Below are 144179 nucleotides of genomic sequence, written 5' to 3' on the forward strand. Positions count from 1 at the left end.
TCAGAAATAATAGAGACACTCTAATGTGTCAGGAAGATTGTAAGTCCCGTCTGTGACGAGGACTCATTAGGGAATTGGAGGCACAGGGAACCTATAATGACCATTCCCAAATGTTCTTACAGTAGCTCAGCTGGAAACAGAGATGAATTTAAACCCAAAAGGACACAAAACATGTTGTTTCTATTTTCCCCCTAGAAAATTCTGCAAAGATTGATCTTCTCCCTTGGTAAACTGAGATTTTCCTAGTGAAGCCCCTACCAGTGGAAATTTTTTCAATCAGGCACGGACCTTCCTGGAGTTGAAAAATTACAGCAGTTATTAGGAAGTTGGGCTTGGGATGCAAAGTTCAGAAGTGCCCAAGTGAATTAGAAGCGCAAAACTCATTGACTTGAAATGGGACTTGTGCTTTGAAGTCACAGAGGATTTTCTTTTTTAGTATCTTACATGTCTTGCCTTGACGTCTGCACAAATGTGTATGGTAGCAGTTTTTTCAGCATCTGAATGTTCAAAGGCACAAAAAGAGTCATTGGAAGCAGTGAGCTGGCAGTTTCCCACTGCCTGTTTATGGGCTGTTCTTTGAATCCTCCCTTATACTAATGGTCTGGTCTCTCTACGATGGATCCATATTCAGCTGTAACTCTTCTTCTCCCACTACATAACTCCCTGTTCATTTATACCATTGCCCAATACAATGGTAGCACCTCTTCTTCCTTTTCTTTGCTAGCCAATAGGATAGACAGAAAAGCAGCTCCCCGTTGTAACTCATGGCACTTCACAGCAAGTGCCATGAGTTATGATCCCCTGGACCCAATAGAAGTTCGCTGCCTGCAGCTGGTCTCCTCTAGCAATGCCCCTCCTCCCTCCAAGCCCCGGTGCTGTTTTCAGAAGGGGAGGGGGGAAAGGGAGCAAAGGGAGCTCATTCTGGGGGTTCCCCACCCACCACCACTGGCTGAAACCCCCCTGAATCGAACTCCCTTGGCTCCCTTTCTCCTCTCCTCTTTGGAAAACCGGACCAGGGCTGGGAGGTGGCGCAGACACAAGTTACTGAGGGTGATCCATTTTGGACTGTGTTTATCTGAACCCTTGTGCAATGAGGGTTCAAATTTTTGTAGGATCAGGCCCTTTTAAAGCTGTCTGCAGCCATGCACTTCTGTTTGGTCATGGCTGTAGAGTGCTTTCAGGGGCCAGATCGGGCAAAACTGGTCACTTTTGTCTGTGCCTAATGTGATTGCAGTTGCATCCTGGCTTGTGATTCTAGTCCAGGTTAGATTCTAGTATTAATCAAATGGATATACAGAACATAATTATTACAAAGATACTTTTGGAAAATAGAAGGTCCTTTGTTATAGAATCAGGCTTCACTTCCCATTTTGAGCTGGAAAAAAATGTCACGACCACCATCTTGGCTTATGAACCAGGGCCTACCAGTGCTAAAACCACAAGTTGCTTTAGCTTGAACTAAGACTGTCTAGCAAAGCTTTAAGAGCACAGAGGAGAACCCATAACACAAAATCATCAGTGGACCACACCAGGCCAAGATCCTATTTTGTACACCAGTAGTCAGTATTTTCAGCTTTTTACCAGCAATGATTTTTCTCCCCTAGGGTTTTCTTAATAGCAAATACACATCAGCCACCTTTCAGCTTATTATGTTCTTTTATCCAACTATTTTCAGGCTTTCTCCAGTTGTTAGAAGAAAGAAAATCAGGAAGTTTCAAACAAAGCACAGTGGGTTTTGCAGGGACCAGAAGCAAAGGTCAGCATTATTAATGAGACCTCTACGGGGAGGACAATAGCATTCCAGATAGAAAACACCACAGTTTCTTTGTGCCTAGTGTGGGCTGGGTACCACTAGCAAAGGGCATGGAAGCCCCTGGAAATGCCTTGGGAAGCGGAGACCAAGAAGCTCTACTCTTAAATTATAAGGCCATGATGAATTTTTTACAGTAACTTTGTTTGAGCACAAAAAAAATATATATTTGTGTGGTTTTTTCCCCTTGTTTTTTCCAACACCTCAGGCATAAATAATCAGTCAAGGGCTAAATTGCACCTTAGGAATGTCCTTGAACAAAGAGGCCCTACACTGGAAGAAGTGTTTGTCTTCTTTGCTCAAGGGTAGGGAAAAGTAATTGTTAGCTGGCCAGTTTGGGCACTCATAGGGCCAGCAGAGCTGTGCTGAACAGCAGGTAGGGTGAATGGCCTTACAAGGCTCATCATGACTCATCCCACCTCACCCATATATACACGGTCCCATGTATTCCTGTACCTGGCCTCCCATGCGGCTCTATGAAGGAGGTTGTTACCCTGCCTATCTCCATTTTGCAGGGGCATATAATCCCTATCAGATACCTGGTCCACACATAAAGGTTCATTGCTTGAGTGTGTCTCCTGCTCTCCAGCTAGAAGCTTGCTGTGTTATGAGGCAGTAGCTACTCTGATTTTTTTTGACACAGGAGCTATTAGGTGCAGTGTTATGCCAGAAGTCCACAGCAGTGGTCACGAGAGTCTCTTTAGTTGTAAAAGTCCCAATTCCTATCTTTTAAAGCCAATGGGAACAGGGGAAGAGCTGTGCTTGATGCATGGGGCAATGGCAACACAAACTGCCCCTCAGTCCAAGCACATTATATTGGTATTATGTCCTTTCTCTGCAGATTTCACATGGCAAAAACTGGGAAGTGGAAAAGAAGGCTGTTATCTTCTGCCTGGATTCAAATACCTACCCAGGGGGTTGTGTGCACCCTGGTTGCAGTGTTGCAACAAAACTCAACCTGTGTGCCAGAGGGCTCCATGAGCTTGTTAATTTAGCAAGTATTATTTGCACTTGCATGCCACAAGTTCAGTATCTGATTTGGAATCAAGTGTAATTAGAAGGATTGTAACCAAAGAACAGGACCAGAGACAGTTAATTATGTTAGTTAATGCACTGATGAAGCAGAACCTGACACTAATAGCAATGGCTTTAAGCAGTTATGTAAAGTAAGGTACAGTTTTGTGGCCAACTGAGAAGTTAGGTCATTCTCTGACTGTGCCCCACGTTAGCGTCTGCAGGTGAACTCTTTAAATTGACCTTGCTTAGCTTTCCTCATACAGTGATTAAAGCCCTAAACCAAATATTACTGTCTCTTTCATGAGGAAATTTGCTTAAAAGCACTCTGGCCATTTTATCTATCGAATCCTAAGTGTTGCTTGCTTATAGAAAGGGAAAAGGGGTAGAAAACAGTGTGCAGTAAGCTGGATATTGGGAACAATGCCTGTTAACTATGCAGTGCCTCAAAACCAAAGCACCAGCAGAGTAGGTTTTATTTTATAAGTTGAGATATGCCTGGGATGAGACACAGCCAACAGTAATTATTTTGCATTTTGTGTACATCAGGGCTGAGAGGATTGATGGATTTTGCTTTGATTTGAAAGGCATCACTGGAAAGTCCTGGACTGTCAATGAGAGGGAAAAAATCCAGGGCCACTGTATTAACTGTAGAGATTACCTGGTGACTTTAAGAGAAAAAAGCCCCCAAATTCTTGATCTGGTGACTTCTCACACAAAGGCATCCATGTCCTGGGAGGCAGCGTGGAGGGGGGCGCAGCCTCAGGCTTGCCGGGTGTGCGGCCATGCACAAGTCACTGTTGTAGGTCAGCGTCCCCATCAGCCACATTGTCGTCTTCTCGAGCTCCCAAGGAGCTTTACAGAGGAACGAACATTTCCTCAGCCCAGATGCATGTGAGTGAAACATCTCACACAAGCAGCAAGCTGCTTTCCCACAAGGAAAAGCAGAGATGTCTACAGCGAATTGTTGTTTGCACATCTTGGACACTGCTTGAATGCCTTTATATTATTAGTGCAGGTGGAGTTGTTGAATTAACTAAGTAATTCTGACTGACAAGTCCCTGTTTGGGGGTGTGCCTGGGGTGGGGAGAGATTTGACTTTGTATGCTTTCATTTTTCCACCTGGCTCCAACAGGAACCCTTAATCCCAGCTTTAGCATCCTGCCTCTGTAGCTCACTGAAGGGAAATCTCTCTCCTGCAGTCATTAGCTTCATGTGCATCATGTGCATCGTTTTTATGCTCTCATTTCCAGCAGTAAAAGCACCTGCTCTGGATCGCTCGGCTCCCCCTGCCTCTCCCCGGGAAGGGGAGCTTCTCTTCAATATTATTCACCCCTTTGCTGTTTCTCTCTGCAAAGGCAAACTCCTCTCTGCAGGTTTAGTCTTTTCTCAAACAGGAAGCACCTTCACTTCTTCGACTACTGTGATTTCTGAGTAAAGAGCGTCTTCCAAGGACTCCTCTGGGGGCGAGGTGGGGCAGAAACCTTGCCTGAGCTGAGAGTCATTGAAACCAGCCCTCAACCTCATGCACTGTATTCATTCAAGGGGCCCCACAGTACAGGTTGATCAAGACTTCTACATTGGCCAATGCTGCTATGCAGTAGTGTAATGAGGGGCGGGCAAGCAGGGCATCCATGTGCCAGTTTAGATGGGGTATCAAAAAGGTGGCCTCTTTGGAGCTTGTGAGCAACAGCCAGGGTCTTTTGAGTCTCTGGCAAGACTCTCCCCACCCAGCACCATTTCCCTCCACTCCTGGCTGGGTCTTGGATCTGCTCCCCAGACCACAGATCCCTTCCTCCCCTCCCCACCTCCACGGTGCCAAAAGTCCCAGTTTTGCATTCATGGAAAGCACCATGGGATCTTTGGCGACCGAAGGACCGTCCCCTAAAGTCTCACTTGACTGTCCTGGAAAGTAGGTGCTCTGCAATTATACAAAACTGTTGTAGTTCAGCTTCCATTTTGTTTCTTCTGCTTTGTTGTTATGTCCCCCCAGATCCATTGCCATCCAGGACCCAAACTGAGAATGCGTGAGGGGAAAACTCATTAGCTCCTATAGAAAGCAGACAAGAATCGTCGCTCCACATGGAAAGAATTTGAACAAAGCAATTTTGCACCTTCTCATTCTTTATTATTAGCTACCAGATTGGAGTGGCAGTATTTTTTTCTCTCCTAAGATCTAAACAATCCTTAGGAGAATTATAAAAGCAGAATATTACAAGCTATGGATGATGGGTGGCTGTTCAGTAGCTTGTAAATGAAAAGCAATTCACCTGATAATTGTTTTACAAGAGAACTATAAGAACTAATAAAACATCTCAGTTGCTAATAGCTTAGACGAGTCAAATGAGGAGTGAATAAAATCGTATTTTGCTTTTTCAGACCCGGGTCAGTGTAACGCCAGCTGGAGTGTTGGCAGTTCAGACAAATTAAGCATTTATAGTCATTCCTGTTCTCATCCAATTCTATGCAATTTTTCACTCGTTAGAGAAATACAACCTTTCAAAGGGGGAGAGATGCAGCAGTGGATCTCCTTTGGTGAAGGGAATTATTTAACCCTAAGTTCCCCATGAATGCATTAGAAGCAACGGAAAGAAGCAGGCGTCTTTCCAAAAACACAGATGAGCCACTTGTGTTCCAGAGATGGAAATGTCTTCAAAGATTATTAAGAAAAGGAGACAACATCCGACGTTGGATGAAGCCTAAATAAAAAAATGGAATTGCTCACAGAAACCTATTCAGCAGACCTGTGTTAGGTCTTTGTGAGTGGAAGAAGGAAAAGGAAGAACTGCCACGGTACAAATGAAAGCATAAGTGCCACGGTTTTGTCTAAGGACCAAGGAATTAGTAGCCCATTAGTGGTATTTGGCCACCTAATGCCTTAAGGTGTTTTTGAAAGTTTCACCCTTGAGAATCAAGTCTGCATGAAATGAAATCTGATTTTCTGTTGGCATGTACCAAAGTCTTTTCTAGCATAACTCCATTTAAATCATGAATCTGGGATAAATATAGCCTTAAATAGCTTTTCTTCTTGCTCTCAGGGACCAGTATATGATATTGTATGAAACTAATTCAATACCGGAAAATTCCTCTGTATTCCAATAAAGCCTAGTGGATAAAGTGTCCAGCGTACACCGCAGAAAGGATTTGTATTTAGTTCCTATTAAGACCATTCTTCTGCAGGTCTCTACTCTCTAATCTCTTGGATATGGCAAATTATCCACTATTCTTCCCCGTCTATAGGAGCCTAGGATTGTAACCAACAGCCTCTAGTTCTAATTCGAGTCGAACATGCAAATTTATAAGGGGCATAAAATGTTTATTAATTCCCTTAGGGAGTTTCTAAGAAAACAAAGCGCTCCAGTAAGTTACAGCATTAAGAGGGTGGGCGAACGACGCAGAGCTTCAACACGCGTGGAAATTAAGTCCCTGCGGAATCAGGGTTTTGAGCTTTTTGCCTGATCTGTTGCTATACCAGTCATCTCAAAAGGTACTTAACTTACTAAGGAGTAAAAAACAAACACAAAATTCACAATCCCTGCAAGCCAAACCAAGTGGGTTTGAATAGTAAGCTCAGAAATAAGAACGCGTTGCTGCTGTTTTGTCTCCTTTCTTAGCATTTACCTCTTATGTCTGCAATTCATAGTGCTTTTGCAGCCAGCCAGGCAGTTACATAAAAAGAAAAGCTGCAAATTGTGCCCATAATTCACGGGAGGCAGAACTACTTGCAACTGCAAAAACTGTACCCTAAAACTGAAGAAGGGGTTGAAGGTAAGGTTCATGGTCAAACCATTAAACACAGACAGGTCAAGGCCTATTTTGTCCCAGAATCATTCTACCAAAAAAGGTCAGCACACAAGTAATATCCAGTTTCCCTTTCCTCCAGCTGAGTAGTCCTTAGACCTACACAGCTACAACCTATACCGCATGAGTCATAAAAAGCTCACGATGAGATTTACCCAAGGACCACCCAAAAAGATACCTTCGCTACCAGGAACCCAGCCCTTTGTAGGACCTTCCTAACCATGACATTTCATAGTTTCATAGGGCTTAGGGCTGGAAGGGACCTAAACAAATCATAAGGTCCCAGGCAGAAATGGGCAAATTTTAATTAACCATCACTACATAAGGCCCCTTGATTCTTTCTCCTGCAGATACATGTTTGCTCTTTGCCTCTAGCTTCCTCTCTGACCTCAGATTAAAGCATCTGTATTTGGGGAGCAGGATCCTATCTGTGACATTACGGCCATTCCCAAGACAACAGATGCTGGTGTGTCTCAGGCCACGGTTTTATGCCCTCTTTGTTCAGATGCAAGGTGAAAGCTTTTGTTGTCTATTAAAACTGTTTTCAGTCATAAGGAAGCACTGAGCTTTGCTTTTCAAAACAGGGCAACAGTAAATGAAGTATTTCTAAATATTCTTCATCGACTCCAATGGAGGTGCTGTCTCCAGTTCTGGTGTATGCCCCATGGCACAAGTGCCATAGTGTGAAGCACAAGATGAACCACTCCTAAAATACTGCGAGAGGAACAACATCCCTGAGGCACTGGCACTTAAAATCACAGAAATCAAATATGAAGGACTGCAAATGCTGGAGAAGCACTTCAGACTGATGGCATTGGTAACCATCCCAACAAAAAAAGAGAGCAGGGGGTACAGACACGTGTGTATTTGTGTGCCCCCATGGACTTAAAGTAATGACCCATGTGAGCTCATTAGAGGAATCGTTCCAATGTCTCCTTATGACACATTTTCTTAGTCTTTGGTCGAGTCTGCATTCCTTTTGTGTTTGTCTCTGAATAGCTCAGTGATTTTCAGGCGTCTGTCATCTTCCAGCCTATACACTTACAGAAAAAGCAATGACCCTACCTCTCGCTCGACACTGCTGAACTATCCATCCTACCCAACACGTTGTGCCAGCAGACTGAAGTCTGCCCAAGGCACTAAATTATTGGCTAGGAAATCATAGTTTCATAGTTAGTAGGGTCGGAAGGGACCTGAGCAGATCATCAAGTCCGACCCCCTGCCATGGCAGGAAAGAGTATTGGGGTCAAACAAGGCAAGGTGATTGTCAAGCCTTGTCTCAAAGATCCCCAGGGCAGGAGCCAGCACCACTTCGCTTGGAAGCTGGTTCCAGACCCTAGCCGCCCTGACCGTGAAGTCGCGCCTCCTGATATCTAGTCTGAATCTACCCTCTGCCAGCTTGTGACCGTTATTTCTAGGCACTCCTGGTCATGCTCGGGGGAACAGGGACTCCCCCAATGCCTGCTGATCCCCTCGGACTAGTTTGTAACAGGCCACTAGATCCCCCTCAGCCGTCTCTTGTGGAGGCTGAACAGGTTCAGGTCCCGTCGCCTCTCCGCGTAGGGCCTGCCCTGCTGCCCCCGACCATGCGAGTGGCCTCCTCTGGACCCGCTCCATGCTGTCCACATCCCTCCTGAAGTGTGGCACCCAGAACTGGACGCAGTCCTCCAGCTGCGGCCTGACCAGTGCCGCACAGAGGGGGAGGATCACCTCCCTGGCCCTGCTCGAGATGCATCTGTGGATGCACGACAAGGTGCGGTTGGCCTTCCTGACCGCGTCCCCACACTGCCGGCCCATGTTCATCTTGGCATCAGTGATGACTCCAAGATCCTTTTCTGCCTCTGCGCCAACGAGAAGGGAGTTCCCCAGCCTGTAGGTGTGGTGCTGGTTCTTCCTCCCCAGGTGCAGCACCTTGCACTTGTCGGTGTTGAATCCCATCCGATTCTCATCCGCCCACCCCGTAACCTGTCTAGGTCTGATTGCAGCCTATTCCTCCCTTCTAGCATGCCCACATCCCCCCACATCTTAGTGTCATCAGCAAATTTGAACAGGTGCTTTTTGCCCCCTTGTCCAAGTTGCTGGTGAAGATGTTGAACAGCGTGGGCCCGAGAACCGAGCCCTCGGGGACCCCACTGCCCACGTCCCTCCAGGTCGAACATGACCTGTCACCACCGCTCTCTGGGTGCGGCCCTCCGGCCAGTCGGCGACACGTCTGACTGTGTGGGGGTCGACACCACAGCCCCCAGTTTCTTAATGAGAATGGGATGAGAGACGGTGTCAAGGCCTTCCGCAAGTCCAGGAAGACGATGTCCACTGCTCCCCCTGCGTCTAAGGATTTGGTGACCTGGTCGTAGGAGGCCGCCAGGTTGGTCTGACAGGACCTGCTGCTAATGAACCCATGTTGGTTGCCCCTAAGCATAATCTCCCCCCCCCCCGGCCCCTCATAGACATGTGCCAGAATAATTCTCTCAAAAAGCTTGCCCAGGATCAAGGTAAGACTTACTGGCCTATAGTTTCGCGCGTCCTCCTTCCTCCCCTTTTTGAAGATGGGAACCACGCTGGCCTCTCCCAGTCCTCTGGCCCCACACCAGAGCACCACAGGTGCTCGTACAGCCGTGCCGGGGTCCTGCAATGACCGCAGCTAATTCTCTCAGCACTCGGGGGTGGAGATCATCCGGACCCGCTGATTTGAATGCATCCAGTCCCTCCAGACGTTCCCTGACTAGATCCTCCCTGACTCTTGGCCTGGGTGTGCCTCCCCTGGGGTCTGAGGGGGGCCTGGTGCGGGGCTGATCTGGTCCCTGCTCAGGAAAATGGAGGCAAAGAAGTTGTTAAATAGGTTAGCGTTGTCATCTGGTGTGATGACCAAATTTCCTAGCGTGTCTTGCAGGGGCCCCATGTTACCCAGTAGCTTCTTTTTGCCCCCTATGTATTTAAAAAAGGACTTCTTGTTATCCTTGATCCAAATCAAAGATGTCCAGAGAATAAAAAAATATTTCAAAGCACTTGCTGAGTTAATTGATCTCCATTCTGTTCATTACCAGGTAATTTCTCTTTGTAACTGTTTTTGGGGTTTATCAGGCAGTGAAGGATGTCTCGCTTGCTTTCTTAGTCAAATGCTCAGTATGAAAGAGAGGGATTTATCTAGTTCTTCAGCCCTTTTAGAATCATCTATCATTACTGTAGCTTAGTTGATGTTTAGCGATTCATTATACCAGTGCATCCTTCTACCCAAATTGATTTCTACACTTTTTCCTTCAGCCTTCAAGCTTGGATGGTAAGCAGCATTGTCTATTATGGGCACTGCAGCAAAGTCTTCAAGAAGACTGAGTTTGCTTTCAACATCAGCACCAGTCCTTGGCTTTTGGAGGCAAAGTTTCAACAGTTCAGCACATGCATTAGCACACACGAGTACGAGTACGTGTATAATTGTGTGCATGCATCTATTTGTATTACATGGCCCCACGTGACATAACTGCTTTACATATGCTTACTAATGTGTGTAGCTGTGTATGCCCATCTTCAAATATCTTCCCTGTTGTATTTAGCACAGTGGTTTCCCTGTTGTTTCTTCTTTCCCCAGTTGTCTCTTGATGCAGTTTGCAGTCTCAGTAGTATATTCCAGGTACACACGTCATGGCTGTGTCTTGTTAAAGATGTGATTGCTAGCTGTGATATATGATTGCTTATGAGAAGAGTAGCCTTTAAAGGAACCCAGCATGGCTATTCAATGATAACATCAAGGTCATGCCATAACAAAGGGATTGAAAATTGTTTGGAAAGATGTTCTGTAGCTGGCCGGGTTGGAAGAAAAAGAAAAAAGCAGGAATTGTTCATACATATCCTTCAAGCAGCTGTAAATACAGTAATTAAGTCACTCCATTTGCTTAAGGCACATAGATTTTTTGCTACATAAAACAAGCAAGTGATGAGAGTTTGGGGATACCAGAAAGAGCTCGAAGTGTCGGCTCGCTGTCCGCGCCCATCTGGAATGACAAACTTGCAGTTTGTAGAGACGTATGTTCCACCCTAAAACTTCATCTCCAAGTCTTCACGCTTGATCTATGAGTAATTTCTGTTACTAAACCAGTGAGGAAAGACTCTCTAAAGGTTTGGAGTCATAGTTCAGATAAGCACCAAGAAGCAAGGGTGCCTCTCTGAAAGGCTAATGAACTACCAGAGCCTGCAAAATCAAAGCTGGAAATTTCAAGAGGAGACAACCTCCTTCTTAGGCTCTCTGATTTCCATGAATTAGTATTTGCATCTCAGCAGTACCTCAGAGCTGAAGCATGGACCAGAACTCTATCCTGCTGGGCACAATAAAATAAAGTACAAAAAGGCCATCTCAGCCTCAGAGAACTACCAATTTAGCTCTTCTATTTTGGATCACAGCTGCAAACACTACAAAGTCATCCTCTGGTACAGCATGCCAGATTTTAACAAAAACCTTAAACCATACAGAAGAGAAGTGTCTAAAGAGTCCAGATCAACAGAGTCCAGATTAGTGCTTTCAATATCAAAGGGGGAAGGTCTGGGTGAAGGTCTCTCCTCTGTTCTGAACATGAAAATCTTGACGGCATTTCCTAAAACTAAAATCTTACTTTTGCTAGGGGTGTGATCTAGTGGTTTATGTATAGGACTTGACATCGGGGGACTTGAGCTTTCACTCTGTCCACAGGATATGAATTTAGGTGAGTCACTCCCAACCTATTTCTGCTCCCACTGGAGTCCATGATAAAGCCCATTAACTTCAGTGGAAGATAGATTGGGTACTTAACCAGCTTGGGCTTCATTTTAGTTTATAAAATGGAAATGGTCACAGGGGTGCTGTGAGGCTTAATGCATTCTTGGCAATGCCAGGCATTCAAAACCCATGAGTCTGGCTCCCAGGCAAGCACAAGACTGGCCCAACACTCAAGAGAATTAAACTGGCAGAGCTCTTTGGGTCATCTGGTGGTGGAGAATTTATGGCTCACACTTTTCACGATACCAGCAGCTGGCAGCATTAGAAGAAACCCTCTAAAATCTCAAGATAAAATCACCAGAGAGCCTGGAAGAGCCAATATGAAGGGTTGTGCTCTAAATCAATTCTGCTTGACCTTTATTTTTGAGGTTCATGGGCCTGGCATTGGCCCTTTGAGCAGGGCTGACTTTTATCCAGGTTGGTGGAAAAGACCTGAAGGTGCTGCAGGCTTGCAAAACATCTTCAGTGCTCTCTCCATGCCTTGGGATTCTTATTTTCAAAGCAATTTGTGAATCCCAAGGTAAATATATGAGCAAAAATCGCCCATTTGCATTTAAGTGGTGAATTATGCCATGGTGACTTTTCTGGCTTATCTGCACACTGTTTATTAAACAGCCCGGGATGCTGTAAATTCAGGCCCCTCTCCTTTCTGCTCTCCACATCCCTGAAGGGAGTTTCGATCCTGAGATAAACGAAATACTCTGTTTAGACATGATAATGAAAAGGGAATTTGAGACTATTTCAGTATTCACAAGGAACCAGGACTGGGCAGGGATGTTGGCATAGGCTTGAATTTTTAGAGCCCTTAAAAAGTTTGACCTAGAGACAACTGTATTATTTAAATTATTTTCTTGATCAATAAAAATACCTCTATTTCGACAAAAGAGAGATTTCTTTCCTGTCAAAATCCTCCTTGAAATTCAGAGAGAAAACCAAGAATGGAGATACGATAAGAACCTGATTTTAGGGCTGAAGTGATCTTTTATTGGGTAGAAAAGCTCAAATCTGTATGCTACCACTTCTTTTGTACTACATGCTGGTGTCTGCTGCTTTCATTCCACAGAGAACGAGTATCTTTTCTTCTCACAGGAAGATCCTTGTTTGCCTTTGGGAGAAATGAAAAATGAAAATGATGAGTTCTAGAAACAGCCTCATAAAAGCAGCCATTTGCCATTGTAGATAAATTAGCCAGGATAGTTACAGTTTGTGTAAGACTGCGAGAAAAGAATTTCCAAGAAAAACAAAGGGAAAATGTATTCGAAACACAGACACCGTTCTCCACAATGCAAGAGCAGATGCAAGACACATTTTTCTTACAGCAGAACAGATGGAATTATACATCTTTCGAGTCAGAATAGCTGGTTGTGCATTGTTTACGAAAAAGTTTAAAATGAAGATAACTATTGTCCTGAGATTCCCCTCCTTAGCAAGCAAAATCATTCCACCGAATTAACCAAAGATATATTTCGTTAGGGCTTCATGTCCCACTGTTATGCACCACTTTGATGATGAACATGAGCCTCCAATGCGATGCTGCAGCTAGTAAAGCGACCAAAATGCTGGCGTGCATCCATAGATGCTTCTCGAGCAAATCCCGGGACGTCATTCTCCCCTTGTACTCGGCCTTGGTGAGGCCACAGCTGGAGTACTGCATCCAGTTTTGGGCTCCACAAATCAAAAAGGATGTGGAGAAGCTTGAGAGAGTCCAGAGGAGAGCCACGTGCATGATCAGAGGTCAGGAAAACAGATCTTACGATGACAGGCTGAGAGCCGTGGGACTCTTTAGCCTGGAAAAGCGCAGGCTCAGGGGTGATCTGATGGCCACCTATAAGTTTATCAGGGGTGACCACCAGGATCTGGGGGAACATCTGTTCACCAGAGCGCCCCAAAGGATGACGAGGTCGAACGGTCACAAACTCCTGCAAGACCGTTTCAGGCTGGACATAAGGAAGAATTTTTTTAGTGTCCAAGCCCCCAAGGTCTGGAGCAGCCTGCCAGCGGAGGTGGTTCAAGCACCTACATTGAACACCTTCAAGATTAAATTGGATGCTTATCTTGCTGGGATCCTATGACCCCAGTTGACTTCCTGCCCTTTGGGCAGGGGGCTGGACTCGATGATCTCCCGAGGTCCCTTCCAGCCCTAATGTCTATGAAATCTATGTCTATGAAACTTTACAGCTCCCCAATCAGTTGAGCAACAGATTTTCACAACAGCTCAGCATGTCAGATACATGTTGCTAATTTGGCCATCACTGTCTCAGGGGGAATTGAGTGGTGCTCAACTCCTTTGAAAAATCTGGATCTGATGCTGGACGCCAAACATTTGGGCTAGGGAAAGAAATGACATATAAACTGGTATAAGTGATAGGAAAATGGTTCAATACTGTAACACAACAGAAGCTCGATACATGCAAAATGCTTTCAAAATGACCGAAACTGGTTTAAGATAAACTTAGATGGATATAGTGTCAGACTTAACTGATTTAGATTAAATCGGTTTATTGAACTTCTGTCCCTGATCCCCTCCAGATTCAAGTTAACTCAGAATCCTCCAGCATCCCAGGATGCTTTGCACCTCCCGCTCCCTCGCAGGGTGGGTGGGCTAGCTTTGTCCCAAGCTGTCTGCTTCAGCTGAGCAGGGAGACATGCTCTAGCGCCCCCTGGCTTCTGGCCTGAGCCATTGCAGGCGTGTGACTGCATTTCCTGAATCAAAAGTGTGACTGTCTCGTCACTTGCTTATCTGTTCAGTCCACACAGCTTAGACTAACCTTCAGGGTGCAGACAGAAGTGACCATTTTTGCCCACTATGGTCACAGAAAACAGTCTATAGCCATGACCAAACACAAGTGCATGGCTACAGACCACTTAAAAAGGGCCAATCAGGTGAAAATCTGACCCTTCCTTGCATGAACTCAGATAAAGATGTTTGTAAACAGTGTCTTCTGTAACTTCTGTCTATGCTACCTAAGTTTGAATCATTTCAGCCCCAGGCATTTTGTCTGTCTGTACGTAGCCTTGGAGAGCTGTTCCTCTGCTCTCTTTGTCAAGGCTGGCTCCACCTACCCAACCTTTTGAACCAGAGGGTTTAAGTGCCCTGGTGTGAAAGGAAATTTGATGAGATCTCTGTCTGATTCAGGCTAATGTGGATGTTATCAACTATCCTTTTGCAGATATTTTTAAGAACCTGTACACCAAAGATTCTTATCACCACCTACATCAAGCTTCATATTTCTGACCTACTTCTCTGAAACAGTGGGCCAGGTTCAGAATTGCACTCAGTACCACTGGAGAAGTACGGGGAAGCGGGGAGGAAAACAGACATTCAGATGCCCCGTTGTCCCCTGAGTCCTGGGGAGGCTGGGAGGCCTCGATTTTCACCCACATGTAATTTAGAGCAGTCTCAAACTGGATCTAAATTATAATCAGCTGCACTGAAGAAGCTATTCTGGTATCATTGCGTGTGGGAGCCCTCTTGGCAGTCGGACCAAGCACCCAGTCACTCCATAAGCTTGGGGCAGGAAGAGGGAGTAGAGCGAATTATCTCCATCTCCTTAAGTTCTCTTTAAGATGGTTTAAGACTACAGAAGCACAAATCAGCTCTCTGGGGATCCAGGATAAGGCCCGGGATTTTTAAAAATTGCACAGAGAGTTGAGTTTGCACCTCAGCTGTACCCAGATAATGCCTGAATATTCTGATTAGAAGGATGGCATCATTTTTTGCATGGTTTGCTTAGGAGATAGGTCATCTCCAACACTGGACTCTGGAGAATTTGGATCCCATTAGGTAGAAAAGGCTATACCTAATGATATGAAGTAGCAGTATTGGTATTAATAGCCGGCTAACAGCCAGTCTGGTTCAACACAACTTGTCTCTAATAATCCTTATCTCCCATTACCTGCTAATAGTGTCATTAACATGAAATAATGTAAGAAAGGGATAATAAGAAAGCCCTCAAGCCTGTGTGGCTGTCCACTTGTAATATAGCTTAATCCCACTTCACTGCCTTTCACCAGACTCCTTAATCCTCCTCTTCCTTCCTGGGGCTAAGGACACATGGACTCACTGTGACAGCCCCCTAACTATGGATTACAATGTGGCTGCAATGGTTGTAGTTCTTAATTGTATAAAGTGGATCTAGTTTGGAAGGGTTTTGCCTCCTGAGCACTACAGTTCTTTACGAGTAGCCCCGCATGGCTATTAAATGCATTCCCATGTAGATCCTGCTTGCTGTGCTTTTGTAGTTTTCCACCTCTGAAGGTGTTTGCTATTCAGTGGATTAATTGCTGACACTGGCCAAATTTGACTTCTGATCACCACCTACTATCAAAATAAAGTCCAGTTCTTTCCCTCTTTGATTTCTGTTTAATTCCCTTCTTAGCTTTTTCTGCTATGAGCAAATTTGGCTTCTGGCCATGTGTGAGAAGCAATGACAATATTTTCTTCTCTCTGTCCTTCCCTGCTATGGCAACTAAAACCTGGATTATCTTTAAGTGTTTCTTTTCAAGACTATAATAGCAGACTTTACAATGGCTGTCGTAGAGGATATCTGCTAGCATTAACCCATTGTTTGTACTTGCTGCTGCAAATGTTCATTTGGAATAGAATATAACACTTTTGGGAGGCAAGACTTCTTGTGGGTGATATCTTTTATTGGATCAACTGCATGGCTGGGATTTTAACCATGCAGTCAGTCCAATAAAAGATATTCAACCCCCACCTCAAGAATTCTTGCCCCTTTCGTGGGCCATCACAGCAAAAATAATACCTCAACATTATACAAAGCATTATATGGTGCTCTCCCCTACCTTGGGGGTCTTTAAGACAAGGCTGGATAGGCATCTGGCTGGGGTCATCTGACCCCAGCACTCTTTCCTGCCTAGGCAGGGGGTCGGACTCGACGATCCATTGAGGTCCCTTCCGACCCTAACATCTATGAATCTATAACCGTCCTCATTTTTCTTAAGAGAAACTTCTTTACTCCACAGTGCTTTTGAGTGCATCTGACTATTCCAGGATCAGCCTTGTCAGCCAGCCTTGGACCCACAGATAAAGCAATCATGGAACTGGATCACCCTTAAGTGCGTGAACTGCAATGATAATGATGATGACTATTCCCCATCAGCCATACCACCAAGAGCATTACTTTCTGGCAACCTTTGCTAAAACAACTGTGATATTGGCTGGGATTTTAAAAGGAATCCTTAAAAAATGGGATTTGTGCTCCTAATCATTTTGATAGTTGTGAAAATCCCATATTGCAAGAAGGAAGAGATGTGTGCACTGGACTGAGACTCAAAGGGGGATTTTCAAAGCAAACCAGTAGTCATATTACCCATAACAGCTTTGGAGTCCCACCCTCTTTTACTTTTTAGGAGTATGAGTATAATATTGTGTGCTATAGTCCATTTAGAGCACAAAGTGTTTCCAGTAAGTCTTGTCCCGTGCTCTGCTGCTGGTTGTGCAGGTTCTCTGAGGCTTGCTGACTGCATCAGCTGTGAAACAACTTCATTGGAGCTTGAATTGCACTAGTCGCTGAACAGAGGATGCTTCAGGTCAGGTCAGGTCAGTCCCAAGGCTGCTGCGAACATTGAGGCACCTTAGATGCTGTAACAACCCTCCTCCACTCCAGTGAGTGTAGTTGAGCTGCTTTGCATCACTGGTGATTCTTCAGGCACAGTAACCTGGTGGCACCCATCTCTTCTCCACGTAAGGATGGCTGTTGGCTCGCAGGGAGCTCATCTACTCTTTGACAGGTCCTGTTTTAGTCCTACTGGGTGTCCACAAGCCCTCCGCACCCAGGCAAGCCCAGGTGGAGGCATCGTTTTAATCACCGACAACCCAACCATGGAACTGGCTGCACTGGTTTACAAGGTGCAGACCAAAAGAGGCCTATCCTGGCAGGAGGGGAAACTTAAGAGACTTATTTTTTAAGAATACTTTGTAGGAATTTTGCAAAATAGTAAAATACCCCCCCACCCCCCCGAGAAATCCCAATTTAGCTTTGGCCAAAAGGGATGGAAAAGAATCAGTGGAGGCTGCACTGTTGTATGGGTGAAATATCCCACCTATATCCCTTGCCAGGGGTGTGCTGTAAACACTGGGGCTTGATCAGTATATGGACAAGATTATGTGATGTGGTGGTTTGTGACAGCAGGAGATTGGCCTCGATGGCCCAAGAAGTCCAGTTCAGTTGTATAGTCCTATTTTGGGCCAAATTATTAAAGACGCTCAGCCCTCATTTAGGTACTGAATGGGAGACAACATTGAGTGCCAGATTCCCCAGTCTAACCACCCTTCAGTGTAAGCAACAAGTGAGTTGTTGGAGATTTCCCTCTGTGTAGGGGTACTATCCCCTGGGGTAAAACTGCTGTCTCCTCTACCAGCTGCCCTATCCCACCTGGAAGAGGCAGGGAGGAGACTCATCAGGGTAGCAGGGCTTGTAGTAAAGCCAAGCTGTGCAAAACGTGACCTCCTGCCATGGTGAGCTAAAACAGGGCCCCTGTTGCTCTAACTTCTACTGGGGTTGAGGGTTAGGGCATCATAGCTATCTCCTCATGGCTGGCATGGTCTGAACGTAACTTGGATGAAGAACTAGGGGGCTGAAGTCAACTGCATCATTAGCACTTAGGATCATTAGAAACTTAATACCAATGTGGTGGCATGCATAAAAAGAAAGCATTGCCAGCCAATGCTATTTTCAGTGATAGAATAGAAAATCCCTTTCTGGTATTTAATAACATTTTTAAAAACTGGGCAGGTTTTAGCAGTGATTTTGCAGGGTTTCAAATGCATTGGAAAGCTACATAGAGCCAAACTGTCAAGCAGATTCAGGTCCTGGCAACTCCTGTCATGACGTTTTGGCCAGCTTTTTGAAACAGCTCCACACATCGGGATGCAGTGTTTGAAAGTCTAGCCATGAGTTTGCGTCCCTAAGTTGGAGCTGAGCTTGTCAGAAAATCAGGATACAGCTTTGGAAAATTCTGATTATAGTGGATGGTAAGCAGAAAATCTCTGGATAAGGGACCCACCAGTGGTTTTGTAATATGAATGCGTTAGCAGAGGGACTGCTAACGTGCTTTGAGAAACATGCCACTAAGTGGTGCTATTGGCAATCATCAGCCTAAACAGAAGCAATAATCTGAACAAGTAATCAGTGGAGACGAAGAGCTGGCAAAGAAAATGAAATAGTTTTGAATTGAAGGCAATGTTGACATGTCTTTGCACTGGCTGGCAGCATGTAACAACCAAACCAGCAGCAGTCGCACAAAAAAAATATTAGCTTAATCTCTAGGAAAGTGCACACTGTGGCATTGTAAGCCCAAATTCCATTTGAACGTCATGACACTCTCTTTGTCCCACTGGAATACTTTGGTCCTTTTCATTATATTTGTGCGTGCAGTAAAACAGAGTTTTGCATTTGCCTGGCACAAGTGTTTGTGTTTTAATATGTGTGTCTGTCCATTTATATGGTGCGTACTCTGGAGATGCAGCAGGGGGAAGCTGTCTCTGAGTCTGTTGTTCCAGCATCAGATAGGACAGGAAAACCATAGTTTTCTGTGGAAAGGGAGGCTGGTAACATGGGTTGTGTATGTCCAGTGTTCATATTTAGATGCCCCCACTTATGAACATGTTGAAAAAAATACTGCAGCATTGAGTCAGCCAGTGTTTCTATGGACTTTTGAATAATGGTATATACTGGATAAGGACTCACTACAATTGTCCTTAGGTACCTAGTTTCTGTGGAGGCTCTTAAGGGCCTAGCGCAGGTGTCTGCATGCACTGGACAGTCCTAGCTATACTAGCCTATAGTGTGACCTTCAGGTACACAACCTCTCTGGAGGGTAGAGTTAAATGCTGTTCTCTGTATTGCACAGGCATGTAAAGACAATGAGAGACAGAAGCTGAGGTTCAGGAAGAGGTGTTTAAAAATTCTTTTGAGTAGAGGAGGAAAACACACTATTTTGGAGGATATGGAAGCTCTGATGGAGAGTTTACTTCTCTGGTCCTTTGTGTCCATGAAGCATCCTCACAAGCTCCTGTTTTCTATGAGCCTCCAGTGTATAAGGTTTTCTACTGGTCATACTACAGATTTTTGCTGAAAATGATGCAGCTATCTGCTTACCTGCATACAAAAGCAGAATAATGTCCATGCATGAAATCCAGCCTTCTCTCTGTTGAACATGGCAGATCCTTCCTTGTCCATAACACCTTATAGCTGCAGAGGTAACTCATCTGCCTACCCGAGCTCTTGGGGTTGAGGGGCAAGGCCAAAACAGGCACCTGCTGCATTTAGTATCTCCTGACAAGGCAAAGGAAAAAGAAATGTTTGAAACCTGCAGCTCCTGGAAAGGGAAGCACCAGTTCTAGTGTAACGCTAGTGTTGTGAAATACCTTGCATTACTTTCCACTTTGACTAGTCTCTTAGTTTATGTAAATCTGCACAGACACCTGTCTAGAGGCAGGTTCATATTTTCTGTCGTTCGACTGAACACTTGGAAAAATTAGTCATCCAACCAAATAACTAATATGAAACACTGGATCAAATTTGCCCTGGCTGCAGTACTACTGGTTTCAATGGTGTTACACCATTACACACTCACCTTACACACACACTCATCTGGCCCAGTGAGCATGAATTATCTACAGGCTTGCATTGTGCATTTTACTTTTCTCTCATCAAATGGCAGAATAATTTTCCAGTTCCCACATGTGCTACAAAGTTCCCAACTGTAGAAGGAAATGAGAAGACATCTTAAGTGTGTGTGTGTGTGTGTGTGTATGTATGTGTGTGTAAAGGTGCCAGGGTGCAGGAGTCAGATTGGCAGGTTACGTTGTCCTCCAAAGCACTGATTCCTGCCTCCAAAAGGTAAGCATTTGCCCTTTTGGAGTCAGGAATCCCTGTTTTCTTCTAGGAGAACAAACCCTCCTTTCCTATGCAGTCAGAAAAGTTCTGAAAAGTAAAAGCTGTTTTAGTGAAACTCTTCCTGCGGTCCGGAAGTCACCCTCCATAACTAGCACACAGGTCTGTTGTTTTGGTTTAAAATACTGTCTTTAAATCATTTTAGTCTAATCAAGTAAACACTTGCCTGAAGCACAACTGGAACCCATTGTTCCACAACCAGATTGCCGTATGTCAGTGCAGTATTTTGCAATATTTGGGGGGAGTCTGCTTACAAGCACATGAAAAGTCAAACAGCTAATACCACCATTAGCCTGGCTTATATATAGGTCCCAGTATCTCTGATGCCACCTCCTTTCACTCCCCACACTACTAGTGCAGTATTCAACATAAAGCAGCACTATTTGCTGAGTGAATTTACAACTCAAACCCAGCTCATAGGCTTCAGCCATTGCGAAAGGGGTGTTGAAATAAAGGAACCCACTGCAAGTTTATTGTACAAGGTGTAAATCAGCCTGGGCTCATATAAATCATAAATCTGCTGGGTATGTGTTTATGGCTTATGGTCTGGTACTTTTAAAGGAAAACAGGACTAACATCATCCTCTTAGGACCAGTTCACTTTCCATCTTTGGACAGGTCTTTAATAGGACTCCTGCCTAGGGAAATCATACTGTGGAAGGGTTAATAAGAAAAAATCCTGAATTTTTTCCCCCTTCGATTGCACACATTAGGTCAACAGAGAAGGGAGCGAGACAAGAATCTTTTGCCAATCCGAGGGGCTCTCCTCTAGAGCTCAGTGGGAGTCTGTTCAAAGCCTAGGTAGTTTTAATAGACAAGGTTTTGGGGGTGACATTTTCCTGAAGGATTTTAAGTAAATGCTTGGCTGTAACATTTGAGATCAGTCGCCTCTTGGTTTCGTTATCCTTTTTATTTTTAAGCCCTAGACACACACACATAAATGTATTAAAAGGGCGTAGCTTTGCTGAAAGGTCGGCTGGCTCAGGAATAGACGGTGGGGATTTAGGGTGGAAGCTTAGGTGTACAACAAGAGAAAATTGCATTTCCAACTCCTTTGAATAGGGCCATGACTCAAAGGCCACTTGGATTGGGACTAGGGGGAGGAAAGAACCATTTTTTACTTCATTTCAAAATCTGTGACCAAGAAAGAAACCCTAGACAGACCTAATCCATTTATGTGCCAGTGCATACATTGGCTTTTGAGCAATGGAAGACCCTTGCTGCTTCAAAAGGTGGAGATAAATGGACTTCTTACACCCTATGCTTGGGTGGGAAGAGGTTAACCATCTCTCTCTGGCTAAGGCAAGGCCCACAGCTAATTGTCTGAGTGTCTGGACTGGCTGCGTGTCAGCTCTGAACCAGGTCTTAGGAATTAATTAATTGTCCCAAGACTCTGTAAGAGGGATGTGAGGGAGAGGATGAAATCAGGGAGCAGGAGGCAAGGCAGAAGGCTTCTTGGGCAGGGAGGTGATGAGTCTCAGTAAGGACATCTGGCCTCATTTCACACTGAGATTTGAACGAAGTGAGTTCACACCTTTTCTCTGGGTTTCACTGGACCTTATTCCTTGGCTTTGGCCAACAGAAGCCTTGCATAGGTTTTTCTGTTTGGCATCTAAAGAGGTGTAGCAATCCTTATGGGCAGACCCCTCTTCAACAACCTACTTCATAAAGGCAGGGGACACACCCTGATCAATCCTGACCAAGGTAATGTGATTAAAAATGGCACTGTGTAGTGGAGGGTTGCACTCTTGTCTATACATGGACAGGACTCCCTCCGAGAGTCTCATAGTTAGCTTCCCACTGGCCTGCTTCCAGTGGGAGGATCTCGGCTACACACCAACTTTATGGAAATGGGGAGACCCCTCCCTAGCTTGCTCCTGAGGCCGTATGGCCAAGGGCAAGCAAAACTTGTGGACATCCGAAACTTGGGGACATCTGAAAGCCAAGCTCCCAGGCTATGGCCTACATGTAGGATGCCTGCCAACAGGTTTAGAAGCATCTCAAGCCCCAGGTGGGGTGGAGGATGTTTGCTGGTAGTAATGACACACAGATTTGGAATTGATTTGGCTGATTTGACTTGAAACACAAAAACATTTCCAAAAAAAAAAACCAACAAAAAGGTGTCCACCTTGCAACACGGTACCTTTCATGCCCTAGTTTAGGTGAAGCAATGTCTTATACGATTTCAGAGTGCCCCTTGTGTCCCTTTTTAACTTAATATTAATTGCCCTGTTGAGGGCTGATATTTCCAACATTCATTAAACCATTAACCTCAGATAATTCCCTTCTTGCATCTTTGGACCCCACAAGGTGGATCTTGCACCTGTCCTTGAGCTGAAGCTGGAGCCTGTGGTAAAAGGCTTTAAAAAAAAAAAATTTAACAGAACCTAAATCAGAGCCCTGTTGTGGTAATGTGCTGGGCAGAGACATCATATAAGACTGCTGCAGCCCTTACACACCAATTAGATGAGGGTGGGAAGGGAATTCAACACTTTTCCTATCAAATACACACAGCTTGACTTGTTAGGGTCACTTGCCAGGATATCAAACAAAGCGACCGTCTCCAAGATGCAAAGCTTACTTCAAACGATGGCAACTCCCTTTTCACCGTAAGGCACACATAGCGACGGTGAGACTTCTTTATTTCTTTTGAACTCTTAGTGAATTCCTGCATTTATGTATTTAATGTTTAGATTTCTATTTCAAACTTTGATCTTGGGAACAGACCCAGGACAAGAAGTAATGGACTGAAATCGCGTCAAGAGAGGTTTCTAGTGCATGTTAGGAAGAATTTTTTAATGGTGAAGGTGATTCAGTGCTGTAGCATCTGACCCAGAGAGAGGAGGGAATCTCCAGCATTGGAGGTTTGTCAGTGCAATTTAGACAAATGCTGGGCCGAGGTGGTTTAAACTGGGTTGTTCCTCACTCTGGAGCAAGGGGTTGAACTAGGTGATCTCCTGAGGTCCCATTCAGCAATGACTTTTGTGAGAGAAAGGAATGGATCCTGTTTTAGAGCTGGAAAATTCTGTTGATGCTAATAAGAATGCCTCCCCCACTTATGGCTGAAGCAAACTTGCCAACTATTAATAGCACATATAAAGTCAATTAACTGAGAAACATCCTACTAAGGCATTTGCTGACATTCAGAGAGAGTGATCTGAGAGCACAGGCTGTTTGTTAAAGGATCCAGATTCCTCCAGCATATCTTTATGAAACAAGAGATCTATAAACTAGTAGGAACGTTACTGGCCAGTAAAAACTATTGACTGTAAATCAACAGCTTCCATGGGTCGGGATGGAGGAGGGTTAATATTTCCATAAGCAGCTGTATTGTTTATGATTGTCCTTGTGACGCCTGCTGGTGGGAAAGCACGAGACTCATCTACTTGGCCCTGGGAGCAGTTCTTGGGAGAAAGTATGTAAGATAGTCTTTTGGCTCTGATCAAATCTATTGATGATCAACTGCGCACAGCAACTTACACCTGCAGAATCCAAAAGCTATGATGGTCACTTAAACATGGAGTTTTCAAACCATATTTAACCCAATAAATGGGTGACTGGGGGCTGGGAAAGAGCCATTCACTCACCCAACTGACATGAAATTATGGGAAAGGAGCAAGAATTCTTATTGTAACAGAGACTGCAAGGGAAGCCGCTCGCTGCCTCTGGACGTATATTGACTGAAAGAGCTTGATCCCTGAAGACCTCGCTGAAGTCAATGGAAGAAGGATCAGGCCTGAGCTTGCACTATCTTTCTTTTGAATGCTTCAGACAGATCAGAATGACTCTCTGGGAACTGTTCTTGCTAATTGTTTCATATGCTGTCTGCCTTACTTCAGGATAAATCCTCAAAACGCTGCCCAAGAGATTCCTCCTGGAAACCAGAAGGACCTGATGTGATGAGCACGCATTTGTGGGCAATGGAGGCAGCAGCTGTTGACAGGCTAACCCTGGGGGACAAGGACTTCACGGTGAAAGCCTCTACCCTTAAAATCGAAAGCTATGCTGTTTACTTCTTCCAAACCATGCTTTACGCTGGAGTCAGGTGAGGGCTGTACCTCATTTCTACTCGTGTGTGTGACTTTAAACAAACGCATCTGATTCCTCTTGTATTTGGCTTTCCTTAGTGGGAAGGAAGTTTGTGGAGAGTTTTGGAGCAGGGCTGTGGAAAGCTCATTGTAAATCTATCGGTGTGAATCCAAGTGAAGGATGCCCTTGATGCTCTCAAGTGCTGGAGCCAATACCAGGTGGCCTTATACAACCAGCACATGCATAGGCTCAAGCACAGATTTTTCTGGCCAAGTAATAATCAGTACAGTTCAAATACTGGCTATTAGACAACCACCCTGTCATACCATCACATTTTCCAATGAATCAGTTCTTGACATAAATTTAGAAAAAGATAAGCTGTTGGCAAACTTTGTGGCATCTTATTCACTGCCAGTTATTTACCTGGCTTTATTTTACAAGCACTTAAAATATGTGTTAGTCTGTTCCTGAGTCATAAATGCTAACACTTGGGAGGGATTTGTCTTTCTCAATTGTCAGTAGCCCCTCGATACGAGGGGGATGGTCATCCAGTAAATAGGGGAGTCATCGGTGAGTCCAGAGATGGCTGAAGAGGCCAATTCGGGATCTGGATGTTCAATGACATCTGCAAATCTTGTGACAAGGGAAGGGTGGGTGAGCACACTGGGTGCACGATGGCAGCTGCTAAAACACCGGTTGCTCCTTACACAATTTTTCCTTTCAGCAAATGCCCCAGTGCTACAATAAGCTTCCTAGCAGAGCCTCCCCCTCCCATTGCCCAACGCCTGTTCCCAAATCGCTGCCGGTGTGCTCCTTCTGCATCTCACTGGTAATTCCTGGGCTTCTCTAAGGGTGCCAAGTCCAGACACCTTGGGTGAAGGAACAACAGCAGAAATTAGATCCGTCTCACCGAGCCAGACATGGGGGAGGCTATGTCTGAAAGGAGTGAAGGTGCATTTATTATTAATTGGCCAGAAAAATCTGTGCTCCAGCCCATGTTTGCTTGTTCAGTAAAGCCACCTGGTATTGGCTTGGCCACTTGAACAGATCAGAAGCACCCTTCAGTTGGCTTCATGCCTTGGTTTCTTTCCCCACAGGATTAACAGCCTGCATAGAAAGACTTTGCTGGATGCAGCACGGTGGAGGTACCAGAGGCTTGGTTAAGAACAGGGATGGATGGGGACAGGGGCAGATTTGTGGGGTGCACTGGTGCACTTGCACCCCCCTTTGATCCACCCAAAGCTTCAAACCAACTGCCTGGCAGCGGCAGTGGCATTTCTAGTCAGGCAGTGCTGAGGGACTCACTTGACTTTACAGCTCATTGTAATCTACCTGGAGACAAACAGGTGATGTTTTATACTCGGTGATGCACCGCTCCATCTGCACCGCCCTTCTCAGACGTCTAGATCCACCCACGGGCGGGCGAAGGGATTGTTCGGAGTGGGAACAGCAATGTGGAGTAGGCTGGCATCTGGACCAGAGACCCTAGGGCCCCGCAGGCTTCAGGTGCCAGGGCAGTCTGTGGTGCTTCTGCGCCTCGTAGCCCTGGGATTGGGGATGAGGCCCGAGCTGCTCCTTCCCTCCCCTCCCAAGGCCCCTTCTTCCCGCCCTTCAGGCAGCAGCCTTGGAAGGGGGTGATTAAGAGTGCAGAGTGCAGAGTGCAGCCCCAGCTCCCCGCTTTCCCCGGGGACTGCGTGGGCTGCCAGCACATCTGGGCCCTTCCAGTGAACCGGACTGGCCTTATCCCTCCCCCCCACGCACACACAGTGCCCCCCAGAGCTCACACACACGCACAGGAGCCCCCAAAGCTGGGCGGGCTCACACACACTGATGCACTCAAGGCTGGGCGTGCTCTTTCACGCACATGCGAGGCTGAGCAGACTCGCACACCCCGAAGCTGGGCATGCTCTCTTTCTCTCTCTCACACACACACCCACCCCCAAGCTAGGTGTGCTGTCTCTGTCTTTCACTTACACTCACTCACACCCCCCCGAAGCTGGGTGTGCTCTCTCGCTCTCTGTCACACACATGCGGCTGGGTGTGCTCTCTCTGTTTCACTCACACATACGCAGTCACACACACACCGGAGGCCGGGCACGTTCTCTCTCCCACACACACTCATTTATACTCCCCCTCCCCCTGTGGCTAGGTGTGCTCTCTCTCCCTCACACTCACTTACACTCACCTCCCCCCAGCCCTCACCTCCCCCCACCCAGGCTGGGTGCTCTCTCTCTCTCTCTCTCACATGAGGTAGGTGTGTTCATTCTCTCTTGCTTTCTCTCTTACACACACATACACATCCCCCCGGCTGGGTGTGCACTCTCTCTCACCCCCCCCCGCCAGGCTTTGGGTGTGCACTCTCCCCCTCTCACGCTCACTCCCCACAAGCTGGGTGTGCACTCTCTCTCTCTCACACACACACACGAGGTAGGTATGTTCATTCTCTCTTGCGCTCTCTCTTACACACACACACACATCCCCCCAGCTGGGTGTGCACTCTCTCTCACCCCCTCCACCGCCAGGCTCTGGGTGTGCACTCTCTCCCTCTCACACTCACTCCCCCCCAAGCTGGGTGTGCACTCTCTCTCTCTCTCTCACACACACACAAGAGGTAGGTGTGTTCATTCTCTCTCGCGCTCTCTCTTACACACACGCTCACTCCCCCCGGCTCGATGTGCACTCTCTCTCACACTTACCCCCCCTGCTGTGGGGGTGCACTCTCTCCCTCTCACACTCACTCCCCCCGGCTGGGTGTGCACTCTCTGTCTCTCACCGCCCCCCCGGCTCTGGGGGCGCGCTCCCCCTGTCACACCCCCCGGCTGTGGGGGCGCGCTCCCCCTGTTACCCCCCCTCGGCTGTGGGGGCGCGCTCCCCTTGTCACCCCCCCTCGGCTGTGGGGGCGCGCTCCCCCTGTCACCCCCCCTCGGCTGTGGGGGCGCGCTCCCCCTGTCACCCCCCCCGGCTGTGGGGGCGCGCTCCCCCTGTCACCCCCCCCGGCTGTGGGGGCGCGCTCCCCTGTCACACCCCCCGGCTGTGGGGGCGCGCTCCCCCTGTCACCCCCCCTCGGCTGTGGGGGCGCGCTCCCCCTGTCACACCCCCCGGCTGTGGGGGCGCGCTCCCCCTGTCACCCCCCCTCGGCTGTGGGGGCGCGCTCCCCCGTCACCCCCGGCGGGGCGGGGCGGGGCGGGGCCGGCCGGCGCGTGCAGCAGGCGCCTCCCCGCGCACGAAAGGCGGCGGCGGCGGCGGGGCCCGCGCTCAGTGCGCCCCGCGCCGCTCCGCTCCGAGGATGCAGCTGAACGGCAGCGCGGCGGGGCAGCGGCATCCCCCGGAGCCGGCGGGCAACGCGTCCAACGCCTCGGCGCCCTTGGCGCAGGGCCCGGACGAGGAGGACCTGGACGTGAACACCGACACGTACTCCAAGGTGATGGTGACCGTCATCTACCTGCTGCTCTTCCTCGTGGGCACCGTGGGCAACTCCATCACCGCCTACACGCTGGCGCGCAAGAAGTCGCTGCAGAACCTGCAGAGCACGGTGCACTACCACCTGGCCAGCCTGGCCCTGTCCGACCTGCTCATCTTCCTGCTCTGCCTGCCCATCGAGCTGTACAACTTCATCTGGGTGCACCACCCCTGGGCCTTCGGCCCCGCCGTCTGCAAGGGCTACTACTTCTTGCGGGACGCCTGCACCTACGCCACGGCCCTCAACATCGCCAGCCTCAGCGTGGAGCGCTACATGGCCATCTGCCACCCCTTCAAAGCCAAGAGCATCATGTCCCGCAGCCGCACCAAGAAGTTCATCAGCTGCATCTGGCTGGCCTCCTTCCTCCTGGCCATCCCCATGATCTTCACCATGGGCGAGATCTACGGCCGTGGCCAGGAGCCGGACACGCTCATCTGCACCACCATCGTGGCCGCCTCCACGCTCAAGACCGTCATCCAGGTGAGGACAGGCAGGGCTGAACCCCCGGCACAACTTGGCTGAGACTTTCCCCGGGGGGAGGCAGGGTGCAATGCGGGGCGGGCAGAGCATCGCTCGCTTGGCTGCTCCCTTTGCTGATTGAGACCCGCATCTGTGCACAGATGCAGGTCCTGCACTGCAGGACTTCTCCCCTCTGTCCGGCTCGGGAGTAACCTGGGATATGACCAGGCCAGGGATCCCGCAGCCCCCGAGGCGCTGTGCAACCTGGGGGAGCCCGCAGGGCAGGTCCTGCCCTGTGCTGGGCACTGTCTAGCTGCAGCCAGGTGCTTAGTTGGCATCAGATGCTGTGAGCGGTACTGCAGAGAGGCTCAGCTGGGATCCTGTAGCTGCGGACGGTCCTGCTTTGAGTTAGTGGTTTCCAACCTTTTTTCCCCATTTGTAAACAGCGATGGCAAGGTCCAACCCAGTGTCCCTCACTTCCGACCTGCCCCTAGACCCCAGCTTCCCAGTACGTGGGGGATGAGGGGGCGCCAAGCCACCCCTTGCAACCTGGAGCTCTGCCAGCCTGCCAGGGAAAAGCCACCATTTCCCACACTTTTCTCCTTCCAGGAAGAATCCCTTCTAAAGTTTGTTGATCAGTTTTTTAAAGTTTGTTTGTGACCCTTTTGTGTATTCTTGGGTTACGACCCATGGGTTGAGAAATGCTGGACTAGATGACCACTGGAGGTCCCTTCCACCCCTCATTTTCTATGATTCACAGCGAGTTGCTGGCATCAATTCCCTGCTGCCCTTTCCCTGTGACTTGACCAAGGTCTGCATAGTCTTGTCTGGAAAATGTTGGGGTATGAAGGAAAGCAAATCGATTTCCCTCCTCCCCGTCTTCAAACTGCACTTGTGTGTCCCTGTCATCAGATTTGCTCTCTGTGGAGCAGCCAGACCCATAATTTCACTAAGTGCTGTGGCTCCTGCAACAGTAGAAGTATTAAGAGCAAACTCCACCTTTGAGGCAAAGAGCTGCTATTTTGGCACAAATGCCTATGGATTGGGCTACATCCAGGGTTGGCATAAATAGCTTAACCTCTTTAACTTCAGAACAGCTGTGCTGATTTACACACATGCTGCTGATCTGATCTACTATGCAGAGTGCAGAGTGGATGGAGGATAACACAGCTCAGTAAGTGCCCTGTTTCCTTTATGCACCTTTCCCTGTGAGTTTACTTTTAGGCAGTTTTCTGACTCTGTTTCAGGATATTTTATTTATTGGCACATCACGCTTCAAAATAAATACGATGAAGTGAACTGGAAGGGAGGGAGGGAGAGAGAGTGAAAAATCAACCTACTTTAGCCCTTTTATTGCTAGGCTTAGATGTGACAGCATTTCAAGGTCTTTGCTTTCAGATGTGATTTTCAGATGGATTACTCTCTACCCAGTTAGAGTGTAAAAGTTTAAAACTGTGTGTGTACCGAAAGCTTTTGACGTGCTTCCTGGGCTCGACTGTTCACAGGGAATTGTGCTCTGCTGAATGGAAGGAAATTGGAATGGTTTCCTCCAAAGACAACTTGGACCCAAATCCTGAAGCATTTTTAGGCACTTCTTTCCCAGTTTCAAAAATACTGCTCAAATCAAGACATGAATGAATAACTGTGGGGAATAAGAAATCATTGCAATGTAGGCACCTAATGCTCCATGAGTGTCTAAATGGGTACCTAAATAGCATCAAGGTGGGCTTTAATATCACAACTCCTTCCAATTAATAGTCCATTTTTTGGTTAGTTTGTGAACATCTGGTGTCCAGTTCAGCCTGGCATACTTACCCAAAGTCTCTCATGTCTGAGAGGCAAGCTTTTCTTATATGAGACTAAAGGGGTGAAGTATAGGTAAACCTTTTTTTTTTTTTTTTTTTTAATTACTATTTATTGCCAGTCTTCTTCCATTTAGGATTAAAATGCCATTTGATAGTAAAAATGTGGGGCTGAGGAGATGGATATAGTTCTTCATACACAGCCCCTGAGATTACAGATTAAACACAATTCTGAGCAACCTTGGTTATCATTGCTCAGTGTATTTCTTATGTAATATTAGTATTGTATGGTTCCCAATCTGGAGTGCAGGGAGGTTAATTTATTGCAGAACGGGTGATATATCATTGTGGGTGCTCGAACTGTCTCAGTGTAGAGAAACCTGTATGTCTCATGTCTTTGTAATTCCTTCCTGCACTGCTTGAAAAAGTAAAAGGGCTTAATCCATCAGGATGGAAACCTGCAGGGGGTTTGGGATTTGTTGACTCATTTATGGAGACTTCTGCTTCAATGTTGATTTGCCCACGTAAGGATTTAGTGTGATGCACCCAGTTCTTCACAACATGAAGCTAATTTCTCCACAGGAAAAGCCAAGGACTGAATAAGAAGAAATATTGAGAGTTGAGTTGGAAGGGCATAGATCAAGTTGACTGGCAAAAATGTGAACAGGTGGCTCTGCATCCTCCCATCATAAGCCATACGTTATCCAGAATGAAGGGAGGGAGCACACACCAGTCTTCAAAGCAAGAGGCTTGCAAATTGAAATTTGTGAGTCCTCAGATTTTGGAATTTGGATTTTGAACACTTCACCTCCGTGTTTCTCACTGTAATTGGGGATAAATGATGATGCACTTGATGAAGCTGGTAAATCATTTCTAATGAATTGTTGATTCAACCTATTTACTTCCTTTTTCCTGTTTGCAAACCATTTGCAAGCAGGCCCTGAGTGCCTTGAATTTGTTCAGTCAGATGTCTCTTGTAAATAGTTCTTGTTTTGCAACTTGCTTTCAGGCAGGGATTGTAAATATTTCATACTCCGAACCGAGCCGGTTCTCCGCTGAATAGCTTTGATTGGGCAGAGTCGCAGGGTAACGCTTCTGTTCCTCGACTGAAAAAGCATGCCTTTTCAAATCTGTTTCCCAAGGTAAATGCCTGGCTTGACTTGTTTAAAATCTCTCTTCTGTAAAGGGAGTGGGACTACATAACCCTTCAGGTCCCTTACAACCATATGAAGCTTGAAGATTATGGGAAACATTTCTGCAAGTAAACTAAATTCTCTGTGCGCTGAAGCAGACACAGCTCCTAATAGAAACTGAACCTCAGCATAGACAGAAAGTCCTAGATGTAGCTACTTTTGTATTAACAGTTCTTAATTAACAAGAATTTAGAAAGTTGTGCTGAAGTTTGTCCAGTTAGTATTTTTACTTTAAGCAGTAAGTAATAATGATCAATGCAGCAAGAGAGTGATGTTTTTTTAATCAGCAGTCAGGCAGGATTTTGAAGCCTAGTGCCTTGAAGGAATAAGTTGTATGGCATCTTTGATGTTTAATCTTAACAGAGCAGTGATGGTTCCCAGTGTTGTCTGTCACCATCTGTGTGGCTGCTAGCAAACCATCATGTATCTTCATTAACCAGACCATCACACTTTTAATTATTTTTCTGACAGTCCAGCATGTCTATTTTGAATTTTGGCCTTGACCTGGAATTTGGTTGCAGACATTAAGTCCATTAGAGCTACATTATTTAGATCTATTTAATACTTTAATTGGCAGGCATCCATTAAGTGAAACGGCAGCCAATCTTACACACAAACTAAGGCGTCTCTCTGAGCTGTTTCCACATGAGTCAATTAATGTTTTGATGCCACTTGAGTTGGAGCAAGTTTTAAAAGCTACTCATTGTGGCGGTGATAGATAAGAATTGTAGGGCAAAACGGGGTGTTTGCTCTGCCCCTTTCCAAGTCAGTACCCAGGATGTTACGACAGTGGCAATATTGTTGTCTGACTCTCAAACAATTTAGGCATAAGCATAAACCAAAGATGCGCATACGTGCCAAATGCCTTCACGGAGCCTGTGATATGTGTGTCCAGGTGTAAGGAGCTGCAACCACAGCATGAAAAAATTAGACGCACAATTGCACAAACATATTTGGACATAGAATGGTGAATCTAATTCAGGGAAAAATTGGGCCCTGTGTTAAACTGTACTGTAAAAGTTTCAAAGCCACTTGGCTTTCAGATTTTATACAAGAAGGTTTGTTATGAAAGGGAAGCTGCCTCTCAGTGCTCTGCATGTACCCAGCGAGCTGGCTAAGAGCTACACACACACAGCCCAGTAGCCCAGCATCTCTTAGCCCATCTTTACATGTATGAGTGTCTCAGAAGAGAGGGGATAGCTCCAATCCATCTCCCCTGCTGTTGCAAAAGGAACACCTCCACTTCAAACTCTCTCTGTGTTTTCCAGCAACAGGAAGATCCGGATGGCTTCCAGATACTTGTGTTTACCAACCAGGCATAAATTTGCAAGACGCTTATAAAAGATGTAACCTGCTGCTGTAGCTATCTCACAAACATGGGACCAGGAGAATCTCCCCATACTGCTCACAGGAGTTAGAGGAATTTGACCCCACTCCTAAAACCTAGGGAGTAAAAACACCCTGAAAAAACAGAAGGTCGGCAGGGCACTGATCAAGTTGACTGGCAAAAATGTAAACCGTATGTGGCCAACCTAAGTGATAAGTTATCCAGAAAGGAAGGGAGGGAGTACACCCCAGGTTTCTGAACAAGAGGCTTATAAATTGGAACTCCTGAGTCCTAGTATTTTGGAATGGGTTTACTCTTTGAACAAAGACATACAAAGGTCCCATGATCATGGCATCAGTAACGGCATTTTGTGCATGTTCAACAGTGAGGACTGGGAGCACAGATAACTCTCTACTACTATTATATTTTGACAAACCAATGAAAAGTAATCGAGAGAGCAGCATGCCAAGCTGCTTTAATGGTCGAATCCTAATTTCAGTTTCTTTTTTTATAGAACATTCCTTAAATCCTCCTGTTGCCAGCATGATATTTCTGGTGCAGTCTGAAAGAATTAGTAGGGTGTAAAGGGCAAATGCAGTATTAAGAGGTTTGAATGATGTGAACCTCTTCTCAGCCTCAGTATTGACTTCAGTTGGCTTTTATTCCTTTAGGGAGGACTATGATTTATTTTGACCAGATAAATAGTATCTGACACATGCCAATGTTTTATTTATTGGCACAGACAGTTTGCACAAGTCCATGTGTTAAAACACACAGCAACAGGCCCCTAGGCTGTTGAAATATGTCCTTTTTCCATTGACTTCAAGGGTCTGGCCTGGCTTGGTCGTATAGGAAGGGAAAGCATAACAGGCCAGGTGGTCGTATACCTGTGTACAGCCTGGTGCAATGGGCAAGGAAGAAGCTGAGGCTCTAAACACTCCTTTGCTCTGAGATGTAGCGTAAGTGATGAGACTCTACTCCTTGGAAAGCCTGTGTGCTTACTAGTTGTACCTTTTTGTTTCTACCTGCAGCTGTTTTGGGATTCCTGAAGGTTTGGGTGAACAGCTACATTAACATAAGTTCTGCTCTTGGACGATCCTTGTCTGAAAGCTGTTTAATTATCTATCTAGCTCCTTTGTTTATGATACTTTACAACATCTGCTGCTTGTTCAGGTGCCTGGTGCACTAAACAACTCCTTGTATGAGACCACTGCTTGCACATCCAAGCCCTCTGTTTTATTTCTTCCTACTCCTCTTCTGACTCTTTCTCGAGAAGCCCTCCATGGAGCTAGAGAAGGAGGAGCAGGTTGAAGGAGGGAAGCTAGGTTGAAGAAGGACCAGGATATAAAGAATATAAGCTGAAAACAGGTGGCTGCTAGAGATATATCACAGAGCCTCTGTCTGTAACCTCAGCTTCTTAGTGTGCTCATTATAATGCAGTAGTCTGCAACCATGCTTTCCAGTTATGTCCTTTATTGCTAAAAGAGTATACACCTCCTGTCGCCTGCTGCCCAGCCCAAGTGCCACCTGCCTCCATCCTCCTCTTTCTCAAGTATATTCAAGATTTAAAAATGCCTCTCTTCTGGGAGTGGTAGAGGAAATCCAGATCCTTCTGCTGTCAGTGGGAGCAGGACAGACCTTTATATCAGCAATTCTCAGCCAGGGTGCTATGGCACTGTTTGGTGCACAAACATGATTCATAAAATATACCCAGAAATTTCAAACAGGAATCCACGGTGTTAAAACCATTCTGGCCTGTTGTGGCCTTTCTGAAGAGAAAAACATGCTCTATTCTTTTTTCCATCATTAAAAAGCCAGTGAAAGCTGAGGCAGACAAAACCATTGTGCTAGAAACGATATTTTTTATTAGACCAACTAAATAGTAGCAACAAAAAATCTTTTTTGCAAGCTTTCAGGTAAAGCTTTCCAGTGAAAGCTGAGAGCTGACATTTTTTTGAGGGGTGCGTTAGGTCTAAAGGGGTGTTTTGGAGTCTTAAACAGGTTGTGAATCATTGTACTTTTTGTCTGTGGTCATGGGCTCGTGCAGGAGTGTGTGCATTCAAAGTTTGGATTTTGGCACATCACCAACTTATGCCCACTGCTTTCAGTCTAGAGGGTGCATTTCGGCAGCCAGGCATGACTGGAGGCAATTCCCAGTATCCCCTTTCTTTCCTTGACAAAGCTGACAGCCAGAAGTTGGTCTTTTAAGACCAAGTATTGTGACTGTATACTATGTGAGGCTCTGTATAGTGGAGCAGCACAAAGCTGTCCTTATAGAGCTCAGGATCCTGGCTATTCTTACCTATTTGTCTGCAAAACCCCATGCATATTTATGACACGATGGAAATAAAAACAAGTAACAGCTGGTGGAAGCTGTCCATAATAGGTAGAAAAAGCACTATTCATTTTCTGTCTTAATCTAAGTGCGGGGGTGGCCAGCCCGTGGCATGCATGCCACAAGTAGTATGGACAGGACAGGACAAGCAACACAGCCGCAGATCAGACTAGAAGTATGGGGAAGGAAGCAGAAAACAGAGCAGCAGATCAGGCAGGGGAAGGCAATTGGAGTGGCTCTCAGGGAGGGTATTGGACTAATTTGGGGTATTGGCATGTATGCTAATTTGGGAAATCCTATGCTAATTGGGGAATTTGGCATGCATGCCAGAAAAGCTTGCCCCTCCCTCCCCTGGTTGATCTAGTGTAACTCAGTAGTTACAAACCAAATTGTCACTAGTGTCCAGGAGATGAATCATACCCAGTACATGGTGAGAGCTATCTGACTTGTGCATGTAGAAAACACAAGACCTGTATTCAAACTATCTGCCTTCCTGGGTGGGCATTTAGTCTCCAGTTCAGTGCAGCACAGAGCCAGTGTCAGTAGTACTTAAGCATGCACTTAACTTAGTCACATATGAATGCTTAATTGCTTTGCTTAACAGGATGGGCTACTAAATCAATGACCTGAAAGATGAGATGTTTGCAGATAATACCAAGCTGGAGTCCTGTGTCCAGTTTTGGGTCCCCCACTACAGAAAGGATATGGACACATTGGAGAGAGTCCAGTGGAGGGCAATGAAAATGGTTTGGGGGCTGGGGCATATGACTTGAGGAGAGGATTAGGGAACTGGGCTGATTTCAGTCTACAGAAGAGAAGACTGAGGGCGGATTTGATAGCAGCCCTCACCTACCCGCAGGGGGTTGCACAGAGGATGGAGCTGGACTGTTCTCAGTGGGGGCAAATGACAACAAGGAGCAATGGGTTCAAGCTGATGCAAGGGAAGTTTAGGTTAGATATGAGGGAAGACTTTCTCACTAGGAGGATAATAAAGCACTGGAACAGTTTACCCAGAGGGGTGGTGGGATCTCCATCCTTGGAGGCTTTGAAGACCTGGCTAGACAAAGCCTTGTCTGGGATGATGTAGTTGGGGCTGCTCCTGCTTGGAGCAGGGGGTTGGACTAGACATGACCTCCTGAGCTCCCTCCCAACCCTCATTTTCTAAGACTCTATGAATGGGAGCCTTGCACCTGTGTAGAGCACTGATGAGGCAAATTGCTCCCATCAATGCAAACAAATTAAGCATTGTGATTGGTTGGCACCTGACATTGGCAGTTTCCCAAGAGATGGGGGCATGGAAGACTGAGGCCCAGTTCAATAAATAAAGCATTTTGTTAAGTAGCAAGAGGCCAGGTTCTCAGTGCTGCCACATCTGCAAAAGCAGCTGAGCCTCATGGCCCCATGCCGTGTTAGCCAAGAATGACTAATCCGAGCCCATTTGTGCGGCAGTCAGTCTTCTAGCTGGATCTAAATTAATTAAGCTTTTGCTTTCATTGCTTTATGTAACCACTTGGCTGGCTGCATTGTGACAGTTCTTACATAATTTTGGGGGTATCGATTTTTAATTAACTTGGTTTCTTCCCCCCTTTTTCCCTGAGATGTCAGCTTTAGGGAATGAAAGGAGATGTTGTGACAGATGAGTTTAGTTCTTAGGTTCTCCTCCTCATGGCAGTTTGTAGGAAGTGGAAAGGATGAAGGTAATATAGTGGTTCCCCTGCACAGTGGGCTATAATCTTCTTCCAGATAATTTAAAATGGCTATTTAATTGTCTCCCCTCCCCCTACTTAAAGGGTTTTACTAGTCTCTGTATAACATCTGCTTGAGTCAAACAGATGGCACTCTCGCTTCCTGACATTTCAAATTGCTTCTATTTTCTCTGCCCTTGGCATGATCTGCTGTGTATCTAAGGGGTTAATGATGCCCAGCACACTGAGATGAAGTTGGGCAGATACGATGCAGTGCTGGGGATGTTTTCTCAAGCTGTGGTGATTGCAGATCTTGGTATCATGGCTGGGAGGAAGAAGCTTTGGGTTTCGTTTCTGTTTAATTGTGCAGAATGCAATATTCACATTTCTGCCCCAGCAATGATGTCCTTTGCCCTGCTTCATCCTAACCGGATCAGATCTCACTTCTACCATTCGTGTGGATAGCACATTCAAAATCTTTCATGTTCTTTTTCTCTCCAAGGAGCTGGCTCTCCACACTTGGCTGGGGTGTCTCTGGTCTCCATTAGGGGTGCACCGATAGAGATTTTCTTGGCTGATACTAATAGCCAGTTATTCACCAGGTATATCAGCTGACACTGATCTAATAACCGATTTACAGGAGCACAGCCAGGCAGTATGGAGAGCAGCACCTTGCAGGTAAGTCTGTGGAGGGGAAGGGGCAGGGGACAGATCCATGTCCCCACAGTGAGGGGGGCTGGGAGGGGGGAGCTACCTAGGCAGGGTGGTAAATGGGACCCAGGGCCAGGGTGGGGAGTGGGACAGAGCTGCAGGCAGCTCATCCAGGGGGTCAGTGTCCCAGTGCTTAAAAATGGCCACGGGGCACTTTAGTTCAAGTGAGCTTGAACTATAGTGAGCTTTAGTTCAAGTGCTGCCGCCACCATTTTTAAGCATGGGGATGCTTTTAGGAACAGAGTCGCCCAACAAGGGTGGAGGCAGGCTGTCCGCTGCAGGCTTGGGGGTCTCTGCCCTGCTGCCTTTTGCCCTGGGAGCCATGTGTCCTCTGCTTGTCTGGTGGTGGGAGGCACAATTCACCGCACTTTAAAAAGGATGTGGCCAGCTTAGAGAGAGTTCAGAGGAGGGCCACTCATTTGGTGAGAGGGCAGTAGGACAGGCCCTGTGAGGAGAGACTGAGGGACCTGAACCTGTTCAGCCTCGGCAAGAGGAGGCTGAGGGGGGTCCTGGTGGCTGCCTACAAACTCATCAGGGGAGATCATCAGCAAATAGGAAGTGCCCTTTTCTCCCCAGCACCACCTGGGGTGATGAGGAACAATGGTAATAAGTTGATGGAGAATGGTTTAGTTAGAGATCAGAAGGCAATACAGGCATACCTCGTTTTATTGCGCTTCGCTTTATTGCGCTTCACAGATATTGCGTTTTTTACAAATTGAAGGTTTCTGGCAACCCTGCATCAAGCAAGTCCATCGGTGCCATTTTTCCAACAGCATTTGCTCACTTCACAATTAAGGTATGTACATTGTTTTTTTTAGACATAATGCTATTGCACACTTAATAGACTACAGTGTCGTGTAAACATAACTTTTATATGCACTGGGAAACCAAAACATTCGTGTGGCTCGATTTATTGTGATATTTGCTTTATTGCGGTGGTCTGGAACCGAACCCTCAATATCTCCGAGGTATGCCTGTATTTTACAGTTAGGGTGGCCAGAATCTGGAACCAACTTCCCAGGGAAGTGGTCCTTGCCCCTACCTTGGGCAAATTCAAAATGAGGTTGGATGATCACCTGTCTGGGGTCTTGTGAACCCAGTGTTCATTCCTGCCTGTGGCAGGGGGTCAGGCTAAATGATCTGTTCACATCCCTCCTGACCCTAGCTACTATGAAACCACCCCCACCACTGGTGGGTGGGCAGGGGGTGTACAGCTGGCGCAGGTTCCCAAGGCAAAGGCAGCAGGGCAGAGAGCCCCAAGCCCACAGTGAGCAGCCCACCTCCTCCCCGCACACAAATCTGATGGGGCATATGCTCCCCATGCCTTCCCCAGGGGGGACATGCAGCAGTGGGAACCATCCCTACCCCCAGCCTGTGCTCCCTGGATGACCCACCTGTGACTCCATCCTGCTCCCTGCCCCAGCCCTGGGGTCCCATTCACTACCCTGGTTGGGCAACACCCCCAACTCCAGCCTCTGCCCCACTCCCTCCCTCACCGTGGGGGCCTTGATCTGCCCCCTCCCTCCCCCAGGCTCCTTCACCTCCACAAACTTACCTGCAAGGCAGTGCTCTCCATGCTGCCCAGCTGTTCTCCTGCACACAGAGTCCAGGGGCTCCAGTCAGAAGGCATATTTATTGCTACATTGTTAGCTACACTGGCCAAAAAAGGTTGATAGCCATTGATGTTAATTTTCCTTTTATTGGTGCCAGTCTGATATGGCACCGATATATTGGTGCACCTCTAGTCTCCGTCCTTGTTTGGGCTTCTTTGCATCTTAGATTCTGTCCTGTCAAAGGCCATGGACAGGCTGGGGTAAGCAGTGGTAGAGAAGGGCAATGCTTTCATTTAAAGTTGTTGCAGAAGTTTCCATACAATTCACTCCCAGTACCCATAGATATGGAGTTTGTCAAGCAGCAGAAATATAGGGAGGTAACTAATTCTGTCTATATGCCTTATTTAGAGATGGGTAGCAAGGGATAAATCCCTGCATTTCTGAGGGTTTTTGGGGTTTTTTCCACTTCCTTAATGAGAGACTCGTATGCCTGATATTATGTGGCCAAAAGTTGTGCTTAAACCCCTGGTAAGTGGTGCTGCTATCTGCCTATGTATGTCATAATAATGAGCAGCTCCTCCTTTTGGGCCTGTTCCAAGCTTGGGGCCTATTTCTTGCCTGAGAAGTGCATAGTTTGCAGTTGCCTTTTCAGAAGCCAGATGGAGGTGGATTTGGTGCTGGATCATCACAATGTCAAACCAAAGTGGATGTTTTAGAAAGGTAAAATCAGTGTTTTAATATGAAAATCATGCAGGGGCGGATGTCTGGAGGCCTGACAGTCCATCACCCTCTGTCTCGCCTTCCACCATTTACACTTCTCTGGAGTGGGAGCAGAACTCTTCTTGCACTGATCTGCATCTCTTTTTTTGTCTACTTTGTGACAGACTAAATGACAACACAAGATGTGAGGCAGAGGAGAATTCACCCTTGATTATGCAGCTGCACATGCATAATTTACACGAGCAAGAGCACGTCACTTATCATTTGTGGATGCAATTTTACACATGGTTTTACGTGACTATATGAAAAAACCCAGCTCCTGCATGAGTTGCTGTGCAGCTTAACCTCATGCTCCCTCTTATTCATGCATCTGGGTTGGGCTCTGTTCTCTTTGGGTTTTGTACACCTTCCAGATGGACATTTAGGGTGGGTCTTCATTGCACAGTTTCATGCTCCTAACAACCCTACAGCAAAATCTTTGACCTGACCTTGGAGATGCTTTAAGCCTAGGACAGTGAACCCAGCAGGGGTGTAGAAGATGGAGTGGACACTCAGCATCAGTCAGGCTGGATTCCCAGCTACTTTGCAGTAAAGGCAAAAATGAGTTGAGCACTGGTCTTCTAGTGCCCTTCCCACAATTGAAGAAAGACAAGACTGGGAAGGAATCTTGGAGCATCTCCGTAGAAAGAGCTATGGGATAAGTCTCAGATGCATGGGTGAGTGCACAAACCATGAGGACCCATGATGAAATCAGGCACAGCTTTTGCTTGACACTTGAGGCAAGTTAACCATGGTGCCAATCATCTGTGCTAAGTACAGTGTGGATATAGCCCCTCGATGGCATGTCTGGCATTTGGCACATGTGCTGCTTTCTCTCTTCCTGAGGGGAGGAAAGAGGGTCTTGCAAAAACCCTGCCTTTTATAATCAAGTGTGACAGTTTGATTTTATGGAGATCTTTCATGGGGAGGAGAACCAGAGGCAAATATACAGCTTCTAACATGTTTCTGTCTGCCAAACTGTTCTGTAATACCAGCCTCTGCCTTTTGCTTCCCGTGGCTGTCGGATCGTCAGCCCGTTTCAAAGCATCAGAGGTGTGAGACTTAAAAGTAGGTAAGAAAATCAGTTGACCATAGGAGTTATTTGGTGACTTACCTGTGGATAGCAGTAGTCGCTGGACTATTTATTGATTCTGAGCACGTGTTCTTTAGACTCCCAGTAACAGAAGAGGAATAACAGAGGCGATAAGAATTAATCTGTTCATATTGTGTTCTCTTTCTTGAAGTGCGCCACAACTCATTGCCTATGAGTTTCTCCCATATCTTCCACACATCAGGTGACTTGCAACCCCTTTTCTAATCTGTACTTTAATGGCACACGTGCATCTGATTACACATGGCTATTGCTGGGAGTGATAAACCTATGTGCACATTGCAAATGTACTGTATCCTGACTTTTTCCTTCCATGGATTGACTGCGTAACGTTTAGCTTGCTTGCGAACCGCTCTTTCTGTACCCCTCTGCATGTGCAAATAGTAAGGTGAGCTATTGTGGATTGCATTGGTCATGGTGGCTGCCTGCAATTTCTTAATACAAAAATCATGCAGGGGCGGATGTCTGGAGGCCTGACTGTCCATCACCCTCTGTCTTACCTTCCACCATTTACACATCTCTCGAGTGGGAGCAGAACTCTTTTTGCACTGATCTGGATCTCTGTTTTTTTTTGTCTACTTTGTGACAGCCTAAATGACAACACAAGATGTGATGCAGAGGAGAATTCACCCTTGATGTGTACTGGGGGTCTGGCTGGGCATGGTGCAGTGCAGGGTAGGAGGTGTTTCGCAGTATGGGGCTTGGGCTGGGTGGCAGTGCAGAGCAGAGGGCGTGCGGTGGCATGAGGCTACGTGTGGATGGCAGTGCAGGTCTGGAGGCACGTGGTGGCAGTGCAGCAGTGGGGGTGACACTGGCCATGTCCATCAGGGTTCAGGGACTCCAAATTGAGGCAGGCTATACCACCCAACCTCCAGATGAAATAGTTCATGGGTCAGATGCAGCCCATGGGCTGTATGTTTGTCACCTGTCATAAAGGATAGAAGCTATATTCGTGTTGGAAGCTACATTCAGACCTCTTTTTGGGAGGAAATTGTTAACTGGCTAGTATGCCTCCACAGCTATACACTTACAAGTGTCTCTTTTAGTGATGCAGGTCTTGCCAATCAAATTGCTGATATTTGTTCAAAAGAATAAAATGCAATTTTAAATGCATGTTTACAGTGTATGGAGCCCTAGAGATGCAAACTGAGTGTGTGCACCAGTTTCTTTATACTGCGCCTGGACTACTCCATTTCCTTCTTCATGAAACTAATTGCTCCTATATGCTGGGCTCTGTGCCGTTCATATTTTGAGCTCTTCTAAACTACGACTGAAATCTGAGACTGTCAAAAACTGTTTTTTCAGCACTCTTTATTCTTTGTCTGATAGACCCCTTCAGCAAGCAGGAAGGCAAAAGCTGTCTCCGGCTGAATAAACTAAACAGTAATCCAAACTGCTTACTCGTGTAGCTTTAACGGGGTATCATGAAAGTCATCATGCTGGTGACAGCCGCTCGTATTCAATCATTAGAACAGTAGGCTCCAAGTATAAAATATACATTTCTGAAGTGAAGTGCTGCCAAAAAAAAAAAGTTTTCAAAAAAACTCATTTTCACAGAGTTTCTTGGTGATCAGTCACTTGGGATCCCAGCTACCACAACACAGCGTGAAATGGGAGGCAGTCCCCATGACCAATGCAATCCACAGTAGCTCACCTTCCATTTTTGCATGTGCATGGAGGGGTACAAAAGGGGTTTGAAAGCTCCATATATAAAAAAATATACATTTTTTAAAGTGAAGTGCTGCCAAGAAGATAGTCTCCATGGCAATACAGAAGACATCCCCCTACTTCTCTCCTACAAAAATTCACTGACCTCTATGTACTCTGTATTAAACCAGTTCCTGTCCACACTGTGCAAGGGCCATCCTAAGGAATTGGAAAATTAGAGATGGCTTCATTAGAGAGAGAGCTGTGGAGCTGCAAATGGTGGGGATTATTACTCTATTTCCTAGCCATCTAAAGTGGAGAGGTTAGGAATGAGGTGGAAGGTCCAGGGAGGCTGAATTGCTCCAAAATAGTCCTCATTAGGTTGCATTATGAGCCCTTTTTCCTTTTCCTGACACTGCTATAATTTCACTGATCTCAGTGTGGCAGACTGTATGCTGTAAGCAGAGCTGGTTGGGATTTTTTTTCCATTGTAGAGGCTGACACAAGTTTTGACATGGAAGACATTTTGAAGTATTTGTCTATTTGGATTCTTTGAAACAATTAGTTCTTGGCAACTAAAGATTTATTAGTGAAATTCAGGGGTATAGGTTGTAACAGTGTTGTTTTTCAAGACATAGACAGACATGGTTTTTTGGGGAAATCTGAGATCTTTTATTAGACCTACTTAAATAGTTGGAAAAAATTCTTCTTTGCAAACTTTCAGGCACAAACACCCTTCGGCAGGCTGAGGAAGCTTTCTCAGCCTGACGAAGGGTGTTTATGCCTGAAAGCTTGCAAAGAAGAATTTTAATCAATGACGACATTTCAGAGCTTGGATTTCATAGACATTAAGGCTGGAAGGGACCTTGTGAGATCATGGGGTCCAGCCCCCTGGCCCAAGGGCAATAAGTCAGCTGGGGTCAGAGGACCTCGGCAAGATGAGCATCCAAGTGCATCTTGAATGTGTCTAGACTAGGTGCTTGCACCACTTCTGGGGGGGCACCTATTCTAGACTCTGCATGCTCAGATGGTAAAGAAGTTCATCCTTATGTCCAGTCTAAAACGGTGTGGAGCCCAGAATTGGATGCAGTACTCCAGCTGCAGCCTCACTACAGATCTGCCCATAATGACTGGAAGAGAGAGGCAGAAAACCCAGATCCCTTGGGCCCCAGTTACAGACCTTTTTTTTTTTTTTTTTTGGTTCACTGGCAATTTTGAAATGTTGGAAAAAAGTCAGATTGAACCTGAAACATTTTGGAAATGTTTGGCAAATGGAAAATTTGGAGGAAAAAAAATGGTTTCGTATCGTGATGGACTTTGTTTCAACAAAACTAAGACGTTTTGTTCCAGTGTGAGTTTTACAGTTCTAATCCTTAAAAAAATAAATGACGAGATTCTTGGAAGGAAAGGCCATTTCCAAAACAAAAATCAAACTGCTTCATTCCAAAAAGGTCAGTGTTAATCCAGCTTCAATTTCTTGGAGTTTTTCTGAAAATGTTTCCAAAAGCAAAAAGCTCCCACGGGTCAGAACGGAGACAAGAACTGACTGCTTTCCTTAATCTTTTTTTTTTTCTAATGGTGTTTTCTGTCAAGTGTTTATAAAAAAAAAAAAATTCACCAGCAGCTCTCGGGTGCAAAGCTAAATGTGCAACCCTTGGACCACATCCGTAGGTGCTGGAAACAGCACTCGGTTGCAACTGGTAGATGTATCCTAAGATATGCCACTTCCATGGCGTTAATCCTGGTTTCCTTTGCTGTAACAACAGGAACAAGTCCTGCTGCTTGAACAATTCCCGTAAGCAAAGCCATTTTCTCTGAAAGCATCACTTCTCTCCTTCTCACCACCCTGAATTTACACCCAGCCTGTGGCTTTGCATTGCCCCAGATATTGAACCTTCAGCAGTAAATCTCCCTCATAAAACCTTCCAGTTGTCTCATTGCCAAGTGAATCTCTTAAGTATATAAGAGAGGAGCGGCCATTCTAGACAGGACTGGGAGTAATCTGATTTCTGCAACATTTTCCCTTCTCCCTGCCAATACCCTCTGGTGTGCTCCTATTCCAATTACTCCTCATGGATAATACAGAATAAATTTAGGGCCACTGCTATTAAAGCCAACATGTCGTCTAGCAGCAGATGATTTTACCTTGCTTTAGAAGATTTGTTCTTCTTCAGAAAGCTCTTTGATTAGAGATTTTGCTTTGAAATGGATGAGATTATGGAACAGCCCTTTAACCTACTGTACCCTGATCAAAAGACTCTGTCGATCTTGGAGGCAGTTTTGGGGGGCCTCTGTGACATGTCTTCTGGATGTGTCTGGGCCCAATTCCTCCTTGCTCTTGCACCTTGGCATCATTTATGCCGCCAAATGATTCTGCAAGGCAGTGCCTTCAAAAGGAATACTTTCCCTGAACTGTGTAACCGGTAAAATTCCCTACCACAAGGTGTAATTGAGGTTCAGAGGACTGGGTATTTCATGCTAACAAGCCTAAAAAAGATAAATGCTTGTATTGACATTAGGAAGGTGCTTCGCCTGTGAACAAGTCACTCCCCAGTTGTCTGCTGTTGGATATATCTGTTAGCAAGGTGCATCGGCATTGAGACCCAGCTGCCCTGCTCTGGCAGCCCAGACATTTTGAGAGATTCTTGCTCTGTTTTGCTAATATTGTGTAACGGCCAAGTATTGCTACCGCAGGCAGTATGTCTAAGCTCATGCCACTTTGCTTCTGGAGCTGCACACTGCAGGCATCATATAACATTGTATTTTTATTTTTTATTTTTCAACTGCACCCCACTTTGAGTAGTGGTGGGATAGCTGTGTTGGTTCAGGGATATGAGAAAAGCAAGATTTGTGAAGCAAAGTAATCTTTAGGCTTCAAGCCCTTCTGCTTGAAAGCTTGTCTCTCCCAAATATATGGCTTGAGCCAGTAAAAGATATCACCCCACCTCACAAATCTTTCTTCTATTTTGTTGTTATCCTTCCAGCCCACACTTATGCCACTTGTCTTTGATCCATCTGCTGCATCCTATTTGTCATGCAGCTTGTGCGCTCTGTGTGGTAGGAGACACTGGCCCAGAATTCAGGGTACACATATAGGACTTAAAAGAGCCTCGTTCAAGTGCCTGTCTTGCCACAGACTTCCTCATGCCCCGAACAAGTTACTTGGCCTCTGGAGCCTCAGTTCCACATCTGTAAAATGGGGATAATACTACCTCCCACGACTGCTGAGTTCGGTGGGGCTAACATCCTATTTATGTGACTGTTATATAAGTTAAAGTTACCACTGGCAAATATCAGGGCTTGGGAGGTGTGTTCCTTCTTTTAGAAGGAGAAATGGTCGGCAACTCAGTGTATTCCTGGGTCCAAGCTTGTTCACAAAGAACATAAAGCCCTGCTTCACTGAGCCTGAAGCGGCCTTAGGGGAGGGCAGACTGGGTGACCCCAAAGTTTTGCAACGAGTTTTTTGGGGAGTGAAGTTGTTCCAAAGAAGTGGCTCTATTTGTGTTTTAACACTTGACTATTTATCTAATTCCCCCCCCAAATATTAAAAAGATCCATGAAAGAACTGTAGGCCATCAACATTAAGCCTCTAAGGGGCCCAAATGATTCTCTTGCCCAGGGCCCCAGCAACCCTAAGGCCACCGCTGCCTGTGCACATTGGGAGTCATGTTGGAGCTCTTCACTTGGAGGTTCAAAAGTTTTCTCTCCACATACCTCTGTCTTTCTGCGCCCTTAGCAACATATTCATGGTTGGTTCTCTTGGTACCCACTCGCTTTTCTTCCTTAACATATACAGCTTGGCGAACAATTCCCTTGACCCAGACGTAGCAAACACGTGGCCCATATAGCGTTTCTCTGGCCAAATAACCCATCTCCAGATCTGGACCACAGCGTGTCTTGATGTGGCTTGGAGCTGCTGCGCCAGCATAGCCAGCACCCAGGGGGTTAATGCTGCCCCTGTCCTTACCAGCTTTCTGGTTTCTGGTGCAAATCTGCAGCAGGGCAGTGACCTTATGAGCCACCACCGCTGAAGTTTGACATTCCTGCCTTAACCCATATGGCATAGCTTTTGATCAGACCTTGAACTTGCAAAATAGCTTCAGCTGTTACCAGCTGTCTCATTCCCCAAAGGGGCTTAGTGTGTCCCTTCCACTTAGCCTGAAAGCAGGATGCGTAGGCCAACAGTATCTATAGACCAGGTTAAAGATGACAAGACCTGCTTCTTTAGCTGTACATGAGCACTTCCCTGCATAACAGCACCTTAGTGTTAACACTGTGCTTAGCAAAGTGGCACCCTGATTCTTGGTTGGGCTTTGCCTGTGATACCATAAAATATCCTTGAACAACGAGGCCTGGAATAGACTGCTTAGGGAAGTTGAGCATCACTGGAGATGTTCAAGGAGAAATTGGGCAGCTGCTAGTCATGGGTGCTCTACGCCTATTTTCTACTATGGGCATCTCCCTTGCTTCTGGGCTTTGCTGGTTGCCGCATGGGGCTGGGAGGAATTTCCTCTCCACCCCACTCCTGCTGCTACACGTGTCAGGGTTTTTAAGCCTTCCTCAAAGTCATTGGGTGTAGGTTGCAGCCAAGGCTGGGGATTTTAACCTGGGTGTGCCAGTGCTCCTGCTGGGACTTACCCCCAGAGGGTCCTGGCTAGGAGGTCTTGCCCCCGCGCTCAGGGGCAGACCAGTTGTCATATTTGGGGTCAGGTAGGGATTATACCCTGTGGTCAGATTGGTACAGACTTGGGGGTTGGGGAGGAGGTTGCTGTGTAGCAGCGGGGCTTGGCCCTCTTCTCGAGCATATATTAAAAATACTTAGAGCAGCAGGACATTGGCTGCTGTGCTTTCCCTGTGGCAGGTTAGGGGCGTTATGTCTTGTGTCAGGGTTGACTGTAATTTTGGTAAGAGGTTAGACAGTGGATTTGTATAGGATGGTTTGGATAGGGATGATCCTGCCTCAGGCACAGGGTTGGTCTAAGACAGGAGCAGGCAATTATTTTGGGCAGAGGGCCGCTTACTGAGTTTTGGCAAGCCATCAAGGGCCTCATGACTGGCAGCCAGAGGCAGATCAGTGTTAATTTTATAAATTTTTTAGGGGCCACATCCAGCCCCTGGGCCATGTTTTGCCCACTCCTGGTCTAAGATAACCTCTGGAGGGCCCTTCCAGGCCTACTTCTCTGCAATAACAGGACAGCAGTTAGTCTATAGGGCATCCTTTCCTTTTTCATCTCCTTGTGACAAAGGACTTAGCAGAATTCACAGGTATCTGACAGGCCACTTTTGCCATGGCCCTGAACTTGCAACCTCTTGGGTGATCAACCATGTGCCTTAACACCAACACCACACCAGCCCCCAGTCTATTCAACTGAATAAGTCATCTTAATCTTTATTAGGAAACTCTGTCCTGCCCCTGCTTAAAACTGTTTTGGTAGATCCCTAAGTGTATTAACATGCTTAGATGGTGCCAACTTGACGCTAACATGATTTCCTTTGCTGTTCTTGATGAGTTTTTGCAATCCCCCTTATAAAAATGCAAGTCACATGGAGTCTGCAGAAAGCGCAGTTTACTGTTGGCATCATTCTATTGATTTTCCCCTGCAAAGACTTAACATTGCACCCTCGTGAAGATGATTTATACATTTTAATTTACTTGTTTCATTCAGAAAAAGAAATTCACTGGGCGGAAAAAAAGTCTTCCCTCTCCCCTCAGTTTCTTTAACTGTTCAGTCTTGGTTCTCTGATATTGTTCTCGCACTGATTTTGTCCGGTGATTAAACAGTCTGAAACTGAATTATCCCCCAAGATGTGGCAGTGATCTTTTGTGATGTGCTTGGAATGTAACAAGGCAATCGGGAAGGAAAGCAAAGCAGAGCTTGGGGACTAGACTTGGGGGTGCAAAGAATGGGTGAAAAGTAATGAAATACTATCGAGTCCACAGGTAACAAAGAATGAAGTGCTGAGCTATTCTCTCGGGTCTTTTGCGCCCATTTAGCAGCACAGGTGTCATAAACCTGCTTTAACCAGACAGCTAACAATTTCCCTCATATACATAGCTGGCACAAAGTCAAAATAGCCTACTCCTTATACTTTGGCATACAGTGAAAGGCAGAGCAGGACGCATGCCTGACTGGGGTACAATGCACACCGACAGTCCGCTGGCAGCATAACATCCTTGAGGCTGCTCTGAGTTACTCTAGGGGGACAAACAGGGTTCTCGGGATCTGGGGATTGGAGAAGGGCTCAAGGACCCACGTCCATCCGTGCTGAGGACCCTGGCCTTTTCACTTTTCCCTCTTTTGCCAAAGCAAAGTTAGGGATATGCCTCAGACTGGCAAAACCTGCAGAAAATTGCATGCAGTGAAGACAGAGAAGGCTTTTCTGTTTGTTTGGTTTTTTTCCTTTCTTCTGGCAGGTTGGTTTTAATCTAAGATAGCAGTCTCTGGAAAAGTCCCCAGATTTTGAGCTGGATTAGCGGGAGTGCGTGCAGTGAGGCAGGCACCACGGCAGGCACAGTGTGTGAATCTCTGCCGAGCGTGCTCCTTCAGTCAGATATTTATGCTCCAGCACTAGGGGAAAAAGCTCTCGTGCCTCTGCGCTGTCCACTGAAGTAACCTACAATATTGCAAGCCTCTGAGCCACAACTTTTCAAAACACCTGACTGAGTGTTTTCCTCTCTCTCTCACATGAGAAATTACCAATCTCTTAGACCTTTTCCTGGCCAGAGATCCACAATAAGCAATGTCCTGTCTCACCCAAGTGACAGATTCAAGGGACTTTTAATGCTAGAACTGGGCGATGGAAACAGAAATCTCATTTCAAGTGAGACTCGGGCCATGCCCCTTACTAGTGGGACAGGACAATTCCCACATTTCAGCAGACGTGGTGCTCTGCATTCATGACTCTGTTGATTTACATCCCCATTAACCCCTTCAGTTTTTCTCCCTTCTGAGCCTCTCCCTGCTCCCCCTAACCCTAATGGGAGCAGTGGGTGAGGTGCTCAGAGCTGAGCCCCTGATTCTTCTACTATAGCTTGATTTATTTATTTTTTCCTCCCCCAAGGCTACTAGCATAACTTCATTTTTTTTCCAGAGGGGGTAAGTGGAAGCACAGGTGTTTTACATGGCTAAAATCTAGTCATGACCCTTTGGTTGTTTTTTGGGGTTTTTTTTCCCCACCAAAACTTCAGTGACTGGAAGAAGGTACTAGAGAGCCAGGGGCAGGCTCCACCTTGTGCCACTTTCTCCCTTCAAGGACTTCTGTTTGCCATAAAAATAGTCTTCCTGTTGCTGGAACTTGTAGCATTTGCATGTTCTTTTATTGCAATAATCAAATGCTTCAGCTTCAATTTGACATGTAATTGCCCAAAGCCATTTATTGCTTCATATACTCAGAGGCCAAGAACACTTTCCATTAGTTCCATACCTAAAACATCCAAAAAAATTCACCTGCAGTTTAATGTGGATTTTTTAAACCAAAGTAGAAAGACTGACTGTTGCTATAAAAATTACACAGTGAGCTGTGAGTGGCAAAAGTCCAGAAATGAACCAACCATTCTGGTTTTTTTTAAAAACACAGACTAAATAAAATGCACATTCCTGTGTTCCTTCCAGCAATGCAGACTGGTCCTCCAAAGAGCTATGAGCATCTCAGAAATCTGGAAACATCCTTATTGGGTCCCGTTAAAGCAGTTAGCTAATTTTGCTTCTACAATCAGTTGTAAGCAGGCACAAGTGAGAGGACCCCCAGCCAGTTGCTTCCCCTGCAAATTGGATAGGCCTTTAAAAGCTGCATAGCCCACTAGTAGTAACTCTTACTTTAGAAGTTATCATTGGGATGTGGGGGGGGAAGTGTGGTCTATAATCCTACATATCCATACTTTGTGTCACATTTAATGTGAGCAACAGTCCCTACCAAAAGGTAGTTTGCAAAGATTAACAATGCTGTTGCATTAGTCCTATGCAGTATGGTTGGCGCGTGCGGTGCTTACAGACAAGTACAGCAATGGGTTCCCTGCCCCAAAGGCCAAGGCCAGTGTTGCAGGGACTTTGGAGGCTCCCCTAGTACAAAGGGCTGCTCTTCATGTCCAGCAGGGCTCATGAGGATCCACACATCACTGCAAAGCTAGCATTACCTCCTCAACATGCCCTGTCCTTCCCTCCCATTCCTCGCCAGACACAGGGCACTTCCTTCTGCAGCTGGGGTTATGTTATGAATGCTAATGCTGCCAGCCAGTGAAGCAAGCTATAGTAGACAGTGATGATTGCTATAAATCCAAGTTAGCCCCAGCATTTCAGAAGCAGAGAAGTGACGTTTGCATCTCTCCCACACCTTGGCAAGCACTTCTCAACGTAGAAAGTGCTGTTGAAATGTTTGAGATACAGCTGTGATGCAGAAAAGCTGGCCAGAAAGCCCCAACACTAATGCTTCTATCCCTACCACCAATGATAAATTTAATGGGAAGCTTAGAAGGTAAACTCTGCTAATCACTGAATATGCCATCCATGCGGGTTATTTATTTTAATTATGCCCATTTCCCTTTTAAAGAAGCGGTCGGGAAGATTAATCTCACCAAGTTTGTAATGTGTGCAGCAGGAGGAACCAGGGGGTAGTCTGCAGAGGGGAAGAGAGAGCAGCGTGCATGTAGCACTCGGCCAGCCCTATGCAGAAGTGCACCAAGGACTTGGAGCTCTCACAGGCTCTGTCATCGAGGACTGAAGGAGCTGGTCTCAAATTTGGGGCAGCTGCAGACTGCTGTTTAAGCACTTTTGGCATTAGGAACTTAGGCACTTTAGGGGTAGGAGGGGGAGGAAATTAAGGCACTGAGCATATGTTACCAATGTTGATGTTTCTTTACCTTTTACCTGTTCCCCCCTTTGGCCCATTGACTTGTCACCCTAACCCTATGATTTTCTGTCTCAAAGTGGGAACTCTCCCTTCCTGCTTGTGCCAGTTTCTGGGCCTGCAGGGTTGGCACGTTATTTTTGTGCCCTGCAATTATTTGGACTTAATTTCACGTGCACATTTAAAGAGTAAACTAATTTGTCAGGTGTAATCCTGTGAGCCCAGCACCTCGTTATAGTTCTCCAGTGCCTGATTAAGGGTGTTTGTGCCTAAAAGCTTGCAATTAAAGACATTTTTTTGCAAAAAATCTAGTTGGTCTAATAAAAGATAATTGCCTCTACTGCACATTCTGATTCCTTCCATCATTTGAAGAAAGTTATACTCAAGGGATTGATTGTCTTGCAGTAGCCCTAGAAGCCACAGCCATAAATTAGGTCCATGTTGTGCTAGATGCGCTATGAACAGGTGCTTCATATCCCAGAGAGCTTATAGTATCTGAAAACCAGCTCTGTGTGTTTCCTAAAATATTCAGCGATGACACACAGCACTGCTGCCTGTCCAGTGATCTCAAAGCATGAAGATGCTTGAGCATCATCTCTGTTGGGAAGCAGGGGCTAAGTAAAGCTAAATAAGTTGGTCTCAGTAGGAGTACTGGCAGAGGCTTGGGCAAAATCCAGGCCTTCTGATCTACATGGATAACTGTCACTTGTTATGTGTGCTGAAGTTAACATGGTAAAATTAGGGACATCTTCAAAAGGTGCTTGATCTGTTGGATACTGCCTGATAACATCCCACTGCAAAGCAGCTTGCCTCTCCTTTGCTAGCTTAAAAGCATGCAGCTAGTTTCAGGTATCTTTTTGCAAAAGAGGCTGTAGCCCTTATGACTTATAGAAGTAGAAAGGAGAGCTGTTTTGATGCTAAGTGATATCATAGAGCATTAGGCAGCTATTATATCCATTTTCCTTTAAATTCTTTGATTTTTTTTTTTTTTTTTTTTTTTTATGGCAGACCTGAACTATTAAGCCTTTCATCTAGCAAGCTCTTGATGCAATGGAGGGCACATGACATTTTCTACCTGGTGTTCCATTACAAGCTTGTTTTCTCCAAAATTAATCAAAGATGCTCCCCTCATAACCAAGCATAAAATATTCAAACAAAGAAATGCCTCTAATAGCAGTTTCACTTAGAATCAGAGCCAGTTCATTACAAAAAAAAATGAACAAACATTAAATAAAAGCAGTAAATAAATAAAGCAGCATGATTTTAAAAGTCCCCATCAAGCCTTAGCTGGCTTTTCCTAAGCCATAATATCAGCTGATCCTTCCAACAACCAGATGAGTAACATGGTGTGAGAGCTCCTGCTCTGTTAAAGGGAGCTGCCTTTCCAGGGTCTTGGTACTTCTTGCCTGTGAATTAACTTTTATTTAAGACTTCATTTCCCAGACTGCCCTCAGGTCCAATCGGGTAGAGGTGCCCTCTTTAAGTTTTGCCTCTCCAGGTGGGCTGGTGCCCTGAATAGAAGGGAGATGGTTTTTTTTTTTTGGAGGTGTTTCTGTGATCTACCAAGTATTGCAGTAGGTTTTGAGGCTATTGTAGCAATGGCTCCTTCAAGCTCTTGTAAGCCCCTTATTTCAGGCTGAGTCTATCACTAGGTTAGCCAGAGAAGAGCTACTTTTCAACAGGCCAAATGAGCATAGTTCAGTTTCTCTATTAGGGACATTAAAGCTGTGAAATAGAAAAATGGCTTGGAAGCCCACAAGGAAAAAGAAGAAAAAGAGATGCTAGAAACCCAAGAGAGCAGGGGCTGTATCTGGATTACTGACTCCCATCTCAGGCTGGGCCTAGCAAGTGAGACTTTTCAGTCTGCGGTCTTTTCTGAGTTTCTCTCTAAAAAAATAAAAATAAAGTTAAGTCTGAAGTCTCTTTCCCTCTCCAGCAAAGATGCATTTTGCAAAGAAATAAAAATCACGAGCAATATTGGCCTAGCAAATTATGCTTTCCTTCCTTACCCATGCACATGGCAGAGGGGCTTCTTGGTTACCCCATCACACTGAAGAGACTGTAGATACAACAGAAAGAAAACTAAGTTTGTACCCAGATTATTTTAAAACAAAAAGGTTGCCCATCCTCCCAGCATACTGAGCAACTTGAGAGTCGTATTAATTGACATTCAAGATAACATCACCTACTGCTTGCCTACCTGCCATGAATTAATTACTGCCTGTGAAGCTATTCTAGTAAATGCCTTTAATATCTGACCCTTACTTAGCAGAGGTCACATCTCATCATTCATGTACTGCAGGCTAGTTTGATGTACTTATGGGTTCTGCTTCCTGGGTTTTTTCTCCCCGCCTGCAGAAATAAAAAACTTCTGTTTCATGATCACTAAAGTACTTAAGTGGGGAAAATGAAAAACACAGTAGTTTTTCAGGAGGGGAAAAAAAGCAACCCAAAAACACTGGTAATTTGTCAGAGAGAAGCAGGTAAATAAGGATTAAGCAGAAGGGCAAATTATACTTTTGTTCTAGGTAATGATGTGAGAAAATTCCATACTTGAAAAACCAAAATGGCTCCTTATTAAAGCAATTATTTACAGGGAGGCTGCAATTGTGACTTTATTCTGCCAGCCAGGTGCACACAGACTGACTTTCTGGTGCCTCCTTCAGACTTTGCTTTCCTGTAACCTGTTCTTCCTCTAAGTTTCATTCAACTTGCTGTAATGATAAGGATTTGTAAGTACGTGAACAGTGTGGACTGACGCCAAGGAGAGGGAGAAATCTTCCAGGGAGGTGACTCTAATTAGCAGCAAAGGAGCAACCCGATAGATTCACTAGAAACTAGGAATTTCAAATGAAGCCGCTTAATAGAAGGATGTATACTGCCCTCTCAAAGGAACTGGAGGAAGCCACATTGGTTGAGAGATTTAAAACTGAGCTGGACAAAGCCCTAAGGAATATTTTCTTGAGAGCAATGCTTACCAGGCGATGGTTTAAATGACCTAGCAGGCTTTTCCAGCCTCTAAATTCTATCTCTTTATTGTTACTACATGTTGCTGGACCCGTCTTGCCAACAGAGTTTTGCTCTGCTGTTTGCTCTGCCTGTGGATTTGCAGTACAAGTGACAAATAGGGTTGCCAACCCTCCCAGGTCGGCCAGGAGTCTACCAGAATCGGCACTGATCTCCCCGTGACTATTGAAAGCAATCCAGGTTGATACTGTGAATGGGTTGAACAATACAATTAATGACGTTACGTCATGTTGGGGGGGAAAAAAAGTCTCCCGGAATAGCTTCAATCAGCTGTCGTGACAAACAGCTGTATCTTTTGCAGTTTAAGTTCCCTTGGTTTTTCAGTATAGGACTGCACTGCAGGAGACCTCTTTCTAAATGCTCCATATGGGCTGTTTCTATGGTCTTGGAGAACAGCTCACTGTATTGATCTGGCTCCTGGCTGTTATGCTGGTTTCAGTATTATGTGTGAAGCTGGTGCCAGAATTGAGACACACATCCCGCTTTATGGTTTCAATAAGGACATTTCCTAGGTTAATAGTATTTTTACAATGCCTTTTCCTCTTCTGTCCCTCGGAGACTGTTCCACAGTCCAGTGCATCTCATTAACAGGTAGTTGTCCCCAAGAACAGCCTAAATTCACCCTCTTTAAATTTCTGCCGACATTGATTTCTCTCTTATTTAGCTATATAGTTGTACTCTATATGTTCCTCACCCCCAATGTAAAGGCCCTGGTCCTTCAATAGGCACAGATATCTACCCAAAAAGCTCATTACAGAATTAGGGCATCATTATCTACTATGAAGATGAATGCAAAGGCTCTCACTGACCTCAGTGGGCTTTGGATGAGAAGACCCCTTGCTCGTGCTTGCTTCAGGACTGTGCAGCCGTTCTGTCTCTTTGCCATTGCTCCTTTTTCTGACGCTGGTACTCTCTTCTGACACTGGTGTCCCATCTCTGAAGATGTAGTAACATTCAAGGCCTTGGAGGTCATCTTCCTAGTGTAGCATGAAACAAGTGATGTAGAGGCTGGGTGCGTTCTGAATGGCTTGCTTTATGGACAAACACTATTAATTTAATGTATTTACAGACATTACACACACTAAAGGTCCTGAACTGAGGCAGTCAGAACTCATGCAAGGAAAGCTCTTCTAGGAGTCTGTCAACACCTAATTCTTGGGGAACCACCCTGTCTCACAAGCTGAGCCCCAAAACAGCTCTCAGAGCAGAGGGCAAGTATTCCAGCTGCTAGCACAGCACCTTGTCTTCCCAGGGCTTGCACACTAGCTTGCTTGTGCAAAAGTTGCTTGCATACTAGCAAGGACTGGGAGACCACGTAAAAATAGGTCACATTTCCACAGAAAGGAATCCTTTTGGAGTTCACTGCTTTCTCTTCTCTGAACTCCCACCCTCTAGTCTCCCCCCCATGCCCCAGAGATGACTGTCTTGTAGTGAGGACACATACAGCGTTTGCCAAGGACACTATTAAGACTTGCATTATTATTAATTTGCATTATAATAGAGTGGATAGGCTTGAATCGTTGGCCCCGCATGCAGACACTACCAGCACAAGCAAACATATTGTGCTTGTCACAAGAAGATGTGACTTAGCCCATGGGGCTGTGTGTCGTTAGGATATTATTATAATAATTAAAATCCATCCTATTGCGGGAAATTTGCCAACAAAATAAGCTCTGCTGTCCTGTTAAGGCAGCTGTGATGCAGAAGTGCAAGTTGGTTAAACAATGTGCCAGTAATTTGTTCTGTTGCATGGTGTGCTCAATGCTTGGGGATGCAGATGGAGAGAAGATTTTGTTTGCCTTTTTGTTGAGTGAACTTCAGCAAAATTAGTATCGACAAACACCAAGCAGTAATGTTTGTTAAATGAATTTCCCTGCAGGGATATTGGTGGGTTTGACCGTGTTTTCACAGAGCACCTTTATGTTCTACAAAAGTTAGCCTAAAATAAGCGATTTCTTTGAAAACTGATTTTTTAATGTATCAAGTCACAAAGAATATATTGCCAGCAGTGCTTGGGAAAGCATAGCAATTATTTGGGGAGCAAGCGAAGAGATGGAGCTGAAAATAGATGTCACTCTGTGCATCCCATAACTGAAAAATCTGTCCACAGTGAAGGCTGTAAAGGGAAAAACGCAGTTTTCAGTTTAATAAAAATGACATTTGGTTGCCATTTAAAACAAGCACTTGCCAGGAATTATGCCGAAGGGATCCCCATTTTTTCCTGAATTTACAACACTGTATACCTGCTCTACCCTCAAGTTATACATGGACATGTTTCCTCTTTGTAAAGGCCACAGGGCCAGCCCTTCATCAAACCATAGCATAAATAAAAAGCCTAGAAGCTGTTCCTTCCAGCTTTCTGGTATCACACAACTCTTTTATTTAAAGTTTTGCATTTAGACTTGTTCAAGGTGAGCAAAACAAGGTGGTCCAGAGCCACCTTATCAATTGCACAGCCAAAGCTCTCTAATAAAATAAACCAGAGATCACATCAGGCTGCCTTTTACTAGTGCTGTTTAGACATACTTGAAATGCTTCGTATCAAAACGAATTAATGATGTGACCTCTTTTTCCCCTTTTGGCTGAAGGAAGAAAGTCACTGAACTTCTCCCCCTTTTTCAAGCAGAGGAGTTGTGGGTTTAGCAAAGATTTGAAATTTTTTTTTGTATTTTTAAACTCAACAAATGGCCTGCCAGGACTCATTTCTGTTGGTAATTGGTCTTCTCCACAAGGCTTGGATACTGATTTATGTCTGGAATGAGCTTCTCCAAAATTTGGGAGTGTTTGGTTGTGTCAGGCTGACTTACTTGCCATGCAGGGGAGTGGGAATGGCGACTGTGCCAAGGACTGTTTGGTATCCCGTTGGGCAGTCGGTCTGTCCTTGCAGCCTGGGAGGTCCAGCAAGGGAGAGCTGAGCTTTGCTGTGCTTCTCATCACTCGAGGAAGGAGCATTGGAGGACTTCATAATTTGTTCCTCTCTGCCTCGCATGCAAGTTGTATGTTTTGCTCAAGTCAACAGGCAACAGATAATAAATCGGGACCGTCAAAACCAGAAACAGGAGACCGTCTCTCTTGTAAGCTAAAGTAGCATCACCCAATACTCTGGCCCCGCGGGCTGGATGAGTGGTGGTATGAGGTCAGTCTGCAAGCTGGGCCCCGCATGGGGTCTGTCTGTGTGATTGATCATGCATGCCTTGATCCGGCCACGTGCTGACCCAATGCTGCATGCCCACATACAGACACATACTGGTCCAATATAGCATTCAGGGCCCCGTTATCCAGCCCACAGCACCCTTCACAGGGCTGGAAACTTAGCAGCAGGGAAACGGCAATGCTGTCCACTGCCAAATTTCCATGTCCTTGGGGAGAGGACATGGCACTGTAGGCTAGATCTGGTCTGTGGGCCAGGGTTGAGCACCCCTGAGCTAAAGGAATGACTGTCTTAGTTGATGATAGCTAAGAGATGGGTCGGTGTCGACCTGCAAAGATGTGGGCAGTAGAGTCCCACAAGGCTCGGTCCTTGGACTGGTGCCATTCACCGTCTTCATCAGTGACTTGGATGAGGGTGTGGAAAGCACTCCGTCCACGTTCGCAGATGATACCAAATGATGGGGTAAAGTTAACACACCAGAGGGTAAAGAACAAATGCAGGTGGATCTGGACAGGCTGGAAAAGTGGGCAGACCAGAATAGGATGCAGTTCAATAAGGACAAGTGCAAGGTGTTGCACCTGGGGAGAAGGACTCAACAGCGCGCTTACAGGCGGGGGGAGGACCTTCTCAGCAGCATGGCAGCAAAAAGGGATCTTGGAGTCGCTGTTAACTGCAAGATGAACATGTGTTGTCAATGTGACGAAGTGATCAGTAAAGCTAACCACACTTTATTATGCATTAGCAGATGCATGACAAACCGGTGCAAGGAGGTGATCCTCCCCCTCTATGCGGCACTGGTCAGGCCACGGTTGGAGTACTGCATCCAGTTTTGGGCACTGCACTTCGAAGGGTGTGGACAAACTCGAGAGGGTCCAGAGGAGGACCATTCATATGGTTAGGGGCCTGCAGATCAGGCCTTACGAGGAGAGATTGAGGGCCCGGATCTCTTCGGCCTCTGCAGGAGAAGGCCGAAAGGTGATTTTGCGGCTGCCTACAAATTCATCAGGGGAGACAGCAAGGAATAGGAGATGCTGTGTTCACCAGGGCAGCCCTTGGAGTAACTAAGAACAACGGCCACAAACTGACGGTCAAGCAGATTTAGGTTGGACATCAGGAAGAACTTCGTTATGGTAAGGGTTGCCAAAATCTGGAATGGGCTTTCAAGGGAATTGGTGTTCTCCCCTACCTTGGGGGCCTTTAAGAGGAGGCTGGACATGTACCTGGATGGGGTCATCTGACCCCAGCGCTCTTTCCTGCCCAGGGCAGGGGGTTGGACTCAGTGACCAACTGAGGTCCCTTCTGACCCAGACATCTATGACAATATGACAACAGTCAGCTTTTATCCACTGAGCAGACTAATCACAGCAGGTACAGCCTGACTATATTAGCTGAGGATTTGGTGTGGTTGAGATTTGTGTCCGATTCTGAGTTCCCCGCAGTCCAGGAACAGGCGTCTCTCCAACGCTCATTAAATCATATTCTTTGCACGTATCCAGCAGGAATTTCACAGATTCAACATTGTGCTGGGATTCAGGTTGTGCCTACGCTTATTTTAAAACGTGCCTAGAAGTCCTATGCTTTTTGACGAGGATATGTAGCCCCGAGCAGAGTCTGGGAGAGGCGAAGTGGGGAACGATTGGTCTCAGCCAAGCTATTTTTGTATTGCTGTAGTGCTGGTTGCTTCAAACATTAGTTATTCCTGCTTTATATCAATGTAAGCAAGAGGAGACACAGTCAAGTCCAAAAGGTTGGGGAGAAAGCAATGATGTTTAACTATTCTGCTAGCGCCTTATCTATTAATGTAATTACACAGGACTTGAAAAATGTTAGACTGCAGTAGAACATCATCCCTTTTCCACAGCCTTCTTATTTCCATTTAATTAAAACATTATTGTTTCATCTATTTTAGTTTGAATTTTAGAGAGAGTCTGAGAGGGAGCTTGAAGTTCTTTAATGCCTTAGTGGACTAGGAAATAGCAGCAGAATAGGAATTTACAGTATCTACTTGTGTAAAGAATAAACATTAATCAAACTGTCAACACAGAGTTGTGATTTCTTTGGCTCTGTGCATCTTCGATGTGGAACTGCAGAATAAGAGGGGGGGAGATTGCTCTAGCTTGCTGGCATTTTAGCCATTCGTTCAGCTCATTTCCACCAGAGAAAGGGTGGAATAACCTTGCTGGTTGCAGCAGTCTTCTACCTGCACTTGACCCGAGTTGAGGACTTGGGGGTGGGGGGAACCCCACGAAATCTAAACAGAAGTGGGTTTTGTGTGTTTTGGCTGTGTTTGTAAAGCACGAAATGGCATCCATTAACCTTTTCTTGCTATCATTCTTTGTGTTGTCATTACCCAATGTCTGTGGCTTCTGCCCAAAGGAAACAAGGGGAACGGAACGGCAAATGTTCATATCAAAAGCAAGAAGCCATAAATGATGCCAAGCATCTGGGAGCCCTGAATCTTGTCTAAATGCAAATTAGAGAGTGAATAAGGTAGGTTGCATGGAGAAACCCCAACTCATTAAAGGGCATGTGAGGCAGAGAGCAGGACAAATTATGCAGTCACCCAGTGCTCCCTTCCTCTGTGCTGGGAAGCAGGGCAAAGCTCAGCTCTCCCTCGCTGGACCTTTTCCCCAAAAGCAGCAGGCTGCAAGGGGACATGCAGACCGATTGCCCTAGGGATGCCAAACAGCCTTGGGCACCGTCGCTGTTCCCACTCCCCTGCATGGCATGTAAGTCTGCCTGACACGGGTTTTGGTTCCCTGATGCATCGGTGCAGAGGAGGATGAGAAATCCCTGGCTACATAAAGTGAGAGGTGCCAAAGAAAGCACAGTGCTGCCACCCTGGAAATGGGTAGCTGGAGTCGGATCATTTTAGATGTCTCCCTGCTGCTCACCCAGGTGTTTCTGTAGCCTTAGAAGCAAGTGTGCTTTTTATAAGGTATTTTTAGCAAGTTTAAGTTTCCAGAAGGTCAAAGAAAAGCAAAGCTTCAGCAGCTGGAGGAACTGTCATTCTACCTCCAGTCTAGCAGGAGTAACACATTGACTTATTTATGAGTGAAGTCGGCTTCTTTCTTTCTTGTCTGTAACATGCTCTCTTTTAACACATGCAGGAACATAACTCATACTGTCAACAAGACCATTTCTTTAATTAGTACTCAAATGTGATTTGGGGGATGGGAATCATCTCTAGACATTTTAATCCTTTGTGCTACTAGCAGAATTTAAAACAATCGCATTGTGTGACCAGATGCACCTCAATTACTTACTCTGACAACACAAGAGAGGAGGACATTTATTTTTAAGAGTATTAAAATCACCGGTGAAGCTATCAGACCCAAGCGAGGATTGACCCTCCACACTGTAGGCTTGCATTGGGGCACCAAAGCCAAGCTTTCTCCTCTTCGGTTGGAAACCAGATTTTAATCCCTGTGCATGCAGAGGATGAAGAATATCCCACCAAAACCTGGCAGTTCACAGTTAATATTCTTTGAGTTTTATCTGAGCTGTGCAAACAGACATTGCTTCAAGGAGTCTGGGTGTGCAGCAAGCATCAAGCAATTTAATAAATCTTGCAAGACAACATCCAAATATTTTGTGCCCAGTAGGAGAAGTTTAATCCATTAGCTAGACACTGTCGGTGTCAAGAATGACTAATCTCAACGCAGTTGATACCTGGAAGATGAAGATATTTGAAGCCCCCTACGGAGAGTATCCATCAAAAATGGCAATGGTTGCTCTGTCAGCTTGAAGGGGAGGTTAAAATCTCTTACTGGGCTTACTGCTTGTTTACATCACTTACAAACATCGCAGGGCTATCGGGAAGAATCAGGAAAAAAAGAAATGCTGTGAATTGATTGTGCCACTCTACAGCTTGTGAAGTGGCAGTTTCCCGTCTGTATTTTCTATTGCTGTCGGGGTTTATCTGAGTCATGCTTTTATGCACGCACCTGCATCGGAGGTGCTTTCAGTGTGTTTGGAGAGAGATGAGGCTATGAAGTTAAGGAAGTATAGTGAATTGGGTGCTGCATAAGAACCTAAAAAGACAGCTAGAAAACCAGTGGGTCAGTCTTTCCCTTAGTATGCTCTCCCTAGTTTGGTATCATTTGCAGCTCCAAGCTCAGAGCCTTCGTGAATGAAAAAGCAGTTCACACCTTGCCTTGACTTGCAGAGTCACGCTAGGAGAGGAGATGAGATCTCTCAGGCTGGCCGAAAACTGTTCGTTTGAATATTCCCCTTGTGATGAACCCTCCGTGAGCCCTCGTATGCGGTGGGGTGCAGGGTGGAGTGGGGGCGGCTATTCCCGACTGCAGGTTCTCCAGAGCGCTCTTGGAATCCAAAGGTTATTCTAGCTTTGAAGGCTTGACGGATTTGGGCTTTTGTTTTCTCTGCTTGGAAAAAAGGAGCCAGCTCTTTTCTGAATCGAGCATCTCTACTCCTCCGTTGGCCAGAGAGTGTCGCGGTTGGAGGATGCAGATCGGTGCCTCGTGGGCTTCCCTGCAACTCTTGCCTGGCATCTGCCGAAGAGGTGGGTGGATTGCTTGTAACTCCTGGTGGGAGAGTAGCCATTAGAGGTCAATGGAGCGCCAAAGAAATACCAATAAATTAATCATCGCTTATGTGCATGCGTACTGCAGCTATGCTGATAACTCTGGTCAGTGTGAGGGCCACTGAGGCTGATAGGAGAGACAGGAAATCTGTTGGAAATTTAGGCTTGCAAGTCAGGGAGGATATTTTTCCTCCACGAAAAGTTAACTGACCACTAACTGGGTCACAGGCAGATTCGAGAGGCTGACTGCATTTGGCCTGGGTCCTCTGAAGTCAGTTTACATGTCCACTGAATCGCCAGTTCACACCAGCTGGCCCCATATACTAAGACAGAGGTTCCCAACCACCAGGCCGCAGCTCGAATGGGTTGGCTGCCAGGTTGTGGCCATCGAGCTCCCTGCCCCGGCTTGGACCCCTGTCTGTCCACCCACATGAGCGGCTTCCACCGCCAGCAGTCATGTGCAGGGTTAAAGCTGGGTGGCGAGGCAGCCGGCTCCACGTGCCCCATCCACTTGCACCGCCACGGCTGCGTCCGGTGAGGTGCTGCCTGCGCAGCAGGCCCCCCCAGCCCTGCCTGCAGCTGGAAGTGGGGGGACGCAGGCGGGTAAATGCCTGGGGCAGAGGGTGGGGAAGAGGCCCCACTGCTTGCTCCTAGGGAAGGCAGCAGAGCCCCTTCTCCCCCGCCACCGCCTGCGCAGCCCCCTTCCCTGCAGGGTCCCCCAGTGCCCCAACCCGATCCACTCCTTGCAATGCCCCCCCCAACATAAAAATTAAATCGAAATATGTAAATTAAATTTAGATATGTAAATTAGGTTGTTTCTATACCCAGTCTGCCAAATTTCTTTGTGTGAGTTTGCCGGTCCGCAGTATAAAAAAGGTTAGGAGCCACTGTGCTAGGAGACCTTCCCAAGTATCACCTCTTGAATCCTCCTGGCATTTCCGAGGGGCAGCTCTATGTTGCTCCCTCCCCATTTTACAGACAAAGAAGCTAGCAAAGAGGTGAAGTGACTTATTGGGAGTCAGTGGCAGGACACAGCATCTCCTTGCTCCTAGAACTGTGCACGCTAAGTAAGACCCTGCTGCTTCAATTCATTAATTGATTAAGTGGTCACAACAGTGTTTTCTTATTCTTTGCAATAGTTTTATTTGGAACCCTTCACTGTGTAATTACTTTTGATAAAAGAGGCCATTTCATATGCTTGGAAAGCCAATGTCAGGAGTGCCACCTGCCAGAAATAATCAGTGCTCTCTCTATTCCTACCCAGATCCTGTAAAGAAAATACATCTTTCCACCTGTCTTTCCACCCTCTTTTATCTTCTTTGCTTCTCTGCAGAGTTGCAGTAACTCTGCAATAAGCCAATACTTAAATGAAGATCTTCCTTGCCGCTTATTGGCAGGAGGATGGGGCAAAGCACCTGCTGTTTGATTAACTCCCTGTATCTCTCATTGTATGGTCCAGTGCACTCATTTTAGACAGAGACTGGATTTCTCAGCTTGAATTATTTTGTGAGTGACAAAGTCTGCAGACCCCAGCAGCAATTTTCTGCCTTTAGTATTTGAACTGATTTCTTTTTAGGTGAGGCTGGACAAGGCCTAGGAGAGGACCATGAAATGGGGCTGCTCAGAGGAATAGAGTCTGTACAACTGACTGTGCAATGGTTCTGGCTCTCCCTTTCCAGATAGCTTATTTGAACAATATTTTATTTCACAGATGGGGTGTTTCATCCCAGCCCAATTCATTCTCCATCAGCATAAGTTTGTTAAAAATGCCAGCTGATTTTCCCAGTGCTAAGGACAGCTGTAGATCAGGAGAGGGTGTGGTTTGGGAGAGCGTGGTTGCTTTGAGAGTGGTAAATGAGAGTGCATGGGAAATTCAGACCCACTGAAGTTGGTGGAAGTTTGTCGTGGACTTCACCAGCACTGCAAATATTGCATGGCTGCCAGTGCCGGTGTTTCAGCAGGGATCCCAGTGATTCCTGGGATCCCAGTGATTCTGATTTTTAAAAAATTCCCAATTTTTGGATTAAAAAAAGTTTCCCACAATCTGCATTTTTCCATGATCAAACTGAAGCACCACCATATCTAGATTCCTAGATATATCTAGATAGCTATAGGTATATATCTATATAGATCTATTTAGTGTTATGGGTTGTTCTTGGTGTTTCTTTGAGCCATTCTGGGAGGGGATTCAAATCTTCCAGGACAATCACAGCTGTTCATTGAAGAAAAGAAATGTCCTCCCTTCTCTCCCTTTCAGGAGGGGCTTGAAGGAAGAGAAGGAGACCTGGGGAAGGGATTGGGGAACGAATGGAGATAAGCTTGCAAAAACGTTGAAATATAATGTGGTTATTTAGACAGCTCAGGCAGTGCATTTGGAAATAGGAGTGAAACAAAAGGAGGAAAGAGGAGGACACAGAAGCTGTCACGAAAGTCTGATGGGAAGTGAAAGCGAAGCCAAGAAGTTTAAATTGGATTGGAGAAGGTGCCGCTGTATCAGCTGCTTATTTTCATGTGCACTAAATTCAGCCAGACTTGATTACACTCCCCGAATAAGTTATAAATTATAAAGTTGGTTTTATAGTGTGTAAGTGGAAGTTTAACAAATTACCAGGAAATGCTGAAATACTGTTGTAACATAACGCTGCCTCTCAAAATATCAGGGAAATCTGCATGGAAACGTGAGTTTCCCTCGTGTTAGTGCTTAGGTCTTAATTTCATTAACTTTCATTAGCCAATGACAACTCCAAAGTTTATGACGGACCAAGCTCCTCAGAGTCCCTCCCAAGGGCAGGTTGTATTTCTTCCTCTTTTGTTTCACTTCAAATGCAATTTCTTTCTTCTAATATCATATTTTTAGTCTTCATTATGGCCAAGATTATGGCCAAGATCAGCTGTCACTATGGATGTACTTCTGGAAACTAGGACTCTGTATTGCATCTCAAGCTGAATGACCTGAAACGAAGGGTCCTAAAATCACTAATCAGACTGGTAAATCTTGGTCTAAATTTTGATTGATATTGAGGTCTATATATATCTACTGTCTTTTAATAGCCGTGAAAGAGGCCTCAGAGCAAGGTGAGGACAGAGCGCTAGCTGCTTGGTAGAGTGTCTCATGGAAGGAAAACCTTTAGACTTGAAAGGGTTGTAAGTACTCGTTCATAAAGTTTTTTGATGTTCAACTGCTACTTCAAACGAAGTACCTTTTGATGATTGAAGTACATTTTGAATTTGGATTTTGGAATATGATGTTTTTATGTGAGGCCCTGCTTCTGTTAGGAAGCAAACCGAAAAAAGTCAGATTACTTTATGTATATGCTAGATTTTAAGGTGATATCAAACCAAACTAAATGGAAGACTAATATTAAAGGCTAGTACAGAGCTGGCTCATCAGCACTATGGCTGGGATTTCAATTAAGAACAAGTTATCACTGAGATCCCTGAGGCTTATATGCAAGAGTTTCTAGTTAAGCCATGCTTTCAAAGTGGCCAGTGGTTTATCAGTACAATTCCTCTAATGAAAAATGCCACTTCTTTCTGTTAAACACTTAGTTGTCATGATTGCTTCTCAGGCTGTCATTCTGCAGGAGTCAGCTGTCATCTCCCTCAATTATACTTCTGTAGATGTTCCTGCTTAATCCTAATTCACTGGCAGAGAAGAGCTTTGTGTTGGGGCAGAGCAGCATCCTTCTCAGCCTTTAGTGCTATCTGTCACAAGAAGCTATCATGCTTTCTCCTGGACCCATGTCTGAAGAGAAGTTGATGCTTGCTGCGGTTATAATACTCCCTTGGTGGCAGTCACAAATAAGCGGGAGCAGCTGTCACTTTGTGCCTTAGAGCCAAAGCCAGTCCCTGAATCTGACCTTTTACTGTCTTAAGAGAAATCCCAAATGTAGAGAGTAGGTGCACGTCATCCAGAAGTGAAGACATCCTTAGAAGACCCCTTCCCTTCTCCTCTCTGGGTAAGGTCATCTACTCACAACTACAGCTCCCATCTCTATGCTGATGGTTCACCTCTCTCTCTGCTCAGAGCTCTCTTCTGCCCAAATTCAGTTCTGGCCTTGTGTCTCTGGCAGCTCCTCCTGGATGCCTAGCCAGCACCTGATGCTTAATATGGCTAAAACAGAGCTCTTCTCCCAAGCCCTTTTTTCAGTATCCTTCCCTAGTTGCTTTGGTCAACATCCTCATCCTGCCTGTCACTGCCGTCCGTAACTTGTTGGCTGCCCATGTGCTATGAGTATCACCTGTCAAGCTGACTTCTATTGTCTCATCCTTTCTTTGTGCTCCTTTATCTGCTGGATTTTAAACTTTTGGGGATGGGGACTACCAATGAGATCATGGACCGTGATTACAGCTCCTAGATGTTATAGTAGTAGAAGTAGTAATGATAAAATGACCAAAAATTAAAGAAGTCTGAGGGCTGAGAATTGAGATACCAACAGAGCTAAGTACCGAAATCCACGGAGCATTGTCCATGAAAATGGTTGGTAAGTCTCTGTAAGCCAATTCATGCTTAGTAAACATTGTTCTTCCCTTCCTGTTTTGGCTAGCAGCATTTCTATGAGAGCTGCGTGAATAGTGGGCATCGTGGTTTGTTGGCCAACCTGAGAAACTGGGGGGGTGGGGGGGGGAGCTTTTTTTCCTTTTTATCATTGAAGCAAAAGTCGACCCAAGACATTTCATTTACAAACCAGAGACTTCAGTTTGATCTGAAATGAAATGGTTGCTTTCTTTATAAGTTTTTTAACCCTTCGATCATGTGTCATATTTATGTCAATTTTGAAATGAAACGCTTCTTTTCAAAATGCCCGGATCATAGGTAACACATAAGGTGGAATTGGGGGGGGGGGGTACGTGCCCCCCCCAAGAGCACTGGTGCCTCCTCTGACAGCAAGCTCTCCGGCTGGTAGGGGGGCATGGAGAGCACTAGTGCCCCCCCAAAATTAGCTATGTTGATGGCACACTCAGCGACCAGTCACTGGGGGACCCCCATTGCCCGGTCACCAGCTGGTTACTGGGGGACCCCCCATCATGCCCCATTGGTGCCCTCCCAGACTCGGGAGCCACCAATCGCCCATGGCCCAGATGCAGCCACTCGAATTGCTGCTCCTTTGACGAACAAACCAGGGACTGAAGCTTGGGTTTCCAAAGCGTGACCTGGCAGCAGCCTGAACTAGAAAGCCAGGCTCTGTAGCAGTGACTTGGAACCAACTCTCAAATTTAAAAGACCTGCATATTATACCATCACCAACCGTGACGGAGATGTAAACAGAATTCAGGATCCAGGTGGCACAAGATTTCTCTTTGTAACTTATTATGTCACGTAGGACCTCTTCATTTTCTAATCTATACTTAGAGCCAGGGATTATTGTCGGCTGTTCTTCCCTTTTAATTCCTGCAGTGGAGTATGTAAACAATTCTGCTTTTACCCCTCGTGACTGTGAGGCAGAGACCAGTTTTCTCCTTTTAAGTTCACTAATTCAGGTTGGTGAAGACTAAAACGAATCTACGTGCATATATTTCATATGCTTGTTTCACCGGATCACGCTACCCAGACCAGGACAGTTTCATTACAATCAGCCTAGCAGGCAAGGGAATCAAGTTCTTCCTTTGCCAACCTGTTTTTACCTACGTGTGTACTAATAAAGTAAAAAGGGTTCAAAATATCAGTTACAAGTTAGCAGTAAATCATTTACAGTCTTTACATCAACGTATCATTTACGAGTTAGCAGTAAACCAGTCAGTGCTCTTTGCAGTTCAAAATGGCAGTCTGTGTCTGCCGTGTTTCTCCAGTGCTGAAGAGAAATTATTCTCACCTCTGCTCACTGTTCGGGTGAGACAGATCCAGGAGGGGTAGATGTTTCACTGGTTTGTCCTTGCAGAACCCCTTGTTTGCAAGGAGTGCAATTCAGATGCGCTCAGGACTCGTAGTAGAGGTGATATCTTTTACTAGACCAAGAAGATTTTTGCAAAAAAAATTCTTTAATTGCAAGCTTATGGGCACAAGCACCCTTCATCAGGCATTGGAGAAAAGATTGTAAAAGTTCTCCTGGGTAGAAATGAAAGTTCATATTTCCTAGGATTTCACAGAGGGGTCAGCAGATGGAAAACTCCTCTGGGCTGGCAGTTCATAGCTCAGTGAAATCAGATGAAATCTTTCCATTGACTTCAGTGGATTTTTTTTGGACAGCCCCCTCTTTTTGTTCTTACATGGGAAGGGAATGTAGCTACCAGCATGACTGCATCCATAGGCATTGGTCATCTCCCTCTTTTCCCTGCACCTTTCCTGATTTACAAATGAGTGGCAAGATAGAGCAGGGCTTCTGAGAACTTTCTGATGGGCTAAAAAGCTATGCCCTGCCTTTGAAAAGTTTCTATGCATTTAGGATTGAGGTTATTACTTGCTTGGTGTGTGTTTTTGCAGACCTGAAATAAAAATGCATTTCTTCACGCAAGAGGAGAAATGTTCTGAATATGAGTTTTGAAAATCATATAGGAAAACTGTTGCAGAGCCCTGGGCAGGCACTGATCGGAGGGATTTGCATGAATTGTACAAGCGTATGACAGGATGGGGGTTATTAGTAGTCACCAACTTGCATTCTTCAGTATGAGACGGAGTACAGTCCTTGCTGTAAATTGTGGACCGGGTGAGTAAAATGGGCATTGCCGCCTGCCCCATTTGATGTGTTGTCAGAGTTAGAAGTGGGAAAGAGCAAAGAAGAAGAGAGATGCTTTCACATGAGATGTAAAAGAAACAGAATTTGAGGAGACATTTGGAGCCTTTATTTGTGAGGCTGGAGCTGGGCAAGAAGAAACAGGAGTGACTGGAGAGAAAACCCATGAGGTCAGGAATAGGCAGGGAGGTTGGTGTGTGTTCTTGCCCCAATTTCTCTAGCTGTAAAATGGGAATAATAACCTTTACGCTCACTCCTCTCATTCATAAAGCTTGCTTCCTGGAAAAGCACACACCAACTGCAGATGCTTCCTCAGCCTGACAAAGGATATTTCTACCCGAAAGCTTGCTAAGAAGAATTTTTCCAACTATTTGAGTTGGTCTATTAAAAAGATCACATTTACCCAAAGAACCTTGCCTGCCCATGCCCTTTGACCAACACAGCTACAACCTACACCCTGGAGAGAGAGGACACTTTGGGAGGTGGCTTGTGATGTGGGGATGCGTGGCTCGTGGCGATCAAGGACTTGCACACTGCCTGCTAACAATGGCCCAGTCAGAAGTTGTGCATTGAATTCCTGTCTCAAGCCCGATGAAGCCATGGCTTCCGAGCCTGTAATTCAATGCAAGAGGAAGGAGTGACTCATTTCTATGCAATTTCCACCACTGTTATCTCACAGACACCCCCACACCTTCTCCACTGCGGTAGATCAGAGGAAAGGGATCATGAGACCACCAGCTGCTCACAAGTCATTGCGGTTCTTCACGCAGTGAAGGCCCTTCTTCCCTCCTCAGTGTGTCGCGTGGTAGTGACAGGCTGACCGAAATCCCATTTCTCTCTCAAACGGTTGCAGCCGCAGCCAAATAACTTATAATGCCACTATTTAAATGTCCATTGGGCTTCTGAATCAACATCATCCTGAAATTAGTAGAGCCAGCTAACATTTCTCACAGCCACTGCAGAGCTATTCAGAAACTCGTGGAAATTAATATTGGACCAGATTCTAACAACGCTTTGTAAAATTGTCCTTTTAAAGGTGCTTTTTAGGTCCTTTTCATTGGCCAATTTAGTGTCTACATTATAAGAATACGGCACTTGGACATTCAGTGATCAAAAGTCAATAAGGCATATTTCATCCTCATTGTGAGTTTTCTTTTTGCTGTTATATGAGACGGTGTTCTTTAATAATTACAGCAAGATGCTATTGGAGTCTGGGCTCCTAAAAATCAATTCAGAGCTAGTTGGAATAGTTCCTTGAGACTGAAATTATCCCCTTCCTCTCCTCAAAAAAAACAGGATATAATTCTTTTGGAAACTTTTGTAAAAAGTCTTTGATCAGTTCTAGTTTACCTGCTTCTCTTTGCCTCAATTTCTCTAGCTGTAAAATGGGAACCTTCACTCTCACTCCTCTCGCTCATAAAGCTTGTGAAACCTTTGGCAATTTTTGTCCAGAAAGTGCTGAAAATATTCCTCCTACTGTCTTCATTCCAGTGCTGCAAACTTTATGCTTCCTCCATGAAAATTGATTCCCGTGTGTAAACACCAAAAGCTAATAAGACTTCTCTACATTTGAAGGATTAAAATTAAACTGCTGCAATTACCGAAGTATTTTCCATTAGGTGGAATGATGTATGAGAACTTGTCAGTTGTGAAAGGCACTCATATGTTTTACTGAATCAAAAAATAATCAAGGAATGGAAAGGGATTGTAGTTTTAGGTGAGAAGACTACCAGCCTGCCTTTGCGGTGTGCTTTCCTCCCACATCTGTAGGAGCAGCTGATTAGCTAAATGGAGTCAAAAACCATCTGAAAGTTGGGAATGAGCACCTTTATAGCAGTTCGGCGTCCATGCAAATCAATTCTCACTATGTTTTCTAAAAGGCCATTTATCCCTCTGGCTCTTCATGTCATTGAATAATAGACGATAGGGATGGAAAGGAGCTTGAGAGGCCATCTAGTCCAGTGGGGACACACATTAGCTCCGAACCCTCTCCAAGTCCCCTTCCCCTTCCCAGTCTTCCCTGTGCTCCCTGCCCATCCTGCTGCTCTGCTTTCTGCTCCCAACCCTATCTGCTGGGGTGTGTTATGCACAGAATCTATTTGTGCCACACGTGCCACAGGTTGACTACCCCCGATCCCAGCTCTCCAATTGTCCCAAGGCAAGATAAACAGTAACTAAACTATTCTTACCGTGGGATCATAGCAGTGAGCATGAAGAGCTGAAGTTAAAGGAAATCGAATGCTGCTTTGTCAAACTATCTTGAACCCTGCGGGCACATCTTCCTGAGACACTAACTGCATAGTAGCCTAATAACACTGCACGGTAGCGTGTCTCCGCACGGACAGTGCTAATACGCCACTGGACAGAATTATTAGCAGAGATCCTGGTTTTCTCTGTTTGCAAACTGCAAAAGGGAACAGGACCATCAAACATGCCTGTTTGTACTCAAATTCACTTTAAAATTGCAATAACTAGCCATGGAGAGATTTCTCCTGCGTTCATTTGCACTGTGCCTACTGTCTCTTGCCTCGCAGGGAAGCTATTCCCTTTTAAGTCTCCAGTATGCGTTGGGGCTTTTCCTGTTTTTACTGCATTCCTTATGTGTGCATCTATCTGTACGAGGCCTAATTGCCAGCTGTTGTGAACAGGCTATGTTCCGCTAATATCCCTCATTTTTTGCTTGTGAGGGAGGTGACATTTCCTGCATTTTGCATTAGACCCAAAGCTCAAATGAATGCAAATGCTCGGTGTGAAATTCTGATCCCTGCAGTTTCCTCTCCCCAAAGGCAGCTTGGATGCTCATCTTGAAATACAGCTCTGAATTGCAAAAGTGTCCCTGATATCAGACCATGTTTGGCCCAAATCACAAGATAAAGTCTCAGCGCCACTGAAGTCGAGGGAAACTTTTCTGTTGACTTAATTGGGTCTGAGATTTCAGGTAGAAATCTGCCTGAATCCCGAGTCCTAAATCTGTGGGATCACTGACTGGGGGCCATTGGAGAGGTACTGCTGATCAGTTGTCTTCTGGGTTGTGATACAAATGACTCCTCTTCTGTCTGCTGAAGTAAATGAAATAATAATGTTTTGGGGATGCAGTGGCATCACACTATCTGTCTCTTGTGTTAGTTTAAAGCACCGCTGGTTCCCAGGAACAGCATTATCTCCTGAGGCTTACAAATCATTCCTCAGTAGTCAGGGCAGGAGCGGCCGCCACAAGTCATTTATTAGCCTCTTTTACAATTGACACATCTTTTATAAGTAAAAATTACAATAGACTTTCTCCCCCCACCACCTTCTTGGCTGGAGGGGGGTTGAAAGGGGGAGAGAGAGAAAATCCAGAGAAATGAATTGCCTTTGAAAGGAATAAGAGAAAATGAAATTTGAGAGAGTCATCAGTCAGGGAAATGAGGAGGAGAATGTTTCATTAGAAAACTAATTTGCACTTTATTGAGACAGATGCATTCAAAGGTTTTTTTGCCTGGCAAACTCCTCTCAGGTTTCTGTGATAGAATTTGAACAGGTTTTTCCCCACGTTCAGCTGCACCGGCTGAATTTGCTCTCCCTTCATGTCCAGTAAAGTGGCCTGAGGTCTTTAAAAACCCTGAAGTAGAACGAAATCGCCTTAAAAGTGTTTTTCCTAGGAAAGCTTTTCGTCACCAAAATGATGCAGATTAGACCAGACACACATGATCATCTGAGCACGCTTACAGAAATACAGTCCTGAATTATTCATGGCAATGATGATGGCTGCTATTTAGTTGCTTGAGATAGTTACCAATTTACCAATTAGATTTAATCAGTGACACATGGGAGAGCAACGTTTAGATTGATACCTTTACACTGTGTGCAAATCTTGGGAGCTCATGAAATGTCAATACATTAATAACCCTGGTGCCTTCCCCAAGTCTCAGGAGCAAATAATCCTTAATTTACTCTTTGTGTGGTGTGTATGGCACTAACCTCCTTTCGTACCCACCACCCCTGCCCGTTTCCTGTGGGATTGTGCCATCACGTGGGATGACTGCACAAAAATCATAAGTCTAGAAGCAATCATTAGAGTATCTGGCCTGACTTCCTGTATACCACAGTCATTAACTTTTCAGTTTCCTTCCTGTCAAGCCCAGTAACTTGTGTTTGACTTGATAGTTTTTAGCCTTGAAATGAAGATGTCCAGAGATGGAAAATCTCTCCCTCCCCTTGGCTACTTGTTCCGATGTTTAATCATTCTCACAGCTAAAAAATGGTGCCTTCTTTCTAATTTAAACGTGTCTGGCTTCACCTGCACTTCCTGGCACCAGTGTATAAACAGCTGAAAACTTTTCTCTCTTCACATAACTCGAGACATCAGCTCAGATGGCCGATAACATGCTGGATTGGCATTTGCTTCCTGTGATGTTGTTAGTTTGACGTGCTCCTGGCTGCTCCAGCTGGGATTAGCCTCACAAACCGCGGCCACCCCCATTACAGGCTCCTCTCCCCCTGGCACGCAGCCCAGGGACCCACAAAAAAGACAACTTTCATCTTCGCTCCAGTCATGCAGCAAATGACACCATCCACACCAGTCGCATCAGGTCTGGGCTGACAGATGTTTTTAAGACACGTTTGTAAATCCTGCATACCTGTGGTTTCCTAATTTCCAACAAGTTGTCGGCCGTATTAGCCAAGATGTGTTTGGCACCCACCAAAACTGTGTAGTGCCGACCAAACCTCTCCTGTTTGTTTGTCTCAGCCCGATGATGAAAAATAGAAATGGGCAATCCACAATATAACCTGCTACTGTGGTTCTCCCATTGGTTGGTATCAGCTGCAGGTTGATTTGCTCCTGTAGTTCACAGTGTGGTAGGCACTGAATTTCCCTCATTTCAACCAGTAATGGACATGCCAAATGCTAAAATTACAACAGCCATCTCCAGTAACTTCCAATTAAAGCAATCCTTTTGCAAACGGGCTTGCAGGAAGGGATCAGAAGGAAGCATTCCCCATCAGATTTTTGGTATGCAAATTGATAAAGAGCAGCAATGAATTTATACAAGTTAGGGGCTGGAAGGGACCTCAGAGGCTATCAGATCCAGCCCCCTTCTCAAGGCAGAAAAGACTGTTGAGTCCAGATGACCCCAGTGAGGCATGTGTCCAGTCATCTTTTGAAGATCCCCAGGGAAAGTGATGGTACCACTGGGGGGCCGGGGGGAGTCTATTCCAGACTCTGGACACCTGAACCATAAAGAAGTTTTTCCTAGGCTAGGTACAGACAATCAAAAATCCTGAGGCTGAATCAATTCAGTCTTTGCAGATTAGTCTAAACTGCACAGATTACATTGAAACACAAGTGAACAGAGATTCACCCTTTTGATTCAGGAAATGCAGCCACATGCCTGCAGTGGCTAAGGCCAGAAGCTGGGGGGCACTAGAGCACGGCTCTCTAGCTGTAAGTTCACTTGCTCTTTCTGCTGCCCCCGAGGTCTCTTGGATTTGCAGCCCACAATTACAGCAGCAGGACTCTGCAGGGTTGCGCATCACTTTTTCCTGTTTTCAGGTGCCTCTGGGATTTGTAGTCCACAGTTGCAGCCAGCAGTAAGTTTGAGCAGGGGGAAGAGGTGTTTAACCCCTCTCCCTGGCTCCAGACCCCAAGTGGGGTTTTCCAGGGGGGCAGTTCCCCCCCATAGACTGGGCTGCATCCCTAGCTGGGCTTATCTACCGCCACCCCTTGTCAGCCAGCTCTCACCACTCCAGCTAGGGAGCAGAGGGGCAGGGCCAGCCCTGCTCTCTGGAGCAGACCGCACAGCCCCAGGGTTGGAAAGCACACTGGGATGCTGGGGGACTCTGATTTAACTTGAACCAGGAAGGGGTCTGGAACAGAAGTTTCATAAACCAGTTTGACCCAAATCAGTTAAGTCTGATTACTACATTCAACCAGATTTATCTTAAACCAGTTTTAGCCATTTTGAAACTGGTTTCTGTGCACTGAGCTTCTATTGTGCTACAGGTTTAAACCCGTTTCAACAAAAACAATAAACAAAAGCCACCTTCTTTTTTCATTTGCATGCCCTGAAGCTAGCTATTAGTTGGAGAAAATAAATTTCAAAGGGGGCGGGGGCGGAAATTAAGAAAATAAATTGTTGAATCTTAACCATGAATATTTATGACAGTATTGGACTTGCAAATCCAAAGTAATTTAAGTGTCAAAAACAGTGTAAAATCTTTCCTTTAGAGATAAGTCAGAGAAAATTAATCTTGATTACAAGTCATAACACTGGGAAATTAGCATCTTTGGTCTTCAGAAAATTCCTCAGAATTATGACACATATGTACTATCTCCCTTTAAGCCAAATTTAAGAGGATGATAATTAATTTCAGTGAAAAAAATAAATGACCTCCCAATATACCAGCAAGATAATTCTCTAGGAAATCCTGGTTGTGTGCTTACACGTTTGATTTTTCCAGGCCCTTTCTTCTCCAGCAAAAATTCTTGACTGTGATATTTCAGATGAAATGGTTCATACCTGGGTCAGAAGCTGATCTATAGGAATCTGTTGTTCTAGAGATAAACTTGCTTAATTTGCACAGCACTGACAGCTACAGATAAGCATGAGTTTCAGTGCTCAGCTCCTGATTATAATATTGCCAAAGGAGATGGAAATTTGGGATCAGAGTGACTGTTTTGATTCAGATTAAAAGTTCATTTGGGAAAAGTAAGCAGTATTTTCTTTGCCAAGGATCCATTTCTGTACCACAGAACTCAATCAAATTTTTTCCATTGCTTTCAATCAAATACAGGTCGTGTCCTATTGATAAGTAGAAGTCTACTTCAACTGCAGAAAAACTAAACAATTTTTGCGGGTTGGTCATGGCATAAGTAGCAAATTCTGTGGATATTTCCCGGATGTGCTCTGGTGGCCCCGCCCCTCAGCACTGATTGGTGGGGACGAGGGATGAAGGGACAGTCACCATCTTGTGCGCTGCTCTTGGTGCTGCCCCGCCAGCTGGCACCTTCCTCCCAACCCCCGGGTGGGCTGTGAAGCTGGGCTGCTGTGGCAGCAAGAGCCACTGGCTCCCACTGGGGAGCCAGCATTTTATTTTTATTAAGCTTTTTTTTAAGTTGATTTTTGTGGACAGTCCTGGGTTGCATGCTTTCCTCTACATCCGTGGAATTGCGAATTGAGTACTGACCCTTACTGATCAGACCAAAGATCCACTTCTCCAGTATCCCATCTAAAATAGTGGCTACTTCCAGATGCTTCGGAGCAAGGCACAAACAATTCACGAGTGTTAGATCAACCAGTTAAAAAAAAAAAAAAGGCAGTTTCTTTCTAACACCAGGCACTAGCCAACTGAATTATGTATTGACGTAAGAAGATTTTCATTTCTTATAAATGTTTGATAATAAAGAAGTTCTCTCTTTTTTTTCCAGTCCTACTAGTCTCTTGATCTCTGTAATTTCTTGTAGTAGTAAGTGCTACATGTAAATTAGGCTTTATATATATCTATATCTATAACGAATGTGGCCAGTATTTTGCAACTCATGTATGCTTTGCCTTGGGTGTTCCTAAATTATGCATTTATACGTCTCTGTGTGTGTATTTTTTATATATATATAGAGAGTTATATGTCTCTGTGTGTGTATTTTTTTTATATATATATATATATATATAAATGCATAATTTAGGAACACCCAAGGCAAAGCATACATGAGTTGCAAAATACTGGCCACATCCATTAACTGACAGTCATAATAATAATTGGTTTTATTCCTCAGCCATGATTCCATGAAATGTGTGTGTATTTTATATATATATGAAAAAATATACACACACAGAGATATCTATATCTATCTATATCTATAAATATATATATCTATAGATATATAACATACACACACATTTCATGGAATCATGGCTGAGGAATAAAACCAATTATTATTATTATGATTGTCAGTTAATGGATGTGGCCAGTATTTTGCAGCTGATGTATACTTTGCCTTGGGTTTTCCTAAATGATCATGCCTCTTCTTCACAGCATAGGATTCCAGTACTGTATTTTCCTTCTCCTGCTATTTTGCCCACCTGCTAAGACTTCAGATCTGTCACTCTGTAAGCTATGTGAGACTCCCTGGGAACTGATCCATTAGGTGCAGTGGGTTTGAACTAGTTAATATTGCCTCATTCTCATCGTGAGAAGCAGAAATAGTCTCCCGTCAGCAGGCTTGGCTGTCTACTCTGTATTCTTCTTAGCACAGGCTAAGTTTTAAGTTTGCTCTGAGACACAAGTGTGTGCATGTACATGTGCACAAACGTACATGCTCATGCACACTCTCTCTCTCACCCTATGGCATTGTTCTAGGTTAGTTAGCAAAGGCTTCTAGTCAGAGGGCTATACTCTTTTCAGGTTGATTTCTGGTGTTTCTTGGTCATTACTTCATTCAGAGGGCAAAGACTCAAAGGAAGAGAGGGCTCCACAACTTGAAGGTATTAATCCCTCCAAGATCTCTCAAGATCCTAGGCTTTCATATGTAATTACAGATGGCCAACAGGGGACATTTAAAAAAAATAAAGAAGCTAGCCTGAGAGTTGTGCACACTTCCATGGCTTATTACCTCTATTGCACATACAGATCCAGTGATTATTTTTTTTCATGAAAATGATACTCGGATACCAATGGCTAAGCCTGTAAGGCAATAGATGCAGCAGCTTTAGATGATACCTGAGCTAGCTTCATTCTCACTTGTTTGGATGCTAACAGCAATGACTGCTATACGAGCTCGCCTGGGACCCTGGATGCTTGCAGTCATGGTAACTGCTCACTCAGATGTCATTGCACAAGCCTTCTCTAAAAAAATAAAATAGCCATAAGTGTCTCAAACAATTGTGCTTTCACTCTTTCCTTTCTGTTGGTGTCAGAACCATTTGTACTTCACTCTCACAGCACGAGAAATAAAATGCAAGACACATTAACATGACAGTGAGTGCTTCTGCCTCCATTGCAGACCTGTTTCCACTTTTCGCCTTAGTTTCAAATCTGGAGTACCCTTTCTCTCACAGTAAAGGTACTTCATTTGCTAGCAGAAAAGGATGAGATGGATAAGTGCACTAATACACAAATAGCTTTTACTGGCTGCCAAATTCATTCAGATTTATGCAAATATAAGTGGGCTTTGAAGTGGGTTTTGAAAGATGAAATGATTTTCTAGGATCAATGGAAAATGCTTTGCAGTAGGATGACTGCGTTATTAAGTTCATAATTATGTTTTGCAGTTCATCCCAAGAAAGATAATACAAAAATACATGTGGAACAAAACTGTCCTAATTATTTGGTGTAATGAGCACATGGTGCAGATGGAGATAGGGGGAGATATTGCACTGGACAAATCGTTATGTGATCACCTCCGGTTACACACAGGGATCCCACTCTGGGCAACGGGGAGGGATTGAGAAGGATGTACAAAACTTCTTGCTCTATAAAAATGTGCAGTGGCTAGGAAGAGCATCGCCAAGGAAGTAGATTGAATGGGGGTTGTGATGCAAAGTGGATGAATTGATTACAGACTAATGAAGGAGCTAGGCAGGGAAAGGCAACCAGCTGGATGCTTTCTCAGCCTGGCAACTAGTAACTTAAAGTCAGGAAAAGGAAGGGTTTATTTATTTGTATCACATTAGTGGCTATGAGCCCCCATCCTGGACCAGCCACCACAGAGCAGAGAGAGGTCACTGCTCGAAAAGGTTTACAATCTAAGTGTGAGACCACAGACAAGAGTGGGACTAGACACACAGAAGTGGGAGCCCAAGGAAACACCAAGTAATGAAGAACCTACTACTGGCAGTGGTAGAAGTTTTTGAGGGCAAATGCTGAAAAATTATATTATATAATGATAAAGGAGTTATATACCTGCTTTAGTAACTTTTGATCACAGAAATACCCCTGAACAAGGGATTTCTGTGTAATCTTCCAGAACGCTGCACCAGCTTTTTTTTTTGCTGGCAACAATCCGGTTGAAATTACATTCTCTCTTCCTAGTATCCAAGATCTCTTCTCCCCACATGCCCAAGCTTTATAAACGTCCCAGTATCTAAAGAACCTGTAGGATATTTCCCAGAGATTTCCTAATCCTGTCAGCTATATTTGTCTCGGAGGTATCACACTGAAGGTGATATTCTGCCATCTGGAATATAGGATGTCACAGTTTGCAAAAGTCATAGACAAACCTTTATCGAAGGGAGAGCCAAGCTGGCAAAACATCTAGACTTGTGCAAAATGATGCAAGTCCCTTTTCCCTTCAGAGGCAAAAGATGCTTTGGACTAACCATCCAGCCAAGTCCCTTACTCGTGTGCAATGAGAGCAACAGGGATATGTGGAAGTGCTGCAGTCTGGAGGACTAGCGTTGACCGTTCTGACCCTACACGGTGTGTGATGGGGACGGGGTTTCTCTGGACGCCGGTCATTTTCCCACGAGATCAGCCCCAGAACCGAGTACAGGAACTGGGATGTGTCCCCATGTCCCTGCAGCTTCATGCTATCAGAAATGTGGGAGACCTGCCCCTCACATCAGCAGGAGAGATGGAGGAATGACATGCCATGTAATGTCTGTGCCCTCACTGACAGAAGTCAGCCAGCAAAGACAGAGTCCCCAGTAATTTCCCTTCCAGCTAGGAGTGATAAAGAATACCATTTTCACAATTCACACTGTCCTGTTGCACGGGAGAAAGTGTAATAGCTGAAGCCCTATAGTTTGCATGCAGTTAAAGAAGGAGTGTCAAGTCCTCTTTCATATTACACCCTGAACTGACCCCTTGCCTTCAATGGCATTTTTAAAAATGTGAATAAGACGAGTAGGATTTGGCCTAAATAAGAGAGGTCTGACTGCACTCTCCTCCTTCAAAGCCATACCATTGCACAGAAAGCTGGTGCAGCGTTCTGGAAGATTACACAGAAATCCCTTGTTCAGGGGTATTTCTGTGATCAAAAGTTACTAAAGCAGGTATATAATATATAACTCCTTTATCATTATATAATATAACATATATCTATATATAGTTATATTATTATTATATAACTCATTATAGTACAGTATATTCATATAGATGCATATGTGTACACACACATGCACATGCGCGCACACACACACGTATATAATGTTCTTCATGATTTGTCCTTGACAAAGCTGTTCCAGGATAATGAAGATAGAGCCAGAATTGACCTTTCTCAAGCTCCCACCTGTCAAACTTCTTCCTGGTAACTCATCCTCCCAGCGAGACGGCTAGCAGTAGCCAGGTCTGTCAAAGAGTCACTGGGAAAGGTCTCAGTTCAGTCCAGTTGTACCAGGACACGGCAAGACAAACCAGTTGAGAACAGCTGGAACTTGCTCAGTAAACTGAGCAAAACTCTGGGCATCAGCTGTCAAGTTCATAGCCCCATCAAGACTGTTTCAGTTTTAATTGCTGCCTTAATCAAAGTTTATTACCATTAACCAAAGACCCTGGTGCTTTTAAAATTCAAACTATTTGTCAACTACTAATTATTTTAAGCAGGCATGGTGCTAATACCAACTGTATTAATAGGACTTTTAATCATAGGCAAACCAATTCAAGTAGCTTCAGAATGCTTGATCCTGGATCCAGATCAACAGATATATCAGCCAGGGCATGCTGCCATTCAGTCTCACCTGTTTCTCATTGTATTGCTTGGCACAGACTTCAGGGGAGTGATTTTTTTAGCATGATCACGGTGCACATGAGATGAGAACTGTTGGTTATCAACAGGCCAATTCCTAACCCCTCTCCACTTTCTTAATTAACTCTCCTCTGGGTCTCTCCCTGCAATTAAATTCCTTTTCAGCACCTTTGGGTCACATTTGGTGCTGAAGAGGCCACACACTAGCTGCAATTATTCTGCCAGTATGGGTGGACTAAAGATAAATGAGAGAAATCCCGGGCTGTAGACCCACAGCCCTTGTCTGAGCAGGTTCTGCACTGATCCTTGCTCCCCTGCACCACAGCCTCTCTGGGAAAACAGCAGGCTTCAGACTTCAGAAGAATGGACTGACTTACACCTCTGGAGGCTATTCTTAGGCTGCCGACACACTCTGTCAGGTTCCTGTTTTATATCTGCTCAGGTTTTCTTTGCATGCATGGGAGTTAGAAATACCGTGTTTAAGGAATCCCGAGGATCCCATCTCATCATGAGACTCCCCGGACCAAGGAATGGGCTCTGGTGCTGTTCGTCCCTTAATCTGGTCCTGAAGTCGACAAGCGAATGAAATCGGTGATGCAATTTATGTCCTTAGGCCGAGGCCATGGTGTTACTATCTGCTCGGTGTAAAGGGTGGCCCATGCCAGTGGCAAATGACTTCCTACCCCCTTGAAACTACTGAACCCATGTAGCTGCCCTTTTCTGCTCCAGAAAGCAGAGGGGACCCAGAGAAATCAACCCCCACTTCAGATTTCACTGCTTCCTAGCCTGACACAGGCCACGGTCAATCTTGCATCCACTCGCCCACATGGTTTTTTGCACACAACCATGACGCTTTTGCTTTGCAACACTGCATACGCTGGCGAAAGTCTTCTTACACTCACAGGGTCCTGTTAAAATATTCTAATGGGTGGGTAGGCAAAATCCCGTCAGCCCCAGGATCTTAAATGACTCAATATTACCAGATGAGTAGAGAGAGAAAAGTTTAGGGATAATTGACTGTCACCGGGGTTTGATCGTTAAGACTTGCTCTGTGAAAAAAAATATTTCGGCGTAATAGAAGCTCATTCATTACAATGAATATGCTCAGCAAGTACCGATGAACTGAGCAGTACCAGGGCAATATTAAAGAAGCAAGGATCCTTACATTATGGCCCAAGGGAACATCTCTTCTGATTTATTTACACAAAGATACTCCATTAAGATGTGCAACTAGTGTGCGGTGTTCTCATTAAGCCTGGCATGGCTGCCCCTTCTCAACCAATCCCAGTTTACAAAGCCCGTGCATTAAAAATGTGAGTCATTTGTACGGAGAGCCACAGTCATGCCTAACAGCACAGGAGGCAGGAGGGTTTTCTTCTCAGTTTTGACAAGGAGATCATTAGCGACCATCAGCAAAGCAGAATCAGCCCGAAGTGCGGGCAGCACGAAAACCAGGCTAATGCTTTTTTTGACAAGCGGGTACTATCTGATGTGCTACCGGTTTTCTCTACATGCAGAGAGAAAAAAAGAGAAAGAAAGAAAAAGGTGCAAAATAGTCTTACAACTCTGTAGGCCGCAGGACCTGGATTTAAGAATAGATTATTTAAATGCCAAGTGCATTAAACATCAGAAGAACATTTGTTAAATTATTTAGAAGACAGGCAACTAGCAAAGTTGGACTAGAAAATTAAATATTTCATGAAGGGTGATGGGCAGCAGCCCCTTGGCAAAATACTGGCAGTTTCTGAAAAGGAAAAGCCAAGTGCATTGGTGAATTATTTAAAGAACAATTCCAGCTTGTCATTTGAAGTTGGAGAAGTATTTCCCCTTCACTAGAAAGTGGCTGTTAAAATATATATATATATATATATGCAGCAGCAAAGACCTGCACGTTCAAATGGAAAACAAGGGGAAATATTTAGGTTTTAGTTCGACCAAAAATAATGTGCTAAAAGTAAGAAAACCATTTCTCAGCAAGACTTAGGAAGGGAAGTCAGAGCTGACAGCAGTATCTAATGGTTTTTGAACTCATTCAAAAACAAAGAAGGGTCCACTTGATTAATAAATTGTCACGTGGCTCAAATAGTATCCCCATTTATGATCAGTAATAAAAAGAATACTGTAACGTGACCTAAATATCTTATCACAGTACACCAACATCATTTATTATTAGTATGAAAATACTTCAGGCCTCAAGGTTGTAACCGTGTGTAGCAATGAAGTTAAATGAGCTCCTGAGACTCAAGCCCAGACATGATATGCTTTTCAGTTCCTTAACCGCTTTGCACATGCCTTTATGTGCAAGAGATATATTGAGGTTGTTCTGCTTGAGTTGTTGTGTCATGTGGACAAGTGATTTCTCTATGAAGCGAGATTTATCAATGGGAAGGTTAGCAGAAAGCTTTCTTCATTGATCCATGATGGATCCTTTCTCTCTGCTTTGGATATGATTAACTACAGCAGCAGGTTTAATTAACTTATCTTGACTGGGTCATTAGTTCTTCTAAGTTGCCATCCTTGCCGTGAGATATTACAGCCTTAAAAATGCTACATGTTGAGTCTGTTTAAATGGTACCCAAATGAACTGGTCCCTCTGCCATTGGTTGAGCTGGGGTACAAAATAAGAAACAGCAACCAGGAAAGCAATGTTGTAGTGCAACAAAACAAATCTTTCTAATAAAAATGCAGTTGAATATCATGTCTCTCCAATCCAGCAAAACAAAACCAGACCCCAAAGCAATAAATGTGCGTGGAACAGACAGGAGGGAAAGAGCTACTGTGCAGAGTATTTGCAAGTTCCCTGTGTTACATTTCAGCTCCTGTGGGCTTAATTTCAGTTCCAATAAAAGAAAGGCTGGGCCCTAAATCCTTGTGGCCCTTAGTGGAGACAGTCGCTTACATATATGTCTGCTGGTAGTGCCAGTAGCATTCAATAATTGGCACCTATATGGGCTCCTCCAAGCACTTTACAAAGCAGGGTCCATGTGCTGCATCCCCAATTTACAGATGGAAATACTAAGGCACAGCAAGCTGAGGTGACTCATTCAAAGGCCAAGTACTACAAGGCAGTAGCGAAGCTGGACAGGAGGGCAGTCCAGTCCACCTAATATTCAGTCCAGTGACCAATTCACTAGGCCCTAGGCGTTGTGGTTTTTTCATAATTCTTTTATCTAAGGGAGCTATGGGGGAACCAGAGGCAGAGCTCCTCCCAGGCGTAAGCAATTGCACAACAGCAAGCATTCAGATAAATGTCTGTGACTCTTCGGCATCCACAGTCCACAGAGAATGGAGACGATTATAGAGTGGATCATGTTTTCTAAGTGGTGACTGCTGTATATTTTAGAGCACATAACCAAGGGGAAATGTTGCATGATGCCGTTGTGAACCATGCAGCAGCAAGTATTCTTATTTAACTTAAATAAAACCTAACTCAAGCATCAGTCAACTAAAAGAGAGGCTAAGATATCGTAATGTAAGCAACCAGGCTGAGTGGATCTACTGTGCATCTTTGAACAGTCTCATAAAAACCCAATTGCTGGAGGTATTTTCAGTGCACCCACCAAATCCTCCATAATGAAGTTCAGAGAGGAGCTTCATTGCGAATGCAGATGATTGTTTTGGATGCCGTTGGAAGCATGTGAATTCAGCTGGAAAAATGTTAATAATCCATCAGTGCCCGAGTCTTTGAAATATTGCTAAATGTTGCACTTATTGCATCCAAATTAAAGTTTGGTTTTGCTTAGCTCTGATGTACTGGCTTTGCTTGGTTACAAAGCGGTGGTAGTGATGGTGTTTGTACCCATGGTATGAGAGAAGCAAGATATAGTTGGCAGCAGCAGGGATCTTGCTATCGGTTGTTATAACTGTATCAAGGGAAACCCACTCCTGTAGGGGTATCACTGTGCCTAGAAAGTGGCTACCAGCACTTGGGCTGGCTGTTTTAAATCTAGGTCAATTATCTCTGCGCCACACTGCAGCCACCACACAACACGATCATACTAAGTCCTGTATATTGTGTCGGTACATGTACCATTTTGTTTTTAAAAAATGGAAAAATGAGGCTGTTGCCAAAATATTCATCCAGGCTCCTCTTCGTTGCCTTGGTTTAAATCAGCAAAGAGTTATTTTATGGGAGGTGATGAGAAGCAGCACGATCATGTGTGGCGTTCCTTTCTCAGCTCTCCAAGACAAAACCGTGAGGCTGTACTTAATGGCGGGGGGAGAGCAACAAGATGTTTTTTTGCTTTGATTTTTTTCACCCTAGGGAGAGAGACATTTATCGCCTGATACTCTTCTCCCTTAATCAGTTTTACACCAGCGCCACTCTGCCGAATTCAACGACTTTAATTACTTACAATTTGTGCTGGTTTATGCAAGAAGAGAATCAGGCCCTTATTGATTTTCTTAGGATGGTTTTGGTGGTAAAATAAGATAAAAGCACGTTGTAAAAGAAGAGCATGTTACTACCCCCCTCCCTGCCTCCTTCAGATGTGTCGTGTGACTCTACCGTACGTCTCCCATGGCCAAGACGTAGCTGTGTGCTAACTTCAAAGGTTACATCTGTAATTCATAGCAGACTCTAGCATTTTGACATCAGATAGCAATACATGTGAACAGTGTTTCATAGCATTGTAACCTTTATTTTAAATGTCTCAAGCTGATATTTAACACTCTGTGGAAAAGGTCTCACATGGATGGAATTAAGTTGCTCCTGAACCTTTTTGATCTATGTTTATGATGGCCACAGCTAAATAGCTGGAGTAGTTATTCTGGACCATGTGGCTTACTAGAGAAATTCAACCCTTCACATCTAGGTTGCAAAACGTGGAACGTCCTTAGGATTATATTTAGTCATACAGTCTGTGGTATGTAGAACATGCTAAGAACCGAAAAGGTTTATACTTGTATCTCAAAGTGCTTTTCAAGGGTATGAAGGCATCACCACCACTTAACAGGTAAGGAACCTGAGACACAAGACAGCTGGATGCTTTACCATTGGACCCACAGTGATTTAGTAGTAGCGTTCTGCCCACAACTGGGGACACGGCACCTGATATTTTAAATTGTTGCCCGGATAATCACTGACACAAATGAGTCTCACCAGCAGGTTCCTATACAATGGCCCTGCTGCCTGGAAAATGCAGGATCATTTTACTTTGGCCATAAAATCCTTTCTTTCTGTATTGTGGGTCATTTTTTCTGCATGGTGCTGCTTTCCAAAGGAGGAGATGATCCAAGCATGCCACACACTGAACCTGCTGTATAGCAGCACCCTTGGTTACAAGACTCAATCAAGATTCAGAAGTCTGCTTCAGACAAGGATCCGCTAGAAATAACGTGAGGCACCCAGACTCCTGAGAGTTAAAACTAGAGGTTTGCCTGAATAAAAAGCCTAAACCCAGGGCCTCTATTAAACTTTCCGAGTCACTCTGCAAACTTTGTGACTTTGGGCCGTCTTTGCTTGTAGGATATAAGGCCCATCCAGCTACTCTATCACAACTCCCCAGTTTGGCACTAAGGAATGACATGTCCCAGATAAGCACAAAATATGTGGTCTGAAAATCTGGAAGATATGCAAAAAATGCAGTTTAATTAGAGGCTCATTCATTTTCTGGAAATAACTACATGCCCTCTGGATTTTTTCATCAGATAAATTCTGTGCACATTGAATATGAATTATTGCAGATTTTTTTTTTTTTTGGCTTTCCAGTGCAATCTGTTCCTCCTTGTACTGAAGCTTGTGAGCCTTTGATGGCCAAAGTATGAAATATTGCAGTGTACTTTGTGTCTCATTAAAGGGTGACATTTATCAGCAGTGATCCAAAAATATAATTCTGGCCAATAAGTGAGATAGCTAGACATGTTATAAAGTGTTTTTAGTCACTTTATCAAGGTTTTCAGCAGTCACATGTTGATCTAGCAGAAAGCAGTCAGGGCTCATGGTAGAGGTGATCTCTTTTCTTAGATGGCTACAACCTGGATACCTGATGTAGAAGAAGGCAATCAGGACTTGTAGCAGAGCTGATATTTTTTATTAGACCAACAAGATTTTTGCAAAAAAAAATGTCTTTAATTGCAAGTGTTCGGACACAAGCACCCTTCATCAAGCATTGGAGAAAAGATTGTAAAAGTTCTCCTGGGCAGAAATGAAAGTTCATATTTCCTAGGATTTCACAGAGAAGTCAATGGATGGAAAACTCTTCTGGGCAGGCAGTTCATAGCTGGTATGGTGCCTCTCACCTCCTGCGAGGATCTGTGATGAACTTTCATTTCTACCCAAGAGAACTTTTACAATCTTTTCTCCGATGCCTGATGAAGGGTGTTTGTGCCCAAAAGCTTACATTTAAAAGTTTATTTTAATGCAAAAATCTTGTCGGCTTAATAAAAGATATCATCTCTACGACAAGTCCTGATTGCCTTTTCCTCTAGACCAATACGGCTACAACCTGGATACCCAATCTAGCAGAATGCACAGGTACTAACAATGCTGTCTCCATTAGCAGGAGGAAAATAAATTACTTCTAATTTCCACTGGGAATTAGGCGAGGCAGAATGTGGGTAGACTATGAAATATCTGATATGTGGCTTAATTGGTTTGCTATCAGTTGTTTGAATTACTGGTAGCTTATTGTATGGTATTCAGATCTTCCAAGAAGCCACTACACCCAGCTGCTCCACTAAGAAACTCCTTGCCTCCCTTCCTCTCCAAGGACTGTTTCCTAAGCTCCTTTCTTAACGTGCAAGAGAATTTTTCTGCTAAGGAATCCTTATCAGCAGAAAAATCAAAAAGTTTCACAGCTATTTTCTCTCTCTCACATCTCGAGATGTTTTTCACCTCAAAGCTGAAGACCTCCTGCAGGGAGGTTTGATGTGAGGAAATGCAGGCGCAGAAAATCAAAGCTTGTCCAGGTGAGTTCCTAGCAGGTCAGTGTCTCCCACGCAGCTCGGCGTGCTCTTTCAATCAATACTTCTCACATTCACAGGGAAAAAAGGAAGACTATCTGCCCGCCGCTTGACTCCAAACACTGCTGGAAAGGGCCCCTTCCTTTGGCTGTTCACATCTTGCCCCTATCTTACTTTCAGCCAGTTTACTTGGCAGACAGCTGTGCTCATCTGGAAGGCTTTGAGCTCTCAAAATGAAGTGTTTGCATCTGCCCTGTGACTGCCCTCTTTCATCGTATGGGGTAGGACAAAATTATTTCTCAAGCTGCACTTGACCTTTGCTGTTTGATCGGCTCGTAACCTCTTTGTGCCTGCCGTGTTAAAGTTATCATAACTTGCGGCTATTCATCTGTCTCGGGCCCTTTTTCCAGCTTGCTGTTTTCAGCGCCCCAAACGTATGACTTCCCCTTGAGACAACTTGCTTTTATGATCGTGGCTCCTGGCAGAGCTGGTCTGTGCAGTGGGAAATTGCAATGTGAAATGATGTGTCGTATCGTACACCATGACCCCGATGTGTGCTGTGTAAGAAGAGAATTTTTTTTTATGGGAGATGTGTTCACAAAAATTCAATCTGAACCAAATGGCATCTTTTAATGGAAAGCTGTTTCCACTAAAATATTCCAATTAACAGTAGTTCTTGGCTTTTCTTACTAGTGTGCCTAGCCTGTCCAGATCCAGAAAACCCCACATGGTTTCGACTGCAACTAAACAGTACCCCTAGATGAACAAAATCTGCACAGAGCCGAAGCTCTGTTCTGAAGACTTTATTTTAAAACGCAGCTGGTTTTACGTGGTGTGCTACCTTTGGGTGCCTTTTCTTGTTTTGTTCTGCTTTGTTTGTTTTAGGGAATTATAAACATTTTTAAAAAGGATCAGTGGGATGGCTCGAGATCTATCTAAAGCTTATAAAGAGATTTTGGAATTATTCCTTTATGGACAACTCAAGTGATTTGGTTGTTGCGTCCTTATCCAGCTTCCAGAAGTAGAAGCTGCCTTATCTCAATTAGATCATGATCTGTTTTTCCCCAGCCACCTCAGTTTCCTGCAACACAATGATGAGTTCCTATTCAGTGAGCTTGACAGCTGATCTTCTACATGCTTTGCTAATACTTCACAAATAGCAACAGGTGCTAAGTATCACGACAGCAAAGAAAAGGGATTGATGCATCTGTGGGAAAAGGTGCCTCATATTTGAGGGACAACCTTTCATCTTCAGCTCCCTCTGTGCAAAAATGAAGTTTATTTCCTACCCATGGGGACTTTTTACCATCTTGTACCATCTAGACTTTTCCCAGAGCCTGACGGAGGGACTTTGATCCTGAAAGCTTGCAGAAAAGGAGCATTTTCTTGCCTTTTTCCAGTTGGTCTAATAAAAGTTATCATTTTGGAACCAAGAGTTCTAGTTTTTTGTATGTATTTGAGACTGTCATTTAAGAAGTTTTGTTGCAGCAGGTTATTATAGGGGAAAAGCCATAGGAGTGAAAAATATGAGCGCTCCACAGTTTATCTGAAGATGTGATTTCTCGCAGGCAGATTCTGATCACGTATGAAAGAACTTAAGATAGTGAATGGCAAAATAAAAGTCCAGCTCATCATCCCTGGGTGTCATTACCCTTTGCCTTGACAGGGTAACTGAGTCAATTATCTTTCCTCCCTTCTGACATCTCTCCTGATTTTGACTAATGCTCAGTAAGGTTTCTTTTTTATTAGCGAGTGCCAGCGTCTGAACATTACTCTTTTATTCTTCCTTACACCAAGGCTTTCTATTTCTTTGGCGCACACACTTCAGAAAGGGAATTCGTGCGCGGTGAGATGAGTGAGATCAATGGCCAGCTATGGTGATGGATAAACTTTCTGTTTAAGAGTTGGTCCCAGCAGTGGCACGGAGCGTGTGCTTGGAGATACGGCATTGCTTGGTTCGTTCTCAGCTTAGGGTGGACAACCATCACAAATTATTTTCTTTCTGATCGCTAAACACTAGGTAGACACACTGCAGGACTCCGGAAAAAGCAAATTTAGATTCTCACTTACTGAGCTGGCTTTTAACTTACAGTTGGGCACATAAAACTCCCCGCTTCTGCTCTGCATCTCAGTACAAAATGAGTTGGAGCGATGCCGACTCTTATGCTCGCTCCCCTTTGAAATCCTAAAAGCTGAGCTCCTAGTTTATGGTAAGATAAGAAAGGGACGCTGCCCGCTGCAGAAAATTAATCCTCCCGAAGTAGTCCTACTTTTGCAGCGTGTTGCTCAGAAACAAACCAGGGGCAAGAAGGAGGTATAATAAGCCTTTTCAAGACTGCTAATTTACAGAATCTGTTTAAGCCTTCCCCAGAGCCACTAAGTTAAGCAGTGTTTCTGTCTTACCTATCACTCTCGCAAATGAACTGGAGCCTGTTATTTCAGCGGTAACCCTGGGAAACTGCATCTGCAGAAGGGTACAGGGGAAGTCTAGGCACAAGCAAAATGCTTCAGCATAAAGCTTAGCGGGGCCAGAGGTGTTCCTGCTGTGAATACAGAAGATCAAAAAACCAAAGCACAATATTATGGGGAGACGGAGGAAGGGGAAAAAAACAAAACAACCCCACGAGAGAGGTGGGGCTCTTGTTTAATCACTCTGGGATTTTTCTAGCCCCTTGTAAGCATCGCTGCACTTGTATAGACTCCACAGAGCCTGGTTGTATTAAAAGTAAGAAAATTCCCATCATGCTGATCTGTTCAGGCTCCTTTTGTTCAGCTAAATTCCTGAAAAACCTGACTCTATTGAGCTGAGGGTGCTGGGCCGATTCATATTTTTACCCAGAAATTTGGTTTAGTTTTTATATACCGGGGGGCCTGGCTTATTTCTTATAAGTATAAGACGCCCCAGCCCCGTGTTCATCCCATCCTCAGGCTCTTACAAACCAGAGTGAAGGTGTTATATGGGTTTGCATTAGAATCCAACAGAACAGTAGGGGTCTGTAAAGAAAATCGGGGTAAAAGGTGCCCCCCAAAGTGAGGCATCAAGGATAGACCCGACGAGTCGTTCTGTATGTGAGCTGTGCTGAGTATGGTGCTAACACACCAGGTATCCACCACTATGTGCCTCTTTACACATCGCTGTAGTTAAGAGGCTGCCCTTTTTTTTGTGAGCAGACTAACCACAGCAGGCATGTGTCCTCTTCCTGAGAATTACTCATGCAGTCTCCTGCACCATTTCCTAAAGAGGTTCCCCCGCAAAAAAAAAAATTTAGAGGAGGAACAATGCAATGGCATCAGTCCCTCACAGGGCTAAAAATGGCTCAGGTCTAAATCCAGAATAAATTAATTTAAATGGTTTTTTTTCTGAATGGAACTCGATGCTTCTGAGAGCAGTATTTGATCCCATGAGGAGAGGGAAGAAATGCTGCTAAATTAGGCCAGGAAGAGCTAAAATCTGTATAATTGGAAGACGGGGTGGAGGCAGGAGAGGTAGATTAGGAGGGAAAGCAGTTGTAATCATCTGATGAAAAAGGCACCTGGACGCGCTGAGAAAATGATTTTAAGTGCATAAAAACGTTTTGACATCGACATTTTTTTTACCTTTGTTTAACCAGGGTAGCGACAAAGCACAGGGCACATCAGTCTCCTGAATTCGATGCGTCATTTATGGTTAATGGACAATGTGCCCTTTTTGGCAGTCAACTTTCCACCTGTGTCCCTATATGCACAAACACAATTACACCTTCTTCTGCAATCCCGTACTGTTGAGGATATAATTATAGCCTCTATGGGTGTGAAGGTGGCAGATGAGGCCAATCCACGATCGATAAACTTTGTTGCAACTCGTTTCCATGTGGGGTGGTGGGCCTGGATTCTCGATTCAGTCCATAACATGCTGTTTCTGCTGCTCCCATGCCTTGGTGTTATAGGTCACTGCCACCCCTCCTCTCGCTAGGCACGGTCACAGATATTAAGGTCTAGATGTGTGGAAGTGTAACATTCCTGGCATGGGAGAAACTGCGCACCAAAGAAGGCTGGAGGGTCGTCTCACAGTGGAGAGAAAGCCTTGTGTCTGCTCCAACTTGTGCCAGGAACCAGTTCAGACGCCAGCTGGTCCCAGTCTCAGAGGAGGCGTAGAGCTAAATCTAGTCTGTCTCCTCAGAGGTGTCTGTCTCGGTACTCATGATGGGCCTTCCTGCTTCCTAGTCTGTAACAAATGTTATCCCCTGGGAGGTACAGAAGTACTATCTCCATTTTACAGATGGGGAGCTGAGGCAGCGGAGTCTGAGACTCAGCTTCACAGAGGCTCCATAGTAACATAGAAAATGATGTGGGAAGGGACCTCAGGAGGTCACATCTAGTCCAAGCCCTTGCTCCAAGCAGAACCAGCCCCAACTACATCATCCAACCAAGGTTTAGTTGAGCCAGGTCTTGAAAACCTCCAGGGATGGAGAATCCACCACCTCTCTGGGTAACTTGCTTCAGTGTTTTGCTATGTTCCCAGTGAGAGAGTTTTCCCTAATACCTAACCTCAACTTCCCTTCCCTTGAAAGACCGCAACTCCTACATAAGTGCCTCACTCCAGTAAGACCTCAATATTTAAGTACACTTTTGGATCTGGGCCTGAGGAACAGCCCAACATACTCTTCCAACACATTGGAGATATTCAAGAGGAGGTTACACAAGCTGTGTTCTCCTACGGGTATGTCCTGTGCTTCTGGGCTTTGCTGGTTGGTGCATGGCCCAGGTGGGAAATTTTTCGCTTCCTGCTGTTACATGTGTCTGGGTTTGTCTGGTGTTGGTTGTAACCATGTTGGCCTAAGGACGCAGGCAGACAAGGTTCTTTGGGTAGAGGTGATATCTTTTATTAGACCAAGTAAATAGCTGGAAAAATTGTTCTTTTCAAGTTTTCAGGCACAAATGCCCTTCTTCAGGTTGTTTTAAGCCATCCTCAGAGGCACTGGCCACAGCCAAGGCTGGGATTTTTGACTGGGGTATGCCAGTGCTTCTGCTGGGACTTATACCTGGAGGGCCCTGGCTAGAGAGTCCTGCCTCTCTACTCTGCCCATATTTAAGGTCAAGATGGACTTTTACCCTGTGGTCAGGCTGCTTTGGACTGTGGTGGAGGGGCATAACCTTCTTCCTGGGATCTTTTAACCATATTTTTAACAAGTTTGCTGCACCAGGACATTGGCTGCTTTAGTCCCCCTGCTTTACCTATGTCAGATTAGGGTGTTATGTCTTGTGTTGCATCAAGGTAGTTTTGCTAAGAGATTAGACACTGGATTTGTATGGGATGGTTTTATCCTTTTATTCTTTGCAGTGGTTGCCCATCAGGAAAGAAGGAGGAGGAGTGTGTCCAGTGGGTACAGAAATAGGAATAGGAGTTAGGCATTCGGGGGTCTTAGCTCTGCCATTAGGCAAATCTGTGAGTTTGGGCAAATCATATTAGCTGCATCACAATTTATTACCATTTCTGAGGTGTATTGTAAGGCTTGAAAAGCAGATCAGTGGGTATCAGACAGTGGAAGTGTATCAGTTTGCACCAAGGACAGTCTGCGCCTTCAGGGTGACAGACCATGATGAGATTTGGGGAGGAATCTAAAAGGTGAAGCATTTTTCATAAAAGAAAACTCTTTCGTCTGAGAGACACAGGAATAATTTGCAGAAAATGTCCATGTGTGCAGAGGGAGAACCATGAGCAGACAGGGCTAATGGGCTATATCTAGGAACTTCCTCCAGAAATTGTTCATAGTTAGATGAACATCTAGCTGGGGTCATTTGACCCCAGTACTCTTTCCTGCCATGGCAGGGGGTCAGACTAGATGATCTGCTCAGGTCCCTTCTGACCCTGCAAACTATGAAACTATAGAGGAATTCTATCATTATTGCCGGCATAAGCTGAAAAATATGTCCTCATGCTATGTGTGGCTAGAGATGGGATCCAGCTGAGTGTTTTGTTACAGTACATTAGACCCAGGAGCAAATGTTCTGTGTTGTTTAGAGGCTTTTGCTCTAACAAAATAAAACTGGAGAACAACCATTATTTCTTCACCAAAAGTGAGCTTACAACCTTCTTACATTTGTGAACCAAAAAATGTCAGTGCTTGTTATAGCATCGTATGTGACATTTAAATGGGCTGCTTTTCAATAATGTTTTTACCAATATCATCAATATAACTTGGGCGTATTGGTAGAGCAGTGATGGTATCCTGCCTGACTCCAGAAGCATGAACATGAGCCATACTCCAGACCTGTGCCAAAGGCTGCCTCCAGCTGACCTAGCTGTAAACGGGTACCTGGTCTTTCAGGTTGGGGAGTTAAAGATAAGCAAATACTAGCCACATCACTCCATTCTGCCATTAAGATCAGACCTAACTATTGCATAAAAGCCATTATGGTCCATATTTCTACCCATTTATCCACTCTTGGCTTCTTTTGCATCCTTTGCCAGATTAAGGAAGGGAAGGAAAGCTGCATCCGAATTAGATGATGACATAAAACAGGTGAAAATAGCATCATATTAAACCATTTTATAATAACTAATCCTCCAGTGGCTTCATTTTGACGGATCTTTTTTAAGAACATTCAGATATGGTAGAGGCCTGACCATTTGGAGAAATGAATTTAGAATGACCTTTGTTACAGAATTGGCTTTCACAGGAGCAAAAATGAGGAGTAAAACTGTTTTAGTGGTTTCAGTGGCATGGTTTAAATATTATAAATGTTTTGAAATGTTAAAACTGCATTCATTCTCTGAGGCAGATGATCTGTGGGATTTCACACAGGACTGATTCCATCCAGGAGTTCTGCAGATATTATACTCACTACTCAGGCACTGCTATTATGGTTTATGATGTTCACAGAACCACTTGGTTAAACAATTTCCCTTCAGTCACTGTAGCTTTTCTATTATTATAGATTTGGCTGAATTAAAATGGACAGGTAGAAAAATTGAGCTTTTTGAACAAAAGACCCAAGAGTGACAGACATTAAACTAGGTAGTTCTCCTAGGCTGACTCCAGGCAGTCAAAAACCCTGAGGCTGAATCAATTGAATCTTCGCAGGTTAGTCTAAACTGCATAGGCTGAACTGATAAGTAAGTGAACAGACATTCACTTTTGATTCAGCAAATGCAGCTACTTGCCTGCGGTGGCCCAGGCCAGAAACTGGGGTGGGGAGGGGGAGCACTACAGCATGCCTCCCTGCTCCACTGGAGCAGACAGCTTGGGCCAAAGCTAGCTGGCCCACCCTTTGAGGGGGAATTGTGAGGGAGGTGCAAAGCATCCTGGGATGCTGCAGGATTGTGAGTTAACTTGAATCTGGAGGGGATATAGAACAGAAATTCAATAAACTGATTTAACCTAAATCAGTTAAGTCTGATACTACATCCATCCAGGTTTATCTTAAACTGGTGTCAGCCATCTGGAAGTGGTTTATGTGCACTAAACTTCTGTTGAGTTACAGATTTGAACCGGTTTCCGATTGCTTATACTGGTTTATGTGTAACTGCCACTCCTAGTTGTGCAGTTTGGCAGCTGATGTAGAGTTAACTATAAATCCTCACTACCTTCAACTATGATTTCTCCAGTCCCTACAAATGTGCAAGAAGATAAAGAATACAAAGACTCTGTAAAGAGATGAAGAATGGAGCAGCAAACATAAGGCACCAGGCAAACCTGTTGAAATCAATGGAAAGATCGCTATTGACTTTGATGAACTTTGAATCAGGCCCATAATAGGCGTGGTGGGTAATATGCAGCAAACTTTCCTGTTGACAGCTACAGAAGAAGGACAAAGCTTTGCTAGTCTGACTTGTAGCGACACATATCTTTGAGCTGAAAGTTTCCATTTTCTAATGATTTGGTTCTGTCAGTCTGTTCAATGCTGATGAGCCAGGGTGGAAGAAGATGATATTGCAGACTGTCGTCCCATTACTAGAGCCTTGCCACATACCAAAATTGCATGCCAAAGATGTAGATGCCTCAAATTTTCATGAGATGGTTATTATTTAAATTCGCTTCCCAATGAGTTTGTGCATTCAGGCTGTGTTGTCTACAAAGACTTCCTGTTTATATTTGATGCTAACTGTGCCTTCTACTTGATTCAATCACTGGTTAATTTGATTCTCCATTTGATTTTATCAAAACCTCAGTAACCAAATAACTTGTATTAAAACAATACAACTTCCACTTGCTAGTCCGATCAATTTTAATTCTTTAGGGCATAAGGTTTATTGGGTAATCTGATCACTGGCTAACAAAGAGCTGTCATTAAATTTGCAAGGAAAGGCTGCTATTCAGAATGAGGTTGGAGAAAAAAACCCCAATGGAAGCTTAGAAAAAAAAAAAGCTGCTATTCAGAAATCATTGATTAAAGAACTACCATGTATGATGAAAGCATTCTGCTTGGTCATGGAAAGAAGAAAGATCAATGGCTTATTTAAATCAAAACATTTCTAGCAATGAGCTTCATTGACATAAGTAAAGGTTCCGTTGTTGGAGAAAGATTGATTGAGCCTCTTGCATCCAATTTTCAGCTCTCTGACTGAATTTATCTAGCTGTTGTTTAAGTTCCCCTCTGTGCAGTAAGCCTTGTTTTCTAAAAGCTGAACAGGTTGCCTAAGTGGATGGAAAAGTTCTCCATCCCATGCTGATTATCCAATACCATATCCAGAGGAGGGCCACTCACATGATTAGGGGGCAGCAGGGCAGGCCCTACAAGGAGATGCTATAGGACCTGAACCTGTTCAGCCTCCACAAGAGGAGGCTGAGGCGGGGTCTGGTGTACACCTATAAACTTGCCAAGGGGAACTAGCAGGGAACGGGAGAGTCCCTGTTCCCCCAAGCACTACTGGGGGTAACAAGGAACAACGGCCATAAGTTGACTGAGTGTAGATTCAAGCTAGATATCAGGAGGCGCTACTTCACTGTCAGGGCGGCTGGGAGCTGGAACCAACTTCCAAGGGAAGTGGTGCTTGCCCCTACCCTGGGGGTCTTCAAAAAGAGGCTAAACAGCCACTTAGCTGGGGTCATTTGACCCCAGCATCCTTTCCTGCCCATGGCAGGGTGTCGGACTAGATGTCTGCTTAGGTCCCTTCCAACCCTACCAACTACGAAACTATGTGAAATAAAATCTCGGGTCAATGATAGTATATATGAATCCTGTCATTTCTACTCCCTACAGGTCAACACTTTCATCTCCTTTGTGTTCCCGATGGTTGTCATTTCGGTGCTGAATACCATCATTGCCAACCAGCTCATCGTCATGTTCAAGCAGTCAACACAGGAAAACCAGGTCTGCACTATTGGAGGCCAGCAGACGATGCTCAGCATGTCCATGGAACCCAGCCGGGTGCAGGCCCTAAAGCACGGAGTGAGAGTCCTACGTACGTACCTATGGCTTCACATATGGGGAGAGTTAGAGAGACAGTTTGGGATGTATTTGGGGGAACAGTTGACACCTGCCATTGAGCTGGTCAAAACTGTCATTCCAAACATTTTGCAATTCAAATTGTTTTCTTTTAAACCAGATCAAACCCCCAAATTTTAAGCATTTATTTTTCATCTTTTGTTATTGTAGAGAGTTGAGGATTACTTAGCTTAGTTCTTTATTTCCCTGGGCACTCTTGCCTCACAGGAAACACCATAAGCATAAATCCTCAAATCAGTGAACAAATATAAACGTGGCCTGCAGTGGGTTAACTTGTAGTCTCAGGCCTTCATCCAGACCCTGAGAAGGTGACTCCAGCTCTCTGCTGCTATCTTAGCATCAAAGTCTCCTCTCGCTCTGAAGTTCATTCCCTGGTGTGCTGCTGCTGCTCCCAGACCCCAAGAAAGTGCCTTAGCCCAGTGTTGTAACCATTCTCCTGGCAACTCCATCTATCTATTCTTCTGTCCCCCCAGCTCCTTTCCCTGGGAGCCTTTTAACTTCCTTTGGGCCAGCCAGTTATTCATGTCAGCTTGGCCCATTTCTTCAGGCAGGCCTACAATTAGCTTTCACCACCCAGAGCTGGGCTGTAGCCCCTGCAAGCCTACAGACTGCTACAGTCTGATGTGTGCAACCTTCTACACGCCTCTGCAAGCCAGCAGCGCGCTACAGTTATCTTTTCATTTCCCTATTTACAATCAAATGAATTGTGTCTCAGGTTTCAAGGGTCCTGCTCATCTTATAGATTTATATTTTCATTTTTGTTTTGCCACTCTGTATATTTTCCAAACTCTCACATTTTGAAAAATTGGAGACTAGCAAAAGGAAATGGAAACTCTCTAATTCCATTGTTCTGTAGCTATTGAAAGTTGGAGACATTTGGAATTGTTACGCAGGGGGTACATCTACACATATGCTTTACTGTGGAGCTGACTAATTAGCTTTGCAGTAAAGTGTCACCGTCTACACGTGCACATGTATTAGGGCACAGTAAATTAATTAACTCAACTGTAGTTTAATACTGTCCAGGACAAATACTATACTACATCACAGTAGTTATGTGCACTGAAACACACGTGTAGATGGTGACTGGGGCATGACGGTGCTCCAGTGTGGGGGCTACCTGCCAGCTAGCTCCGCACTGTAGCACCCTTATGTCCTAGCCAGCCCCTCTGTAGCATGTTAAGCTGGGGAGGAGCAGCCCTAGGCTGGCACCTAGGACCTCCTACCAGCCAGGGCTGCTTTGCCCCAGCTCAGCACACTGCAGTCCCAGGCGCACATGTAAATATTATGCCCAGGAGTAATAAACTCCAGTGCAAACTGCACCAGAGTTTATTGCTATGAGCTAATTGCATGTGTAGATGCACCCAGTAGCATAACAAAAAAGTGAAAAGGGTATTAATTTCTAAATCTGGCTTTCTAGGACTGGCTAGCATGTGTTTTGCTGTATTCAGGGTAAGAAAAAATGAGAAAATGAGCATTCAGGATATTGAAAATGCACAAAAAATGCATGTTGTACATTGCAAAAGGAAACAACTTCAGAGCGTGCTGCAAAATTGGTTTTTGACCAGCTCTAACCAGCACACAAGTGTGCTACTTGGTAGTGGTTAAGTCTCAGCATTATTTGGTAGGAAACAGAGGTTTTACAGTCACAGTATAAGGTCTTAAATTCAAATACAACATTCCTAGGCCCATAACTATTAAAGAGACATGCATATCGTTTAACACGTACTGAATTGCTATCCTAAATAAATAGGCTTTTATGAATGAAGATCTAAATGCTGACAGTTTAATTGGAGAAGATATTGGACACGCTTGTGGGCTCAAAGTGATGTGAAGAAGAGCACTTTGCACTTGAACGCTTGCATAACATCAATCTATTGAAAAATATTACCAAAAAAACCTTTTCCCACCCCCGTATGTTTCCAAGACTTTCACAGCTACAACAGGTTGGATCTGTATTCTGAATCACTCATACACAAGAAATGTATTACTAAATGTGCAAAGTTGTCTCAACTGCATATATAATTATTGCAGTTGTGTATGCAGTCATAATAATTTTGGGCGCAACAAATTATGCATGTAAATGCAATTCACTTTTGACGTGCAAAGACTGTTCAAAAGACCATCTCTTGGTATTTTCTAGTTTAATCTATTTTTCTTATGCACATAAAATTAACAATGCTGTGAACATATTCTCCACTGTAGCAGAGTGAAAAAATCCGGTTTTCAGTTAAAATGTATTGAAAAAGTTATTTCCACATATATTCCAAGCTCTGGTTCAGGGTTCAACTGCACCATTACTTTTGGTAAAAATGGCAAAAAATCAGACTTTTTCTGCAGCAATGTTTCCAGTTGGAGGCCTAGCTTGTACTTTCACAGCACTTTGAAACAAAAATGTTAGGATGTCTGTTTCCATTACCTGCCTAGCAACACATTTTTTCAGTCTTCTACACTTTATGTTCAGTAACATCAGTGGAGTAACTATAGCTACAGGCTCCAAACCTAAAGGGAGCTGGTTACAAGAACAATCATTGTATTCTCAACAGTGACATAATTCTCATTTGTCTGTTGTATATAAACAACGGTCAGTGAATTGAATCTCTTATGTATCTCTGGTTATTACCTTACCAGATTATAACATGTCCTCTCTCCAAAAATCAATGAGCCTGTATAATACTCTAATAACATTACAGAATTCTGCAGCAATTTGTTTCACAAATGTCCAGTCATAAAAAATGCAGCACATGGTGACCAGGGAGCTTGTTAATAGAGCGAGCTGAGCAAAAAAGACCATCTTGAAATGCAAGAAAATCCCAAAAGGCTGGTTTTGAATAGGGCCAATCTAATGAAGGCACTGGGGCCAAGTTAATCCCTGGGTGATTCCCTTCATTTGACAAGAGATATATTTGGCCAAGTTTTTGGGGGTTTTTTTGCTATTGTTCTCTGTCATTTCTACTTTGACTTTCAAACTTGATGGGAATCCTTTAAATCTAGTAATAGTAATATTTAAGTTGTTGGTAACAAATGGGATTGTTTCCTTTGGAAGGGTAGGATTACTTTCTCTCTTGCTTTGTTTTCTGTTAGCTAGCAAAAAAAGTCCCTTCCCCATAACTAAAATTAATTCAGTCACTGTGGTTTTGCTTGGAGAGGTGTGTTTGAGTTCTGTGATTTGGACCAAATCAGTTAGGAAGGAGAATGGTGTGGTGGAAAGAAACTGTGGCCTGCCATCCATTGGAAAGGGTCAGCCCTGACCCATAAGACTAGGGTAGGAGTAACAGCCAGAGCAGACAAGGGCTGTGCTGCATTAGTGCAGCCTTTGAGCACAGACAAAGCTTCTGGGAGGGTCGGCTACAATTCAGAGCTATCCCATGCATGGAAACCACAGAGGACCTGCTCCTTCTCAGCATGAATCAGCAATGATTCAGGGGGCCATGCTAGAAGGCGGGGCAAAATACATGACAAATCTAGGCTACTATCTGAGATCTACCGACCTGCTTCCACTGTTCTTGTACCCATGAAGTGGCAGAAACTCTTAAGCAGCACAACCAAAATATCACAAGAGAAAGTTTCTGTCCCCAGTGAAAATGAGCATGTGTCAGAAATCTCACGAGGAGGTCTTTTTCTTGCAAAATGTTCCAGCCAACATTTTGCAGCTCCTCAAGAGCTGGAAGATTAAAACGTCCTTCCCCCACACATCCAGACACAGCTTTTACAAGCACATCCACCTGTGTTTTCACATGTAATCATGGATTTGCATTTGTACGTGCAGTTTTTGTGATTGTCATCATTGTTCAATGCTTATGACCTATCAGATATCTCATTAAGCATTTACACGGGCCCTTATGATAACTTAATGGATAAATTAGACATAATTGTGGTGTAGATGGACACTGATGCTCAGAGACTTATGAAGTTCACCCATCATTTCTAAAAAGGCTTGGGTATGATCTACACAGATAGACAGAAGTATACCAATACAAATTATTTTGAGGAAGCATTTGTAAATGAAGCTAAGAGCAAAAACTAGCATTTTAATGGCTCAGTTAATACCAGCTGAGGCAGTGCATAACTTTTTTCCAACTACTCAGTTGGTCTAATAAAAGATATCACATCTACTCAAAAACCCTTGCCTGCCTATGTCCTTAGACCAACACGGCTACAACCAAAAACCCAGTAACTTGCCTTATTGGCTTTTTTTTCTGCAGCTCTGTGCTTTGGAGAGAGGTTACCTAAATAAAAGATCCTGAACTTGGTAATGGAGCTGAACCGTGGAAGACTTGATGTCTTAATTTAATGAGACAAGGAAAAGGCAAAAGCATCTGAAAGTACAAACACGGACGAGGAAGCAGAATCAGTTAAAAGAAATAACACCGAGAAGGAGTCTAATAAAATATGCCCTTTTCTGCCTTAAGTGGTGACAGCCGCTGATACACAGGATAGCGTGAAGGTTTCTGACAGCTTGGCAAGCAGCAGCGCGGATCAGTGCTTTCTTCATGGCAAGCTTGTTTGAGGCTGAAATGCTTCGGCTGATGTGATGTTTGTTAGGTCGTGTTTCACATCAGGAGCTGAAATCCTGTCCGTAGTGGAATCAATTTACCTTGGGAAATTTCAGGTCCATTATTCCCAGTTGGCACAACTCAATAGGAGGTAGTTCTGGTGGAGGCTGTAGTGTAGGGCAAGCTGAACTGTAATATAGATAAGACCTTGAATACTACATAGTTTAGTGCTTTAATGCAAGGAAAGGTGGGCTTGTGCGTAAGGAATTAGACAGGGGCTCGGGAGGCATTGAAGAGACCATGTTAATCCCTGGAAGGTACTTACACACCTAAACAGTTTTGAGGATTGGGTCTTTACAAAACAATAGGGCTGGGAGCCCTGTGGGATGCATACATATTTTTTAGCACTTCTGCCTATCTCTGTTAAGCAAGAATCTGCCGTTTCTCATTTGGCCGCAAAGCTTCTCATTCTCCTCTATCCTCTCAGTAATTTCACCTCTTTATCAGGAAGGAGGTAGATCTCTTCATGAATAATAATGGAGAAAACTAAATTTACACCTGTCATCTCCATATCTCGTACAATACTGACTCCCTGATGGATGAGATTAGTCACATACAGGCATGCCTAATAGGCTGGCGTTCCAGGAGAGTTTTTTGCCTAGTAAAGAAAGGGCTTATTTGTTTCCATTTTCTAAGCAAATCTTCACTTTAAAAGCCACTACGGAGGCTCAGAAAAGTTATTGCAAGGTAGAGTTTAGGTACAGATTATGCTGACTTTGAATCTCAGAAATGGGGGCAGAGCGTATCAGTCAGAAACAGCTCTGAGTCAGGGGCGCACAATCCCCGGAAGCACCATATCTCACAGACGTTATATACGGTCCGGCTGTACTACCTAATAGGAAACACCCTTTCCTTGCTGGGGTAGTAGCAAGAAGTTGGGGGGGCCTATGGCCCAATCCATACCCGTAAGGGAGCAAAGGGATTGCGGCTGTGTGTGGATCAAATGTTGCGGCTCAGAAGGGTGTAGGAAAGGTCCCAAGCTTTCTTAGATGGGAGACCTGCTTGAAGAAAATCCCATAAAATAACAAGAGCTACTAGCCATTTGATATCAGCCCCCTCCCTGGACCTCCACCCTGCTCCCTCCACCTCCACCTCTCCTCTGCCCTGCAGAAGAGGACCTTTAAGGTCCTGGTAACCAAACCGAGCTTACCACGTGCTTTGATTTGATTTCCTGCTTTACTGCATGACCAGCTTTCCATCTTCTGCTCCTTGTACTTGTTTTACAAATGAGGTTTTCAGGCTGTCTGAAAAGTAACAAAAATCAACAAGCATATGCCTGATTTGTTCTGGGCCTTGTCATAATCCGGAGCTGTATATCCAGCTTCAGAGAGTCCGTGGAAGGCATGGAGCAAAAAGGATGGGAAAAACCTTTTTTGCACTAGTAAAATCATTGATGCAAAATCAGTGTTTCATGGGAATGAAAGGTCATTTTCATTGTTGTAGGCAGATGACTGCCATTTTGCTGAGGAGTGGAATACATAAAAATTGATTATTTTTTTAAAAGCCTGGATCAAATTTAGTCCATTTACACTCATGAAGGAACAACTTAAAATACCTGTACAAAAACTTCCAAGTGCCTTTGCTACCAATTAGACTGACAGTCACAACTGATGACCACCCAGGAGCAAAAAATAGTCATATACAAAGAATGAAGGATTTTCATTATTCAATAAATCAGAGCAACAAAGAACAACCCCCTGAAGTCCGATTAGCTGAACCTGTCCTGAAACCCTATTAAGTAAATGGCTGCTGTCACCTGCACTGCAGAATCAGTATTCACCATTACATTTTATACCAACAGTAAGGTTTTTTTGACCAACTTAAAAAAAAGGCCAAAGATTGACTGGGATATAAAGATTTAAGAGGGGACCCTTCTAGAGGAGATAGCATTCAGGGCTTGTGGGGAAGTTTGTGGTACTTTTTCTGATGTTTCCCTTCCAGCAAAGTCAGTAAGAAGTCTCTCACCTCTTTGACATTAGTGAATGCTCACTAACAGATTAGGCTTTGCACATGAATGGCAAATAAGGCAGTTTGTCACCTCTCATTAAAACAAGCCCAAATTCACAGGTTTGCTGGCTCATTTGCAGCCTGTTCCTCAGGGTTTGAAGGCTGATTCTGGATGGGGGAGAAGTTCCAGTTCCAAACACAGATGATCTCTTGGCCACAGAGATCAAAAATCACCATGATCTCAGTACTGTTAGACTTTGCATGTGGTTCAAAACCTTGATCTGGACTCTGCAAATGGTCCACAACCCATAATTCCAGATGCAAATTCTCCTTAGCCTTGGGATGTTTGGCATCCAGCTGTGGCAGACACTTCTGAGTTGTTAAAACATCTTGTAGAGCTCAGCATCTGCATTTTCTTTTCTTAGCGCATCCACAGCCAGCGTACCTCCTTATTTGCTATCTGTCTCTTCCCTGCATTCCCGTCGCTGCCTGCCTGGAGAAGGACTTTGGCCCAGATTTTTGAAGGGATTTTAGCTTAAACACCTTTTATAATCTGACCCTTTATCCTCAAGACCAGAGCATTGCCGCTTTTAACCATCAGCTCTGCCCACATTACTAGTAGATTGAGTGACCTTGAAAGAGACTTGCCATAGTTTTGGCTCTGTGTTGTGACATTTCAGTGTAAGGTCATGGCTGTAAACTTCCTCGCCGTGCCCCCGGCACGTGCATTCATTCAACCATCTCAACCTCAGTGGTAAGACACGGCAGCTCTGAATTCAGCCAGCAAAACAGCTAGAGCCATATTGTACCAAGATCCTCCGAATCACTGGCTTGTGAATGAAATCATCATTCCCCATCGCTCGCCATCTTTGCTAGCATGCACAGCTCATCTCCTCTTGGCTCCATTTGTTTTTAGTTGTGTCCAAAACAATTAGGAAAAGCAGTGCCAGGGAATTTATCAGTTGTGCCGATGTGTGAGCCAGACTGGGAAATCAGTGAGTGTGTTGATGTCTGATGCAAGTCCTATTCTGCTGCCAGTGTTCACCAGGTGCAAGAGTCCAAATTCAGAGCGCTCAAAGACTTGGCCTCTTTCCAGTGTTTTGTGAGGACGATTTTGGGGAACTTCTGTGTGTCAGCCCTTCCACTCTAAATCCCCTTGATGAGAGGCCAAGTCCCCCTCCCATCTTCCCTGCCTCTTCTCTGATTATTACAAATTTTCTTTCCGTTTCTCTGTTTATTTTTTATTATGAAATAAGGAAGTAGCTGTACTGCCTCGAAGTTGAACACTATTGGTGTTGATGACCCAAGAAGTGTGAAACTTCTGTGAAGTCAGATTTTCGGGTATTCTAGGAAAGCTGTTGCTTACACAAACCACTTCGCTGTTGGCAAATAATGTATTTACACATCCTTTTCTAACTACCTTCTAAGGCCAGAGTCGCGCATGTGCGTGTGTGTAAGGGTAGAGGTTATAGCCGTGTTAGTCTAAGGACACAGGCAGACAAGGTTCGCTGGGTGAATCTGATATCTGGTATTAGACCAACTTAAATAGTTGGTCTAATAACATTTCCTAGTGTATAGACTTCTACACTTTGCCATTTTGTCATATAAAAACCGTAATGGCAATCTTTTCCAAATATATTCAGGCTTTTTTATGGTAATGGGCCAAGTAGTTCTCATATAAGACCATTCAAGTATATATTATACTTGAATACCATTATAAGTAGTTCTCATATAAGACCGTTCAGCCCCTTTTTAAATAAAAGTATTCATCAGTCTTTAAAAAATATTTCCACTATTTTAAATGTCCTTACATGTAGATCAGCCCTTTTGCAGATTTGGATCACTTCCCAATCCACAGGCATAATTTTGGTGCTTTTGGGTAGATCATGTGCAGTTTGCATATTTTTTATTTGCAATGTAGCATTAGAAGAGCACCCTTGCAATGGGACCTCCTCCTTGGGTTTCTTTCTTCCCCCCTGCTGCCTTGCACACCCGGAGGGAGACACAACCCTCGTGGAAGCCGATGAAAGGTTTGCCACTGATTCCAGCAAAGCCGAGATTTCACTTCAGTGGAAGTTTGAGAACCAATTTTGAGGAGTATAAAACCAGGAAAATTATCTTGTTATTCTGTGAAAATAGAGTTTTTTGTGATTCATCGCAGTAAGTGCCATACTGCAATCAAGGCAGGAACAACGGGGGGAGTGTGGCTCCTTTTAAACAAGCTGACTTCCTTCACATTAGAAAAGGCTTGACAAAGGACACCGTTCTCCCACACTCGGGAAAGAGAGGGGAGCACAAAGGTGACCAAATTATGGAACCTGACCCATTTCTCATTTTGTCCGAAGGGAAGAAATCTCAGCAATGATTTATTTTTGTGTCATTCCTTTCATCGAAGCTGCCTTATGAATTGCATATTCAGTCCTCCCCTCTCCCCCCGCTCCATCTGAAACACAGCTACTGCAGGGATTGCAAGCAGACAGGTAATTCATTGATACGAGGACTAATGCAAAGTCCACCAAAGTCAATGAGAAGCTTTCAATTGACGTAAGTGCTTAGCTCAAGGTCAGGGTACACAACAGCACAGGGAAGGGAAGCATTGCTGATGGAAACCAGGGAGAGCACGTGGTCTCATTTTGCGATGTAATCCCACAGGAAATCCCAGGAACTCATCCCTGCTACCAGGAAAATCAATGGGACTCCTTGGTGAAGGAGCACTGGTCACTTGGGTACCAAGGCCATCTTTAAAAGCCCTCCAGAAAGTTAGCTCATTTCATCTACTTTGAAAAGTGGAAGACTGAGCTGAAATCTGTGGCTCCACACACTTCGGGGACCCAAAATTAAGACTGATGCCACTAGCTGACTCCTCTGGCAGCTCAGAGATCACATCCTTCAGGGTAGCATCTGTCCTCGGCTCCCAATGACTTCTAAGAGAGCGACGAGCAGTCTGTGCCTGCTGCTTCTCTCCACTTCTCCTAGAGCGGTGCCCACGCATTCGTTCGGTTGTGCAAATGTTGCCTGAAACATGTCACAAAACTGTTCTTCAGGAATTATTTTGGTAGTCACCACCTCCCCAAGCCACCGTTGGCACAATCCTATTCACAGTCTTGCATTTCAAATAGCGCGTCAACATTTGTTCTCCTTCAAGATAACAGCATTGGCTAAATAAGCATATAAACCCCAGGGATTTTGAATATACAAACACTGTGTCTCCAGAAATCAGCGCTCCCGTAAATCCCTGACGTAAGCCACCCAGCGTGTGAGCGGTTTGATAGCAGACAGTGCGCGCATTCCTCGAGCTGTGTTGGAGACACAGGGTTGCTGAGGGTTGAGATTTCATTGAGATATGCCTGAGAAATGTGACTCTGGATGCAAACTGCTTCTGCCTTTGCTCAAACATTAAGAGCCAGACTACATTCTCATTTATTTCTGCTCTTCCCCAAAAATACCGAGTGGAAAAAAACTGGTCTGGCCAAAATCAGGAAGAAGAATTGGCTTTGAGTTCCAGCAAAGGCATTAGCAAGAGTAGGGAAGAATAAAACATACAGGGACCAGATCTGTGTCCATCTAAGGCCTCTCTACATTGCTGTAGAGGTACAAAGCGGTAATATAAGGGAATACATTTTAAAGCCACCTGCTTAAAAGTCCCAGGGACTCTTCTTTGCTTATGAGGTGAGGAAGATCTGTGGTTTCAAATGTAAAGCATGACGGTGGCAAGTTGGGGTAGGAAATGGGAGGAAGACCGGGTCAGACTGGTCACGCCATTTGGGGTCAGGAAGGAATTTTACCCCCGGTCAGACTGGCATGGGCTGTGCGAGGTTTTGCCTTCCTCTCTTCCTTGGATTTGTCCAGCACCCTTCAACAACCCTTGCAGTGGCAGGATTTTGGCTTACATGATCTTCCTGCTTTACCTGTGGCAGGCTGGGGTGCTATGTCCTGTAGCTGTGCAGCAGAATTGATTGCGTCATTTTAATAATGGGTTAAGCAAGGATTTGTATGGGGTGGTTTGGCTAGGGATGACCCACCTCTGTAACTTCACTTTCCTGAAAAGCCGGAAACCTGCTTCGCTGCAGTGGGTGAAACAATACCCTGAGCAGCCATCCATAGGGCCGCATCCAAAGCGCCCCGAAGATGGTGAAAGTGAGGAATGATCATAGAGTCGGGGTCCGTCACACCCGCCAGAGAGGACCAGAAAGCAATACTAAAGGAACGCTGATAACGGTGGGGACAGCCACAGCAGAGAAGCCAAATTACCAGCCACAGTGGGCACATCCCTACAAGCGGGAATGTGCATTTCCCCAGGGACAAATAGCAGCGGCACTGCTGCTTGACCCCAGGGAGCCCCCATGCATGAACGCTCTGGCTCACCGCTCATTGCCCCGGGAGGGGTAGGGGAGACTGCGGCCAGCGCTTACCTTGGGTTATGGGAGCCTCTGGGGGCTGCAGCCACGGCGATCCTACGGCAAGGAGCCTGGCCGGCAGCTGGAGTATGGCTCCAAGCAGCCAGGCTCCAATTTTGGGCAGCACACGTGTGCCACCCCACTTTTTTTAGGCATTGAGCTTTTTAACACCCAGATCTCCTGATGTCAACAAAGCTGCAAATTAGCTGTGTGGGGAGCACCTGCTTGTGCAGTACGTGTGGTGTGCATGCACATACCACATGTGCACGCTCATCTGGATGTGCCCAATATGTCTCCATTACCCGTCTTTCTCTCCATCTCCTTATCCATGTGAATGGGCTTGAAATCAGCCCTGAGGTAGAGAAGGGCATTTGCTCATTAAATCAGTCCTCATAGCTCTGCACCTCTTCTGTGCTCTGCTATCGCACTTGCAAGTCTGAAGTGACATTGCATGAATGCCCTCGACTGCTTCATTCTTCTCTGAAAACTTTAGTTAATGGTTGGTGCTTCTTGGCTGAATTATGCCATGACAGAGACCTTCTCTGCCTCCTTGAGAAGAGACCCAAGAGTGAAGGCCCATGGGGCTGACACTCCCCTGAGCCAAAAGTAATTTTCACTATCTATTTCATCTGGCATTGCTGTTATATTCCAGCTCCTTTTCCTACCAAACACATAGCTCAGTGAGACATGAGGAAGGGGAACCAGCTCCCTGGAAGAGAATTGGAGAGGTAACATTTTAGTGGCACTTGAGATGAAAAGTGACATCTTCCTGTGTTTGCCATTGGAAGTCAGAGGGTGGATGGAAGGGACAGGATTGTCACCTTAAATCTTCTTGAGTCTTTGTATAATAAAATTGAAACATAAGGATTAAGGGTGACAAATACAGGTCAGGGCCTCCTAAGCGCAGCTGCACAGAGCCACACAGGATGAAAACACAGTGGAGGATCTTTGCTGATATGCAGCACAGTGCGCTACACAGCTGGGATTTAAAATCACAGCCTAAGTGCCTCCAATATGCTTTGCTATGTATCTAATCGCATTTTAATTGCAGAGTGATTGCATGTAATGTTATGAAATTACCATCGCGCATTAATTGATTATTCGCTTGTGGGAACTGAGCAGCTCTTTTACTTGGATGCATATTTTGCCATATAGGCCCTCCCGCTTCCATAAATCTCAGCACAGAATTGCATGCACACAGAAACTGCTGGTCCTTTCCAGATGTAAGATTTGCATGGTTCAAGAAGTCTCAAGCCAGCACATGGCCAAGCATTAAAACTGCTTTTAAAAGAAACTGAGATGTCCCCGTTGTTAAAACCGATGTTCTGCTCTTCGCGGCTGAAATTCACAGGGGCACGTGTGTGTGATGTCCGCATTGAAGATGATGCACATACACGTGAACATCTGGTGGATGCCAGTTTGAACATTTGCTCCAGGGCCAAATATTCAAAGGCGGATTAAATGGGTGCACCTGCAATATTGTACATGCCAGGCTTTGTAAGGACAGCTCTCAGGGTATGACCCGGATGAGTGAAACTAATGCCAGATGCATTGCTCCATTGGGTGCTGTTGCTACAGAAGCTGCCGTGCTGTGATCACACTAGCCCGTTGGTCTTCTTGGAGCTAAAAACCATGTAGATCACTTCCCAGTCTTTCAGTTTCTGGAGATTGAAAGTGTTTTCCAAGAATAACACCTGGCCTTGAGTCCTCCACTGACATACTGCTGAAATGTTTGCCTCTCTTGCAGTGACTTTCATTACAAAATCCCAGTTCAGCTGACCCTACAGAGAACAGAGTTTACTTCCCCCGTTCATCTCTACAGGATGTGCAATGTGATGCTCCATGATAATCATTCTAATGATCCTCTTTTTTGACCATTTTTCTGTTGATTGCTACAGCCAAACCATCCAAAGAGGCAAATGCCCCAAAGCCCAACCCCACCTGCTCACGGAGCATTACCTACCTACAAAGGCTCTTCTTCCTGAAGGACACTGGTGTCAGTGCACACTAAAAACCAGAAATGGGAGGCTGGCTTCCAATAAATTGAACTGAATGCAGCGACGAATAGCTCTGAGGATATATTGCAGGTTCCTTTTTTCATTTCATATTGAATTCACTAAAAACCATTTGCCAGAGAATTTCCCATCTGCCCCTCTAAAGTGTGCAGAAGCTAGAGACACTAACACAGAGCTAGGGTCACAAACCGAGGCGGGTAGGTAGTAAGTTGACAACTAACAAAGAGAAGTTCTTTGTCACCCCGTGTGTAATTCAAGCGTGATGTGGCAGAAGCTGACACTCTGGCCAGATTCAAAAAGGGATCGGATGCTTTCGTGGAGGAAAGGGGCATCGGTAGCTCTTGAGCGCTGAAATTAGGGATACAGCCTCTGAATCAGAACTTCTTAGTCCTTCAATGCTGGAGGCTGCAAGTGAGAGAGGAAAATGGGAAAAATCCTGGTCAGACCCATTCATTCTTCCTTTCAGCATCCGCTTTCTGCCACTGTGACACAGGAGACTGGGCAAGACGAACCTAGGGTCCGACCCAGTAAATGCCAGTTCTTACGTTCAGGATTCAGGTTAATAGTGGTTCACCTATGGACTATGAGTCTTACTGAGCTCAAGAGGGCAGCCCGTCAGAGAGCCGGTCCTGCACAAATGCTGCTGGCAGGATGGTACTGACTCAAAGGACTGGGAAATATGAGTGATTATGACTAATATGACTAGGGCATTTTCCTATAAAAAAGAAAAGGCAAAGCTGAAGGACATAGCTGTAGCTCTGGAGAAGAAGGGTGGTGCATTTGCACTTTGCTCCTGGAAATGCCTCACCCTTTTTTCTTTCACTCAGCACAGCATGAAACAGAGACAGGGAATTGGTACTTATGTGAATTACTGGCATGTAGATAGATAAATGACTTTTCCAGAATGCCTAAAAAGTCTCCAGGACTCGTGGTAGAGGCAATAGCTTTTATTACACCAGCTAGATTTTTGCTGAAAAATTTCATTAATTGCAAGCTTTCGGGCCCAAACACCCTTCTTTAGGCATAGGAGGAGAAAAGATTGTAGAAGTTCTCCTGGGTAGAAATGAAAGTTCATATTTCCTAAAAGAGTTGAAGGTATGATAAAATCTCCTGTTTGGAACAGTTAATTTTATGTAAAGTCTTCACATCCTCTGGACTTTGGCGAAATGCATACACTCCTCTGGCCTCCCCCGTGAATCTTCTAATTATACTGTAACAGAAAATGAGATGGAGAGCTGGTTGATGGGCTAGTTCTCAGGGCTGGGACCCCTGGCCTGCTTTCCAGTAGCGGGTCAGACAGTCCTTTCTGCACAGCTTTGGGTAAGGTGCTTTGCCTGGTTTTATTCCCCCTCAAAATGCAGATGCAAGTACTTCTCCCTCCCTCTACAGGTGCATTAGGGAGGGTTATTGAAGGCTCTCCCTGGTACGGATAGAGGTGAGGTGGAGCTCTTGGGGTTTGCTTTTATATTCTGCTTCTGAATTCCCCCTCGAGCGCTGCATCCCCAGGAAGAGTCTGCCTGCTGCTGCAGCCCTGCATGAGCCATAAACTACTGTCCTCCGCACACCAGTCCACCGGGGAAGAGGGGAGTGAAGAGCCAGCAGTCGAAAGGGGAATTGAAATAAAGATCTTTCCTGTCTTTCAGGCCCAAATGAACCACATCGTGTCCAACAAGAGCCTAGCCACCCCGCTCAGCAGAGCAGTGTTCAGATGAAGAACTACCGTAACTGTTTCCTTTACCTTTGATTCCCTGTATGGCCTTTATTGTATTATGTTTGGACTGCAGTTTCCTTTATTTCCTGCTGGAATTTGGCCAGAAGCGTGTCATTTCACACCGGGTTTGAAGTATTTATTGTAAGAAAAATAGCTGTCCTTTGTCTGATCATTCTCAAATCCAGACTGACAGGAGCAGGCACCAGCTGAGCTTTCATCATTCACCGTGTATTAATGTCGTGCTGTACTTGTCATTCTTTTCTGTGTCTTGGCTAAAATCCTCCACTTCCTTTTTCCCTCCTCACCTGATTATTATTAATCACATTTAATGTGACAGCCCAGAATGGGGTCCCATTGTGACTAGGTGTTGTCCAGGGGGGCTGGACCCAATGATCTCATGAGGTCCCTTTCAGCCCTAAACTTCTGTACATCTGTGAAATACAAACTAGTAAGTAGTCTCTGCCCTCGAGGACTTACAGTCCAACTAGAAAGTACAGACGCAGACTAGGAGGAATGGGTAGACCACACAAGCAGACTGAGAGGAGCGATGGCAGCAAATGGCAGAGTGAGTAATTATTATTTATGGGCAAGATTATCAGGAATGCCAGCAAGTGGTTCAGTGAAGGAGGACCTTGTCTACCTATATCCTTAAACCAACACGGCTCCAACCTACACCCCGATCAAGGTGTGCATGTGCAATAAACCCCCCATTCGTACTACAGTAACAGCTGGAAGCATCAGCATCCAAAGTGGATTGCTCTGCTCCTCTGAGACAGGTCCCAACTAGGTTACCAGGAGGACTGGCAGTATTTCTAGTTCGACAAAGAAAGTAGCATGTCTGACAACTGAAGTATTGCAAACTCCTGCTGACAAAGGTGCCCTTTGGGGCTAAAACATGAGCACTGATAGAAAACCCTTTGCAGTCCAGTACTATCTTGGGGTTCCAGTTGTGGACCAGCCCCATTTACAGCAGGCACGGTACAAACCCAGAACAACAAGACATTCTCAGTCCTTGCAGCTAAAATCATTATTTGTTGCTCGCAAACACTGGGTAATTCAATGGCTTTATATACTTGACACATGGCTACATGCAGGTATGTGCTGTGGGCTACTCAGGCAATATTATTCCTGTTCCATCTGCCCCTGGATGATGAATCTGCTACATTTACTTCTTTGGTACTCTTTGAGGCTGAGTATCCCTGTTAGCTAAAATACTTGTCCAATTCAGGGCAGACACAGATTTTCCTCGAGCAGAATCTGAACTAGGTAATATAAGGAGCCCTTTGAAGATGCATGATATTCCTGTCTTTATCTACCTCCAACATGTTCCCCCCAGGCTCTCCAGTCTAGAGCCTTTCTGTTATTTCCATTACTCTTGCTTTAGACACAAACAGATGATAACCATGGCATTGTTAATGCTTTGCACAGTGGCAAAATAGGAGCATCCTTATGCTTTTAATAAGTAATACAGCATTAAAGTGCACAAAATGATTTGTTTTCTACTCCCAGAAAAGCACACCACACACGTGGCGCACTGTACAATCAATGGATATCCTTGTATCTTGCAGGTGCTGTTGTAATTGCCTTTGTGGTCTGTTGGCTTCCATATCATATACGGCGCCTCATGTTTTGCTATGTTCCTGCAGATCATTGGACAGAGTGAGTAATTATTATTTATGGGCAAGATTATTGTCATCTTATTCCCACCAGCAGCAGCATTGAAGTCATGAAGGTAGCAGAACAAGGAGCCATGGTCTCAAGTTGCAGCAAGCAAAGTTGAGGTTAGATATTAGAAAAAACTCACTCACCAGGAGGGTAGTAAAACACTGGAACAAGTGACCCGGAGAGGTGGTGGAGTCTTCATCCTTGGAGGTTTTAAAGACCCAGCTAGACAAAGCCTTGATTGGGATGATGTAGTTGGGGCTGGTCTTGCTTGGAGCAGGGGGTTGGACTAGATGTGACCTCCTGGTGTCCCTTCCACCCCTCATTTTCTATGATTTCTAAGATCATTCAAGGGGTACAGCTATATTTTATACCAATAAGGACATCCAAATCCATCTCTTAAGTTTGTCTGGGAAAATGTGAATGTAAGATGTTTTCCAAAATAGATCTTCAGCTTGCTTTTACTTTGTTTTTTTAACAGCCAGGTCTCAAAGATGTGTGTGAGGGAAACATTATTTTGCATTTAAATTCATCACTAGCATCTGATCATCTCCTGCAGTGACAAGTACAAAATTAGCACTTGTTACCAGTAGAATGACTGATTTTCCCCTCTGACAGTCCCTGGTAAATCTGAGGTTGTATTGTTGTTCTTTACCTCCCTTAAGCTGATAGTTGTCTCCCTGACATAGATATAGATCAGTAGCTATGAGATGGAACAGCTCATGTCAACACACAATTAGTTCTACAAAGCTAAATTTTGCTGGTGACAGGAGAGATTACACTGTTGAGAAAATGATGGCATCAGTTATTAAAGCATGAGGTAGCTTGCTTGCTAAGTGTGGCAGTGAAAGAGCCAGAATTAAGGTGTAGGGATCATTGTCCACCGGCAGCGGTCAGGGAGCAGGTATTCAGACAGCTTAGGTGCAGTTATATTTGCAAATGAATGACTAGCTTGTGTGAACACTTCTTGCCATTGCTCACATTAATAGCATAATAGCACATGCAAATGCATCCTGCCGGCTCTCTGCTCTGGCAACTGCCTGACTTTTCTGCATGGCCATGGTAAAAAAAAGATATAACTGAGTATGTATTTTGCATATGCAAATAAGCATCTAAACTTCCTGCAAATATATGTCCAGTATGGAGGAGCGGAAGCTGGCAGATGTGTACAATGAAATACCTGACCTTTATTCAGGTGGGTCTCCTACCATGTTACATTCTCTGTTCTCTGCAAAGTGCTCTGTTTCCTGCAGGAAGCTTTAAAAAAACACCCAAAAACCTTCTACCGTGTTACAATCTAGCTTAGCTAAGAGGCTGATTAAAATTTCATGAGCATCAAGCACAAGTAATCGTAATTTGCAGCAGAGCAGTCCGTTGAATCACATTGTACATCCGGCCGTAGTAAAATCTAGATCTTGCATTTAATCATGGAAATAAACTTCCGGGCATACATGGAGCAAGCTGTTGTTTCTTGTTTGCATTTCTAGAAGAAAAGTGCTTGAAGTAGCTATCAAATATGCAACAACAAGATTTGCTTAGGCAAAAGGGGCAGAGAATTTGATCAGCAGTTAGCAAATATAATTTTTTGAGCTTACTGCATGGCGGCTGCCCCCTGGAAACTGCCCACATGCACGCTCTTGCCCTTTAGGAAATGCACGCTAAAATGTCCAATTTCAAGCTACTGCATAGGTACTGCAGGCGCTATGGATGGCTAGAAGCCAGTGGCTCTCAACCTCCAGCCCTCAGGCCACATTTGACCTGTGAGGCTTTGTCATCTGGCTCGCAGGTCCCCCTTGGGTTCAGAAATTCGCTCTGGCAATTACCATTGCTATTGCTTCCTTGCTGCCAAATTGCCAGACCGGTAGGGAGCCCTGCAAGGCAGATGACATGGCCCCAAATGCTGCATCATGCCAGTACATGGGGTTGGATCAATGCATGGGGTTGCTGCACGGCCGGTTCTGGCTCACAGGGTTAGGCTGGCATGTGGGGTCACTCCGTAAACTGACCCCCATGCACCCACCCATGTTGGATCCAGCCTATGGACTGGCCCCACACCTCTCATACAGCTCATGGGTCTGGAAGGTTGAGCACCACTGTAATAAGCCATAATTATAAACACCTCATTGGCCAGTAAAACTGTGACAAACTTGCATTTTAAAATAATCATTTATGAACCCTTGACTACTTAAGGTATTTATCAAAGGAAACTTAATGTAATGAATGACCCTATCAGGGTATTGATGATTGGAACCAAAATATATCCAAGATATGGGGTGTTTAGATGCCCCAACTTGAGACATGCCCCTTTAAAATGTCTTGGGTTGGGCATCCTCGAATCAGCGCCTCCAAAATCACTTGTGAATGGAGAGGACCAGTGGAGATTTTCCTCTGGGCATGTCAGAACTCCAGTCCATGTCATTAGGGACAAACCACAGCCAGTTATCTGACTGAGCAGAGGACTGACTAGACCAGAGCTATCATATGACTGATTTTCAAGAGCATTTAGATGGGAATTGCTTGGACGGAGACTTACTCCCACAGTTCTTCACATTTTCTCCGTAAGTTGGTAATAAGCTTGCTCTGTCCAGAAGGCATTCATTTCTCCTAGGAAGTGTGTTCTTGGCTGCTTGAAGCTGCAGCCATATCCTAGCCTTTTATTCAGCATCACCAATATGACTTGTGTTTTAGCATGTGAATTTTGTGTCGCCTTGGCTATAAGCCACGGTCCCCTGAAAATTCCAGCTGTTGTCCTCAATCGCCGGTGGAGCTCATCATGAATTAGAAATGCACTCCACCCCAGAGAACAATTGCACAAACAGATATGGTTCTCACTGGCTCGAGAGAAGAGATGGCAATATATATTATGAGGCCCCATTGTGTTTTTATGGGCACTGCAAAGCAGACCCAGCTCCGCTGGTAAAAGCGGAGGCACTATTTGGACTATAGACGGCAACTTGCCAGTGCAGGCTCTTTGATTTCCAGCAGGTCTGTTTTACAAAACAGATGTACAGCTTAAATATATCAAACCTCCTATTTCAGGGCTTAAACCCACTTCTAACTATTTAGGGATGGGGGTGGGAAATTTGTTGGAGGGCGAGTATCCTTCATCTGCCTATTATATCTCTTTTTGTGCAGGAAGGAGGATGCGGCATTGTATCATAGGTCTCATGTAGCAGTTGCCCTGTTCCCAGATAGCGAGACTAACAGTTGAAACAGCTCGTGTTTTCTTCATGCATCCTTTAAATTTCCCCTGTGACACTTAGATTCTCTCTCTGTCCTTGTTCTGTTCCATCAGGTTCCTTTTTAACTTCTACCACTACTTCTACATGCTAACAAACGTCCTCTTCTACGTCAGTTCTGCCATCAACCCCATCCTCTACAACTTGGTGTCAGCAAACTTCCGCCAGATCTTCATCTCCACCCTCACCTTCCTGTGCCTGCCCTGGAGAAAGAAGAAAAAGAGACCCACCTTCACCAGGAAGTCCAATAGCATCTCCAGCAACCACACGTTTTCCAGCCAAGTCACTAGGGAAACGACATATTGAGACCCAAGTGAAGCCAAAGGAAAGGAGAACGTGTTTCAAAACTTGAGAGAGACCCCTGGGACTTTAAAGCATGGTCTCCTAAACCACATAGCACGAATGTGTTTAGCCGAATAATTTTTGTTGGAACAAATAGGCTTTGCTCTGCCAGTCTCGTTGAGGTTATTTTAAAGCATCGGCCTTGGCTCTTGTGGGTAATGTCTATACATTTTGTAACTTCCGTCTGGCATAGGTTCAGATACTGTGTTATCCGGGAAGCCAAAACATGTCTTCAACCTATGAATCCTAAGCTTTGGCAGCTCATTCTGCAGTTCACTCATTTCTCAAAGCAAAGATGCCATGTTAAAGTGTAAGAGCAGGAGATCGTTTCTCTTGGTGGCACTAGGCTGAACGAAGAGACAGCAGTTTTTTTTATAAAAAGGGATTGTTTTGGAGGGTGGGTGTACTCATCTTATTAGGTGCTAAAAGAAAGAGGAATGGAAAACTTTGAATTTGCAGGGAATGTAGCACTCAGGGAGCCAGGCGGTTTTGTAGAGAACTACTTTTGAATTCTGGTTAATTAGACCATTCGGGAGAGACTCCTGTATAAGAATAGATAATGCCTTACATAGAATAGGATGGGCACAGTGTTCAGACAAGGTTTTCTGGGGCTGGAAGCATCTTTTTAAATGTGTGTGTACATAGCCTAGCACGGGGGGCCCCAAGCCCTGTTGAGTCCTTAAAGCACTACAGCAACACAAATAGAAAATATCAGCAAAGTCTTGAATGCCTAAATTGAGGCATACCCAAAAGTTGAAAGCTAATGAGGAGGTCATCATATTTTTGCCTAATAGCCAAATCCCATTAATTGATCTATATTAATTATATTAATTGATTCTATTGGTCAGAATCAGGATGGTTGATGGCTGCTGATGGGTGAGCTTCATAAATGTCGTGGTCCGTTGACTTATTTCTCACTTTTATTCCAGTTTTTCTTCTTCAGCTCTTCAAGTAGATGGCTGATACCCCAGAGGGCAAGCTCAGTGCTTAGGTAACTTGAGACCTTGTAAGAGGCTTGTGCATTTTCCTATGTTGGTGCCCTAATATTCTCTTCTTCTTTAAAGAAAAAGAGGAAATTGCTTGTATTTCCTCTTTTATCTGTTGGCCATCCAGGCTGTAGCTATAAAAGCACAAATCACACAACTGAGCAATTAAAAGAAGCAAGACAAATTAATTTCCAGCTTATTGACTCCAAAAACAGGCTACAAAAGCAATGGGCAGAATTGTAGGGTGCAAAAGAGTCATTCCTGTTCCAGGGGAGGAAGCAGCACACATACGAACCGCTCCATGTAATAAAGCCTCCACTTGAAATAAGAGAGCTTACCACAAAAGTTCTTTCCAGAAGCAAGGAGTAAATGTGTATTGACCCCTGGTTTCATGCACAAAAGAAGCAGACATTATAGGCTGATACATAATGGGGCCCAGATGCAATACCATCTGATAGCTTGGGATTTGCAAATCCAAAAGGACTAGGCAGGCTGAGGTTGTTGAGTAGGCAACCCTAGCATGCAACAAAAGACTTCAGAAATCTTTAGTTCTAAAATGGAGGCCCCAGGTGATTAGCTGAAGAAATGTCTCTACCATCAGAGATCTTCTATACCAGTGACCTATATGCACATGGGCTTGGGCAATTTATGTTGTGACCCCATACACAGATATATATGGTACTGCCCAGGCCACTTGGTCATTCTCACCATTACTTCCCCTGCCTGTAGCAATTATGTCCTGTCTCCTGGACCCAAGTTCATAAAAATCCCATCCAAGAAACCATGTGTCAGGTTTCTGGGGTGTAGCTGTATTGGTCTAGAGGAAAAAGCAATTAAAGAATTTTTTTTTTTTTGCAAAAATCTAGTTGGTCTAATAAAAGATATCACCTGTACTGCAAATCCAAAAAACCCATCATTCTAGTCAACTGAAAATAAGCCTAAGAAATCAATTTTTCATAGTTAGTAAGGTCTGAAGGGACCTGAGCAGATCATTGAGTCCGACCCCCTGTCATGGCAGGAAAGAGTACTGGGGTCAAACGACCCCAGCAAGGTGTTCATCCAGTCTCCTCTCAAAGCCCCCCAGGGTAGGAGCCAGCACCACTTCGCTTGGAAGTTTGTCCCAGATCGTAGCCACCCTGACCATGAAGTCGCGCCTCCTGATGTCTAATCTGAATTTACCCTCTGCCAGCTTGTGACTGCTATTCCTGGTCACTCCTGGCAGTGCCCGGGGGAACAGGGACTCCCCCAGTGCCTGCTGGTCCCCCCGACTAGTTTGTAACAGGCCACTAGATCCCCCCTCAGCCTTCTCTTGTGGAGGCCAAACAGGTTCACGTCCCGTAACCTCTCGTCATAGGGCCTGCCCTGCTGCCCCCGACCATGCGAGTGGCCTCCTCTGGACCCTCTCCATGCTGTCCACATCCCTCCTGAAGTGCGGCGCCCAGAACTGGACACAGTACTCCAGCTGCGGCCTGACCAGTGCCGCATAGAGGGGGGGATCACCTCCCTGGACCTGCTCGAGATGCATCTGTGGATGCAGGACAAGGTGCGGTTGGCCTTCCTGACCGCGTCCCCACACTGCTGGCCCATGTCCATCCTGGCATCAGTGATGACTCCAAGATCCTTTCCGGCCTCTGCACTGACAAGAAGGGAGTTCCCCAGCCTGTAGGTATGGTGCTGGCTCTTCCTCCCCAGGCGCAGCACCTTGCACTTGTCGGTGTTGAATCCCTTCCTGTTCTTGTCTGCCCACCCCTGTAACCTGTCTAGGTCCGGTTGTAGCCTATTGCTCCCATTTAGCGTGCCCACATCCCTCCATATCTTAGTGTCATCAGCAAATGTGAACAGGTGCTTTTTACCCCCTCGTCCAAGTGGCTGATGAAGATGTTGAACAGTGCGGGCCCGAGGACGGAGCCCTGGGGGACCCCACTGCCCACGTCCCTCCAGGTCGAACATGACCCGTCCACCACCGCTCCCTGGGTGCGGCCCTCCCGCCAGTTGGCGACACATCTGACTGTGTGGGTGTCGACACCACAGCCCCCAGTTTCTTAATGAGAACAGGGTGAGAGACGGTGTCAAGGCCTTCCGCAAGTCCAGGAAGACGATGTCCACTGCTCCCCCTGCATCTAAGGATTTGGTGACCTGGTCGTAGAAGGCCGCCAGGTTGGTCTGACAGGACCTGCCGCTAATGAACCCGTGTTGGTTGCCCCTGAGCATAATCTCCCCCCGGCCCCTCATGCACAGGCACCAGAATAATTCTCTCAAAAAGCTTGCCCAGGATCGAGGTAAGACTGACTGGCCTATAGTTTCCTGGGTCCTCCTTCCTCCCCTTTTTGAAGATGGAAACCACGTTGGCCCTTTTCCAGTCCTCTGGCCCCACACCAGAGCACCACGAGTGCTCGTACAGCCGTGCCAGGGGTCCTGCAATGACCGCAGCTAATTCCCTCAGCACTCGGGGGTGGAGATCGTCTGGACCCGCTGATTTGAATACATCCAGTCCCTCCAGACGTTCCCTGACTAGATCCTCCCTGACCCTTGGCCTGGGTGCGCCTCCCCTGGGGTCTAAGAAATCAGGTCCTTTTGTTTTCTCTAGGTTCACTCTTCAGTGAGTGATGCTCTCTCACATTAACGATCGTGATTTGAATGGGCTGTAATAATAAGGCCACAAATTGCCATGTCCTTGTGAAAAAAAATGATTGAATCTCATCATAGCAGAGGGCAGACTGACTGGTATTCTAAGTTAAATTACTTCTTAAATTAGTCCACAGTCACCCTGGAACAGTTATGTTAGGGGTGAGGACAGAAATCAGGTCCTTTTGTTTCAAAAGCACAGGACCCACTGCCTGAAAAGAAGGGGATCTCTTTTGGGGTAGCAGTACAGAGCCAATGGCTTAGGGAGGAGCAGTTCTGCTGACCTGAGTAACCATCTCTGGTGTATACCTACACACATGCATTGTTAAGCAAGCCCATGAAAACTAACAGCCCAAATGACTGTAAATGGGATTCAGCTTTTTCTGCTGGTTGTTTTGCTCCATGCTGAGCTGACCAGTAGGAAGCGTACTAGAAAGCACTGGTCACTTCTGTGTTCGGTGACGTTGCGGTCCCTTCCAGCTTTACTTTTCTATGAATTGTTTCTCTGAGATACTTTTGTCCAGTGACCGACTGCACAGAGCCAAAAACTGTCTTTCCGGGTTTTCAACCTTTTTTCATTTGCGAACCCCTAAAACATTTTGAATGGAGGTGCGGACCCCTTTGAATTGTAAGTGTGGGTGTTTGCATACTTTTGATTGATCATCATCATCTTTCACAGACCCTGTAGACATAGTTTGTGGACTCCCATGGGATCCGCAGACTACGGGGTGAAAACCACAGATCTAATGGATCAAGCCCTAGAGAGAGAGGGCTACACGTGAGAGCTAGGTCTTGTAAGGCATTGGTGGCATGCCCACCATGACAGTGTCAGGTATTGTAGAGGCCATAACATCCAACAATACATAACAGGGTTGGGAGATTTTATACCTAATACAGACCATCTAAGAAATAAAGGGCTCTAACCCGAGAATAGAAATAGTTGTGCACTTATTTTCAATTTGACGCTACCAGGATTGCAAGCTCTGGTCTGTTGTGCTTTCTCTTATTTATTTCTCAGGTTGTCCCTGAAGCAAGACAAAAATTACTTCTGAACCAGCGTCTTTATATTTTATGTACGGCTGGCTCCTGGTTAAGTAGAAAAACAAGCTTTTAAATTTCCCTAGAAAAACAACCCAAATGTTAGAGGGGCCTTGCTTTATATGAAAGTTTCTTTTGTGAATGGTTTATACATAATGAATAGATGTTGTGAGCATGCTTTCACACTTCACTAGCATGCATTAGGAATGGTAATAAGTACAGAAGCAGGAGTTATAGATGGTTATAAGGGAACATAGCAAACCATCTATTGCCTTTGTTGAACTCCTAATAATATTTGATAACTGGCTGACCATTTATTAATAAATAACTGACTGTGTCTTTCTCTTTTATTAACTGCTTAAATCTTCACGTAAAGGTAAGAGGACTGTTTGTGAAAGCTATGCAAATAAATAGGCCACCTAAAATTTAAAGTAACAAATGGAGACAGGGTCAGTTTGTGTGTGTGTGTGTGTGTGTGTGTGTGTGTACACATACACACACCTATCTATCTATCTGGATAGATAGATATGTGCTGTGGGCTACTTGGGCAATATTATTCCTGTTCCATCTGCCCCTGGATGATGAATCTGCTCCATTTACTTCTATGATACTATTTGAGGCTGAATATCCCTGTTAGCTAAAATACTTGTCCAATTCAGGGCAAACAGATTTTCCTTGAGCAGAATCTAGATAGATAGATAAAGTGGATCCTATTTGAAAGGAATGCAGGAATTTTCATTGGACAGTTACTGCTCAGTTTGCTTGGCAATGTTGTTGAATATCTTCCCTTAATCCATTGGAGTTCATAGGGTCTCTATAATCTGCTCTATAACTTTGTATCTTAAAATTGTCTATCCCATTTTTGCAAGAGATGCAATAAAGGATGCTTATCCAGATGTTTACCCAGAAATGAACCTAACAAGCAACATTTTCAGCCTAACTGAGCCTATGACATTTTTCCAGTTGTAAATAATTCTCTGACTGCATGAATAATTTCCATCATTTGTGCCTGCAAGGCAGGGAGCTCAATCTCTGAAGGGCCCAACTCTCACCTGGAAGTCATTCTTGAGAAAATATTATTTGCTCCCACAAAACACAAGCTGACTGTCCCGGACTAGGATGATAACCTTGCTCTCACTTAGTTTTTCCATGTGCCGGTAGGTTCCTTAAAAGGAAATTAATATGTGCAAAAATAATCCAGAAAGTTCAGGAATCTGCACAGAGCATTCAACTTCCAGTGATGTTAACGGGCAAAACAGGCACAGAGAATATCATCAGACATTTAGTTCGGCCTGACCCCCAAGGATAGGTAGAAAGGATGCAGTAGCCAGATATATAAAAAATCATCTACTTTTATGGGTTGGTGGTAGTTTCCCACTGACTCAGAGCTCAGTGGAGACAACTTAAACTGAACCAGTTTGGACAGATCCCTGTGCAATCTTATTAAGATACCCTCCCCCTGCCAGTCCAAAGCTTGCCATCCTGTGTGGTGGTGTTAGAGTTGCCAGGATCATTGTCTTTCAGCAGGACTTCTAGCTCCCTTAAGCATAATTTAAATTTCCCATCCTGCATTAAATCATGCTGGAGAAGTGCAACTTCTTATATATTCCTGGTAAATATTAATCTGGTGAAATGTGTTTGATTACCCACTATTTAATCTGCTGGGGAAATAAAAGCACTGTGTGAGAATCATTGTCCCACTTGATGCTTGTCTTAGTTTTTCCCTCGTGAGATCCAGCGGTAGCACTCACAATAGTTGATTGTGTTCCTGAGAGGTTGATGGGTCCCTTTTGGATCCAGCTCTAAAATAGGGGAAAAGCTAAACTGAAAATGAAACTATTGTGCTCAAGCTTTTGTGGCACATTGAGAGCACCAGGACCATCTGGAATAGTTCAAAATTTTGTGAACTCCTCCAAGCATTTTCTAGTTCCCAAACCTTCATTTCTGGATTTGAAAACAAAGAAAGGCCTGCACTGGGTTTGATATTGCAGCCCAACACCTGAATAGTAGGGATTTAGGGAGGAAGCTCAGCTTGATTTCAGCTGCCAGACTTCTGATGTGTTCAGATCCAGGGTTTTGGCTCTGTTGAAAACTCATGGGAGCGAGGAGATGACTTCAAAGATACCATGACTTGAAACAGGTGCACATGAGTTTTTAGCTAAAAGAAGCCTGTGCTGTATTGCAGAGAGGACTCCAACTGGTGCAAGGAGAAGGTCCAGTTTGCGTGGTACACACACCAGTTTGCTGTTTTATGCGGCTTGTTCCCCCCGCTCCCTGTCTGCCCCTTCTTAACGACTGTCTGCCAACGCAACAAGGGCTGGGTTTGAACCGGACTTTTAAACTGATAATGTTGAAGTGGGTTTGACTTTAGGCAAAAAAAATTCACTTGCCCTTAATGTTTGTGTTTCCTCTAGTGGTTGTGACTTGATTGCTTCTAAATTGCATGCAGGGACAGAGACGGGCGAGCATCTGTGAGCAGCAGACTTAATCTCTGTGACTTTCCTAGGAGCATTCTGCAATGTTCACATCTGCTAGGAGAGTCCCGAGACCCTGCAGATGCAAAACGCTAGCAGATGGATCCGAGAGGCACAGTCTAATGAGACTTGGCCAGGCGACCTCTTGAAATAGAGCTGGAAGGTTTCATTTATCTTCCCGGTACTCTTGTCCGTGCCCACGTGTCACCATTTGCCAGCGCGCAGAATCAGGTTGCCAGTCATTCTGCTATTTAGAAATGTCTCCCCGACAAGACTTTGCTTACCCAAGGTCCAGACCACATCAGTGTTTGAATGCTCCGCTGACTTCGGCTTTTTGTGAAGTGCATGAGATTTTGCTTCCGTGACTTTGCCCTTAAAGACCAGAATGAACAGGGAGGGACGTCCAAGAAGGGTTTCAAGACACGTGTTATAATAACAAGTGCTGATAAATATCAAAGATTTCTCACAATACAAAAGAAAGATGGGTTTTTCTGACGGGCGACTTGTGGTGCGGGTTGAAAGTAAATGTCCTTTAGCCCATGTGTTACCAGGGTGTGCACCCTTCGTGTAGGGAACACCCATTCACACAGATTTTTTGTGTTCGTGAAATAATTTCTTCTGCTACTTTGCTGATTAAAATGCATTGTATGGTCATTCTGTAAAAAAAAAAAAGAAATAAAGTCTGTATCTTTTAGTTTTGTTTCCAGCGTGGAAAGTACAGCTGAACAAATTCTTCTGTTTAAGTTTGGATGGTTTTAGCAGTCAAATAGCAAATCCAGTTTCATGACTATGTCCCAGCTTTGTGCTTCTTCAAGTCAACAGCCTTGCACATGTTGTACCTGTGGTGAAAATAAGACAAGTGCACATTTCTTTTCTATTTAAATACAAAATATTATGTGCTTTATTTCATGTGGCCTGTCGTGTGTCAGGAATAATGAACATCCTGAGTGTGTCAGAGTTGAATTTGTAATAGTTGCTTCAGCAAAAGAAAGGGCGAGGGATATGGAATCCCTCTGCGTAGCCATCTAAGAAGCTCTTTAAATGTAACATGCCATTATTTATAGTGTAATTTATGAGCAAACTGTAATGGAAAGGTTACTTCCTGATATTAACCTTTGTGCTATATGGTATCTTATTCGATTTTTTTTTATTATTATTTGGTCATTTGTTGATCTTAAGAAATAAACAGCCAAATTTAAAGTTGGGTTGATTGTGATTAAGTGGCAGATGCGGCTTAATGACGCCCATTTGCTAGTGTTGATAGGTCGTTCCACTCCATGAAACTCTATTGCCTTGAAATCCAGTGTTGCTAATCCATTGCAGAGGGAGCCATGGCATGTGCAAGAGGCTGAGCTCTCCATTCCCTCGGCTGCTGGTACAGCGTGTTCAGCAGTCAGTCCAAACCTGCAAGCCAGGTGCCATCTGTATCAGAAACCAGGAAAGTAGTCTTACAGCAGTAGGAAATACCAGGCTGTGTCTGATTCAGGGCAAGGTCAGCCATGACTAACCTGAGAAGATGCCAACAGAGACAGAGGAGAGCAACAAAGTGCCTCGTCTTGCCCAGTGCAGAAATGGCACCGAGCAACCCGAGCCAGCGCTCTCCATTTGTGAAAGGCAAAATCTTTGAATGGGTGGTGTACAAGAACAGCAGTGGCAGAGGGAGGCTATTTTTTTAATTAAAGGAAGAGTTTCTGCAAACCTCACATGCAAAAGCACCCCTTTTCTTGTGTGGGTTGTGCAGCTACCATTAGAAAAGAAGTCCCACGACTACAACTTGGTGGTATCCTGCAACCAGAGTATGCCTTTCTGATTCCACCCACATGGTTTTATCCCTCAAAATGTGTTGTTGGTTTTTTTTAAATATGACATTATTGTCATTCTTCATATTACAGCACAACCCCAGCTGACATTGGAGCCCTATGGTGCCAGGTGCTGTACACACCCAGGGGAAGAAACAGTCCATGGCCCAAGGACCTTAATGCTACACAGACAAGAAGAAGGAGGCAGGGAAGGAATAGTTAAGGGTTATTATCCCTCCTCTGCAAAAGGGGAGAAGAGCCAGTGAGCAATCTCCCACAGGCATTTCATGGGAGAGCCAGGGATTGAATCCAGTTTCGCTTTGTCTACAGCTTTAGGATGCATGATACACCTTCACCTTGGCCTGCTTTTTTATGTGAGCAGACTGCTCCCCTTCCACACAATCCCATTGATTATTTTCACTGTTTTTGCACCATTTTTTCTAACACATGCCTATTCAGAGGGGGACTCATGCCTCTTCTTGTCTGCTCAACAAAGCTATGAAACCTAATGCTGAGTGTGCACCTTTCCTCCCCCAGACCCCAGCTTCTCCTTGCTCAAGATGTGATGTTGAGAGCTCAGCTACTTGTGAGACAAATCTGCAAAAGCTTCATTTTTCAGCCAGTCGCCTCTGATGATTGCCTGTCTGGAAAAAATACCCAGTGCTTGGAAGAAGCTAGAAAAATCCTTTAGCATTTGGAATCACTCAAAGGTGGAAAGTCGGCTTCTAAATCAGAGTTAAAATTTACAGCTGCTCAAAACCAGGAGCAGGCATTTCACAGCTGTTCGGTGATTAGGATAGCAAAAAGTCACAGCGGGAATGAGTAAAGAATGAAAGAAATGATTAGTCAAATCCCTGGCACTCAAGCTGCTATGATAGAAAGTTAATTTTTTCTGTGCACTGCCCCAAAATATGGACTCCAGCACCTTTCAAGCATGGAAATCCCACAGCACTGAGTAAAGTTCATCTCTGCCCCACATTGCTCCCCACATCTTATTTAGGTTTGTGCATACGCATGTACAGACTGGGCTTGAGCCCTTTGAAAATGATGCCCTTTGTTAGCTGCACTGATGCTATAAATGCACTTGGGACTACAGAAAGCTAAAATTTCAAGGGTTGAAAAATCACGTTTCTGATGTGCAACCCTCCACCCTCCCAGCAATGCTCTGTAAAAACCACCCAAACAGTATCCCACCTAATCAATGGAAAGAAAAGCAGAAGTAAAAGTCACAGCACTTTTTCGGTTTTGTAGATGGAAGATCAGTACTTCTGTATTAAGCAGTAGTCATGGCTTATTTATAACGTTCACTAAAATGATAGTGTAGAATTAACAATTAAATTATGTAATGATAAAATGGTACGATTTGTGGATATTGGTAAAAGCATACAACAAAATTACACAGTCTGGATTTAAACAAAGTAAAAGCGAACACAATGTATGATAATACAAATAAATGAAGGAATATGAACTACTGGAATAAAAAGTATAAATAGAGAACATATTTGATTTTGGCACTATTCATTGCACAAATGGTACAAATACACCTCTGGACTATAGGACAGGTTTCAAGTGTTAGAGAAGAATCAAATTGTTTGTTCTTCATTAGCCCAATACTTAAAATTTTCTACTAATAGAGAAATCCATTTCCCTCTTGTTTCTTCAAAGAATGAACAAGACCACGAACAGTGATTTACACTATCTATCTCGTTCTTCCTGCAGGAGCATATCCTGTCCAATGGAGGGTCTGACACCCTCTCCCCATGGCAAGTGCAGATCTCATTAGAGTGAATCACCGTCTCGTAATGGCCTCTTATTGTTCGTGGTTATGCACTTCAGACAGATATACCAAAAGACTGCTGTATTAATTTCATAAAAAGGGGAAATTTGAGAAAATCTCACCTGCATAACAGTCTGCATGCTGGTATCTTCAGTTCTTAAACTGGTATTTTGTTTTACAGCTGGGGGAAATATTGGATCAGTAGCTGTTAGCACATTTCCCAGGCCACTTGTCTGGAGGAGGAGAGTATAAATGTTATTTAACTATTCAAATTGGGGTATTGTTGGAAAAGAAGAAGCTTTTTAAAATGCACTTAGGATATCAGATGGGGGTACCAAATACCCCGCTAATTTTAACCAGTAATTTTGGGTTCTTGAGCTAAAAAGTTCACATTAAGCAGCCGGGTTTCAGATCACACGAGTCCTCCCCGCACCATCTCTGTATCAAACCAGAAGGAACAGTGTCAAGCAGGCCATATTTCTCATTTCAATTGCAAAAGTAATTTTCATCATTCACAAGAAAGGACTTTCATCATCTTCTCGAAACAAATGCTGTACTCGAGTATATGGCTCCATAAAACTTGCTAAACAGCAGTCTGAAATTTAATTTATTTGCACTGCTTTTAAATCCTCCTCAACCTTATTGAATTTGTTTGAGCTGTCAAGCAGGTTGGAATAAGTTTACGAGAGTATTTAAGCAATAAGGCCATGACAGGCAGTGTATCTTTGTTGTTATTGCAAGCCTTGGCTGGGCTGCAAAGCGTGAAGTGGAGCATGAAGTGACTTTGGGCACTCGAGTGCAAAACCCCTCTAGAAATGTACTGCCCAGCGTGCAGCTATTCAGCTGAATTATACAGCATCTTCCTTTTGCGCTTGCTCAGTTTGCACCAACCTGCAGGAACTTCATACCAGCCTGTGCCCAGTTGCAAGCCGGAGGTGTGACCGTGTGGGGGAAACATACCCAATCTAGCTTTAATCTGGCAAGGAGACCCTCTGCCCCGGGCTGTCTCGGCAGACCTCACGAGTGCCTACTGATAGAAGGATTTCTTTGTGTTGGCACAACAACACTACCTCCCCATGCAAAATAAGCTGAGCTAACAGTAGCCCTGTTCTGTCTGCACACCTGCATTCACACCAGAGGTTTTGCTGGCCTTGCTGTGTCAGATCAACTCCACAGTCATAAACTCCTAGAAGAAGGTTTCAGGTGGGATATAGGAAAAACTTCTTCCCAGTTCGTTTGACCAGACTCTGGAATAGACTCCCAGCGGGGTGGTGCAGGCGCCTGCCCTGGAGATCTTCCAAAGGCGACTGCATGCACGCCTTGCTGGGGTTATTTGACCCCTGCCGTCTTTCCTGCCTGGAGCAAGGGGGCAGGACCCGGTGCTCTCACAAACTTCCAGCCCTAAATTTCTGTGCATCTGAGATGGGGTGTGCCACTTTTTCACACCCCTCGTCACCATGACTGTGTTGGAAGCTGTGTAACTCAAGAAACAACTGCAATAAAGATGCACTACAAGCTTCAGCACCAGCTATGTACCCCCCCGGCAGGCAGCCGGGGGTGGCCCAGGCCCATACCATTGCTTTTATCACCACAGCTAACTTGATTTTACCTTGTTAAGTCCCTACAAACTTTTGGCCCATTGCTGCTCTACTAGTAAGCAATGGATCCACGTTCTCGCATGCATTCTCTCCATCTCTGGTCTTTGAAGGGGAGACTGATGAGCCAAGCAGCAGACCAAACTCATTAAATCCTGGGCTTATGTGCATTCACAAAAAGGGGGGAGGGGGAGAGAGGCCATCTTCCCATAATTTGAAGTTGGGTTTTTCCATTAGGCACCCAACTCTCGCTCCAAGTCAGCTAGGGATAGCGATTGAAACGAAGCACACAAAGTCAATGAGCTCTGCACGCCTGTCAATGAGCTCTGCATCCCTTTGGTGCATGCAAGTCAATGAGCTCTGCATGCCTGTCTCCCTTTGGTGCCTTGAGAAAATCCCAGCTTGAATGTGTGAATATCGTCAGTTGGATACTCCTGGATATCAAAATAGCCCAAACACTTTTACCTCCTGATACACTAGGACATTTCCATCCCTCCAGTGGGTTGCTTTTACTTGAAAGCACAGGCTGCCTCAGCTGTTTTATATTTGCAATTACATCGGGCTTAATTACACTTGGCTGCTTTTCTATGAAATCTTTGAAGTTGGAAGAAATGGAAAGCAGTGCCCCCGTTTAACCACAAAAACGTAGAATCGTGTTGCAAAGCACAAGCAGCTCACTTTGTCTGCTTTTGTGCCGCAGCTCTGCGCGACAGACCCTTCACTGCACTCGCTGAGCTCGATTAGGCTGGTTGTCAACAGAATCTGCGAAAAACCCGAGGCAGCGATGAATGCGTTGCCTTGAAGAGATGCTTCAAATTGTTCAACGAGCTAAAATTGCTTCCCTGAAAAGAATGGGAAGTGCTGGTTAGACCCTCCCCCCCCCTTTCCATGCCAGCATGAAAATACTTTTTTCTTTTGGGACACAAGGAAAATCCCACTGCTGTTGATTAAAATACACCGTGTAGAGCGGCAACTATTTTATTTTACCTTACCGCGAAATTCTCCGGAGGCACAACAGAAGCTGGACCCAAGAGCTTTTACTGAGTGTCCCTCTCCCCTACCCTTCCTTTGCCCTGTTTGTTTAAATCTCAGGTGCTTTAGAAGCTGTCTGCTCTCCCGTGTTTGCACAATCCCAGCGCAACGAGGCTTTTAGTACCTATGCACTACCTGAATTAATCATAATTAAAAATGAAGGGTCAGCAGTTCCATATCCCAATACTAATTTTCTGTACTATCTAAACTCCCTGTGAAAAGCTCCACTGTCAAATATGCCAAGTGTGAAGAGGTCCTTTAGGCTAGGCAACATATTGCCAGCTGTTTCATGTGCTGAGCATTGAAAGGGCCTGCCTCCGCTCCCTGCCCTATGGGGCTTGTTCAAAGGAAGAGTCCAAAAGTCCGGCAGAAATGTGTAAAAGTGATCTGGGGGAAATCCAGCATGAGCAGGGCGGGTGTTGCCCTGTAGCCACAGCAAGTGGTTGTACTGGGTTTCTGAATGTGACAGGTGGAAAAGCATCCACTAGCTCCTCTGATGTCTGCGTAGGCCCCAAGGACATCCTTGTGCCAGTCCCATATGGAGCTATGCCTAGAGAAGGGAAATCGGTGGCGAAGGGTATGTCTGCTTCTACTGTCACACCTAGTTAGTCCCTTGGGCAGCTCTCTGTCTGGCCCTTCACTTCAATAATATAATCAAGACCAATTAAGTCCTGGTCAAGCTCTGTTTGAGGGGGATTGAATGGTTCCTACCATCTTTAAGGTATTCCTCACGATACTGTGTTAGCAAGGCAGGAACATACTGTTACTTCTCTTGTACAGATGGGGACCCGAGGCACAGATGGCCTAAGTCATTTATTTTACAATCCCCTGTGGAAGAGCAAAGACAGGAAATCTGGGTGTCTATAGGACCCTAGCTTGTAGGCACCCTTCTTTTCCTTTCCGTTCCCTTCATTGTCAGTACCTAGTCAATCATCCGATGAACCACCCCAGGATCCCACTGAAAAGTCACATTGCCAAAACCCACCTGGCATTAACAACTCTAAAGCAACAGGCCGATTGCTACCCAGCAACACCGACAGCCGTGGCCTTCCCAGGGTCCTTGCTGATGAGTGTCCATGTCCCGGGCGCACGCTTCCCTCGCACGGGCTGTAAAGATTGCAGGAAAGGGCTTGACATGGTTATGAACAGGCTGCGCAGGAAGCGGGAGCAGATACGAAAGCTGTTAAGTAGCAGTGACCCCGAGCAACGTCTAGGACAGTGGTCTCCAAAGTGGGGTGTGCGCGAGACGGTCCCAGGGGGCGTGCGAAGAAAATATTAGAACTTGTATTTTTATTTATTTTTTATCTAAAAAAATAAGAAAGAAATTAAGCTTTACTGATATTTAATACACAGATTGACACTGGCGCCCTCACTCAGTCCGTATGCCGGACGGTCACGCGTCACGTACGGCACGGGAGGTGTCCTGAGGGAAGGAGCATTCGTTCGCTTTCAGCGTATTGCAGTTTACGTGTGCCCGGTTAAGTGGATTTACGAATTATATTATCTAGTTTTAACTAAACTAAGCCTCACAAAATGGACAAGTGGCTTAAAAAAATTCCTGCAAAGAAACCACGGATTGAAGATAATACTAATAATGCAAGCACAAGCGAACAACAAGAAAATGGCAGAGCTGGCACTTCTCCTACGCCTAGTGCGAGCTCTTCATCCGCCACGTTACAAGGTAAAAGCAATGACAATTTAGTTTCTATTTTTTCTGTATGTTTTATAATGTACATAATATATTAGTCCGGTAGTACATGGATATAATTTATAAATAAATAAATATACGTATATTGGGAGGTGCGTGCTCAAAACTTTTTTTACTGATAGGGGTGCGCGAATATAAATATACATATATTGGGGGGGGGCATGCTCAAAAATTTTTTACTGATGAGGTGCATGATCAAAAAAGTTTGGAGACCACTGGTCTAGGAGCACGGTACCGTATCCGCGACACTCAGTTTTCAGCGGTCTGCTCTTTCGTTCGTATGATCGGAAGGCCACCGCCACTGCCGCTGGTATTTTTACTGCCTCTTCTGGTACACTGTACTCCTTGCAAAGGTCCACGGGGTAGCAAGAAGTTGTTGTTTTTCTTCTGATGGGACATTCATATGAGTCACTTTGCTTTAGCACCGTTGTGAGAGAGTCTGTAAGCAGATTGCGTGCCTGGGGAGACCCTTTTCTGTGATCATTGTGGAAGAAAGGGTCAAATCTCTTCCAGACCCAAAACCGCCATCTCCCAGTTTGGGCTTTAGCTGGGACCGCCTGTGAGAAGTGAAAGATGCAGGGTAATAAACCTTTCCATAGCATCTCGACGATTTATTCTCTTGGGTAATGAAGGCGCATCCTGTCTGAGTTTCTGATTCAGCCAAGCCCTTAGGACGCATGCTTGCTTTCCAGCCCATGCTGAAGTGCTTTGTTTGAATCCAGGCTCCAAGCAGTGCCCTTTCCTGAAATGGACTCTCCGTATTAATGAATGTAATTACCACTTTCTTGAGCATGTATAGATTAACTACAGACCCAGATGCCCAGCTGATGTAGAGCACTGTGCGTCAGCTGAAAGACCTAATCCACCCTTCTTTAAGTAACTCAGTCTGTTTCTATTTGTTTCTCTTTCAAAGGACTTTTATTTTTTTTAATACCATTTAAAAAAAAAAAACAGGCTGGAAGCACTTCATTATGTTAGCAGCTCCACAGCCACTCTGAAATGCCAGAGGCTGTCATCAGATTAAAACAGAAATCACGTTTCATAGCTCATGCCTGGAACCGACAAAGTCTCCAGTGCTGAATTTGATTGAATACCGGGCACTATCTCTTGCTTATGGTATACATTGCAATGTAAAAGAGGAAGATAGTTTATCAAGGCATGCTTCAGTGCTTTTTGATGTCATGTAGAGAATACAAGGCTCATTGCCATCTCTGAACACACTCGTAATTTTTACTTTGTATCTTAATAAGATTACATGAACTTTAGGGAAAAAACTTTTTTTTATGTTCCTTCATATTCCTATAGGAATATACACAATATGTTCCTATACTGTGGATGTTGCTTAATCTGAGCTGTGGAAAGACCACTGAGGGGCAAGGATAAAATATGCCCAGAATTAGTGTGCTCCTTTTTGTAATAAAAGATTAGAGGATCGCACACCAGATCTATTTCTCTTCGGATAGCACTGGCTGATATTTATTGGCTCCAAAGCAATCTTGTGTTCAATGCTGTATGTGGACAAAAGGCTGGGAGCTTAAGTGAGTGAGAGTCAACTCCCTCCTCTTGGTGTCATCTGGAATAAAGACTCTGCTCCCAAGGGTTTTAAATGTATGAGGAAGGCAGAAAGATGGCAAGCAAGGAAAAGCAAGAAAAAGGATGAGAAGAGTGTGAACTGATTCACTTATATCGCTGTTGTTATTAGGCCCGTGTGTACTTTAAAGGGATTCCTCTGGATGTGACGTCTGAAAAAAATTCTCCCACTATTTCTTTGTCATTTGCCAGATAACTAAAAGCAAAACTTTTTGTGGAAACGGTCAGATTTTGATTAGTTTCTGTAGGAAGACTGCTAGGTTTTGGCCTGGGTCTGGGACCACAAACGTTGTAGGATCTGCTGGGCCAGGCACCCCTACTTGTGACTGACACTGGTATTATTCCCATCAGTTTTGCTTTTGCCAGTCACTGAATACCGTCTTGAGACTGGAGATTTGACCTGGGGGTGGTTTGGGGGTTTTTTGTTTTGGGGGTTTTTTTGCTATTAACAAGTGTAAGCTAAATATCAAATTGACTGACAAATAAGACTATTGCACCCAAGACCTCATCAAAGAATACATCCTGCAAGTTGCTTGTACAGACATCCCCACTAAAGCTAGCAGGGCTCCTTGAAGCTGCCCGTCTCTGGAGCGTCTCTTGTATAGGGCTTATTTTGACTCGTGGGAAGTCCGCCAGCAAATGGAAGTGCTGCCAGGGTGAGCTCCTGTAGCACAACCAGTGCAGGTACTTAAACCACTTCACGTTTCAGGTACATTTGTATTCCTGTTACTAATTAATACATTAGTGTTTTCATTCTCACTGGGAAGCCTCCGATACAAAAGCAGCTGCTGTGGTGATGAAGCCAACATGACAAAGAACACAGACCCTTTTAAAACCTAGCCCACTTCTTTCCATGCACCTCAACTAGGTCTTTGAAAAGAAGACGCCGGTCTCTAATGCAGTGTGACATTCATAAGAGCACTCAGCATTATAAGTATGAATCAAATCCCTGTATTGCAAAGACCATGCCATTAACAGACAATCAAAAGACAAAGCAGTTTGAGAGAAAGAAAAAGAAATTTAGCATTGTCCACCCAGCTGCTCCCATGTTCGGAAGCTCCTGGGACATGTCATGGGTATTAGCTGACAGGCAGAAAACCATAGTCGTAGGCATCGGAAAAAGAAAAGGCTTCTCCAAGCCAAGTGACAGATGTTCACTCCAGGAAAATTTCTACCACTTTGTCCAGCTCTGTGATGCAATGATTTCCTGTGTGATAAAAGGGCAATTTCTCTTTTTTGAAAAATGGTGTGTAGCACAAGGTGAGGTTATGCCTCATCAATTCCCGCTCGATGGCCTTGTATTTTGCTCGGTCAAAATATGTCTGCTTAGACTTTGTGGGTGCGCTTCTGTCCTGCATCAGGAGAGTAATGGGGTAATGAGAGTAATTAGGAAGCCAGTTAAAAGTAATCCCTATTACCACCATTTTATTTTAACGCAGTCTATGGAACAAATTCAGCTGAGAATGGGAAAGTAGAGTAACACTACACCACAACATGCCTGGTTTATTGGTGTGGTTGGCTCACGAGCCAAAAATAAGGAGCATGCTCCATCTCCAGGAGAGCATGCAGCTACAGATTCTGGTTTCTTTGCACTGGGTTGAGTTGAGTTGAGTTGAGTTGAGTTGAGTAAGACAATCCAGGCACGTGCAATCAAAGACCAAATTCCTTCATCAAGGACAACCCTCAAAAGGTATGCATGGTCCGTGCTGGTTCCTGCCACATATATAGGCATGAAACAGCAGCTCAGCTGTGTCCTCCATACTGTGGAAGTCTGCTAATTGTTAGCTTGCTGGTAGGAAAAAAAGCCTCTGCTATGAGCAGTTTGTGCCACAAATTTCTGCCGTTAGTGTCAGTAAAAAACTATTGTTTGATTGTCCTGATTGAAATATAAGCTAGTGCACAAGGAGCTGTCCCGTATTGCTGATTCCCTCCCACTGTGGACAGACTGGAGAGCAGCAGGGGTAGCACATGGTCAGCTCTGTTTGAGGCAGATGAAATAGCATTAATGCAACTTCCCTTTTAATCCCATCAACAATTTGCCAGATTCAGTGAGACCCAGTGGTCATGGGGTTGCTGCCCTGTTGTCCATGAAAGGATGGCTTGCTCCACTAATGAGTCATTAATTTAACTCAGAGATTAACCAAAAAACCCAACCCCAAATCCTCCTCACACTTTAAACTTCTCCTTGATACTTCCAGAAAGTGTGACAGGAAGCTGCAGAAAGAACCGCTTGGTGTTCACATGGTACAACGGGGTGTGACCAGCTCCTTCCAGAGCTCAGTTTGAATCATCCACTGGATTCACTGTTTTGTGTGACTAGAACATGAGAGTAGCCTAGGTCTCTGCATGCATGACCTGCTTGCCCCAGGGAGACAGCAGGGCCTTTGCTAACCCCCTTCCTTCCTGGCAGAATAAGCAACACTAAAGCACCGTCCTTCCCCAAACTGGGCACATCTACACATGCACACTTACTGCACAGTAATTTAGGTTACTGCACAGTAACCAAACATTACTGCATGGTATGGGTGTGTGTCTATACATGCGTGCCTGTACTGCGCTGTAACTATGGTGACTTACACCTATTTGGGCATCAATTTGCTACCTGCTTCATGCAGGTAGCTAATTTACACCTGAGCAGATAATGAGCTTGCTTTACTACCAAGTCAGTCCACACAGTGTTACTGCACTGTAAAGCCCGCACATGTAGACACCCAGCTTAAAAACTGCTTACTGTGCAGTAACTTACTGCACAGTAAATGCACATGTAGACATACCCACTGGGTCTATAAACAGACTTTCTCCCAGTATAATTATGGACATCAAAGCCACATCCACATGAGTGTGGCTGTGCAGTAGGTGGTGCTGCAAACACATCTGCAGCCCCACATACTGCACGTTCAGATGTTCTCCACGCTGCAAGGGAGTGCTGCCCGTGCGTGCGCTAGTCCACTTTTTTTTACCACGGATTTTGGACCCCTGGATATCCAGGGGTCCTAAAAACCCATGGGGAAAAAAAAAGCAGACCAGCACATGCACGGGCAGCACGCTGCTCAAAAGCAGATCTGGGCCACCTGGAGCCATGCTGCAGCTACTGGCCAGGCTCTGCACGGCAGAATCACCACTGCTGCAGCCCCGGAAGGCCCCCAGCACCCCAGATAAGACGGCTGGAGCCAGCACAATGCCGGTTCCAGCCTCCCCTACCCCACCCGAGGTAACTTGCCACGCGCCAAAGCGCATGTGGCATGGGCATTCCCCAGGGACAAGTAGCAGCAGCATAAGGTGTGCCACTGCGGCTTGTCCCCAGGGAACCAAACATCCAGGCTCGTGTGGACACAGCCCAAGAGTGCAATTTTGTTTCATTGATAAACCTAGCAAGAATAATTTTTTTCTAGTATAAAGGAGCCTTATACCAGTACAGTTTAATTCTGCTCCCAAACAGGAATAAGGGATACCACTATAGCCATGTTAAACTCCTGTAAATGCAGCCATACTGGAGGCTTGGCCCACTTTAACTACCATTCAAGCTAAAACAATGATTTTTGCATGTAGCAAAGGAATGAGTATGGGTCAGGGGGGTTAAGTTAGACCTTGTAGGATGAAGGGCCTGTATCTGTGTTCATCAATAGTTCTGCAAGTACTTGTATCCCGGGAGAGTCTTTCTACAACAGCATGCATTTACTTCAGTCATTGTGTGCTGTAGATATTGAAATAAAGGCAATTAAGCTTCAAGTTAAACTCCATTTCATTATTCAGAGGCTTTCCAAGTACTATTAAAAGAGCAAAACCTGACAAATAGTGATTAAAATATGACACTTGACAGCAAAAAAAAAATCCACTTAGTATCAGCACTGTTATTCATTTCTTACTTAACCTCTGCTACCTGGATGCATTGCTTGAGCCAAAATCTTCTGGTTCTGTCCTTATGGGGTATATTGCAGCAGCAGTATAAAATAACTTTGCTAAAGTTGGGTTTTCACTGTGCTGGTTGCTGTCCCAGCACAGAGCAGGCGACAGCTTCTGACCTGAAGAGTTTGTATCCTAAAAACAAGACAAAAGATGGATTAGGCGGGTGGGGGAGGGAACAAACTAGAAAGGTGAAGTAGCATGCCAAAAGTCACACAGCAGCTCAGTGGCAGAGTCAGTACTTCCTTCACGATCTCCTGACTCCCCATCTTGTTTCATATCACCCATCAGAGATACAAACTGCAAATGATCTTAGTCTGCCCTGGCGTCCGAGTCGTACAAAAAGTCTCATAGGTGTTTTAAGCAGCTCCTCAAAAGCAGCATCAGTAGTTTTTGGTTCTCGGGATGACTGATGAGTGCCCTGAAGTGGATGTCAGGATGAACAATCACATCTCTTTCCATCTCAGATCCCATCCAGCTACATATTTTTAAGTCATCCTCCAGCAGCATCCTGGAGATCAGTGCATAGGTGCAATTGCTACTGGATTGTTTTTCGTGCCCATCACTGCACAAGCGTATCCAGTCGCATACAAAAGGTTCATCGGACTCCAAGGGTCACAAGAAAGCCTGGGAGAACCCAGTGCTTAGTGATGATCTTTTTCTGCCTTTAATACATCCTGTCTGGATACTCTTTCTGGAACAGCAGACAGTGGATTTACCAGCATTTCCATGTAATGAAAAGCACATTTCATTGTGCGTCTGCCTTGATTTCACACATTCACAAATCAATCAAACTAACTTCTCCGTAACTGAACTCTCCCTTCCACTCGCTTAAAATAATTTATACCCTGGCACTATTAATTTTTCAAGCAGTATATCTGCAGGGATCAAGGACGCCTCCCTTTTAAACTGGTTCCCCACTTGGCATCATAGTATTTTAGGGCCAGTTTCTTTGATCAATGTGTAAAGGCTATCTTATGAAAGGCAGGTATGTGATTCATTGTGAGTCTTTCCTGTGGTTGGTATACTGCTCCGGCAGCTAGTACCAGAGCAGGAGAGAACTAGGAGTTCAGGGCTGAAATCTAATATTGAATCTGACAGAAAGGTATATCAGATATTTTGTTGGGGCCATAAATAGTAAGGAGAGGCTAAGGCATGTTAACTTTGAATTGGGTTTATTTGAATGTGATTATTTCCTATGGTGTAGCTGAAGCCCATATGACGTTTCTCAGGGAGCTCTTTCTTTGAGCGCTGACAGAGAAAAACAACATATGACCGCAATCAAAATGAACCATGTAGGAAAGAAGGTTGATTAGTGGTTGTCGTGGATTGGGAAAAAAAGCAGAAGGTGCTGCAGGGCAGGACTGGGGAAGCTGCAAGATAGTCCAAGTGGCAGGTGCATGGGGGCTAATGGAGAGCTGTACTCGGCCTTTCTGTTTGTCTTCATGTCGGCTAGAAACCGTCCAGCCTGAAAGAGCATATTTTGCTCATTGTGTGCAGAAAACCTTGACACTGAGGACTAATTTATTCGTCACACTGGCTGTGTCTATACAAGATGCTTTCCTCCGCAGTAGACTAATCTACTGCACAGGAAAGCATCACCATCTACACATGCAGGTACTTATTGTGCAGTAAATTTACTGTGCAGTAAAGCCACCTAGCATTAATTGCATGTATAGTCGTGCCCACTGCTGAGTTCTTCGGTTTGTTTGTTTCTAAAGAAGCCTGTCATTTTAGAACACGAAAAAACCCCCAAAGCCCCAAACCTACTGTATATTTGATTGCCATGAATTCACTCACAGGCTAGAAAGGAAGGAAAGAAATCAACATTCAATTAAATTCAACTTTATCTCCTATCCTTCTGCTGTTATCTAACAGCCATAAATGAAATGGAGTCTAAAACGCAATTCAGCTCTAAGCATTTTTGTCATGCAAATAGTCATTGCTAATAATCCCTGCCTTTTTTTAAGCTATTGTTTATTGCTATGAAGTACACTCTAGAGTTTCAAGGAGTGGCTTTTGAAAGCAGAGCACAACAGACACAAAAATGTGCATGTACCAATTGCACATATAAAATATGGTATTTGCATGCAGAGGCTGAGAAACTACTCACACAAGTACTCGTGGACACATTTTCTGAATGTCACAGAGGAACCAAAGGACCCACAAGTCTAAGGAACCAATGTGAAGGTCTGTGACACAAAGATGTCATTCAAGGGAAAAATGGTGAAGGTGATAATTTTGTTTGAGAAGTACCTTGCAACGGTGGTGCATGCTTGGATTACGGTTTTCTATGCAGACAGGTAGCTATAGGTGCTGCTTATAGAGCTCTCTAGTTTACAGACTGTCTTGCTGTAGTGCTTGAGGTATGATGCAGATAGCATTAAAGATATGTCTTGACTGCATGCCAAAGCAAAGTCAATCCTGGGTGCTGTGCTCACGCTCATTCCTGTCCTTACTCTTCTCCATACTCTAGCTGCAAATAGGCATTCATTTCTAGGTGCTGGGTGCTGTCAAAGGATTATTTGACAACAGAGGAAAAGATTATTTTAGGTATTTAGGTGACCTGAATATTAATCCCCACTTTTCTTTTACCAGACTAGATTTGTTTCAGTAAGGCTGGTTTCATCTGAGTACGTGCTCTCCAGGGAATGCAGACTGCACAGATGATACCTGATCCTCTAATCATGCCTGTCATTATTGCCATGGTTACAGGGCTAGCTGTTCCCTTGATCCCTTTCCAGTATCTCTTGCCTTTACCTGTTTGAGGCACCTGTGCATCATCCCTGGAGGAGTGGTAGCCAGACAGCATCCTTAAAGGTTTGTTTAAACATAACACTGCAAAATTTAAGGGAAAGACTATTAAAGTAAAAAAAGAAAGAAACAGGCTATAAAATATGCCTGTCTTGTTCACCTAAGTGCAACCTAAGGGGCTTATCACTCCCAGACATTTAGGAAGACTCACCTGCATCAGATTCTTCTGCGGCTGCTGTCTCTGTGTCTGCCGATTCCTAATGAACAGGCCTCAGATAGCTCCCGAGAGCAAAGAGCTCACCTTCTTTCAGTATTAACCTGGCAGGCTATCTCAGCACAAAGGTAAGTGATGCCTTTTTTGTGAGTCTCCCATCCAAAAATGAACCATTTCAAACCCGTCTCAGTTTAAGTGACGGTTGGGAGAAGGCCAACGCAGTCCTCGTCTTTTAAGACAATATCACTGCAAGGGAAAGGAAAAGAAGCACTAAGGTATCTGATACGCACAAAAAAAGCTGAAAACTCATTTTTCAAAGTTTTGCATCCATGAACTAGCAAAGCATTGAGCCGTGAGCATACCAGAGTCAATCAGAAGATGCTATATTGTCAAATTTCTCTCTTCCATCCCCATCCACACATATTCAGTCTAGTAATGTGTAAATTATTTATTTTATAAAGAAAATTTCCTCCAAGCAAGGAAATCCGCAATAAAATGAAAAGGTATTTGCACTGAAATATAATCTAACTGGAACTGCACTTACTTCTGTAACACTAAAAAGTCATTGGTATTCAGCTGAAGTGTATTTGTCTTTAATTCAGGCAACTCTTTGCCTCTACTGTTACAAATATGCTTTCACGTCCTCTAGTTTGTATCTGGAAAGTGGTCCCGATGCATCACACCAAGGATTAGCTATGTCGGTGATAAAAAGCTACTTGGTTTGAGGACCAATCCTGAACACACTGAGACACAAAATTCGACTGCCTTGGGAAAATCCAACTGCAAGTAGTCACTGGTTTATACAAGTATTTGCATGATCGATCCCTTAGCTTCAGAAAGCTGCTTTCAGAAAGCTACTTTGCCCGGAGGAAGTACCAATAAAATAATAGTTGTCTTAAATGACCAATAATTATGAAACATGGTTCTGAACCTTGGCCAAGCGTGTTGAATAATGTACGTTTCCTAATCACGGGGGTACCTTGGTAGCATACCAGGGATTGAATCAGGGGGCCTTCCTCAACAAAAAAATGAACTGCTATAGCTGAATACTGTAACAACGCTCGTGATCCACGCATCGTCCCAAGGTGAAATCTGTATCACAGGCAGTTTACACCCATGGAGATGGAAGTCGAGGTAGACGGCTAGAAAGAGACTCAGGAAGGAAAAGCTCAGCATTTAAAATCCCTCAAATTTCAGGTCTGGAGTTTTATGCCACTCATTCTCCAGGATCCATTTTGCATCCCTTTCCTTTAGCAAGTAGCTCACCCTCCATTTTTAAATCTATTATATGGTTGAGACCACTGAGCCAAATGAACGATACAGGCCCTGCCTGCCCCTGTTGTTAGAGGCAATATCTTCTGTGTGCAGTCAACTAACAGGCAAGAAGGATGAGAGGGGGCATTTCTGTGTTTGACTGCTGTGAATATCCTGAACCAGGTACACCTTTTGTAACTCCGGGTCCAGAGACTGAAGTAGAGATTGGTTGCTCAGTTTAGTGTGTCGGGGAGGGTGGGGAAGGTCAGGTCAACCTATGACAAATGCCAAGATAGAGAAAATTGAATTATTCTGCACAATGATGTTACCATGAAGGATAAAGCATTTAAGCAGGTAATTGCGCCTCCTTTATTTCCATTGCTGATTCCGAAGTAATACAATTATTTGGGAAGGCGATGTCTCAGTTCTGATTCGCATCAGGGAGCAGTACTCTGTGTGCCTCATGAACTGTTAATTCAACATGACAGTTTTGACCCGGGAGCACTAATAACGTTGTCATCTCAGTTGTATGTTGGCACAAAGCTGGACTGCTCTCACTAATTCCGGCAATTTTCTGGGACCAGGGAGCTCTCAGGTGAAAATTGTGTACAAAGTCATTTTTTTTTTTTAACTAAGCCGGCAGGCTATTAAAAGCATTTTCCTTCTGAATGAAAAATCATGTGGTTTGGTTTGTTTTTTTTTAATATGGTTTCATTGAATAAGCCTTTTCCATATCAAAGGATCCAGAAACGATTGTGAAAATGGGATGCGTTGCGGAAATTACAGACCCGCCGACCTAAAAAGGGAAGAATCTACTTTCCCTTGACTACTTGCTAAAATCTGAATCCTGCCCAGCTTTGAGATGGATGGGCGCTCTTGCAGAAATCCCAGCGCGCACACGCAGACGTGTGGTGGCACTTTCCCACACGCCTCCCGTGTGCTGCACTTCCACGTTCTGCTTGCTCTAAGGACGAGCGGACAAGAAAAATAAAACAAAGCCTTTGATGGCAGATGCATCCTTCTGCACAGACGAAGTGAGTCTCGGGTGGGTAAGTGAGCGTAATGCCACTGAAACTGCTGGCTTTTTGATCACGCTGCTTTGCACCAATGGTGAATCTGGCCCGTGCCCTTGAAGTGCTCCTTCTCACCTGTGATGCACAGCCGAGCATGTCTGAGTGGAATAACTATCTGCTGGATGCTGACAGTCTTGAGCAATTGCAGTTTACAAGGCGGCAGTCTGCACTTCCCACACAGCCTCTGACACTAGAGATGGGTAGAAAATGATCTAATCAGCCGTTCCACTGCAGCGCAGCGTCTCTTTTGCCACCTTCACTTTACTTTGGGGATAGATTATGAGAGATCTCTGTAACACAAGTACTGCATTCATAAAAACAACAGAGATCTCTGCCGGGTAACAGGAGAGCGACGAAAGGTGTTTAGATGACACACGGGGTTTACTAAGCCCATTTCTCGCCAGTTGTCTGACTATGAATAATAACCAGGCCAGGTGCTGCCCCGAGTAGAGAGGCCTTCCTGACCTGGGGCCTAGCACTTGTGTTTCAATTTAAATGTCTTGTGTTTCAATTTTAAATGTCCAAAATGTCAAGCTGCCCCATCCTTAATTTCATACCGGCATGGATGAGCTAGGTAGCGCACATATGGAGTTATACGTCCCCTAGGAGAGAGGATTCTCCCCCTGCAGCTCATGCAATTCAGCTTGCATCGACTTCAGTAGTCATCTGTGGTTTCAGAGGATCGCGGTCACCCAGACCCAGTCTCATAGCTGGCTCCTTTGGCTCCTCTCACTTTCAGGTAGGTGGGCAAATTTCTTATGTATCCACTTGGCTCTAACCACATGCGTCATTCCCCCTCCTTTCAGCAAAACACTTTATTCATCACCTCAGGGGCACTTAAGCACATGATTCACTTGAAGCAAATGATTGGAGGGACTTACTTAACAGGGATGAATTTACACATGCCCTTTTTGAGTTGAACGAGGCGGCCATGGCCTTGTTGAGCACCTGCGCATCTTCAAGCAGCAAAGACTAGTCACTAGTATTTTAATTCTTCTTCAATTATCGCTGAACCGCTATATTGGCATTACCACTCAGCAGTTTTCTCTATATTGGCATTACCACCCAGTTTTCTCTTTACTTCATCCCACGAGCAAAGCCTGCCTGTCTCTAATATCTGGAAGAGCAGCCAGACGCAGTCTTCTGATCTCTGAATATCCTTCGTTCAGCGGTTTGCAGCTGCTCTCTCACCAACCTCGTGCACAGCCCACAACTATTTCTGCTCATTGCTCCTGTGGTCCGGAAGGTACAAACCAGGCATCTCTCGTGCTTGAATCCTCTCCCAGTTCACCCTGTTTCAGAGGCAAAAGCACTTAAGGACACAGAAAAAAAAGGGGGATCAGAGCTAAGTGCACCACCGCTTTTGTTTCAGAGCCTCAGCTCTGTTAGAAACTCTTATTTACCCTTTTTCTGAGCCTTCTCACTTCCCTTTGTAGCTAGTACTACAGCCCTGTGAATGGATGCTACATGTAAAACAGGTTGCAGTCGTCATAAGTTAATTTGTTGTGACTGCCATTCCCCCATGGGTCCGCAGGAACGCTACTGTACAAAAGTCAATTGGGGGGGTGTGCCAGCCGTTCCCAAGACTGATGGATTATCCTTCCCTGCTTGGGTAGTTCTTACACAAGTGCTGCGTTAGTATTAGCCCAGCGTGGAAGTCAAGTCGCTTCAGCGTGCAGCCTGGAAAACGAAGAATGACATATTTGAAAAGCATTAGAATAAAATGCCTCTCAAACAGAAATCAGACACAAAACATAAATCATACCCCAGGAATGAGAGACGTGGGCTGCCTCTTCTCACGCACTCCTCCACTCCTGCTGACAGCGGGTGCTGAAATAAACTTGCTCAGATGTCAAGTCAGTCGTCAGAGAGAAGCGGGTGGAGAAGGGTGGGGA

General features: G+C 44.8%; 1 protein-coding gene across 1 annotated transcript; it reads left to right on the plus strand.

Annotated features, from left to right (window-relative positions):
• The first annotated feature begins 27555 nt into the window (after positions 1-27555).
• On the plus strand, positions 27556-116439 carry NTSR1 (neurotensin receptor 1). The gene is made up of 4 exons (XM_090065288.1): positions 27556-28258; positions 96348-96549; positions 112788-112878; positions 116177-116439. The coding sequence occupies exons 1-4, from the start codon at positions 27605-27607 to the stop codon at positions 116424-116426; spliced, it is 1197 nt and encodes a 398-aa protein (XP_089921414.1). The 5' UTR covers positions 27556-27604; the 3' UTR covers positions 116427-116439.
• Positions 116440-144179: the final 27740 nt, after the last annotated feature.

The sequence above is a fragment of the Crocodylus siamensis genome, chromosome 10 (genome assembly GCF_052110815.1).
Source record: "Crocodylus siamensis isolate JL-2025a chromosome 10, ASM5211081v1, whole genome shotgun sequence".
NCBI classification, from domain to species: Eukaryota; Metazoa; Chordata; order Crocodylia; family Crocodylidae; genus Crocodylus; species Crocodylus siamensis.

What these genes read in the sequence shown, in the direction of transcription:
- NTSR1 (XM_090065288.1), top strand. Translation starts at nt 27,605, where the DNA reads ATGCAGCTGAACGGCAGCGCGGCGGGGCAGCGGCATCCCCCGGAGCCG. An exon ending in GCACGGAGTGAGAGTCCTAC is followed by an intron (nt 96,550 to 112,787) that starts GTACGTACCTAT and finishes TGTATCTTGCAG; the next exon opens with GTGCTGTTGTAATTGCCTTT. An exon ending in CCTGCAGATCATTGGACAGA is followed by an intron (nt 112,879 to 116,176) that starts GTGAGTAATTAT and finishes CTGTTCCATCAG; the next exon opens with GTTCCTTTTTAACTTCTACC.